We start from the raw sequence: 141,794 nt of genomic DNA, 5'->3' as shown, positions 1-141,794 counted from the left end.
TGCTAGTCCATTAGTCATCTTACTCAAATACAAACAAGTGAGATTATCATTATTTATTTCTTAGGAAAAGTGCAGTATCATATATTATTCGTATAAAAAATGAAATTATTTGAAACTTTGTAAAGGTGAGGTAGTTTGCAAATGAGATTCAGTGTTGCCTGAAGTATCATACATTACATACACTGTAAAGCACTCTCACTCCTACAATTATTTTTTCATGAATCATAATGAGACAAGTGACAAATCAACCATGTATGTATGCAGCCTAGCAATAATGTGCTGTTTTGGAACATAAGAGCAAACCCAACTAATGTGTGGTTCTGAGGCAGATTTTGGCTGCTGTTACTATCAGAGGGAAAAAATAGAATTTATATCTCTTATATAATGAAGAGCTGGCCCAAGGACTTTTGTATACATTATTAGTAATTACAAACATAGCTGTTTGTAGAAATCACGTAAGCTCTACAAGCGGTTGTTCTTGAATGGACATTTGAGATCATATTAATATGATATGCTAAATAGCTATAACATATTTTTGTAAACTGGCATAGATAATGCTTATCAACAATTGCTTGCTTGCATTTGTAATGGAAGCTGTTACAGCAGTTTTAGCAGTTAACAGCTCTCTAAAACAGACAATAGGCTGAACTTCCTATTTGCCCGTAATTCACCATTTCTGTTAAAAGTTCTGAAAACTGAGTGAAACGTTGAAATAAGACATGCTTATGTGTATGTGAAACACCAAAGACGAGACTTTGTCCAAAAAGACATTTCCTAGTTTAAATGTACAAAACACAGAAATAAAATGTTTATTTTTAATATGTGATCATATTATTGCTACAATTAGTTCTCATAGTTCTCAACTAATTAACATTTTCACAGATTGAAATATGTTTTCATTTCTCACAAATTCAAACCATCATAGTGATATCAACTGTAACATCTGAACCCTGAACAAATATTTAAAATTTGTTTCAGCCAGAAATTGTGTATACTTATAGCAAGTGATAATTTTCAGTTGATCAGCTTACACAAATTATGTATAATATTTCTTGTTCTTGTGGTTATGTAGCACAGTACTTCATATTCTCTCAAGAAAACATATTACAGCTTAAAAAAATAAATTTAGGTTGGAGGATCCTCTCAACTCACCTTTCAACATATTTAGCAAAGATTTAAAATACTATTAGTTGGTAAATGAAACAACCAATGGAAAATCCAGGATGGAATGAAACAATATTATGAAAAGGATATTTGCTACTCACCATATAGCAGAGATGTCAGCCACTGCAGTCATTGGTGTGTGTGCGGTCTATTTTTGACAAAGGTATTGTTGGCTGAAAGCTTATTTTGTGACAGTCTTTTTGTTGTGCCTATCTGTGACTCAAACATCTCCGTTACATGGCGAGTAGCAACTATCCTTTTCATAAAATAGTTCGTAAATACGTTTCTTGGTGCAATAACAGAAAACAGATTCACACATCATTTTCTTTGAATCAGAGTTGGTTATTGTTCACTGTAATACATAAAATATGTAAGTTCAGTTGGTGCTCTTGATCTTCCGACAATTTTATCAAATGGTTTAGGAAAACAACAGAAAGCCTAAATTGTGAGGGATAGTCACAAAATTTTTTTCTTGGAGGTAAGTATCTGCAGTCCTCAAACACACCAAAATCCATGTTTCAGTACCTTAGTGCCCCTCCAGAAGCAGTCCACTGACAAAGTGGAAATGGACTGTGCAATATTGTTTTGGCTCCACTAGCAGCATAGTTTTACAGGCTCGGTCATATGGCGTTTGTGATTTAGCTACTGTAGCAGATATTCTAACTAACATATTGTGTTATATTTAGTTTTCCCTTAAAGTGGAGTGGCCCTATATATTATCTACATTTATTGTAAATTAATTCTGTTTTAGAGTTTATTAACAATTATAATAAACCTCAAAATATTTTAGGAAACTGGTATCTTTTACCACAGGTTTTTGTATTCCCTTAATAGAAAGCTTGTTTTGTGGATTTGCTTCAATTCTTGTAGGGAATTAGCAACTTGTTAGCTTAACAGATTAACATGTAATCAGCAAGCTTAATTTAAAGTTATTTGTTCACTGTTCTGTAATACACCGTGCGATCTAAAATGCAGCCTCATTGTGAATGCTGTTCTTGAACATTTTGATGAGTAAGTTGTCATTTGTAAGCAGCTGGAAATCACACTGGTTACTGTCAAATGCCTGGCAGCTGCTGTGAATCAGTGTGTTGGAAGAGCTCCTAGGAGTCATGTACCCATGATACCAGGACCAGAGGTAGCTCAAGTGCTATCCTCTCCTATGGATCCTGTTTCCTCTACACAAAACACAGTATCTGTTATTACTCATCCACTTGACTGCAAGTAGTGTGTCAATGGTAGATATAACAGCACTGTACAAGGTGGACAGGGACCAGAGAGGACTAAGGGTGTTGTAACGATTCCCCTAAGCAACAAGTCTGAGGTGCTGTCTTTCACTGAAACTGAAACTGAGCCATTGGGACTCACTTCTCCTGTTTTGGGGAAACCTGTTTTATCTGGTATCAAGAGGAGGCAAAACACAAAAGCATAGGGGTCTATTAATCACCAGCTGTTCAAACGCATGACAAATGATGGTATTCCTTACGGTAATGTCAGCAAGGGACAGGAAAGGACACCAGGTGCACTCAATGTGCATGGGGTGTGTTGGAACAAATGATGCCTGCCATCTGGGCTCCAAGGTCATACTTGGGTTATTCCAATGACTGGCGGAGAAGGTTGAGAAGATAAGCCTTGCGCATGGAGTTTCAATGAAGCTCGCAATTTGCAGCATCATCCCCAGAACTGATAATGGCCTTTTGGTTCTGGGTCAAGTAGAAGAGCTGAACCAGAGACTTTGAAGGTTTTGTGACAGGTTAGCTGCAACTTACTGGAGCTGTAACACATGGTTGATAATTGTAGCCCCCCCTCCCCCCCCCCCTAAAAGAGTCAAGTGTGCACTGCACATCAGAGGCTGCTACTCATATAGCTGAGTGTGTGTGGAGTGCACATAAGGGTTTTTTTTTTTTTTTTTTTTTTTTGATTAAGCAACTCTCCATCAAGTCCTGATAGTGATAGCTGTAGGAAACCCAGAAGTATCAGTGTAAGATCAAAAGATATGCCTCCCACAGGTAAGAGTATTAAAATTGTAATGGTTAATTGCTGAATCATTCAAAACAAATGCCAGAGATTGAAGCACTCCTAAAAAACAGTGAAGCTCACATAATAATAGGTACCTGAAATTGATAGCAGTGGAATTTTTGGGGAAAATTTAGGCGTATACCAAAAGGACAGGCAAATGGGAAACGGCAGTGGTGTATTTGTCACAACAGACAAGAAACTCAGATCCATCAAGAGAGAAATTGAAGCTGTGTGAGAGATTGTTTGAGCAAGACTCAATATCAGAGGTGGGCATAAAATGATATAATTGGATCATTCTATTGCCCACGAGACTTGTCTGCTGATTTAACCAAAAACTTCAGAGAAAACCTTGGTTCACTTGTATATAAGTTCCCCAGTCATATTGTAATCATTGGTGGAAACATTGACCATACAACAATTAATTGGGAAAATTACAGTTTTGTTAGTGGCAGACGTGCTGAGACATCATGTAAATCATTACTAAATGCCTCCTCTGAAAACTACCTAGAACAGATAATTCAAAATCCCACTCGTCATGGAAATATAGTGGACCTAATGGCAACAAACACACCTGACCTCTTTGAGGATGTCCACACTGAAACTGGTATCAGTGACCATGATGCAGTTGTGGCGACAACGTTTACCAAAGTACAAAGGATACTAGTACAATCAGAAAGATTTATATGATCAGCAAACTACATAAAAAATCAGTAGTGTCATATCTCAAACTTTTGGTACAGGGCAGGAGCAAGTAGAGGAACTCTTGCTCGGGTGTAAAAGAATAGTTGACCATGGACTGGATACATACATACCCAGCAGAACAGTTTATAATGGGAGGAACTCTCCATGGTATACAGTCACTGTAAAGAAACTTCTAAACAAACAGAAACTGCTGCGTAATATGTGTAAAACAAAGCTTAGGGCTATAGATAGAGAGATGCTGAATGAAACACATTTGGTTGTCAAGAGAGCGATGTGTGGTGCCTTCAGTGACTACTGTAGCAGAATACTGTCAATGATATTTTGCAAAACCCAAAGAAATTCTGATCGTTTGTAGAGGCTGTTAATAGCACCAAAGTTAGTGCCCAGTCCCTAGCAAATGAGACAAGAGCTGAAACTAAGGGTAGCACAGAAAAAGCTGAAATGTTTAACTCTGTTTTCAAATGCTTCTTTACAAAGAAAACCCAGGAGAACTGCCCCTAATTAATTCTTGTATCACTGAAAAGATGAATGAAGTAAGTATTAGCATCAGTGGTGTTGAGAAACAGCTGAAATTTTTATTACTGAATGAACTTCCAGGGCATGATGGAATTCCTATCAGATTATATACTGAACTTGTGGCTGAGTTAGCCCTTCTCCTAATTATAATCTATTGTATATCCCTCAAACAAAAATCCATGTACAGTTCTTGGAAAAATGCACACTGTTGCACCTATCTAGAAGAAGGGTAGTAGAAGTGATCCAATATCTTTGACATCGATTTGTTGTAGAATCTTAGAATGTATTCTGAGCTCAAACATACTTAGGTGTCTTGAACAGAATGACCTCCTCAATGTCAACCAGCATGCATTCCAAAAACATCAATCACATGAAACTCAACTCACAGTTTACTCACATGATGTACTGGTACTGAAAGCTTTGGATCAAGGCAGTCAGGTAGATACAGTATTTCTTGATTTCTGAAAAAACATTTGACTCAGTACCAGACCTACACTTATTGTCAAAAGTACAGTCATATGGGGAATCAAATGAAATTTGTGACTGGATTGATGATTTTTATTTGGCAGGGAGGATGCAGCATGTTATATCTTGGATGGAGAGTCATCGTCTGATGTAGAAGTAACTTCAGGTGGGCCCCAGAAGTACTGTGCAAAAGAAGCTTCATAAATATTCAGTCAGGTCTTCATAAGATTTCAAAGTGGTGCAAAGATTGGGAACTAGCCTTAAATGTCCGGATATGTAAAACTGTGCACTTCACAAAACAAAAAAACATAGTATCCTATGACTGTAATATCATTGAGTCACTGTTGGAATCGGTCAATTCATACACCCAGGTGTTTGTAACATTTTGCAGGGATTTTTTGAGATGGAATGATCACATAAGCTCAGTCATATGTAAAGCAGATGGGAGACTTCAGTTTATTGGTAGAAGACGGAGAAAGTGGAATCAATCTACAAAGGAGATTGCTTACACATCACTTGTGTGAATAGTTGTAGAATTTTGCTCAAGTAGGTGGAACCCTTACCAAATAGGACTAACAGGGGATATTGAATGTATACAGGGAAGGCAGCACAAATGGTACCAGGTTTGTTTGATCCATGGGAACTGTCAAAGAGATACTGAAGAAACTGAACTGGAAGACTCCTGAAGACAGACATAAACAATCCTGAGAAAGTCTATTAAAAAAGTTTCAAGAACTGGCTTTGAATGATGACTATAGGAATGTACTATAAAGCCCCATACAGGGTGTTACAAAAAGGTACGGCCAAACTTTCAGGAAACATGCCTCACACACAAAGAAAGAAAATATGTTATGTGGACATGTGTTCGGAAACACTTACTTTCCATGTTAGAGCTCATTTTATTACTTCTCTTCTAATCACATTAATCATGGAATGGAAAGACACAGCAACAGAACGTACCAGCATGACTTCAAACACTTTGTTACAGGAAATGTTCAAAATGTCCTCCATTAGCGAGGATACATGCATCCACCCTTCATCACATGGAATCCCTGATGCGCTGATGCAGCCCTAGAGAATGGTGTATTGTATCATAGCCACCCACAATACGAGCACGAAGAGTCTCTGCATTTGGTACCGGGGTTGCGTAGACAAGAGCTTTCAAATGCCCCCATAAATGAAAGTCAAGAGGATTGAGATCAGGAGAGCATGGAGGCCATGGAATTGGTCCACCTCTACCAATCCATCGGTCACCGAATCTGTTGTTGAGAAGCGTACGAACACTTCGACTGAAATGTGCAGGAGCTCCATCGTGCATGAACCAAATGTTGTGTCGTACTTGTAAAGGCACATGTTCTAGCAGCACAGGCAGAGTATCCTGTATGAAATCATGGCGGTGAATCGAGGAAGTACAGTACATACTGACAAAACTAAAATGAGCTCTAACATGGAAATTAAGCGTTTCCGGACACATGTCCACATAACATCTTTTCTTTATTTGTGTGTGAGGAATGTTTCCTGAAAGTTTGGCCGTACCTTTTTGTAACACCCTGTATATCGCTCACCAATGGATTGTGAGAATAACATTAGACTAATTACTGCACACACAGAGGCATTCAATCAATCATTCTTCCCTTGCTCCATACATGAATGGAATGGTAAGAAACCCAAATAACAGGTACAATGGGATGTACCCTCTACCATGCACTTCACACTGGTTTGCAAAGTATAGATGTATGTGTAGGTATGTCTTGCACATGAATGATGGGAATAAGGTAATAAAGATTAAGGTGCATATTGAAGCGTGCCTACAGTCATTCCTCCTCACTACACATGGGAGGGCAGGAAGGAACTACCCAACCAGAAGTCATAAAACTGTACAACACAGAACAACTCTACACCACACAACCTCCCTCTAAATAACTGCAAAATCATTCTACATCTACATCTACATTTATACTCCATGAGCCACCCAACGGTGTGTGGCGGAGGGCACTTAACGTGCCACTGTCATTACCTCCATTTCCTGTTCCAGTCACGTATAGTTCGTGGGGAGAATGACTGTCATTGTTAAACCTGTTAGATGTGGAGGCTGGTCCCACACTCATATAATGTGAGATTCAAAAATTCCAAAGAATTTTGAAAATGAAAGAGGGTGACTTTTGCAGTAATTCAGAAACATTAGGAATGAAGTTAAAATGACTATTCATGTATAAATAGATTTCTGTATCAAGAGACTAAATCCTTTACCATGTGTTAACACTTTAAAGCCTTTCATTAATAAAATAAAGTTATGAAGCTAGAGAAAATACAAACTGAAAATGCATTTTAAACAAGGAGGGAAATGGACAGTGAATTAGTGCATACAGTATGGAAATTATACTGTAAATAAAAAAAGCTAATAAAAACTCACCCTCTGTACATTTCCCTGTGGGATGATGCTCTCTTGAGTCTGTGAAAATGCCTGAAATACTGCAGATGAAATACTGATTAGTGAGAAATTATCATAAATTACATTTCAAGTAGTCTCAAAAGCCATGCTCATGGAGCTGTTGGATAATGATGTGTGGTACCAAGCGGTTTCATATTTTTTCAGAGTAAAAAGTAGAGTTGCTTGTGTTCAAAAGCCTTGTGATTCTATGGGTCCAGGAGATTCAGGTATGGAAACAACCTATGAACCCAGCCTGGAGTCAATTTTTGAAATCCTAGAATCCACGTAATGACATGACTGAACTAGTGTCCTGGTTCAAAAGTGATTTAGATCAGACAACATTGCCACAGCTGATACTATATTAAACCAGAGTGAAAAGGCAGTTGAATGCAGGAAAAGGAGCCAGTTGTGCAAGGTATAACATGGAACTCATGCCACAGGATTATAAGCAAAGATCTCTAAGACATCTGCAGCAGCAAAAGTGGATTTTTGCAAAGTGTAGATGGTGGAAGGGGCAGCCCTGTTTTTGGGTATTAAGGAGTACAAACTGCTATAGCATTTGTACTCCATGTTTTGGGGGCGGGGAGTGACTGCAAAGTGCAGCTGTTTTCTCATTGTTTGGGGAGTCCCCTTATAGTCCTGGCAGTTTGTATTAAATTTCCTTAGCAGCGGACTGCGCAACCAGCCATTTGAGGTATTCTTTGTTGCAGTTATGACTAATGTATTCCTCTCTGAAAATCTGATCATGCTACGTCAACTAACTCCCCAAAGTGAGGTGCACCACTTAAGGCCAAATGATGTGAGAATATAAACACTCAGATGGATTGACATTGTCTGCATATGAAGTAGAAAGATTCAAAATAGAAAGATGCTGGAGTGGCTACAAAGTCACCTACCATGGTCTAGTGCAACAAGGAATGGCTCATACTACCAAAACACCGCAACTGTCAAGAGAGTGTCAAATAAGTTCACATCTGTCAAAATTGTTCAGCATCAATAATTACCCGCACCATTTCTTGCTACACATCAGACTACGTGAATTCTCTAACAGTCTTATGTCATCTACAACTGATTCCCCTGATGTGAATTAAATGGACATGCTGGATCCATGCAGAAAGAATATGAGTGATGTAATGGAAGAGGAGGGGAGGAGATTAGTGTTTAACATCCCCTCAACAATGAGGTCATTAGAGACGGGGCACAAGCTCGGATTAGGGAAGGAGAAGACTAACACTTTCAGTTACCTATACCAGTGGAGGTCGTGTTACTCTTATCGATTAGTGGATGGTTCAGCATCGAGATCTCAATATGAGGACAGATACAATGTAATTCCATGTGACTGTGTTGCCTAACACCATTTACTTTTCTCCGAAATTTGAACAAATGCCACAAGATGAAAAACACATAGAACTGGGGCCTGAGAGGATCCGATGTTGAAGAATAAATGCTTAATGGAACAAATTGATGATTCCTTAACCAACTTCCTGGTTAAGCCTGATTAATCAGTAGAAAAGAATGACAATACTGGGGCAAAAGTATGTTGATAAACGGACATGGTGCTGGAATGATGAAGTGCAGCAGGTGACCAATGAACAAAATAAAAAGAATAGCCTTTAAGACCTTGTGAAACATATATCGCAGTGCTTATCTTCAGCAATAATGAGTCCTGAAATTAGCACTGAAAAGAACACTGGTTGTTCCAAAGACCAACACTAGCAGGATCTGTATGATTAGCTTGACATGCAATTGGGAGAAAGCCACATTTACTGCTTTGCAAAGTCCCAAAACCATTCAACCCAGGACAGTGGATGTGTCATGCATGTCAAGGGAATCGGAAACAAACTGTTACAAGACCACAATGATCCAACTATTTTGCTGATATATTAGCAACAAAGAGAATGCACATACACCAATTGCAAGTTCTGATTCCAATTTTGGGCCAGTGCCCTTAATTGCTGGTCAGCAAGTAATGAATGCCAATGAGAAAATGAAAATGGTGAAGCAACTTGCCTAGGTGATGTACCAATGGAAATTTGGAAAATGCTTGGAACATCGGGATCACAATTCCTTGCCACGTTTTTGAAACATATCATCACAAAGAACAAAAATCCTCTTATACAAACAACTAGCAAGACAGCTCCTGTCCAGAAGAGATAGGAGGTGTGAGTAACTGCTCAATTTACCACTCCGTTTGACTCCTCTTTGACTCAGCAGGCTCAGTAACACTGTCACAGTAACACTCAACCAGAGTGGATTTATTCAAGATTGTAACACCATCAATGCAATCCATGCCACACACCAGATGATGGAAAAGCATAAAGAGAAACAGATGACTATGACTGACATTCAGCAACGTCCCACACCATCTCATCTGGTGAGCTCTTTGTTCTCATTAAAACGCAGATCTCTATTATGAGTTAGTACAGCTTCTGTATTGCAATACCGTAGTATGGCCTGAATCTCAAGTGGAATTTTGCCAACATTTATTTCACTGCCAGTGTCCATCAAGGCACTGTCCTATTACTGCTATCATTGATCCTCTTTCTGAGTGCAGCAAGGCTGGCATACTGGCACAACACCTGGCTATTCTTTAAGCGGATGATGTGATCCTGGCCCAAGAAATATGCTCCGAACTCCAAAATCAGTTACAAATTTGGCTGGTGAGACACATTGAGAATGGGCTGCAATTCAATACACTGCAGATTCAATATCTGGACTGTGGCCCCAATAGCAATACCACTGTCAGAACAGTGATCAAGACCTGCAGAAGACCACACATTTCAACTACATTGGCTCTATTGGCACTTCAAACTGGGATGCCATGTCTGATGCCTGGGCAAGGGTAAAGACAGCTCGACTAAAATGGAGACAAGTCACAAGATCTTTCTGTGAAAAAACAATGCCCCAACATCAAAAGACAATTTACAAGAGCCTAGTTAATTCAGCCGCCATTTATGGAGCAGAATGATGAAAGAGCATCAACGAATTCTTCATACAATGGAGAAGAAACTTCTTCAATGAACACACTGATTCAATATGGCCTTACAAAAAATGAGGCTGTTTAACAAAGACTTGGGCTCTCTCCAATTGTGGGTGACATGAGAGAAGCCCAGCTTTGTCGATTTGGTGATTTAATGAGAAGGTAAGACAATTCAGTCACAACAGCAGCTCTCCACTTTGATCCATGAGGCATACGACCATATGAAGAAGGAACAAAGCTGTCAGCTAACAATCTCAAGTCCCAACATGCATGACATTTGTTTAAAACCCAAAGATGTCAAGAACAGTGAGAAATTGGAATTATGGTGATATAATAAAACAGCACACCCTGTACATCAGGGTGAATGGTAAGAAAGATTGTGTTGTGTGACATTTATGACTAGCTGCTCTCACTCACATTTAAATTTGGTTATATATTTAGGACTTCACACCATTCTATTAGTAATGATACTTACTTACTAATTTGGATTTGGGCAGTGTTTAATTTTTTAAGACAATGACCTAGGCAGAGAATGCAGGCAGAAAAACTGAGAGGAAAAAGTATTTAAATAACTACATACAATTTCTACTGTCATCAAACCAGAATTCTAGGTGTGGAAGAGGTGGCAGAACTATTAGGAGCAGCAGTTGGCATTGTAGATCAGATGTTGCAGAGAGAAGAAATGGCATCAAACCATCTACCACTGCAGTGTTGTCACCATTTAATGAGGCAAATTATGAGTGTGGTGAAAACAATGTCTGCAACAGCTTTTTCAGGTGGCCACCTAGGTACCTGGCTACAAAGTAAAACACATTGTGACAGATGGTTCCCTTGTTGAATCCAGTAGCTTCATGCTTCATATACATTGTTGAGATGATATTACCATATTACTGTCACAAAAACTGCATTGTAGTTGCTAGGTCACAGCCTGGCTCACATTTTCTGGGACAAGCTATGGTGTATTGTTCTCACTGTCTACATCACTTTTCCTCCAATACTGCAAGTGATCTGCTCAACCAGAGTCAAAATCGAGTTTGCCCTTGGGAGGCAGTCTTACAACTTGGTTCACTGCCAGATGATGTGCACCACCTGCCACGCCATCTTTCACAGCCTCAGGCAGCCAATTTATGTAATATTTACATCTACAGACATACTCTGTTAGCCATTGCATGGTGCGTGGTGGAGGGTAACATGTACCAGTACTAGCTGTTTTTTTCCTGTTCCACTTGCAAATGGATCACAGGGGAAATGAGTGTCTAAAAGCCTCTGTATGAGCCCTAATTTCTCGCAGCTTATCTTCATGAATCTTAGGCAAAATACACATTGGCAGAAGTAGAATCATTCTGCAGTTGGCCTCAAATGAAGGTCCTCTAAATTTCCACAAAAGCACCTTGCAATAACTTAAATTTTTCTTTATTTAGAGCTAGCTGCCATTCATCACGCCAGCTAGAAATTCTGTCCAAGCCATCGTGTGTACTCCAACAGTCACTCAATGATGACACTTCCCTGTACACCATAGCATTTTCAGCAAACAGCCACAGACTGCTGTTCACCCTCCCTGCCAGACCATTTACGTATACAGAAAATAGTAGCAGTCTTACTACACTTTCCTAGAGCACCCCTGACAATACCCTCGTCTCTGATGAACACTCCCTGTCAAAAACAATGTACTGGGTTCTATTACTTAAAAAGTCTTCAAGCAACTCGTGTATCTGGGAACCTAAGCTGTATGCTCAGACCTTCATCAACAGTCTGCAGTGTAGCACCGTGTCAAATGTTTTCCGAAAATCTTTGATTATGGAAGTTGCCTGTTGACCTCCGTCCATGGTTTGTAGGAAATTGAGAGAAAAGGGCAAGCTGAGTTTCACATGAGTGATTCTTTCTAAATCTGTGCTGATTTGTGGACAGAATCTTTCTGTCTCAAGGAAATTTATTATATTCTAGCTCAGAATTTGTTCATGAATTCTGCAGCAAACCAGTGTTAAGGATATTATTGGTCTGTAATTATGTGGATCCATTGTTTTACCTTTCTTATATATAGGAGTCACGTGGGAATTTGCATCAGGTGAGAGATTCACAATAAATGGAAGCTAAGTAAGGGACAGAGTATTCTCTGTGAAACCAAATTCAGATACCACAAGAATATGCACAACTTCAATGGTGGCAGTGTACTTATTGCTGCAAAGAAGTAAACAGTATCTATGAGATGACAGAAGATTTTGAATGTGAAATAATCTGGATGAAAATAATTGCCAAATGTGAGACAAACACTGTAATTGGATGCTTTTATGGTCCACCAGCCTCAGAACCTGTAATAGCAGAATACTTAAGACAAAACGTGGCACTCTGTCACACCTAAATTTCATAATTACTAATATGAGGAGATTTCAACTTACCACCTCTACACTACAACACTCCTGTTATTAGGACATTTTCCAGAGAAAGGGATTCATGCAACATTGCAGCAAAATATCCAAAAATTAGCCTTTAGTTAAGAGACAGATTCGTAAACACAATCAATACTACTACATAAAGACAAGTTGTCATTTAACATTGTTCCCAATAACTTCAAAAAGTTCTTGAACTCTTTATTTCAGATTTTTACACAATATTCTAATGAACATTCAGATGGACAAGGGCTATGTATATTTTTAAATGATAATGTACAAGTGGTTATTTTTTAATGGACTGCTAGAAAGAAAATACCATGCTATTCTGTGAAAATGTGCAGTTTCAAATTCCTTTCTACCAGTCATTTTCAGCTACGATTGGAAGACAATGTAAACTAGCCATAAGTTTGTAGCTCCCGTGAAAAAACAAGAGGATCAACGCTAAAAATTCCCCAATTTCATGTTTCTTCCTAGTAAGGTGTCCCTCAGTGCCATGTCCTTACTCAATGTCTTGCTTGACTTCGTCAACCTTTTAAATTCAAGCACTCAGTCTCAAACAATATGATCAGTCACAATCAAGGAAACGTGTCAGCCATTTCTGGCCAGTGAGCTCTTATTGGCTGGTGACTTGTTATGTCACCCAACAGCCAGCACAGCCACGAAACCACACTAACTCACATAAAATGAGCTCGCCTGCTGGATGTGTGGAGAGGGAAAGTGGCCTCTCAATGAAACATTCAAAATTCCTGAAGTACTGGATTATAAAGTATAAACAGGCACAGAAGCTATAAACCAAAGTCGGTGCATGAATATGAAGTGTTAATAACAGCAGTGGTGACTAAGTTTATCATTAAACGGATCTCCACACTTATACTAGTGACTTAACCACTTGGCTGCTGTGATATTTTATATTTTTCCTTGCTACTTTATCTCAGTCATGAAAGGTGCATAAAATAAAAGACAATTTAGCTTGTAGCTGCTGAAAATTTTTGTGTCCAGACTGATTACTTTTGCGACAGTACATTTTAAAAACTTTCATGTTCAGACCTGACATGATAACAGCTGCAACAACTACATACACTATACATGTGTATACATTGCACCACACACTGTAGATCCTAAAGCAGTGATAGAAGGCATGAAGTGAAACTGTAGCACCTGAGTTCTCTTCAAAACTTACATTTTAGACAGCGTACGTAAATTCACTGAGCCTGACTTCTAAAAAGCTTGTGATATCAATTGGAGAAGTTAATTCATTTTTTCATGTCTGTTTCTCTCATCAAGCCTAAAATAACACTTCTCCTCCTAGGTAGCAATTTTACCAACACTCATAACCCATCACCATAAGCGGCTCGAATTCACTCAGCTCTCTCCTCAACCTCCAAGCTCTTTATCCTGTCCACCCTCTGGTCCACCGGATTCAGGACTGCCTCCACTTGCTCCACTTGGGGGGGGGGGGGGGGGGGGCGTCTCTGTGCTCTGTGGCATTCCTCTGGACCCCAGGGCATGTTGGAATCTGCAGAAACAAGGCAGCCGATATAGCGGCCAAGGCAGCAGTATCTCTTCCTTGGCCCGCTGTTTGCATGGTTCCCTTAGCTGACCTACAGAGCATTTTATGTCTTCGTGTTGCCCTTTTATGGCACAAACATTGGTCTATGCTTCCTGATAATAAATTACGAGACATAAAACCTCTTCCCTGTGCTTGGACCTCTTCCTCAGGGCCTCATCAGTGGGAGGAGGTAATTTTAACTAGCCTCTGGATAGGGCACTGTTTTTTTAGCCATCAACATCTTTTAAGTGGCAATCCTGCCCCGCTTTGTCCCCACTGCTCTCAACCATGGATAGTGAGACACCTTTTACTTCAGTGCCCCTATTTGAATCCACTACACTCCTGGTTACAGCTGTCACCTGATATATCTTCCCTTTTATCAGATGACATGTGCTCAGCCAATCACGTCCCTGAGTTTATCCATGTCAGTTAGATGACGTTGGTCACTTGAAGCTCTTTTTTGGGGACGACAACCACCCTCCTTCAATAGTAGTTTTCTAAGATTTCCTTCTGTTTTTAGTTTCCCTCCTTTTTTGAGTTTCGCTCCCATTGCTGCTGATTTAACATTCATTTTTTACCCTTCCCTAAGCTACAGAATGGATGCTTATGACCATAGCAGTTTTGCACCCTAAAACCATAACAAAAATCAACCGACATAACCAAACAGCAAATCCATAAACAAACAAGAAAGAAATTTCAAAATTTTACATCATACATAATAGACCTATTAGGGAGAAAAGTGCTATTAGTAAACCAGTAAAGTCTTGCTCTACTAATACTGTAGGATACATAATTGAAAAGACTATAACTTTTATTAGTAATATATGAGAAATTGAGCCATTTCCAAAAACATTACTGCCACAAATTATGTCTTAAAACATGCAATCTTTTTCATTTTACATTCACCTCAAAAACAGCACAAATTTATACCCTATATTTATTTATTTTATTTAGCCATCCGTGGACATTTTAAAATGTATGGATGTTGTCAGTTGCATACATTCATATATTTATACAGTTTGTTGTTACGTGTAGTTAAACATTGTGATATATAAGTTATTTACAATCATTTTTGCTCCTTATCAAAATATTGTGAAACAAAAGCTATTTACAAGCATTTTGTACTAAGGAATTCACTTATAGTGCAAAAGCAGTGTTCCTGCAAAAACAATTTAAGATTTTTCCTAAAGCAGTACATGTTATCTGCTTCTTTTATTATCTGTGGCAGTTTATTATACAGTTTTACACCTTCATACAAGAAGCTATTTTGAGTCTTACGTTTATTCTTCCTGTCTAGGTGAAGACAGTGACTTGTTCTTGTACTATAGTTATTAAAACTGCTATTTGAGCTATAATTTTCTATTTTTTTCTTAATGTACACTAAGGTTTGGAATATAAATTCACAAGGAACAGTTAGAATTTCTAACATTTTGAAAAGTTTTCTGCAGTGGGCCCACTTACTGCTTTTTGTTATAATTCTTACTACTCTCTTTTGCATTTTAAATACTGTATGTAAATTCTGAGCACTGTTTCCCCAGAAAATAATACCATAACTGATTACTGAATGAACATAACTAAAGTATACAGTTCTCAAACATTCACTACTGCATGCGGATACAGGGACTCTAAGTGCATAACATGTTGTGGATATCTTTTTCGAGAGTTTCATAGCATGTTCATTCCATTTCATTTGGCTGTCAATGTGCAACCCTAAGAATTTTGTTGTAGGTACATCATCTATGGAGATGCTATCTAGTTTTAAATTTAAGGGACTCTGTTTTTTGTTCATTCTAAAGCATATTGTATTTGTTTTCTTTACATTGAGAGTTACTTTGTTTTCCTGAGACCATTTGTGAACATCCCTCAGCACTTCAGTAGAATTTTCCAACAATTGTGCTGGTGTCTTACAGGTGATTACTATGTTTCTGTCATCCGCAAACAATAGCTTCTCTCCATGACTGATATGTTGCGAGAAATCATTTATATACACCAGAAATAATACAGGGCCTAGTACACTTCCTTGAGGGACCCCAATATTGATATATTGTGGATCAGATATATGTTTCTCAATGTACTTTGATCCACTGGAGACATGTGTGATCACTATTGACTGTACTCTGTTTTCTAGATATGAACGAAACCATTTGAGAACCACTCCCCTTACTCCTAGTGCCCCTAATTTATGTGACAGCTTCTGGTGGTCAACTGTATCAAATGCCTTAGACAGGTCTAGGAAAAGGCCAGTTACATAGCTGTTCTCATCTAGTGCTTCTAAAACTAGTTTTTGTAAATTGTGCTATTGCAGATTCTGTACCTCTACCAGGCCTGAAACTATGCTGGTCATTGCAGCAGAGTAGCTCAAAAGCCTGTTTTTTGTTATTGTTTCTATCACTTTGGAAAAGCATGACAATAGGGCTATTGGTCTGTAGTTCTCAACATTTTCTGCGTCACCTTTCTTGTGAACTGGAAAAATTTTGGCATGCTTCAGATAGTCAGGGAAGTAACCAGTTTTGAAGGATTCATTTATGATTTCTGTTAGTGGAGCTTTGATACTGTTTATGCATTTTTTCAGCACACACATTGGGATTTCATCTAAACCTGCCAAGTTTTTGTTCTTTAATTGCCTTACAACATTGCATACTTCCTCCTCAGTAGTTGGAAGCAATACCATTGAGTTTGCTATATGCTTCTGTACTGGTTGATGGCTCTGAGCACTATGGGACTTAACATCTATGGTCATCAGTCTGTACTGGTTGATTAGCAACTTTTGGAAAAATTTTTTGTAAGTTCATTGCAATGCTGCTAAAGTAGGTATTCACATAATTTGCTAATTCTTTTGGGTTACTTTCTAAGTTTTCCTTGTTCCTGATTTGTGTGTTTGTACCTCTCGTTTCACTACAGCCCATGTAGCTTTACTTTTATTATTGGCTAAATTTATGAACCTATTGTTAGCTGATTTTTTTGCAGCGTTGAGTACCTTCCTGTAGATCCTTTTGTAGTTTTTGTAGTAGTGCAAAAAACTGGATCACTATTGTCCTTTTTAATGGAGTTTAGGTATTTACAAGTTTGAGCACTTTTTCTAATTCCTTTAGTAATCCATTTATTGTTGGTGGGTGTTCCATTGGGAATTAATGCTTTGGGGAATGTTTCTTCAAATTTTAATTTAAACTCAGACATAAAACTGGAGAACTTGCTATTCACTTCAGTTTCTATGTATACTCCTTCCCAACTTTCATGTGCTAACTTTAAAGAAAACTCTTGCAAAGTTGATGGAGAGTAGACTCTTTTATATACATGCAGTTTTGATTCTTTTGTTACACAAGCTTTTACTTTTATAATCTGACATAGATGGTCAGACAGTCCCAGGTTTTTGACAAGTACATCACAGTTTTCCCTGCCTACATCTGTAGCTACATTGTCAATCGCAGATGAAGAATGTGTGGTTATTCTTGTTGCACAGTTGACTAGTGATGATAGACCAAAACTATGTAGGATATTCATAAATGTGTTACTGGTGTCATCTGTTTTAGTTGTATTTATGTTGAAGTCCCCACACAGAGTCAACGCTAGTTCTAGGCTTTGTATAAGTTTTGAAAAGAATACCTCTAAATTACCACTGGGAGAACGATATACACATATATAGTTAGTTTCTTGGGCATATTTATAGCAACTATCTCTATTGCTGACACTTCAAAGTCTTTGTCTACACTTAGCATGATAATATCATTTCTGACTTTAAATTCAATGCCACTCTTGACATAAATATACTGAAAACTGTGAAATATGATGAAAGCTGCTGGACTACAACATCTCAGATGTTTGTAACATCTCAGATCTTTGTTTTTTCACCTGCACCCAATAGCTGTATTGCATGGTAATTGCATGGTAATGTCATGCTAATGCAATGCCTTCTAGCATGATTAACAGCAAGCTTACAGGGTGGCTCGTTCCAAAGTACGGCTTATGCAATCAGTGTACAGCAAATGTAGTGACTGCAACTTCCCCTTAGGTGTAATTTATATACTTTTACCTCATATGCCCTTCACTACTGTGCACTAATTTTACTTACAGTAGTTCTGCACAGAGCCTGTTGACAGAATCTGAAATGTGTCGAGCCTCTACTGACTACAGCCAATGTAGGCTCCTCCATTTGCTATGTGCAGCACCACAATTAACAGGATGTATTCAGCGAATAGTTGTGCAATGACTTTTTCATTTTTGTTGCAGTCATGAATGGTGTTTAATGTGTTTTGATGATGGACAGATTATTATAAATTTAATGGATAGTTGGGACAGAGAAACACTGAAATGACATTGGGCTTCACTTTACTTCACATTAATTGGTATAAATAAGTATCACAGGTGAAGGAAAACGTGTCTGTATATGCATGCTTTCACAAAACCTGCCGTGTTGACACTACAGCAAGTGATGTGTTCAAAATGTAAATGACATGCATTGGCAATGCTGCATAATGACCCACTTTGACCACTCAGCACAATGAACAAGGAAAAGTTTATAAGCAATACGCTAGGGGTCACTGCGATCATGTCACCAGAGTATGCTCCACTGCCATTGGCTACAACAGAAAAACAACCCCCACCCCAGTCTTTGGGTTAATTCGCCATGTTTATCAATTATTGCTTTTTTCTGGATGAGCACAAAGGAAAGATCTTTCAAAAACACATGTTTTGACATATCATTTGAGGGCATAGTATGTGTGATTTTTTAAGAACATGAAATCCATTACCGCAAATTATTGTACAAACATTGTATTGTACATTCAATTTCCTTCAATTATACAGTCTTGCACTGAATTGGTGAGGATTATAATTTTTAATCATAAATGCCAATTACATGTATGTTTACTCAAATATTGGTGTCTTAACATTTTCCTTGAGTTTGCATTTTCATCAATTTTGTGTTTTCTAAGTCTGGACCATATGAAAACATAAAATAGCAGTTTCACAGATATTTTCAAACAATGCAAAGTCACAGAGAGGAATCAGAGGACAGAGAGGATGGACACAGAGAGGGGGGAGGGGGAGGGTGAAAGGGTGGAGGTGATGCACTGAGTTAAGTGGGAGGAGAAGTAGATGACCAAAGAAAATGGAGTGGGGGGAATTGCAAAGCACTGCCAGGTTCACTAGATTCTTTTTCAATTCATTTGACGTAGAGGAGGAAATCTGTGTCCAAAATGCTGTTACAGGATCAACCATCATGGCTGTTAGAAGAAATGTTAAGAAAAGCAATAAAATTCCTGTGCTGCGGATTATCTGAGCAGTCAACATTTAATATTCATCTCCAGGGCTGAAAACATGGGGCATCAATTAATAGGACCAAGAGTAGTGTGTGTCCCCATACAAGGCCATTGAGGGCAGGGCACAAGCTTTGACTGCAGAAGAAAATCAGAATGTCTTTTTCAAATACAATAAATCATCCTGGCCTTTGCCTTAAACAATTTGGTGAAATAACAAAACACTTAAATCTGGAGAGATGGTGTATCATGTGTATTGGTTGAGAGAATTATTGTAGCTTTGACTGGGGTGTCTGTCATCTATCCTCTTAAGAGTCTGAATTAATTGTACCATTCATCACTGTTCCCTAGCAGATCACTCACCTGCAAATCTTCTGTCGCAGACATCAGACTTCATTTCTCACGGAAGGTATTTCACCGCCTAGTAAAGAATTTATTAAAGGGACAGCTGGGAAGCTACAGACCAATGAAAGTCAGTGTTGTCTCACAATACATCTATTCACAAATGGACACATGGAAATGAGAGGTGGTCCTGTCACAAATTGCCAAATGTAACACTCACAATAAAGCAGCTGCCTTACCGTAGGACAAGTCAGAAGAACAAAAGTTCATAAAACAATGTCTTCAGCATAAAGACCAATCCACAGAGAGAGAGAGAGAGAGAGAGCACAAAATATGTTGATATGAATCAGTGATGTACCAAATATTTCTTTACAGGGGGGGAGGGGGAAAGCAAACGCATTTACTGATTTCGTCTTTCAGTAAAACTGTTAAGAACACATGCATACACATAGTGTGGGAAGATGTGATAGGTAATCAGTGATATGTTGATCTAGAGAGAGAAACAGCTCATTAATACCAATATGAACCCAGTTTTATAAGTTGTGCTCTTGAAAACAATCTCGTAGCTTTAATTTTTAAAAAGATATCATTTACCTGGGAAGACAATGGTCCTATTTTGTTCTGAGACCATTTATGAAAAGGAGTTCACATTTAATGTAGACTGCAATGTCAATCGGCCAGAGAGAAACCTTTTCTTATTATTACTATTTTACAAACACTGAGCATCACATCTTAATGGGAAAAAAAAAAAAAAAAAAAAAAAAAAAAAAAAAAAAAAAAAAAAAAAAAGATAATTTGTTTGAAAAGGACGAAGGCATTTATTTTGTTTTATTTAGACCAAAAAATTTTATGTACAATTTCCAAATGTAATTTTCCTTTTGACAATTCGGCAAACAAATTATTTCATGACATCCATATGATTAATTTTTTCAGCCCTGTTTTGATGAACATGGAGGAGCAGATGGGCGAGTCTCAAATGAGTCGTCGTTGATCTGAGGCCACTTTTAAGTCATCTCAAGGCACTGAATGACACCTAAGAGGATGCTAATGATACTGGAATTGTCAGGATAAGAATGATGAGGAGAATGACTTCCTGAATGAGTTCTTTAACCCTACCAGGTTCAGCAATAAGTTTTCTTCAAATAGAAGATACATTGCATGGTTGTATATCAGTTGTAATGGTTCAAACTATTTCAAGCTGTGTATGAAGCCTGTCCAGGTTAAAGTATGTTGTTTGTACTCTAAGAAATTATTCCAAACGTCTTGTAGATGTAGGATGTGTTTGGGAGGATGTAATAAGTATCTCTTCAAGATGAGATAGTCGCTTTATATCATCTTGGTTGAACCTTCGATCAATGTCATACAGGAGATCAAACATTTCAAACGCATCTTTCCTAAATTTTTGTTCTTGAGGCAATTCTTTGGGAGCACATGGTGTTTCTTTGTGTTGCAATTCACTAGTATTTTTCTTGGCCATGAGATATTTGGGTCTTTCATATTTAGGTTTTTAGAATAATCTTTGGACCTCTCTAAAAGCATATCAAATTCTTCTGTAGTCCTAAGATTTGTAAGAGCTACTTTTAGAACCTTTACATAATGTTTCACTCTGATTGCATTAAAATTTGGGTTCTGTAGGGATCTAACCAGTTCCTCTAGATTCTAGAATTATATTTGAGACATTTTTCACAATTACCAGTACACCACACAATGGATAACTGCTTCTTGAAACTTCCTGTAGTGCCAGATCCAAGAAATGACTGCCGCATTGGATGTAACAACTCTTTGGCTGGTCTTGAAGGATTTCCTTCACACCTTTGTTCCACCCAGCCACATTAGCTGCACCATCGATACAGTGGGTGTGTAGAAAACTAGCAGTTGCCAGCACTTGCACCTTGGAGTCAGATGGACTATATAAACCAAGAAAAACATTATTTTATTTCCAAGCGTCTCAGGGTCAACACAATGTACACAAAGAGTGAACTGCTCCTGGCCAGCCACATCCATTGTTGAATCTGCCATAATTCTGTAAACTGGGGAGTTTTTTATTTTCTGCACAATTTCTTGCTGGATCATGTGAGCCATAATTTCCCGTACTTCATTTTGCATCGCAGGTGCCAACGAAGTGTCATGGCAGTTCAGCCATATCTTCAGTTCTTGCACATCATTCTTCCTCTCATCGAGAAGTATCAACAGGCTCCCAGAGACCATTTCATGACCTCTCAGTGCATTTCCTGTTCGACCCAGGAATCAGAATGAACTTATAATAAAATTGTTCGAGCTTTCTCCTGATTGGTCAGCAGATGTCGCATGACTTGGGCAATCATAGGTGTGCTATTTTGATGTTACTTAATCATTGTGAGAAACTCTCAATCAAAAAAACTCTTCTCTTGTGTCTTGATCTTTTCTGTAGCTTTTTTTCCAGTTACAGAACCATCTTTTAAAAAAGCTGCCTCTCTCTGTGGTCTTCTATTGTTCGCCAAGTTGATGGACTGACTGCAGTTATAGCAGGAAAAACTGTCATTCTTTCCTTCATAATGTATTCATGGACAGGCCACAAACTATTCTGATTTACAAGATCTCCCATTCCTTTGAGGAAACTTATGCTTTTCTGATGAGTGAAATTTTGTTTCAGAAACAGGTATACTTGAAGTAGAGCCCATTGTGTTTTCATTTGAGAATGGGATGTCTGCATGCTTTGACAGTCCTGGGCCATAACTTTTATATCCATCGCCTCTAACTGAAATTGTTATGGATAAAAACATGCAACATGACTTATATTGCACACATCACATTAACATAAAAATAGGTTTCAACAAACAAAGCATGTTAATGGTGAGCACATAGTATAATACACAAGCATAGGAAGAAACACTCATAGTTGACCATAAAATATTTACCTTACCAGTATCAATGCTTCTGCTTTCTTGTAAGTATCTTCAACTAGTACTACTATTACTAGACTGAGACTGGTCACTATCACGAGCAACACTAATACAAACGATCAGAGATTTTTTTAGTGCTATTACCACTCCCATGCATTCCTTGATAGATTCTTGTGACATTGAGCAGTACCATACCTAAAATAACAAAATAGTAATCATCGTATATAAATATCAGCTATGACCCATGGATTGATGTACACATAAAAAGGGAATGAAAAGTTAGATACTCAAATTCAAAAATGATGCTGTAAGTCACTAATTGTATGTGTCACAAGTAAGAGGAATCACTAAACACTATTGAACATCTACATCATGAATTACAAAAAAGGGTACAAATCAGACCTTAAAGCAATACCCTACTGCAGTCAGTCAATCAATCTCTTTATTCACCCGTTAACAATATACATTGTATGGATGGATGTAGTCAGTTACAATATAGTTTCTTATCTTTAATTTGTTTAAAAAACTTGGATAATAAATGGAAGAACATTATCATCATACAAACTTGCACAATTCATACCAAATTGATGATGACTGATGATTTATTAGAAGGAAAATCACATGGTAAATAAAATATTTTCAGCTGTAAAGATAATGTGTACTATCATATTTGTTCAGTGATGACCTGCTGTGTAAAGCACTGTGTTTTTGTGTTGATTTGACATTCAACTTTCAGTTGTTAAATCAATTTAAGTAAATTGAACAATGTTTGTACCATTACATGTAACATTTGTGATGAAACTGGTATGAAATACAGTGAATTCATAGTTTTCTGTGTACGAATGCTTTTCTCAATAACTGTATAACAGGCGAGAATGAAGCCGCACTCACAGTATATTACAACTTCTTTCCAGAAGTGACTGTATATTTTTACTTGCTGCTGCTTTTGTAACAAGTTTAATTGAAATGTTGACTTGCATTATAGCACTGTACTTTTCCTTTCATAAGCTAACAAATGGCATAAACATACTTCCAAGCTATGATAGATAAAAACATCTCGGTATTTATTGTACAGAGAACAACTCCTCTATTTGCTTACTATTATTTGCTGAAAACCTTGTTTTAGTGTCTTGAAATGCTTATGTGTAGTGACTTGCCACACTGCACTCTGCACGGCGTGCGGAAACTTATCATGTGCGGCATATCACAAATACATGCAATCAATTTATTCGTCAGTGGAAAGATACAAATTTCCTACCACAATACAAAATTACTTCGGTACATTAGCTTCGGTTGGTACATTGCAATACGTGACCTAAAGAGCTAAAAATGTGAAATAGCCAGTGAGGTCATTCTTCACTGCAAAGTCTTCAAATTAAGTTCAATAAGTTATTGTACATCATTTATAAACATTGTAAAAACTATAACTAATAATGAAAAGGTAGCCACTTCACTGCCAAGTGCAACTGTTTGGCATCAGTTTTTTTATGATGTCACATGAGAAACATTGCACAGCGAAAAGATAAACACCATGCAAATCCAGAAACAATATTTTCTTAATTTTTGTGTACACACAGTAAAATGTTTGAAGGCTGTAGCTTTGCCTCATTTATACAATACAATTATCCATTTGACTGAAAAATTCAGTTTTCGCTTTGCTTCTTTCATGTTGTATGGCAAGAAAGTTTTTTCCATGAACAGTCCGCAGCAAAACGGAAGTGTGATAATGACTGAACAATAGATCAGTGGGCACTAGACTTCAGGATAAAATTATCTATAATGCCTTAGTAAACTGAGGGCTGTTTTTAGCATGAAAGACATTATCTGAGCAATAATTGCCACAACTAATTGAGCGCATTGCTTAATTACTACCAGTACCGCAGAGTTGACTATGAGAAATATAGCCCCTAAAAAGGGGGGGAGGCATTTGTAACTAGTCAAATTAATTAAACTTTTCATACTAAAATCTGAATGTAGCGCCTATCTTGACCTATGAACTTCATAACAACTTGCTATACAGTAACATTTCGGAACATACATCTTGCTTTTCTGTCCTGCAACAGCAGTAGACTTTCTCTTGCTGTGGAAGAACAGGATGATCTGAGTACACTGTCATAATGCCTAATTTCAGGACAAGCTGCAATGGGTTATGGAGAGATTTTCTTGCACTACGCCTAGCTCAAACACATGTGACCAAATACTAGTTTTCTTGCATCTTGCAATAATTATGCCATCTTAGTTTTCGATACGGTGTTTTATGTATTGTACGTAGTTTGCACTGATCTGTTTAACTCGTATTGTTACATAGTTATTATCGACATCTTTGTTGATTGAACCTCTACTTGCATTATTGTAGTGGTAGGGAATGCTTATTCACTGACAGTTGTTAATTATTTCTGGAACATTTCTTCACTTTTTCCTGCTTCAATCCTTGTGGCTGCCCTGTTTTCAACTGACATGGATTGGATAGTCAAGCAATTTCTGAAAGTTCCAGTGTAGATCCAGGCACTGTTTTGTCACTTTTGCGTTGAGATTTGGTGTGTCCCCTTGAACTCAAAAGCATTTCATGGTATTGGAAATAACTGGCATCTTTTTGCAAATACTTTCGGATACGCCATAGATCCCCCTCCCCTCCTCCTTTCCCATAAGTGCCTCATTGAGAAGTATAGGAATGTAATTACACAAAATTGAGCTGGGAGATTGCGAAAAACAAATGACAAAGTAACTACACACCTTTCGCTATGAAGGTTCACTCATATCACTTCGAAAATTAAAATAAAATGTGTGTGTCTTTACCTACCTATTGAGAAAAATCACTAGCTACACTGTGCAAGTTTCACGTTCATTACCACAGCAACGATGTATAGTGCTGTAGCTATGGCGTGAAGGCAAGGTGATCATTGAGGGAGGGAAAAGGGGGGAGTGTTAGAATAGTGCCTCCATTCACATTTAGGTCATTGCGTTCCCCCCCTAAAAATGTTGGATTGTTCGTAGCATGCAGCGGACGTTGTCATAGCAGCGAGCCAGATCAGGCGTATCAACTGCTGTTTGAGCACTGTTGGCCGGTGTTTGTCATTTTCAATAGGACCGCACATGGCTTATGCCTCCATGACTGCAAAACTAAATTGACCAAAAAACGTTTTGCACCACCTGCAGATCTGTGAACGTGTGTTGATTCAAGGGGAACGGAACAGCAAATAACGAAGGTGGTGGCCATACTTGTTCATCTTAATCTTCTCTTCGGGTATTATGCAGGAATTGCCTGTTACAGTACCCATCTCAGTTGGGGTCTTCCTCTCTCTCTTCTCCTATGGCACTTATAATTTCTTGCCTTTAAGGGAAGTCTCTCACTCTCCATTCTTTGTAGACGTTCATTCCATTTTCTTCTGTAATCTCGAATTTTATCATTGAGGCTAAGGATTTGCAGTTCTTCTCTAATATCTTGATTTCTTAGCCCATCTTCTCCTGTGCAACCTTTAACACCTCTAATGAATTTCAATTCTTGTGCCTGAATCTGGCTTTCTTGCTTCTAGGTAATCACCCAGGTCTCACATCCAGAGAGCAGTGTGGGAACTGCAACAGTTTTGTAAAATTTAATTTGACTGTCTTTCCTGGTTTTGTTTTATAGGTTTGTGTTAATTGTTCCACATACCAGTCTGAATTTACCAATCTTAATTTCAATATCTCCGTTGTAGCCATATGTCATTTCACATCCAAGGTAATTGAAATGTTTTACTTGCTCTAAAATCTTCTGATTTATCTCTATTTTGGTTCTGGTTCAAATGGCTCTGAGTACTATGGGACTTAACATCTGAGGTCATCAGTCCCCTAGACTTAGAACTACTTAAACCTAACTAACCTAAGGACATCACACACATCCATGCCTATTTTGGTTCTGATTTGTTCTTTCCCATGAAGGCCATTGTCTTAATTTTTTCTTTTGAAATTTCCATTTTAAATTTTGTACTTATTTGTTTTAGCAAGTAGATTCCTTTCTGAAGGGCATCTTCTTTGTCTGCTAGGATCACTGCATCATCAGCATATAATAAATTATTTAAAAGAACGTTCCTGTCTCGGTAGATGCCTTTCTGAAATTCTGATTTCCATATATGTATCATTTCATTAATGTAGATGTTGAACAAAGTTGGAGAGATGCAGCAGCCTTGTCATGGCCCTTTATTAGTTGGTATCCCCTTAGTTGTTTTTGTGGTGTCACCGCCAGACACCACACTTGCTAGGTGGTAGCTTAAATCGGCCGCGGTCCATGTAGTACATGTCGGACCCGCGTGTCGCCACTGTAATCGCAGACCTAGCGCCACCACCAAGGCAGGTCTCGTGATACGAGAGAGCACTCGCCCCAGTTGTACGAGAACCTAGCTACCGCCCAGTTGTACGAAGCCTTTTGTCTCTCATTAGCCGAGAGACAGAATAGCCATCAGCTAAGTTAATGGCTACGAACTAGCAAGGCGCCATTTGTATCAGTGCCTATAGCTTACGAGTATTCAAGAGAGATGTATTCCAAGGACTAATAAAAAGATAAGTAATAAGCATCTACATACTTTTCTTCTTATTCATTTATAAGTTCTCATGTTCCAGACTTCACGCCCGTCTGCTTTAGCCGTGCGTGCCCTATCGGCTACAGCGTTAGTCTAGAGTTCATTTTCAGCCATCTCAACTTCACGGTGTCGGCCCAGCTACCGACACAACATTTATTGGCGACGAGCTAAAGAGTTTGTATTAATTCGTTTACAACATTGGCGACGATTTAAAGTGTTATTTCTGATTGCTTACATTTAATTGTGTCATGGCTTCGCCACATTCTCCAGATGTACTGTCCGAATTTTATCGCTTGCAGAATCAGCAGACGCAGGCGTTACTGGATGCCCTTGGACAGCTCGTCCAGGGTCAACGTACCATTCAAACCGATGCGGCCGCCGCCGCTTCTTCGCTACCGCTGCCACTAAACGCTGTTGCACCTCCCTTTCGACCATACGTGGCAGCCGATGAGACCTGGCACGAGTGGTCTCGCCAGTTCAACTTTCACCTCGCTGCCTACAGAATTCAAGGTAATGAGCGGCAGCCGTTTTTGCTTTCTTGTGTCGGTGTGTCCACATACCGTGTGATAGTGAAGTTGTTTCCCCGACGCGACGTAGCAACTCTGTCCTACGAGGAAATTTTGTCTGCATTAGATGCCTATTTCAAAGAAACAGTTAATGTGGTTGCAAAACGGTATACGTTCTTTCGTACAAAACGTACGGCCGGTCAAACTAATAGGGAGTGGGTAGCAACATTGCAAGGACTTACTAGGGACTGTGCCTTTGAATGTGACTGTGGTCTTTCTTATTCAGATACAATGGTGCGTGATGCAATTGCACAGAACGTTTCTGATGTTCGCATACGGGAGCAAATTTTGAAACTAGTTAATCCCTCCCTTCAACAAGTGATAGACATATTGGATAGACAGGACACACTTGACTGTGCTCAGGAATCTTTTGAAACTTCGCCAGCCGTGTGTAACATTAACCGGCCCGCTGGACGCGCTGCGCGGCCCGGTACCCGGGCCTTGCGCACGTCGACACAGCAACCGCCGCGTGCTAAGCCAGGTGTGCCGCGCCAGCCCACAAATGCAGTGAAATCATGCCCGCGGTGTGCTACTAGACATTCGCGTGAACATTGCCCGTCACGCCAAGCTATTTGCTTTTTCTGCAATAAGAAAGGACATGTTCAAAGTGTTTGCCAGAAAAAGCTCAGATCAGACAATCACAATCATTCCAGGCCCTTTGCTTCGCGCCGGAATCGAACCAAGGACACTCAGACTCGTGGACCTTCGCCTATGGACATTCATGTCGTTCATTCCACTTCGTCCAGTGACACTTTCTCTAACAGTAACTGTGTTCGTCCCACAAAAACTGTGCGTCGACGTCGCCGGAAATCACGTCAATTAGCAAGTGATTCTGTACCAGTGTCTATTCCAATTGCACAAAACAGTCGCTCTTGTCGTCAGCAGGACAATAAACTTTTTGTGGACTTAGACTTTGAAGGCAAAGTGATACCATTCCAGCTCGATACCGGAGCTGCAGTTTCATTGCTCAATCATGACACGTACAAACAACTGGGCAAACCTCCGTTGCGTTCCGCAAATGTTAAGCTAACTACATATTCCGGACAGAAAATTCCTGTGTTAGGACAGTGCAGCCTTCTTGCAACATACAAGGGACAAACAAAACTTGTGTCATTTTACGTTCTTCGTTCTTCTTCTGCTGTGAACTTGTTTGGTCTAGATTCATTTCAGTTGTTTAACATGTCTATTGTAAATCAGGTCCTATCAGTGAATCAAACTGTGCCCGGGAAAATATTTTTCAAAGTTGGACCTAGCCGATGCGTAGTTGCAAATACCGGTGGACGACGAATCCCAGCGCGTATTGGTGGTTAACACGCATCTTGGATTGTACCGCTTCAAAAGACTGCCATTCGGGTGTGCATCCGCCCCTGCCTTGTTTCAGCAATATTTACAAACTATTTGTGCGTCGGTCCCTACTGCAGCAAACTATCTGGACGATATAGTGATCTCGGGACAGACAGAAGAAGATCATCTTGCGAACTTACGAACATTATTTCAGGTCTTGCGGCAAAATGGTCTTCGCTTGAGGAAGGACAAATGTGTGTTTTTTGCTCGTGACTTACCATACCTGGGACATGTCATTAATGCCCAAGGCATACATCCGAGTCCAGAGCACCTCCGTGCCATACAAGAATTGCCTTCCCCTCAAAATGTGAAACAGCTACAGAGTGTGTTGGGTAAAATTAATTATTATCATCGCTTTCTGCGCAATGCCTCTTCTATTTCAGCTCCGCTTCATCGCTTACGCCGTAAAGGTGTTCCGTTCGTCTGGACGACGGAATGTGAACGCGCCTTACGCCAGTTGAAATCGGCGTTGCTTTCTAATACTTGCCTTACGCCATTCGATCCCCAGAAACCCCTTTTGTTGATGGTAGATGCATCGGATTTCGGGATCGGTGCTGTGCTTGCGCACAAAGTTGGCTCCCATGATCGCCCTATTGCCTTTGCGTCCAAATTGCTCTCGTCTGCGCAAAGAAATTATTCACAGATAGAGAAAGAAGCTTTGGCTCTCGTGTTTGGTGTTACTAAGTTCCATGATTTCTTGTATGGTCATCACTTTACCATCATCACAGACCACAAACCTTTGACATCGCTTTTTCATCCGACCAAGCCTGTACCTCCACGTACAGCGCAGAAATTCATTCGCTGGTCTATTTTCCTCTCGCAGTACCGCTACGATATCTTGTATCGGTCCACTGCTAAGCACGGAAACGCCGATGCGTTGTCCCGTTTGCCTGTTGCTGAGGATAAAGCATTCGATTCTTCCGAACTTGCTTGCATGTTCATTGATTCGGAAACCGATGAAGTGGTCGAATCGTTTCCGATTGATTATCGTCGTGTCGCTACAGCCACAGCTGCTGACCCTGTCCTTGCTACTGTTTTACGTTTTGTTGCTACGCAATGGCCTTTGTCAAAGTCTCGGATCGAGGATCCGTTGGTTCGCCGATTTTTTGCTCACAAGGAGAGACTTTTTGTTCGACGTGGTGTTTTGTTGTTGCGTTCTGATACTGATCAGTCCAGAGTCGTGGTCCCACGTTCGTTACAGTCCTCTGTTTTACGGCTTCTTCACCAAGGACATTGGGGTATAGTGCGAACGAAACAACTTGCTCGTCAGCACTGTACTTGGTTCGGAATCGATGCTGAGATTACGAATATGTGTTCTTCGTGCCCGGCGTGTGCCGAACAACAGTCCGCACCGCCGCGGAAAGTCTTTGCGTGGCCTAAAGCCACTTCCCCTTGGCAACGCTTGCACATTGATTTTGCTGGTCCATTCTGGAATGCTCGATGGTTGGTTCTGGTCGACGCCTTCAGTAATTTTCCTTTTGTTGTCCGGATGTCTTCCACGACGTCCTCCGCCACCATCCAAGCGTTGTCTGCTATCTTTTGCATTGAAGGTCTTCCGCAGACTATTGTTTCCGACAATGGCCCACAATTCATGTCCGCAGAATTTCAGTCATTCTGCCAGGCCAATGGTATTCAACATCTGACATCCGCGCCGTTTTCGCCTCAGTCCAACGGTGCCGCTGAACGATTGGTCCGGACTTTCAAGTCACAGATGTTGAAATTGAAAGAGTCGCATTCTCGGGAGGACGCATTGTTGCTCTTTTTGTCTTCGTATCGCTCTCAGCCCCGAGATGGTCGCTCGCCGGCTGAGTTGCTCCACGGTCGTCCTCATCGCACCTTGATGTCTTTGCTGCTTCCGCCGCATCAGGTTCCTGTGCAGCGGCAGACTCCTGCTTTTGCTCCAGGCGACGTTGTATTTTATCGCAACTATCGAGGTTCACGGCGTTGGCTCGCAGGGCGCATTCTTCGCTGCCTCGGCCGCGCGATGTATTTGGTTTTGGGGGCCTCTGGTGAGGTGCGTCGGCATCTCAATCAGATGCGCCTCTGTCGTCGCTCGGGTTCTGCCGCTCCCCGTCTGCTTTCAGCGACGGTGCCGTCCGGTCAGCGCCCTGGGGACCCATCTACTGGCTCGCCTCATCCCCAGGTGTTACCGACGATGCCTTCCATTTTGCCCCATGGCGACGCGCCGCCGCCGCCGCCGCAGCAGCAGCAGCAGCCGCCGCCGCCGCCGCCGCCGCCGCCGATTGTTCTCCCGCCGGCACCGCCCGCATTCGACGCTTCGTTGCAGCAGCCAAGCGCCACCCAGGGTCACGCGCCGCCGATCGCTTCCCGTGACCAGCTGTCCTCCGCCATGGAACTCCCGCCCGCTCCGGACCACATGACGTCATCGCGCGTCGGCTACCCCGACGCTATAGAGGTTGACCCTTCGGTCCCTCCTGTCTCTTTATGGGCGCATACACCGCATGTTGACGTGCACCCTGGACTAGTTTTGCAGGCGTTTCCTAGCTCCCCTCGGACCGAATGGCCAGGTGCGGGTGGCACAGCCTCGCCTGTTGTTAGGCTCCCCACCTCATCGCATACATCAACATGTGGTCCTCCCCACGGCGGGCGGAAGCCTTATCACACGACCGTTCGCCGATTTGCGGGGGAGGAATGTGGTGTCACCGCCAGACACCACACTTGCTAGGTGGTAGCTTAAATCGGCCGCGGTCCATGTAGTACATGTCGGACCCGCGTGTCGCCACTGTAATCGCAGACCTAGCGCCACCACCAAGGCAGGTCTCGTGATACGAGAGAGCACTCGCCCCAGTTGTACGAGAACCTAGCTACCGCCCAGTTGTACGAAGCCTTTTGTCTCTCATTAGCCGAGAGACAGAATAGCCATCAGCTAAGTTAATGGCTACGAACTAGCAAGGCGCCATTTGTATCAGTGCCTATAGCTTACGAGTATTCAAGAGAGATGTATTCCAAGGACTAATAAAAAGATAAGTAATAAGCATCTACATACTTTTCTTCTTATTCATTTATAAGTTCTCATGTTCCAGACTTCACGCCCGTCTGCTTTAGCCGTGCGTGCCCTATCGGCTACAGCGTTAGTCTAGAGTTCATTTTCAGCCATCTCAACTTCACGGTGTCGGCCCAGCTACCGACACAACAGTTTTACCATTGAGATCCTGAGTGATATTTGTCTCTTGCTATAATCTTTTTATCACATTTACTAGATGCTATGGATATCCGCGATTTGTCATTATTTCCCAAAGTTTCTTTCTACTGACATTGTCAAAAACTTTTTTAAAGTCAATGAAAGCAATGTATGTTCCTTTATTATACTCTTTCCGTTTCTCTGTTATTTGCTGTAGCATAAAAACTGCATCTATTGTGGAGTATCCTTTCCTAAAACTCATTTGTTCCTCATGCAGTACTGCTTCTGCTATGTTTTTAAGCCTTGTATTTATAATCTTAGCCTATGCCTTGTATGCTGAGTCCAGTAAACTTATTCCTCTGTAATTACTGCATAGGCTTTTATCTCCTTTTTTAAAAAATTGATATCACTCTAGCTGTTTTCCAGTCTTTGGTAACACTCTTCTTCTTCCAACATTCACTGAAGAGAATTAGCAGTCGTTGGTGTAGCATCGTTCCTCCATGCTTTAATAATTCAGCATTAATGTCATTTTTTCCTGTTGCTTTCCTGTTCTTGAGTGATGTTAGTTCAAATGCCTCTGAACACTATGGGACTTAACATCTGAGGACATCAGTCCCCTAGAACTCAGAACTACTTAAACCTAACTAACCTAAGGAAATCACACACATCCATGCCTGAGGCAGGATTCGAACCTGCAACTGTAGTGGTCACGCAGTTCCAGACTGAAGCACCTAGAACTGCTTGAACACCGTGGCCAGCTAAGTGATGTTAGTGCAGATGTTAATTTCACCTAATCCTTTCTCATCTAGTTGTTCAATTTCAGTTTCTTGTGCTGTATGATCATACCACAATTCGATGTAATGATTTATCCACTGTTCTTCCTCAGTATTATTTAATTGTATCTTTTCTCTTTCTGTTGTGTTTAAAGTTTTTAAAATCTTATATGCCATTTGTCGTCTTCCACGGATATCATGTTCGATATTAGCAATAAACATATCCCAGTGTTCCTGATATGCTTTTCTTACTATGCATTTAGCGTTATTTCTTTTCTCCTTGCAGTATTGGTTGTTCTCAATAGTGGGGTTGCTTAAGTATTTTATATAAGCATCCTGTTTTTCTTTGACAGCTTTCATTATATCCTCATTCCAAATTTTTAGGCCTTTTCTCTCTCTCTCTCTCTCTCTCTCTCTCTCTCTCTTTTTCCCCAAGCAAGTATACCTTATAAATGCTTTGATCTTGTTGGTTTTTGTTACTTGTTATTTTCTTCCATATTGTAAAAAGATCTACTCTGGAGATCTACTCTTGTATCCCTTACTTGGCCCGCAATCTTATTATTTACTAAGATGTAGTCAATTATTGATCTAAGACCTCTGCTGGCCCAAGAATACTTGTTTATATCCTTTTTCTTCAAAAGTGAATTTGTGATTTTTAAATTATTGTAAGTGGCAAAATCTCTTAGTAATTTTCCATTTTCATTACATATTGGTTCTCCAAACGGACCTATAACGTTTGTTACTGGGGTATTTCCTATTCTGGCATTGAAATCTCCCATCATTGATCTGATCAGTAGCTCTGTATGTACTCAGAGTCTTCTGTAGTTCTTCATAGAAGCTTTCAGATTCATCTTTTTTCCCTTCTTCAGGTGCATACACACTTATAAAGGTGGTGTTACCCCTTATCAGTTTCAGCCTGACTAAGTATTCTTTCACTTACATATGTACAATCTTGAATGTATTTTTCCCATTTTTTATGCCAGGAGTAGTGCTACACCTTTGCTTGCTCATTTATATTGTTCAACACCACTATAGAACATAATGTAATCCTACATATTTATTTCCTCTTAATTTCTTTTTAGTTTCTGTGACTGCTACAGCATCGATAATAATATCGCTCAGTATATTTACTAGTTCTAGTTACTAGTTCTACCTCCTTTTGGGAAATTCCTCACACATTCCAGATTGCTACTTTGATGTTTCCATTTATCCAATTTACCTTTGAGACCATCCTGTTTCTGAGGCTCGTTTGGATACTGGGAGTAGTCTGTGTTTTCTGAGAGTTGGTTACCAGCCATCTGCTCAGCCCCCTTCTATGAGGACCAGGATTTTCTTTCGGGGTTATCTCCCTTAGCTGGTTATTTAAAGGCGCCCAAAATAAGTTCGCCTTTCATCCTCTCCCCTTGGCTTTGTAGTCTGCATCCACTGTGTGTCATACATTGTCTAGGGATCTCACAGCTCATGCCTTCTAGGACGTGTGAGTAGGGTCTGTTGGCAGAGCTGCATTGAAATCCTTGAGGTCTGATTGACTTCTCAAATTTCACTGGGCATTTCCCAGAGTTTTGTTTCTGCAAACAGATATCAGTGGCCTCAAGAGACTCCGGGGTCCTTTGCCAACCTTTGATTGTTGGAGGACAGAAAAGAGGAATGAAAGACACCCTCAGGTCTCAAAACCTAATACCATTTGGGTCGAAATAGTAAGAGTTGGCCAAGGGAGGCCAATTGGGAAGAAAACAGAAGAAGCCTGACACAAGTAAGTGGAAGTAATGTCAGACTTAGCTAAGGGCCCATGTGGTTGCCGGTCACATACTCCCAAGACAGGAGCCCCCTAGGGAGACTACTCTTTGTCTGGAATCTCACCAACTGACCTGTCTGGCATGGGTGACCCTACCGGTTGCTCAAAAAGAGCAGTGTCCATGCCAGACAAGGCAGTGCGTCATTTGCACTGGTGGATTCTCTTCCTCTCGTTATCATTATCAGATCCATTACCAGCCAACGGCACAACACTCCAACACTGATGCCTCATCTCATCATCTGATCAGGCTGGACCCAGTGTTTGATTAGAATAAGTTGCTTTGATTCTATTTAGATATTGATAACCACAACATGGTTGATGATTTTCCCCATCACAAGTGCCACAATAGCATCAGCCGTCACCATGGATCCTGTACTTAATTGAGTCTTCCCTTTTGTGCAGCACAGTTGGCCGGAAAAAAAACCCCGATCGTGCCTCGCATCCCTTGCATAATTACTTCTCCCTCCAGCACTGTCTTTTTGTGTTTGAGAGAGCTGCTCCCTGGGTTGTGACTGCCACTACATTATGCCATAACATATGATGGTTTCTGCATGTCAGTCATTTTGGGACCTCTCACACCAAAGTTTTGGCCAGCACTCATATTATCTGGGCATAGATGGGGACATTATGCAGCTTATAGCCACTTGCACTAACTTTTCAGCTGGCCGGTGTGGCCGTGCGGTTCTAGGTGCTTCAGTCTGGAACCGCATGACCGCTACGGTCACAGGTTCGAATCCTGCCTCTGGCATGGATGTGTGTGATGTCCTTAGGTTAGTTAGGTTTAAGTAGTTCTAACTTCTAAGGGACTGATGACCACAGATGTTAAGCCCCATAGTGCTCAGAGCCATTTTGAAACTAACTGTTCAGCTACAGACAGCCCTGCAGGCATCTTTTTCCACCTGGCTGACACCACAGTACCTGTGGAAGTGTCTACATGTCGATTTTGCTGGGCCCTTCCTAAATCAGTATTGGTTCATTATAGTGGACACCTATTCCAAGTTTCCCTACATGGCGCATTGTCCATCCACGCCTGTGGCAGCTGCTGTTTCAGCCCTGTCTAAAATTTTTTGCAACTGAATTACCGATAATGGCCCCCTGTTTGTTCCTTGAGAATTTGCATAATTTTGCCAAGCTAGTGGTGTTTGCCACCCCAAAGCCTCCCTGTTTTGCCTTCAATCTAAGGGTGAGGCCGAACACATGATTCAGACATTTTAAAACTAGATGCAGAAGAACATATCTGGCATGCCCCCTGGAGCTGCATTAGAACATTTTTTAAGTTTATATGAAGACAGTAACTGTTATCAAAAGAACAGAATCCTGTTGATGACCGTGCAGCTTTTCCCTGGAATAAATGATGACTAACTGAAACCCTCAGCGGCCGACAGGTGTTGTTGATATACCTCGATGTGGACAGCTGAAAATGTGTGCCCCGACCAGGACTCGAACCCGGGATCTCCTACTTACATGGCAGATGCTCTATCCATCTGAGCCACCGAGGACACAGATGAATAGCGCGACTGCAGGGACTTATCTGTTGCACGCATCCCGTGAGACTCGCATTCCCAATGAGGTATATCAACAACACCTGTCGGCAGCTGAGGGTTTCACAGTTAGTCATAATTTATTCCAGGGAAAAGCTGCACGGTCATCAACAGGATTCTGTTCTTTCGATAACAGTTACTGTCTCCATATATATAGTTAAAGGCTACCCAGCCATTGACCTTCGTCTGTGCGAATGTGCACAGGTTGCCCAAACTCTTACGGGTATCGCCAAAGCGTGCACGAGTAATGAGTGAATGGGCAAATGTCCATAAGGTACATTACATATGTAGAATTGTGGACAGCTGGGAATGTGAGTCTCACGGGAAGTGTGCAAGGGATAAGTCCCTGCAGTCGCGCTATTCATCTGTGTCCTTGGTGGCTCAGATGGATAGAGCATCTGCCATGTTAAGCAGGAGATCCCGGGTTTGAGTCCCGGTCAGGGCACACATTTTCAGCTGTCCACATTGAGGTATATCAACACCTGTCGGCAGCTGAGTGTTTCAGTTAGTCATCATTTTTTAAGTTCTTACTGTTTCAGTCTGGTAGGGGCCAGGAGCCTGCTACATGGACACCAACCACGGAGCCTTCTTCAACTGCTGCATCCGATGCAGCGTCCATTGATGTTGCTGGCTCCATGACTGTTCCAGATGGGTGCACCTGTCCAGACTCACGGTTTCATCCACCGACTAAACTCAGTTCCTGCCGTCATCGAGCACTGCCGGGCTGGTACCTGAGTGTCATCCGCACTCCTGATGAGCGGGCATTCCATCACTTTGATCAGCTGCGGCTGCAACAGAGGGGTCTGTTCTGAGGGTTGTATGCCTGTTCTTGTCTTGTAGACATTCCAGTTCGCGCTGCAGTGGGGGCTGCAACCTCTCATATCGCTGTCTGGTGTTCCTACCTCCACTCCCATTCCTTGACTGCTGTCACCAGTGCAGCCCCTGCTGCACTGTCATCACAGCTACAGCCACTTCTCTTGCTGGGTCCTGTGTGGCCGTCATATCCTACACTCCCGCTGACACCTCCAGAGCTGAACACCAATGAGGATGTCACTATGGAGTTGCCATACCCATTCCTCATCATCACTTCTGCTCCTACTTACCAGTGACTACACGCTGCAGCAGCTGCCGTTGTCAGGCAATGAAATGGACATCAGCATCATCATTGGTGTTTTCTGTGACTAATAATCTCAGTGTCTTGAGAGATAAGTGCTTTTATTTCACACTACCAGTGCTTTTTCAGTACCAGTGCATTTTTCCATATCATGCTTTTTTTCTGTGCCTAGTGTTTTTATGTATGTATGTATTTGGTTTTCCCAACCTCTAAAAGGAAGGAGTGATGTACCTTCACTTATGACATGCATGATTTCAAAGATTGCGTGTCCATCAGTTCACAGGCCAGATTACAGAGGAAACCTGGGTCAACCCCTTGGCATGCTCTGGTGAGCTGCCAAAGAAACAGCAATAGCAAATGAGTGCTCGGCCTATTCTGTAACCCATATTACTGTTGCTCAGTCAATGTGTTCAGTGTTACACATGAAATGTACTTCATTGTATCTAATATGTTGCTCTATAAAGTACTATGTTCCATAAATCATGCTTGTTCTTGCTACAGCAATTGCCTTACACTGGATGGGGATTTTGGGAACTTCACCCTCCCAAGTGTGAGCCCAGTCTCTCACTCCTGTACTGCCTTAATCAGTGCAAAAGTAAAGAGTGCTTCATCACACACATAAGTGTTGTCAAAGCCTTTACAAACAAAAACTGAGTGAAGCCAACAAGAATAAAGGGAACAATGTGAGAAGGAGCCAATGAATTAAAATGTCATATTTTGTCTATTGCTCGGCAAATAAATCCTAAGAAGTTTTCATCTTACATAAAGTCCATAAACACACAAAAGTCATCTAGCAGCTCAATGACTACACTGGCACCAAAACGAAGGATGATACAGAGAAGACTGAAGTACTCATTTACATTTTCTGAAATTTATACAATGGGAAGTCATTCTGGTATTTATCAGTGAGTGCCAGAAGGCAATAGATAGTGCCATCCAGGTTTGTGGTTTATTCTTTGACTTTCAGAAAGTATTTGATACCATAGTGTAGTGCCTCCAGTGAACAAAATGTTAACTACAGGATCTTCAGCAAACTGTGTAACTTGATTAAGGGGTTCCTTACATATAAAATTCAAAATGTTTTTTACAGGGAAAAATGGATGTAGCCCAAGAGAATGTTATGGTGCTGTTCTTGTTCTTGAAAGGTATAAATGAATTTCTTGGATGTCAGATGCTAGAAGAGTTAGATGCAGATATTGCTGCAATATATGTGGAAGCCTCAAGGACAGAAAAACATAGCAATATAGAAGGAAATCTGCAGAACACTGGCACCTGGTACAGGAACTGGCTGATGATCCTTAACATAAACAAATGTCAAATGTAAAAACAAGAATGAAGGAAGGAAGATTGGGATTTAACATGCAGTCCACAATTATATCATTTAGACAGTGAGATAAGCCTGAATTGAGGAAAGGCTGGGGAAGGAGCTTTTCTTTTTCAAAGGAACCAGCCTAACATTAACCTTAACAGCTTAGGGGAATCAAAAACCTAAATCTGGATGGCTGGGTGAGGATTTGAATGGCCTTCCTCTTGAATGCAAGCCAGGAGTCTTACCACTATTCCACCTCACTCAGTTACTGCACATAAACAGACAAAGTTTCACATGATTTGAGCACATGAAAAGCAATCAAACACTGAAAACAGTCAGTATCATTAAGTAAATGTTGTAGGAAAGTTCTGGTAGAATGTAAATATTTTTGTATTCAAGGAGACCGCTCAGTGAGAAAATAAAGCACCGAGTTGCTGATAAGCACATGCGGGGAAAAAAAAAAAAAAAAACTTCCTAGCCACACACACACCCCTACTTGGTGCCAGCTGGTCTTTCGGTACCAGCACCACATTTTGGCACATGGATTATGTTGTGATGGGGGTTGGGTTAAGTGGGGTGGCTCGAGGGAGACAGAGGCGGGAGGCAGAGAGAGGATTTGGGGTGTGTAGCTAGTTGCTTGGGAGGGAGGCAGCTGATATGCTGGCTAGGGATGCAGGGAGGGAAGGGAGCTACGTACATGGGCTAGGCACATTATGCACAGTTATTGCAGCCAGTGGATGGTGGCACACACTGAAGGTGACATGAAATGGGAGGGGTGAAGAATGAGGGAAGTGGAAACTGTTGGGTGAAGGCATTGACAATTAAGGCCAAGGTGATTACAGCAGTAGAGGCTGTGATGTAAGGGTAACTCCCATAAGCATAGTTCACAGGAGTTGGTGGTGGAGGAAAGGGTACACATTAGAGTGTCCCAAGATATAAAGGAGATTTTTTTTCGTGAAATCAAAAACACATGCCCTCAATTTTTTTCTATTTAACCTTAATTACTCACATACTAAATATTATTACAATTGAACTATTATAACACGTGCCGACTTGACACTAAATATGAGACTTGAAAACTTTTACTATGTGGGAATGGAGGGATTCTAGACCTTAATGATTGTTTGGTAAATAAAATACCAAATTGCCCACATCCTGTTTATTCACTATTTAACGTGTAAAAACATTAGTCTCTAAATTTTCGTTTCAAAGTTTGTTTTCTGCAGTCAGGATAAATCTTTCAGCGTTCTTGTACGCAACATAACAAAAATTGTTTTTGTTCTTCCTCAACCGAGATTAAACTATGAAAGTCTTGCATAAACTTGACCGCTCTTTCAGCTGTATCATTCACTGAACTCAGTGCTGAAACCTTCTTTCTGGTTTCTTGAAAAGAAGCATTGTTTGACCACATGGCAGGACATTTGTGGAGAAAACTGTCATCAATTTTAAGATGTTGGAACAATGACTTGCTTCTGACTGACATGAAGTCGTAGATATTTTTCTCTGTAGTTAAGAGAGAGAGAGAGAGAGCAAACCCCTTAACAAAATTGTGATGTAAACAGAAAACTAAAGAAACAATGTCTCTATTCGGTTATTTAGCTTACCATACAATGGACCACAAAGTTCTTCCTTTGAAGGGATGTGACGGTTAGAATGATCTGATAAATTATCTTTGGTTAAATTTTCAACCATTTTTACTTTTGTTTCTAGATCCACATCATTGTCAAACAGTGACAAGACAGAAACTTCTTCAGTCAAATGCTTGCTTATGTTCTGTAGAACTGCTTTTGAGATGTCTTTATTTTTTTGTATGCCTTCATTGACTTCAAAAAGCACAAATCTTGGTAGGGTGCCTTTACTGCCAAAATACACTGTAGCCATGGCTTGACGTAGGCTGTCAGATGAACAGGCAAACGTCAAACAGTGCTACCTTCTTCTTGCTCGGAATTTTTAACTGAGCACAAAGTAATGATATTTTTAGGGAATATATAGCTCTCATCATCTATCGAGCTTGGTGTATGGCGCCTGAATTTTCTGTCCATCTCCACCTAAAAATATAACAGAAAACTCTTATCAACTCTCAATAATCATCTCTGATTATTTATTTTGTCAGTTCAGTGTGGTAAAACTCAAGCCGATTGTCAATTTCTGAAACAGTTAGGTACATTGTGACCATTTCTTTGTAGCACTGTATGTTATCTGGATCTACACTTTACCAGTTTTCTTGGAACTTTTTGAAGAATGAAATATCAGGACTTCTTGTCACTGAACTGATTTTTACCTGGAACACATTTTTTAACACTATTTCATACATGTGGTGGCGGCACGGAAAAAGAATGACACTTCTGTTAAGTTTTTGCTCAAGTAGCACACAGGCACCACTGATATGGCCTGTACTTAAAACCATAGTATCACAACAAAGAAACTGCATTTTTTCTTCGAGATTCCAGTCCACAATCGAGTTCCAAACAGCTTTCCCCTGTTCACATCCTGAAGAGTTTTCCAACCTTGGCACAGCAATAAGTGACTCTTTATTTCTATATGAAATAACTATCGGAAGATGTTCTCCTTTGGTTCCCAATCATGTGCAGCAGGCAACAGTTTGCCATCCCAATGAACAGTCACAACATCTGGTACCTCATTTTGAAAATTAACGTTTATAGCTTCGGCACGCTCTTTCCATTTCTCTGTACAAATTCTTTGAGTCGAGAACTTACTTATAGGAAATTCATCAGTATTATATCCAAGTGCCTCAATGGTAGCTTCAAAAACATACACTGAATCTCTCACACTCAACTGACACCTATCTAGCACTGCTACTAATTTTGGAGTAATGAAATTTTTCCACATAGTTGTTTTACTGGTTCCAGATTTTATGCTCTCAATCACAGATGGGGAAATTTTCTTGCAAACACATCTCATTTTCATTACAATCTTAAGATGAGTCATTTTGTAATGCTTCACATGATGCTGTCGAAGGAGCTGACATGGAAAAGTATTTAGCACATCATTTTTCTTCCTCAATAGTTCTGATGCACGACCTCACCTCTTTATTAGCCAATATCTTGTCCACTTCAGCTAAGTGACCAGGCCGACCTGGCTCTCTCTGTTGCTGTAAAAGGATTTTATCTTCATTTATTTTCATTAACTGAAGTGCATTGGCGTGTGCAATGTCTAACAAATCATCCAACTTGCTAACAAACTCTTGTCGGCGCTGCTCAAATACCTTTTGGGTTTTTTGTGCATTTTTTTGCAACTACCTCCAAACTTGATATAAGTTCACTAATTTCTTCACGCAATTAGGTACAGATTTGGTAGGTATATGCGCCTTTTCCCAAAAGATCATACATTCCCAAATAGTGAGATTTGCACTTTCACTTACAGTTAAATTTACTTCCCGGATATTATAAAATAAAACTGCTAGCACTTGTCCACTAGATGGCAGTTTTCAACCTTTTATCTGATGTTTTACCACACCTATTAAAAATATATGCATTTTAGAACCACTATGAAATTCCACTGACATTTTCACTTGCTGACTACAATTTAGACTAACAATGTTAGAGACACACCGAAACGAGGGCGCGTGCCTTCGCCTTTCTTACCAAGTACAGCCAACCTGACATGTTTCAATGCAAGTCAGCACGGGTTGCCAACATCCTAAGGTTCTGAAATTTCACGTATAGCTGTTTTGGCATCATACAAATAAATTAAGCAGGTATGCGTTCAAATAAAAACTACTTCGAATTTTTGGGACACGCTAGTACACATGACCCAGACTGGGAATCAGCCACTGATATTCACCAATTAGTGCTCTGTTGCACGTAGTGCCACTGAGTGGTCAACTCTGATCTCAGTGCATGTTTGGTGGTGTCCGTTCATCCTGTTGGATAACTGGTTGGTAGGCATACTAACATAAAAAGCTGTGAAGTGTTTGCAGTGGAGTTGATATATGACATGGCTGCTTTCACAGGTGGTCCGGCCTCTAATGGGCTAGGATAAGCCTGTGACAGGAATGCAGTAGAAAATGCTGGGTAGATGGATTGGGCAGGTCTTGCAGTTTAGTCTGCCACAGGGATATGAGCCCTGTGGTAAGGAATTGATAGTGGGAGTGGCATAGAGATGGACTAGGGTGTTATGCAAGTTGGCTAGGCAATGGAATATGACTTTAAGGAGGCGGGAAGTATTTTGTATAACAGGTCCCTCATTTCAGGGCATGATGAGATATGAGGGGTGTTCAGTAAATAGTGCAACACATTTTTTTCTCAGCCAATTTCAGGTGAAAAAATGCAGAAATTACTATGGGAGATTGTGGAATATTCCCACTCCAGCCCCCATATTTCCATGAAGTTCCGGAAGATGGCAGCATAGCTTTCAAAATGGCATCTGTAATGTAGGTGCTTTCCAAGCAGAGAGCTGTCATTGTGTTTCTTTTGGTGAAACACTGGAGCACTGCAGGTATTCATAGGAACTTTCAGAATGGCTACGGAGACCTGGCAGTGAACAAAAAGCACGGCGAGTCATTGGGCAAGGCACCTGCCACCATCGCAACAAGGTCGCGCAAGCCTGTCCTATGTCTGGCTGGACCTCTGACTCTTGCACTGTTGGAATGTGTGGACACTGTCATTCAACATGACCAACAGATCACTATTGAATACCTCACTGCACAACTGGACATCTCCATTGGTAGTGCTGACAAAATCTTCCACCAGTTGGGATACTTGAAAGTGCATGCCCACAGGGGTCATCACCACCTAGCAGAAGACCATAAAGAGCAACAAAGTACCCTCTGTACAGAATTGTTTCTGCGTTAATAGGCTGATCATTACCTTTTTTTCTGTCAAATATCACCACAGGCGATGAAACATGGATTCATCACTTCAAACTGGAAACAAAATGGCAATCCATGGAGTGGCACCACACCATCTCTCCTCTAAAGAAAAAGTTCAAAGCTGCACCTTCAGCTGGTAAAGTCATGGTGAGGGTCTTCTGGAGCACTAATGGGGTTATTCTGTTTGATGTCCTCCATCATGGTGCAATGATTAACTCTGAAGTGTACTATGGTACAGGGAATTGAAGAAATGACTTCAGTGTGTTTGTCACCACAAATTGCAAACAAACTTCTCCTCCTCCAAGACAATGCAAGGCCTCACACAAGTCTGAGCACCCAAGAGGAACTCACAAAACATCATTGGACTGTTCTTCCTCATCGCACACCTTTCGACTTCCATCTGTTTGGCCCAACGAAGAACTCACTTCATAGGAAGCGGTACAGGGAGGATGAGGAGGTTATTTAGGCAGCATGATGTTGGCTCCAATGTTGACCAGTAGAATTGTACCACGTGAGCATACAGGCCCTCCCATTAAGGTGGCACAGCATACAGGCCCATTAAGGTGGAGTAAGGCTGTTGCATTGAATGGAGATTATTTGAAAAATAGGATTTTTTAGCAAAATTAGTGTGGAGTAATATGGTGTATCGGAATCCTGAATGAAACCAACTTGCTTAAAGAAAAAAAAATTGTTGCATTACTTATTGAACACCCCAGTATAATTGAAGCCCTGACAAAGGTTATGTATGATTCATTTATTCCAGTCCATAGCAATATTAGGTGATGCTATTCCTTAGCTTAGGGAACAATTGACAGGAATGAGGGAAAGAAATACAGTAGAAGAAGAATGGGTAGCTCTGAGGGATGAAGTAGTGAAGGCAGCAGAGGATCTAGTAGGTAAAAAGATGAGGGCTAGTAGAAATCCTTCGGTAACAGAAGAGATACTGAATTTAATTGAGGAAAGGAGAAAATACAAAAATGCAGTAAGTGAAGCAGGCAAAAAGGAATACAAACGTTTCAAAAATGAGATTGACAGGAAGTGCAAAATGGCTAAGCAAGGATGGCTAGAGGACAAATGTAAGGATGTAGAGGCTTATCTCACTAGGGGTAAGATAGATACTGCCTACAGGAAAATTAAAGAGACCTTTGGAGAAAAGAGAGCCACTTGTATGAATATCAAGAGCTCAGATGGAAACACAGTTCTAAGCAAAGAAGGGAAAGCAGAAAGGTGGAAGGAGCATATTGAGGGTCTATACAGGGGGGATGTTCTTGAGGACAATATTATGGAAATGGAAGAGGAGGTAGATGAAGATGAAATGGGAGATATGATACTGCATGAAGAGTTTGACAGAGCACTGAAAGACCTAAGTCGAAACAAGGCCCCAGGAGTAGACAACATTCCATTAGAACTACCAACAGCCTTAGGAGAGCCAGTGCTGACAAAAATCTAACATCTGGTGAGCAAGATATATGAGACAGGTGAAATTCCCTCAGACTTCATGAAGAATATAATAATTCCAATCCCAAAGAAAGCAGGTGTTGACAGATGTGAAAATTACTGAACTATCAGTTTAATAAGTCACAGCTGCAAAATACTAAGGCGAATTCTTTACAGACGAATGGAAAAACTGGTAGAAGCCGACCTCGGGGAAGATCAGTTTTGATTCCGTAGAAATGTTGGAACACGTGAGGCAATACTGACCCTATGACTTATCTTAGAAGAAAGATTAAGGAAAGCCAAACCTACGTTTCTAGCATTTGTAGACTTAGAGAAAGCTTTTGACAATGTTGACTGAAATACTCTCTTTCAAATTCTAAACATGGCAGGGGTAAAATACAGGGAGCGAAAGGCTATTTACAATTTGTACAGAAAGCAGATGGCAGTTATAAGAGTCGAGAGACATGAAAGGGAAGCAGTCGTTGGGAAGGGAGTGAGACAGGGTTGTAGCCTCTCCCCAAGGCTATTCAATCTGTATATTGAGCAAGCAGTGAAGGAAACAAAAGAAAAATTCGGAGTAGGTATTAAAATCCATGGAGAAGAAATAAAAACTTTGAGGTTTGCCGATGACATTGTAATTCTGTCAGAGACAGCAAAGGACTTGGAAGAGCAGTTGAACGGAATGGACAGTGTCTTGAAAGGAGGGTATAAGACGAACATCAACAGAAGCAAAACGAGGATAATGGAATGTAGTCGAATTAAGTCGGGTGGTGCTGAGGGAATTAGATTAGGAAATGAGACGCTTAAAGTAGTAAATGAGTTTTGCTACTTGAGGAGCAAAATAACTGATGATGGTCGAATTAGAGAGGATATAAAACGTAGACTGGCAATGACAAGGCAAGCGTTTCGGAAGAAGAGAAATTTGTTAACATAGAGTATAGATTTAAGTGTTAGGAAGTATTTTCTGAAAGTATTGTATGGAGTGTAGCTATGTATGGAAGTGAAACATGGACGATAAATAGTTTAGACAAGAAGAGAATAAAAGCTTTCGAAACGTGGTGCTACAGAAGAATGCTGAAGATTAGATGGCTAGATCACATAACTAATGATGAGGTATTGAATAGAATTGGAGAGAAGAGAAATTAGTGGCACAACTTAACTAGAAGAAGGGATCGATTGGTGGGGCATATTATGAGGCATCAAGGGATCACAAATTTAGTATTGGAGGGCAGCGTGGAGGGTAAAAATCGTAGAGGGAGACCAAGATATGAATACACTAAGCAGATTCAGAAGGATGTAGGCTGCAGTAGGTACTGGGAGATGAAGAAGCTTGCACAGGATAGAGTAGCATGGAGAGCTGCATCAAACCAGTCTCAGGACTGAAGACCACAACAACAACAACATTCCTTAGCTGATTCTTGTTTTGTGAATGGTGGGAGGACTTGGGAAGGGGATGGATATGGCACAGGAAATCTGTTTGTGGACTAAGTTTGCAGACGGGGTAGGGGGTGTTAGAGAAGGCCTTCAACACACTGGACAAGGGAGACAGATGACGCGCCTACAGTGATGAGAACTCCCTTGACCGTATGCTGAAGATCTCATGAAGGCCTTCACAGGCAGCAGTTCTCAAGACTGGTAATTGCTGATTCAAGTACATTTCTGTCATCACTTTTTTTCATTTTCCCCCCTTTCAGTTTGAACACTGTTTAGATATAAAATTCACAAAATATATACTAACAAATATCTAATTGGCATTTTTGTGATAAATGCATGTCATCTTATTTCTAATTACATACCACACACAAGAATCCGGTTTTCATTGCAAATATACTGATCTTTTATAACAGATAGCTTACATTTTTTAAAAAAATACTAATTAAATTCTTTTCCATTCTTATGTATATTATGATTCATGGAAATATTTATGGAACATGCACCTTTGTTTAAAATTTTGGCAGGGCTGGGAACTGAACCTAGCCACACATGTGGTAGGTGAGCATTCTACCACACAGCCACACAACTTGTCAAGAAAAAATTACCTTGCTTTAGCATACTGAAGATGATCGGAAAACTTCAAACTAGATATTCTTTAAGATTTTTGAGAGTTACACTGAACTGCGTTTGCTAATTGATGTTTGAGTTCTGAATTTCATGTGCGATAAATATAAAAAAATACAAAAATCTGACTGTTATGAAGTTCCCCTGTTAGTCTCACATCCATATTTATTAACAAAATTAGAATTGTATGGGATATCAAACACAATATGTGAATGAATTGAGAAACTGTTGGCAAGGACAATGCATTATGTTGTCTTGGGTAGAGTAATAAACAGATATAGAAGTAACTTAAGAAGGCATGTCCCTTGGAAATGTCTTGGGGCCTTTGCTTTTCATGTTATACATTAACAACCTTGTACACAGTACTGATCATAATCCCAGATTTTCTACAAATGATGCAGTTGCCTGTAGTGAAATATTATCTGAAAAAAGTTGCATATGTATCTGGTCATATGTTAGGAAAGTTTTGAAGCTGAGCAACGACTGACTACTAGGTTTAAATATTCAGAAATGTAAAATAGCACATAAAATGAAAAAGTTTACTAACCTCTGAGTGTAATATCAATGAGTCACAAATGTTCCTAACCAATGTGCTTTACATCAATGGCCTGTATTAAATTTAAAGCCCCTCCATAGTATCACATGGAGGGAGGGCATGTGACACTGTTGATGGTGCTCCTTCAGTCCAATGAGGACATTACACCCTGCAGCCCAAGGGCACCCATACGATAGTTTGTAGGGGATGAGAGGGGGTGGGACTAGACTTGGGTTATGGATTGTTAATACTTTGGAAGATGAATGGTGACTAGTAAGTAGCCATAAAAAAGTTCCATTCCAAGCTTATTAAAAACCTACATAATACCAACTTTTAAACCATTATTTTAAAAGAAAAACACCGAACTACACTACATTTTTTTTCCTGGGGGGCACTGCAGCCCCCCTTGCACCCGGGCATGGGTGCCCTTGCAACAGCCCCTTTGTGCTTTTCAAGAGGATTGCAAGCAATGAGTTTTACCCTCTTCTTTCTCTCATTAATGCACAAACACACAAACACACACACACACACTTTAACAGTCCTCTACACTCAACAGACACACTTAGCACACAACTCCCCTACATCATGGAGGAAAGGTCCAATTGTCCACAGGTGTAAGGAAAATCTTTCTATTTAACTGTAGCTACCTCTAGAGATTTCCCAGCCCAACTTTTTATCTAGTATCAAAGTTTATGGGGATGATCACACAATATGACTCATAACGCCAGACTTCAATTCATTCGTAAGGTAGCTCGAAAGTGCCATCAGTCTACAAAGGATACTGCTTCCAACACCCTTTGTGGTGCATCCTAGAATTTTGTTCCAGTGTGTGGGTGCTCATACCAAATATGACTAATGGGGAATAAGGAACATGAACAACAAATGGCAGCACAAATTGTTACAAGTTTGTTCCACTCATTGGAGACCACAATGGAAATTCTGAGAAACCTGAATTGGTAGATGTTTGATGATAAGCATCAGTTGCCCCACAAAAGTCTGGTTACAAAATTTCAAGAACCAATATTAAGTGAGAAATCCAAGAGTATACTGCAGTTCTCTATATATTTCTTTCATAAGAACCAGTAATAATAGTGTCCTGGGACTTGGATTCAAACCCAGCAGCTTCATATTTGATTAAAAATCATCAGCAATGGTGGCTGAACACATTCTTCTTCTGCCAACAGCCTTGTCAAAGAGGGCAGAGAAGGAAAAAGAGGCTCCGGGCACTCAATCACCCTTGGAGTGATAAAACAAGAATTAGCAGCAATCAATGGCATGAGAAAGCAGGAGGCAATGGGAACCACCGTGTTAAAGACATACAATGTATATCCACAAGGTATGTGGTCTGTAACTGAAAAAGTGTCATGATGATCTCTTCACTGGTGAAATATTCTGGAGAGTCCCATATTGGGATCTCCGGGAGGGGGCTGCCAAACATGGGTCGTAGGAGGGGTTGCTGTGAGAAAAAGGTAGAATAATAAACAGAAGGGTAACATTCTAAGAGTGATGGCATGGAATATCAGATGTTTTACCATGGTAGGAAAGCTAGAAATTCTGAAAAGGAAATTGCAGACGCTCATTCCAAGCACAGTTGGGAAAAGTGAAGTGAAATGGAAAGAAGATAAGGATTTCTAGTAAAACGAATTAAGGGTAACATCTACAGCAGCAGAAAATGGTATAACTGGAGTAGATATTATGGAGAGTGAGTTACTTTGAACAAATCAGTGGTAGGATTATTCTCACAAGAATTGACACAAAATCAACACCAACAACAGTTCAGGTATACATGCTGATGTCACAAGCAGCAGATTGAGAGAAAGACAGAGAGACTGGGTGGTTGATTTGGGGGAGGATCAAACAGCAAGGTCATCAGCCCCATCGGATGAGAGAAGGATGGGGAAAGAAATCGGCCGTGCCCTTTCAAAGGAACCATCACAGCACTTCCCTGAAGTGATTTAGGGAAATCACAAAAACCTAAATCACGATGGCTAGACACAGTTTTGAACTGCCCCCGAGTCCAGTGTGCTAACCACTGCACCACATCACTTAGTGTAGAGAGAGAGAGAGAGAGAGAGAGAGAGAGAGAGAGAGAGAGAGAGAGAGAGAGAGAGTTAGGATTATATATTTCCTTCTCATCCCATCCCGTAAGTCTCCCGACGCGGGGTTCTGGGTGACTTTTCTGAACTATACCCCTTTCACTAGACCTTTCCAGTCCTTTTCCTTCACCCCTCTTCCTTCCCCTTCAAATCTTCTGCCAGGAGGAGGAGCCACTGGCTCGAAAGCTTGTTAAAGTTAAATCCTTTAATCCTTTTTGTGTGTGTGTGTGTGTGTGTGTGTGTGTGTGTGTGTGTGTGTGTTCCCCCATCACTGCTTGGTGAGTAGATTTTTTATCTATCCATTTACATTATAAGATATTGAATAAGTAATTCAGTATATAAATGGAGATGAAAATCTATGATAGGAAGGCAATAATAAGAGAAGGAATAGAGGACAGGTTACAGGGGAATATGGGCTCTGTAGCACGAATGAAAGAAGAGGAAGACTAATAGAATAGTGCAGGAAACTTCAACTGGTAATAACGAATACACTGTTCAAAAATCAGAAGAGGAGCCGCTAACTAGGAAAAAGCCTGGAGACATGGGAAAATACCTGCTGGTGTGTCGTCCCAGGGACAATTGCGTTGGAAAGACATTAAAAACAAAAAAATCGTGAAATCCTGGAATGAGAAGTATATCTCACAAAGAAATAAATGTACATGAACCTTGTGAATTTCACCGACAGCATAGGCAGTGTAAAATACTCCTGTTTTATAGCAAATATTAAATTTAATCTTAGTATCAAGGAGTAAACTCCTTAAATGTAATAAATTCTATGCAATTAATAAGGGATAAGAACACTCCTAGATTGTTTTTCTCTCCCTCTCTCTCCCTTGTTTCTAGTAATAGGAAGCAGACCTATTGACCGCATAAGTTAAAGGTTAATATGGTAAGTTAAAGTTCATTTGAGAGTTATTTTGATGTACAGTGAGCCCTCTGTCATGTTCCTTCAATTGAATTAATTTTTCTTAAGACGTTTACAGCTCCACAATTTTAGCGGGCACTGTTTCAACGGATACCATTGTGTGTCAACCTATAATGCGAAATCAAAGTGGAAGCACAGAGATTGTCCACTTTAACATTTAACAAACTTTTTTTTCCACAGCAATGAGCCACAATGGAGAGCTACATCAGTTTTAAGATTTTACTTTTCAGCTTACGCCGAGAGCCAGGATTTGACTACCACAGCCTGAATATGATGGTAAGAGGAGTATTCTTCAAGTGCTGTGTGGGTCCACAATAATTTCAATATTTGAGTCCATACTTTTAAAGCACAAATACACTGAGACTAATTACAATACCGTCATATTTTCATTTTCAAGTAATATTCTTGGAAGTAAATCAGTCCATTACGTTTGATGATTTTACTGCTAAACTGCGAGTTACATAAAAGCAAAACCAATTTTGAAATAATTTTCCAAAATAGTTAAATGACTCAAAAATCAAAGTGTTTTTTGTAAATCTCTTTGAATGCTAGATTTCAAGTAAAAACATTTAACAAATTTTGCATAATGGATGACCAAATTACATTCGGGTGTGGTTTTAAAGACACTAAACAAATGAGAAAAATATAAATAAATATACTAATCCCAAAGAGCCACTTCACTGGATTACGCTATGGTCAGACAGATACTTCAAAATCAAGTAGGGGACTGTTAGGAGCAGAAGAGTGGACTGAAGTTTAGCAGAATCATCAGGAAGAATCCATGGAAATAATTGATGTACTTAAGTATTGAGGGAGGATGATGATTGTGTGTGTGTGTGTGTGTGTGTGTGTGTGTGTGTGTGTGTGTGTGTGTGGTGTGTGTGTGTGTGTGTGATGTTCTCTAAGGCTGTTGATACTGTGATAATGAATAGGAACTGCAGGGATGCCACAGTGAAACAGCTGCATGAAAAATGTGAAGAAACAGGAAGAGAACCTGAGACATGAGATGTGATGCTGTAGAAGGATGCTGAAAAGTAGGTGGACTGATAACATAAGAAATGAGGAAGTTGCCGATTCTGACAGATCCACAGAATCGGCAAAGAAAGAAATATGTGAAAAACATTGACAAGAATAAAGGATGATAGAACATGTGTTAAGATGTCAAGGAATAACTTGTATGGTATAAGAGGGAGCAATAGAGGGTGAAAACTGTAGGGAAAGACTGATACTGGAATATACCCAGCTCACAACTGAGTCAGCAGTCAGCACGGGGGGTGGGGAATTGGACTAATTATATGATACACAAAGGCAGTCAGGAAGCCAGTCTTTCCACATCCCATATGTGAATGGAACAGGAAGAAAACATACTGTAAGATAAAGTGGGAAGCACCCACTCCTAGTGGTTTGAGGAGTTGGGATGTAGATAGATTACTTGAGCATCTTAATAAAACCAGAGAAATTAGAGCTAATACTGAGAGCAACAGTTGTTCTTTCAATTCACCATTCATAAATGGAACAAGAAAGAGGGGAATCAACAGTACTCGAAGTATCTACATACCACAAGGTGGTTTGGAAGCATAATGTAGAAGATGTCCTCTTTACAGCCACGGAGACTATACATGATACAAGGTTTCATAAAGAAGCTGACAGAAAATAGTGCAGGAAAAGTTTGTCACAAGGCCCAACTGTATGACCAGACTACTTGAATAAATACTGGTCCACTGAGCACAACAAGCCACTCTGGTCACTATCACCTTTAATCTTACTTATCTACATATAATGTTCTACATTTCAAAGGCATTCATAAGTTTTGTCAATGAGGATCTGATTTTGATGGTTGCTCAATATCATATGACATTTGTGTCATTCTTGTGTTGATACATCCCATGTTCTTTATTCTCCACAATGTAAAGAACTAGTTTCCGTGTTTTTAGTATTGAAATTCCAGCACTACGACTTCTGCCACTACAGCAGGTGATTTAATTGATTAAAATGTCAAAGGACTGGCCAATAAATATCTCAATATTACCAAATCATGTTAATAATATTTCGCAAAAATCGGCAAGAAAATCAACTGTTGTACTAGGGTAATCCCAAAAGTAAGGTCTCCTATTTTTCATAAGTACATAGACCTGTTTATTTCTACAATGGTTCACATCAGTTTACAGCTTGAACATATAGCTATTTTTAGACATAATCACCATTTCTGTCGATGCATTTTTGTAGATGCTGTGGCAGTTTTTGTATGCCCATGTCATACCAGCTCACCACCATGCTGTTCAGAAAGTTACGAACCTCTTCTTTCACCTCGTCATCGGAGCTCAATTGCTTTCTGACTAAATGTTCTTTTAACCCACAGAACAGGTGAGTCACTGGGTGCCAAGTTAGGAGTGTAGGATTGGTGGGTGATTATGGTCCACTGAAACTGTTGCAGGAGAGCAACGGTTTGCCGAGCGATGTGTGGGCGAGCGTTGTCATGGAGAATGTGTACGCCCTTGCTCAACATTCCTCATCTCTGGTTCTGAATTGCCCGCTTGAGTTTTTTCAGAGTCTCACAGTACCTGTCGAAGTTAATTGTGGTCCCAGTGGGCATAAAGTCATCCAACAATTCCCTTTTCGATCCCAAAAAACAGCTGCCATGGCTTTACCAGCAGACTGTGTTTGTTTGAATTTCCACAGCTTTGGTGAAGAAGTATGCCGCCACTGGTGTGATTGTTGCTTGGTCTCAGGTGTAAAGTGGTACGCCCCGGTTTCGTCACCCATGACAATCGAGTCCCCAACGTTGTCATGTTCGGCCGCAAGGTGCAGGAAGCATCAACTCGTTGCTGCATGTGGTCATCAGTCAGCATGTGTGGCAACACCCATCTTGCGCACACCTTCCGGTAGTTCAATGTCTCCGTTAAAATTCTGTGAGCGGTGCTTCGGGAAACTTCAGGAACCAACGTGCAGAGATCATCCAGGGTGTTCTGCCGATCTTCACGCATGCTTTGCTCAACCTTCAACACTGTCTCCTCAGAAATTGACAGTCTCCGGCTCCTTTGTTCGTCGTGAATTTCGGTCCGACCAGCTGCAAACTCTCTACACCACATACAAACTTTTTTGACATCCATGCATGACACACCATACACTTCCATCAATTGGCAGTGGATTTCAATTGGCCCAGTGCCATTTGCATTCAAAAATCAAATAACTGTGTGTAATTCACACTTGGCAGTAACATCCAACAGGAGCTCCATTCTCAACGGCTGCCAAGCCAAGACTGAGCTCCTCAGCACGGCATGCGCATGTTTACACACAGTGCGTGAAGCACTCTACATAACAGTGTGAACGACTGCCACACAAACAGAGTTCTGTACTTATAAAAAAATAGGAGACCTTACTTTTGGTATTACCCTCATATGTGTTTCTTGTCAGAAACCAAATGCAAATTTAACAAAAGAACTGGAATTAAAATGGTATTTAGTATTTTTCTCAGTTAAATGACTATAAGTAGTAAAGGGTGTGATTTTCCTTGTTTCAGGCCCCATTTATTTGCCATTATCACATTACATTTGAATGATACAGAAAAATGGGTAATTAGCTATAATGAGCAGTAACACAGCAATACTGCAATTCACTAGGAGGCAGCTCCCACAATTAGCAGGCAGATAGCGAGCACAGTGTATACCACAGTAGGTACATTGGTGGTGGTGTGACAAAACAAAAATTTTGAGATTGTAGGAATCACTGATGCTATGGACCACCTGAAATTAACGCATGAAACAACTACTTTTTCTGTATCAACAGAGTGTAAAAGTGGAAGAAGAAATAAGGTTAAGGTTACCAGATTTTTCCCAGATTTCATGTACACTGCATAGTTTTGTATTACAGAGGTATAAATATGAATTAGGTCAAATACAGAACAGTAGCTTCCAAAGCACTGAATACATGAAATCGAGATTGCAACACACTTTTGTAGCAACATCCCAGTTAAGTAGCACAACTGCACAAATAGGAAATATAATGGTTCAAATTAATATACATTCAGTACAGCTATAAGAAAAGCTGAGATTCCACATGAAATATTGGTCTTTTTTGGCATATGTTACCCTTTATCATATATCAGGCACACATGCACTCCGTCTTCAGGCCACAAGTGGCCCATCGGGACCACCCGACTGCCGTATCATCCTCAGCTGAGGATGCGGATAGGAGGGGCGTGTGATCAGCACACTGCTCTCCCAGTCGTTATGATGGTTTTCTTTGACCGGAGCCACTACTATTCAGTCGAGTAGCTCCTCAATTGGCATCACAAGGCTGAATGCACCGCGAAAAATGGCAACAGCGCATGGCGGCCCGGGTGGTCACCCATCCAAGTGCCGGCCACGCCCGACAGCACTTAACTTTGGTGATCTGACGGGAACCGGTGTATCCACTACGGCAAGGCCATTGCCATCAGGCACACAAGTACTAGTAAAATTTTAAACAATGTCATGAATGGCTGGTGTTCTGGGCCCAAAATTTTTCAAAGCAGCTGGTACTCAAACTGTTAAGTTTTGAATGAGAGTCAAACACTCCGTAATTTAAGAAGTTCATCAAACATTCTTACACATAACATAATTCATCTTGTGTAAAAGGAAATTAACTTTGATAGTAATGCTTCTCAAACAACCAATCACAATATTTTCCCACAATCTGCCAGAAACATACGCAGTTCTGACATCACGCTCATCAAAATCAGTTTGTTATTAAAAAGTATTGTACATCAGATGTGGAAGTTTGAAAGCGGAATTTCTCTATAGAAGGTGGTAGCTGTCACTGTTAGCCCATGAGAGCACGTCTGCAGTGTCATCTGCTTCCTGTAACAGCTGACGACAAATGTCAACACGCAGTACCTCAAGTTCCATACATCAGCATGTTTCAAACCCATGAACATACCAAGATTTGTGTCTACGAACTATTATTTGTGGACAGCATTGGTTTTCTGTTATCATTTGAAGAAAACTGCTGCAGAATTGCATCGAATGCTTGTCAAAGCTTTTGATGACCAAGCTCTTGGGAAAACACAGTTTCTGAGTAGTTCAAAAAATTCAAAATTGGTGATTTTGATGTGAGAAACAATGAGCGTGGGGACACACCAAAAAAGTTAAAAGACAACGATCTGCAGGCCTTATTGGATGAAGATGATACTCAAACTCAACAGGAACTTGCAGAACAATTGACTGTAACTCGAAAAGCCTCGTCACTTTGGCTGAAAGGTATGTAAAAGCTGCAGAAAGTGGGAAAATGGGTTCTGCATGAACTAAATGAAAGACAGCGAGCAAATAGAAAGACCACTTGTGAAATGCTGCTTGCCAATTGCAAGGGAAAGTCATTTCTCCATCGAATAGTGACAGGTGATGAAGAAGAGAGATATTTTGAGATCCTAAGCATTGTAAATTATGGGTGAATCCAGGCAAACCATCGACATCCACTGCAAGATCAAATCATTTTGGAAAGAAGACAATGCTCTGTGTTTAGTGGGATCAGAAGGGTGTCGTCAATTATCAGCTGCTAAAACTTGGTGAAACCATTAACACTGATCACTACCAACAGCAAATGATCAATTTAAATTGAGCGTTACATGAAAAATGAGCAGAATAAGGAAAAAGGCAACACAAAGTCATATTGCTCTATAATAACGCCCTGTCACACACAGCAAAACGGGTCAGGGAAAACGACCGAGGTGTTCGATTTGTAAATACTAGGGAATACAGCTTATTCCCCATATTTGGCCCCACCTGATTATGATCTATTTGCATCACTGGGACACATTCTCGCTGAACAATGCTTCAATTTGTATGAAAATGTAAAAAAAAGGCTTGCTGCCTAGTTCACTTCAAAAGGAGAACTGTTTTTTGGGACGGCATTCATAACCCACCGGAGAGGTAGAGGAAACATATAAATAGCAAATTATTTTGAATAAAATATTGTTTATCAGTTTCAAACAACAAATATGTAACTATTACAACCAAATTCTGGTTTCATACTTCTACACCCGGTAGTCTTCCTCCTAAAGCCTTTGACACATTTCAATGTTGGCCGATGCTCGTGTGTGCAATACATTTTGTTGTTGCAAATGGCACATAGTTAAAGTTATATTTTATATGATTGCAGTTGTAACCTCCCCCTCACTTATCGACCTTAATGACAGTGAAAAATGAAACCGCATGTACCTAATGGAAATTTGGGAAAAAGCAATCGTCACCGAAGTTAATCTGTCGGTAAAGAGGGAGGAAAGGGTTACTTCTAAATGAAAGGAAAAATGCAAATGAAACTGGTGGAAATTAATTTTGAAAAGGGGTAAAGTTAATAAAGAAAGTAAATGTGCGGCCGTTACGTTAACAATCAATTAGCGGTAATTAGATATTTGAGATTTGGGGAAAATTACAGTCGCCAGTCCTATGGACAATTACTATAGCAACTGAAAAAGAAAGGTTATTGCACATAAATTAGCATAGAAGCGTGGCAACTGAAGGTTGACACGTGTAGTGTGAAAACTGAAAGTTTGTCAGAAGTAATAAATTTCGCTACACTCTGACTTAATTTAGCAAAAGAATTAATAAAACCGGAAAATTGAAAGTTAATTTAGTGACTGAAATTAATTGTGAGCTTTGTTTCTGAAGCACTATGAAATTCAAAAATAAGGTTAGTCTTGGGCTACCTCAACAATCATTTCAAAAGCTACTTGAATCTACGCAATTTAGAAATAAGAGATTTAACTTTGAACTTTAATTTAATGATTCTGAACAATTAACAATAGTAAAATTTAGTACATACCAAGCTGAGCTGTAGTCACAGGTAAGCTAAAATATGGTAACAAAACTCGCACTCATAATTTGTGCTTGTGTAATCTAAATACTGTAGCCAGCTATGAATACTTTAACTGAACTTTGAAATTAAAGCAGTGAAATGGAATAATATTACTTTAATGCTGGCGTTTGAATTTCAACGACACTCGGGTTCATTCCGGAAAAGGAAGGGACCCCTGCTTGGTAATGCAATTGGGACAATGAGCAACAAATGTTCAAGCTAAGTTGTTGTAATTATAGTTACGAAAATGGAACAGTTTGAAAAGCTGAGGTCTGCCATACAGTTCTAAAACTTTACGTGCTTCCAGTCTTCCTTGTTGGTTGATTGAAGATTTGAAACCGTCGATCGAGGAGGTGGCGACAGTCACTCATTGTCGGCCGTCGCTGTTGCAGAAGCTGGATGTTGGCGCGCCTTCTTCTCGGCACGGTCACCAGGCAAAACGGGCTCTCGATGTGCCCCAGCTAATGCTTCCCATCCGCGACACCGTGTCAGAAACTATCATAGCAAGTCGAACGCAATTACATGCTGCCCAACCCCGAAAGTGCGGCAACTCGCGGGAGCATCACAACACACCTGCTCCACCGCCCTACCCCAGCCAGACTCTCTCTGCTCTGCTCGCGCTCCACGCGGCAGAGTTAACATTCCCAAAGATCCTAAACACTTTGTTTCTCCACACGACCTATCGATGTATTCGTTCGATAGCATAGTTTTCCCTAGGCCAGACCCAGCGTATAAATACAAATACTATTCACAAAACAAACCAATTATACGTCGACATAAATGCATAAAACAATTACAATATATAAAGACACCGAAATGTCATATCTTCAGGTAACACAAAATAAGGAAAAAAAATTGCAGTGCAATAGATGGAAATAGGAGGATAGGCATTTCCGGCGTTACACGTGCCCCACATTGTCTGAGGATGTTCGTGTAACCTGAACAGACTCACTAAATGTCCCAAAAAGGAAAAAAAAAAAAAAAAAAAAACAGCGGAAATGCATATGCTCAAAATATCAAGAAAATTTAGCATTAGGCTAATTAACCATAAACCAGTTTTTTAGACCATAATAATTGAGTGGAGACACTCCTAATCTTATTCCACTCTGTCATCTTACACAAAAGAAAACAGGTTGACAAAATATTAAAATTCATAGAAAACATAGAAAATGGTTTAGCTATTCAAAAAAATCAAAATTCCTAACAGTATCAAGAAATGGAATACTATTTACAAAATTAATCAGAGTACATGGTCATAAAAAACAGGTATATCAAAATACGCAAATTAATAATTAATTACATAGAATACACATATTATACAGCCTTTTCATAATTAATACTCTCGCCATGAGAGTCCACTTAACGTTAAACAAGAAAATAATATACAGCAGATCGACAAAAACATAAATATTGACAGCAGAATTCTTTTACATCAGCTGTCCGGGAAGAAAAACAACTCCGCCTTCCGTACCCGCAAGTACAAAGAATGCCGACAGCGCCACAAGAGCCGACAGCGACTCCGCCTTGCCAGTATTGTTGCGCCCACCTGTGCAGCACGCTTGATCTCACTCACCCTTGTAACGGCACTTCCAGAACGTCCGTTTCACTGAATTCTTTCGGAAAAACTCACTCCCGAGTAATCTCAAGGAGTCCATTAACACTATCACAGTGGATAACTCAACACTGTCCATCATCATACGCATGTACTAGCCTGAAACTTATAACAGCATCTAAGTACATCGACAATGACTAGTAAATCACATATTTATGAAATCTTACAGCTAGTTACAAAATCATATTTACATTCCTTAATCTACTATGACTTGGCTGAAAACTTAAAATAGCAGCTTGGATTTTTCAACTGATTAAGAATCAGTTACTCTTAAATCATTTAATCAAAATTAATTACATATTAATTACAACTTCTTTAATGTCCTCTTGGTCAGGAAAAAGCATGGCAATCTAGCAAATCATTAAATATTACACTCTATATTTACATACTGTACAAATTACCCATTCTGTGGTATTAATCAATCCTTGGTTGGTACAATTTCAAGTCTACAATGTTCCGTATACCTAATAGTTTTCCAGAGCTTGGATATTCTAAGCAATAACCATTTGTGTGAGGTATACCAATGACTTTATATGGTCCATTATAAACAAACTTAAATTTAGAGATTTCATTGTCTATCTCGATCGATTTCTCATGAGCTTTTACAAGTACTAAGTCTCCGATCGCAAACTTAGCAAAATGAGCTTTAGCGTCATGACGACGTATGCGAGCATCGGCTTGTAGCTTCATTATTTCTCGCAAATGATCTTTTTTCACACCAATACTAGTGTCAATCTGTGGAGTGAATTTGATTATCTCTTTCACAAGTCCCGGTTTGTCTGAAAACACACTCTTATTCCTCATTATTACTTCATAAAGGCCTCGTCTTTGTTCGTGTGTTACGTTTGACACACCGTCTACAATACTTTCCAGTTCACATTCTACACTATTGTCAATGCCGAGATTCCTCACATTACAGTAGTTCAAATTCATACCTACATCAATGGCATCCGGCCAGTTAACAATCTGTATAGGCTGGTATTGCTTATGCACACCATCTCCTGCCTCATCAAAACTAACTACTGTTGTTTTATCTTGTGACGTACATGTCAAAGTTTTGCTTTTGCAATTAATCAATGCACGGTACTTTAATAGCCAATCTAACCCGATAATTGCTTCCGTAGTTAAGTCTGGCACGACGACAAACTCTTGTTCAAATCGTGCCCCTCATATCTCGAAGTTGACAAAAATCTGTTTTGTGACCGGCTTACTGGCCTTCCCAGTAGCACCGATAATTTTCACTCCTGTTACTAGCATAACTACGATACCAGGTCTGTCTTTCAGTAACTGAAATATTTTCCCAGATACAGCACTCAATTCTGCACTGGTGTCAATCAACACGTTTAGTTGTAGGTCGTGCATATTAACAGACACTACTATCTGTCTACACTTGTCCTCGACTGTTTCTTTATTTTCCCACAATAAATCCTCGTCTATATCCTGGTCATTCCAGAAAAAAACATCTGGCTTTGATCCTAAATTCGGCTTATCTGGCGGCTTTTTCAGCCTCTGTTCACATACAGTTTTAATTTCAACACGTTTGTCCTGAGTCTTAGTCTGTAGCTTCGCCTCCAATACCGAAACCTTTTCCTGTAACTCGTCAACTAGTGAGTGTTGCTTTGGTATCAATTCACTAATTGTCACCTTCGTTGATTCCTCTTTGATCAGATTGATCTCATCTGCCAATCTACCTGGAGGAATGTCCCCAGTAGTATCTGCAATTACTTCCTCTGGATCTGCGCAACCCACACTGCTACCGTCTGACCGTATAAAGTCAGCTCTAACCTCATACACGCTGTAATCTACGTGCTTTTCTACCAATCGTGTCCGGCTATCACTAAAATTTTCGTAATCTTTCTCTTTAATATTCTCGCAATGTTTAAACTGGAGTTTTGCGTCAGATGGGTAGGCTACTTCTACCACTATAACTTTCAGTAAGGTCTGCTGGTTAGGGCCAGAACTTTCCGTTACTACTTCAACATCCAACTCCTGCGGGACAAAACACGACGAATCTTGCTCGTGCTCCCCATTAACATCAACTATTTCTGGTAAAGTCTGCCGGTTAGGGCCAGAACTTTCTATCACTTCACAAACACTATCTTCCTGTGGGACGAGACGCGGCAAATCCTGCCCGCGCTCCCCATAAACACATCTCCCGTACAGGCCCCTATAATCTCTTAGTTCGTTGTATAAGCAACCGAACTGCCTTAACCAGACCTCATCCCTCTCTGCATCCCCTCGCTCGATGACGGACGTGTTATCCGACATCTGATCTCTCAACAATTGCGAATCATTCTTAAACTCAGTCTCCAGTTCCACTGTGGGTGTTACAGCTGCCACTTTATAATCGATTTCCGAAACACTGCTTAAATTGTTCTCACTGACAGTGAATGTATTTTCTACTGCCGTGTCTACAGCTGATCTACTACTTGTGGGCGCACTCCTTTCTCGTAACACTGGCACACTCTCCCGCCGTTGATTATTCCATACGGAATTTTCATAACGACGACACCTCAGTTTTCTACTGTTATTGGGCCGCCAAAATTTCTCCACGCCCGGTCGGCCCCTCACCAGCACGGCTAATGGTTTCCCTGTCTTGTCCCAGCAGATACGCTCCCCGGATACTGCTGAGGCAGCTGGTCACTCCCTCTGGTGTTATTACTATTCTGTGAAGCCCGTATCACGCTAGTATGATACTGGTTTCCGTCATTCCTGTTATTATTTGCATTGTACCGATTGTCATTACGGCCCGAACCACTATTGTTATTGCTGCCAAGATTGTGGTATGCATTATTCCCATAGTTAACATTGTTGTGGTTGCTGTGGTACCCGTTGTTGTTACCACGGCCTCTACCACTGCCGCGATTATTGCGCCCATTTGTCCTCGTCCTCAACTCTTTTCAGGAAATAATTGATTGTCCTGTAATTGCTTCCTACGTAGCGTTTTGTATCGTCTGGAAGCTTCCTGTAGAGTTCCCACACTATTTCGGATTCCGTGTGGCGATCAAGCAAATATTCCAACTTGCGGATCCAGCCCTCACAAAACTCCTTCATCGAGCCACGCGAATTCGCATCAAAAGGCCTCGATACGACAAATTCGTGCCAGACACTTTGTTGTTTTTGCTCTGACCAGTATTCAGCCAGAAACAAATTTTTAAACTCGTCAAAAGCCAGGTTCGTAATGTTGAGGTTTGAGGTTTAGGCCCCAACGCTTGGCATCACCAGCCAACACGTCAATAACCGAATTAATTTTTCTCTCATTAGTCCATGATCTGGGTAAAAAACTTTCACAATCTTTAATGAAATCTGTCACGTGTGTACCGCCTTTTTTCAAGGGGTCGAACCGCTCCTCTTTCGTCAACAATTCCGAACTATGTGCACAGATTGGCACATAGCTCTGTTTTTCATCAAGTTTCTTTTCTAATTCCAACACTCTCGTAATTACTTGGCAAGTGGTTGTCGCAAGCGTTTCCACTTCCCTCTTTTTCTCTTCGCAGGTATTAGCCTGCTTCCTCACTGTAATATCTACTTCGGACACTAAAGCCTTTAAAGTTTCCACCTTCTGTTGATCCTCTTTTTTCACTAATTGAATTTGTTCCGTCACCTTATTCTCGATGATCGGAGCAACTGCTTCTCCTACACTTTTCTCGATTCTGCTAATTTCGGAATTAAACGAGTATTTATACTCGCAATTTCCGCCTGAGCACCTATCATTTCCTGTTTAAGATTACCGATTTCGGTATTAATTACAACAATATCTTCTTTGATTTTATCAACTTTTGCGTTAACAACTCCAACATTGTTGTTAACAACATTAATAGCTTTGTTCTGATTGTCTAGCTTCCTGTAAATTTTTTCAGACTGAGCTTCTTGCTTGGCAGACAGCTTCTTGCTTGGCAGCCTGAGCTTTAATTTCTGCCGATTGACTCTTGATTTCATTAATCAAAACAGTCAATAAATCAATTAAATTCCCGGAAACTACCAGTTTTACTTCCGTAGCTGGTTCCTCTATATATGTTCCCCGTGTTCGTCATCAGATTTGATTTTCACTTCTGATTCCGAAACATTTTCTAAAGTTTGGAATTCCATTTCTGCTCTTTGTTGCGTTTCGGCGGTCGCGTCTTTCATGCTAGCCGCCTGCCCCTGAACAATGGGTACCGCGGTGCACGTTTCCCACTGTTCGACCGATTGTTCGGCATCCAAGTCTACCAAATTTTGGTAATTGTTGCCTTCACTCATTTTAATAATTTTCAATATAAATGCCATATCTCAAATATAGTTAGGATTACTCCCACTACTTATTCTCGCTGACGTAACGGCCTGTTCGTAACCAGTACTTTGTTACGGGATTTGCACAATGCAAAAGTCATGTCCAGAACAACCTCAAATTTGAAGATTGTCCTGTCACCAAGTCGCCACGTGTAACCTCCCCCTCACTTATCGACCTTAATGACAGTGAAAAATTAAACCGCATGTACCTAATGGAAATTTGGGAAAAAGCAATCGTCACCGAAGTTAATCTGTCGGTAAAGAGGGAGGAAAGGGTTACTTCTAAATGAAAGGAAAAATGCAAATGAAACTGGTGGAAATTAATTTTGAAAAGGGGTAAAGTTAATAAAGAAAGTAAATGTGCGGCCGTTACGTTAACAATCAATTAGCGGTAATTAGATATTTGAGATTTGGGGAAAATTACGGTCGCCAGTCCTATGGACAATTACTATAGCAACTGAAAAAGAAAGGTTATTGCACATAAATTAGCATTAGAAGCATGGCAACTGAAGGTTGACACGTGTAGTGTGAAAACTGAAAGTTTGTCAGAAGTAATAAATTTCGCTACACTCTGACTTAATTTAGCAAAAGAATTAATAAAACCGGAAAATTGAAAGTTAATTTAGTGACTGAAATTAATTGTGAGCTTTGTTTCTGAAGCACTACGAAATTCAAAAATAAGGTTAGTCTTGGGCTACCTCAACAATCATTTCAAAAGCTACTTGAATCTACGCAATTTAGAAATAAGAGATTTAACTTTGAACTTTAATTTAATGATTCTGAACAATTAACAATAGTAAAATTTAGTATGTACCAAGCTGAGCTTTAGTCACAGGTAAGCTAAAATATGGTAACAAAACTCGCACTCATAATTTGTGCTTGTGTAATCTAAATACTGTAGCCAGCTATGAATACTTTAACTGAACTTTGAAATTAAAGCAGTGAAATGGAATAATATTACTTTAATGCTGGCGTTTGAATTTCAACGACACTAGGGTTCATTCCGGAAAAGGAAGGGACCCTGCTTGGTAATGCAATTGGGACAATGAGCAACAAATGTTCATGCTAAGTTGCTGTAATTATAGTTACGAAAATGGAACAGTTTGAAAAGCTGAGGTCTGCCATACAGTTCTAAAACTTTACGTGCTTCCAGTCTTCCTTGTTGGTTGATTGAAGGTTTGAAGCCGTCGATCAAGGAGGCGGTGACAGTCACTCATTGTCGGCCGTCGCTGTTGCAGAAGTTGGATGTTGGCGCGCCTTCTTCTCGACACGGTCACCAGGCAAAACGGGCTCTTGATGTGCCCCAGCTAATGCTTCCCATCCGCAACACCGTGTCAGAAACTATCATAGCAAGTCGAGCGCAATTACATGCTGCCCAACCCCGAAAGTGCGGCAACTCGCGGGAGCGTCACACAACACACCTGCTCCACCGCCCTACCCCAGCCAGACTCTCTCTGCTCTGCCTGCGCTCCACGCAGCATAGTTAACATTCCCAAAGATCCTAAACACTTTGTTTCTCCACACGATCTATTGATGTATTCGTTCAATAGCATAGTTTTCCCTAGGCCAGACCCAGCGTATAAATACAAATAATATTCACAAAACAAACCAATTATACGTCGACATAAATGCATAAAACAATTACAATATATAAAGACACAGAAATGTTATATCTTCAGGTAACAAAATAAGGAAAAAAAAAATTGCAGTGCAATAGCTGGAAATAGGAGGACATGCATTTCCGGCGTTACACAGTCTTTCTTGGAGTATTCCACTGATGAATTCTTCTCGGGGTATCAATTGAGTGGTGGCATCGTCTTGTGGCAACGTTTCAATGAGTTTCGTACCCTTCATCTTCTGACTTTGCCAGAAGATGTGGATACGAAACTCATTGAAATGTTGCAACAAGATGATGCCATCACTTGGCTGATAACCCGAGAAGAATTCATCAAGTTTTATTTTGATGCTAGTCTCTTGTTTATGTTTCATTGCTGCAGTATTATTTTGTAGTAGTGGGCTAAAGTAAAATTCTTTGTTAGATTATCAGTTGCTACCAGTCAAAATTACAAAAACTTAAGTGAAAACTACAACAATGAAAAATTACCACAATTCTAAAAAATTCCATGCTTTTTCTAGGATGAAAAAATTCCCATGTTTTCCTAGATTTCCCAGGGCATACACATCCTGATGAAATTAATTATTAGACTCGACATTTAACATATTAAATGCTATGGGCAGTCTAAAAGTCAATAAAGCTCCTTTACTATTATTACATTTTGCAGTAAACTATTACAACAAGAGCTTTTTGTTGGGTACCTAGCACATCAGTCTATGTTACAACGTACTCCTGGTCTGAACTGTAATATCAGCCTTGCATTCAGTTTTCAGCAATCTATAAAATTAAGTGTATATAGCAGAGTACCTGTAACAACAAAAAGAATCAATTATTGAGAAAATTATTTAATTGGATAAATAAAAAAATCTATGCATCAATTGGTGACAGAATTTGATGACATCTTTACCATATGGAGTCATGGGGCTGACTTGCTAAAATATTCCTGGAATCTCTGAATACCTTCTCCCAATTAAATTTCACATGGTCCTATTCCAAATCCCACGACACTTTCTTTGATGTTGATCTCGTCCTCACCTAAGGACAGCTACACACTTCCATCTACATTAAACCTATCAACAAACAACAGTACTTACATTTTGACAGTTGCCACCCTCCCCATGTCAAACGTTCCCTCCCATACAGTCTTGGAATCCAAGGCAAATGTATTTGTTCAGATGCATAATCTGTACAGCAATAAACCACCATTCTCACGTCAGCCTTCACTGCACATAATTACCCCACCAGCCTAGTTAAAAAGCAGATTTCTGGAACTGCTGATCCATCCACAAAACAGCTTCAGAGATCACCATTGGTGATTCAGTATTATCTTGGTCTGGAATGTGTTAATCAGGTACTTTGACACGGCCATGACTTCCTAAAACCATCCCCTGAAATGAGACCCATTGTGTCTGATATTTTGTCCACCACAGCTAGAATAACTTTCCATCGCCCTCCCAATCTCTGCAATATTGTCAGACCTTCTGCTCCTTCTGCACCCATCTCCCTACTCTATGGCTTCTACACCTGTGACCATGCCTGCAGCAAGACTTGCCATATGCACCTTCCTACTGCCACCTATAAAAGCCCTATAAATGGCAAAACACATACTATCAAAGGGAGAACCACCTGCAAAATGACAAGTCATATACCAGCTATTATGTAAACACTGTTCGGCCTTCTACATCAGCATTACTACCACCAAATTTAGGATGAATGAGCATAGGCAGAGGTTGTATACTGGTAACTCGCAATATCCTGTTTCAATCAAATTCTGGTTTCATACTTCTACACTACATTCGTGACATCGGCACGTGTTTCACCACAAGTGGCATCTGGATTCTTCCCCCAAATACAAGTTTCTCAGAACTCTGCAGGTGGGGAGAAACTAGCACAACAAGAAGTCCTTGGTTATCACCACCCACCTGGCCTTAATTTACGTTGATTTCTTCTTCTCAGATTTTCCTCACTGCAACTACTCCTTGCTTCACTCCGTTTTAGTTTTCTACATCTTTCATTGTCTTTCCCATCTACTTTTCACTGCCCCCCTTCCACCTCTTTTATGTACAATGCACTTAACGTCTCACCCTTATTAACTCAAGCACAATGTTTCAGTACTAATCTCTGTCTTGCATATTACCCTGTCTTCCACCTTTAAGCTCTCAGGTTTTCAAATCTCGTCAATGCAGTCCCCAACAATCAATCTTTCCTTCTCACCCCATACAGTAAGTTTCCCCTGACCCACGGTTCTGGGGGACTTTTCCAAAATCTACCCCTTTTCCTAGACCTCGCCAGTCCTTTTCCTTCACCCTCCTTCCTTCCCCTTCAACCCTTCTGCCTGAAGAAGAAGCCACTGGCTCTGAAAGCTTGAAAATTACAACCGTCTCGTGTGTGTTCTGCCGCCACTTGGTGACTAGCTTTTTATCTATCCAGTTATATAATTTTGTCAGTCAGTGATTGTTTTCACTGTTATAGTAGTCCATGTGGCCATCATTCCTTCTTATTCAAACCCCATGTGTCAGTCTTCGTTATCGTCTGTCTTGTTCAAACTGTCATCTGTTTTCTACCTGATGTGCTATTCCATTCGTTTATTTATTTGTATTAGCAAGATTAAGTAACACTATGCCCCTACATCTTTTCTAATACTGACTTCCGTGCTTGTAGATGGGTCCACTTTTATTTGCTTACAACAATTTCATTGTTATTTACAAATTGGCATACAAGAATTTATGGTTCACTACACTGCATGGCCTTCTCCCGATCGTCTTACGCTGATTTATTCACAAATCTGACAGCTATTTTCTTTTCGACCATCCTCTTATTTTGTTTATACGTAATACTTCCACATTTTGTGCATTTGTTTTTCCGTAAACCACTCTGATCGACCTCTTTTTTTTTTTTTTTTTTTTGTTTATCATACACATCACCCACTCATTACCTATTGTTGCCACTCCACAATTTCTAACTCTTCAAACTGTCCTCTCTTGCGATGATGAATCCCATCTCATATTACATCCGTTCTTTTCGAAAATATGTCTTTGGACTATCAAAACTAAGGTCCCACATACTGTTTCTCCAAACCTGTTTGTCCCTTGGAGTTACTCCAAAAGGATAGCACTGAAAGTCCCTGTTTCTGGAAGTAACCCTACTCTACATCAGGCTTTTTTACAGTTTCAAATACAGCAATCTCTTGCTCTTACCCAGCTAATCTGTGACCTATATACCTCATCAGCAAATTTCCACTCCACCAGACTTCTCTCCTCCTATAAAATCCTGCAGTTATCTGCCCCTCATGTTTCCTTGAATGGTATCATCCGCCAAGCCAATTTCAAACTGCAACAACATGCCAGACTTCACCTCAAAAAACTATCCCACCTTCTGCTAAAATACCTGAACAGTAGTATTTACCTTCCCGTTCCTCCGCAGCTCCCTAATCCGCCACACCATCAGCCACCACTCCTCTCCCACAAACCGAGCTTGGCCAATCTCCTTAACGTCCCACAGCCTTCACCACTGCCTACCAGACCAAGAATAACCCATAATCCCAAGAACCAGTCACACCAGTACAGTGTTTTTAACCTCTCATTTGAAGCACTCTCCCCTCCTGAATTATCAGTATTACTAAGGGCCTCTCTTTCAGCCCTAAACCTGCATTTGATCATGCTACTTTGGTGAAGGACCTACTTTCCTTCACAAGTAATATCCATTGAAAATATCACTTTGCAACCCAATCCTAAAGCCTTTCCAACAGCAAACCTGACATTGAATCCTGCTTTGAAAATTTCAGACCACGATCCCAACTTGATCCACCACCACTACTTCAAAATCATCTCTTATAAGCCTTCCAAGTATTCCACACATTGCATCAAAACCCCTCCTCACAGCCTTATATAACATGACCTTAACCTGTCCTCTGCAAAACTCCAGGCTCTACGTTACCTAAAAGCTGATGACTCCATAATTATCCTACCAGCAGACAAAGAATTTACCACTGTAGTACTTGACTGAAAGGAGAATGTTAGTGAAGGTCTATGCCAGCTGTCTGACACCTCAACATACAGCACTTGGCATCAAGGTCCCATCCCTGAGATTCAAACTGACCTCCAGTCCTTGCATAAAACCTCAGGTCCCTCACAAGGACTAACACCTCAATCCATAGAATTTCTCACCCCACCCAAACCACACACCCCTGCCTTTTATCTTCTTCCTAAGATTCACAAATCCAATCATCCTGTCCATCCTATAGATGCCGGCTTCAAAGCACTCACCAAATGTATATCTGCCTTATCTGATCAACACCTGCAACCCATAGTTCAAAGACTCCTCCACTACATCAAAGATACCAACCATTTCCTAGATCATCTGAAATCTGTGACCATCCCACTCCCACCACATACCTTGCTTGTCACCACTGATACCACCTCCCTCTATAACAACATCCCCAACATACATGGTCTGTCTGCTGCTGAACATTTCCTCAGTCAGCACCCACGTGATACCAAACCTATGGCATCCTTCCTACTCACCTTAACCGACTTTATACTTACCAGCAACTACTTCACCTTTGAGGGGCAAACATACAAACATATTGGGTACAGCCATGGGAACCAGGATGGCTTCTTCCTATGCCAACCTTTTCATGGGTAGCTTGGAGGGGGCTTTCCTGGATCCATAAATCTTCAGCCCCCAGTTTGGTTTAGATACATTAATGACATCTTTACCATATGGACTCATGGTGAGGCTGGCCTGCTGGAAGCATTGGAATCTCTGAATACCTCCTCCCAATTAAATTTCACATGGTTCTATTCTGAATATGATGCCACTTTCTTCGATGTTGATCTTGTCCTCACCTAAGACCGACTACACACTTCCGTCCACATTAAACCTATCAACAAACAATAGTACTGTCTGCCCCTGGTAGCTGAGTGGTCAGAGCAATGGAATGTCATACCTAATGGCCTGGGTTTGATTCCCGGCTGCGTTGGAGATTTTCTCCGCTCAGGAACTGGGGTTGTGTTGTCCTTATCATCATCATTTCATCCCCATTGACATGCAAGTCACCAAAGTGGCGTGAACTCTAAAGACTTGCACCAGGCGAACGGTCTACTTGATGGGAGGCCCTAGCCACACGGCATTTCCATTTCCAACAACAGTACTTACGTTTTGACAGTTGCCGTCCTTTCCATGTCAAATGTTCCCTCCCATACAGTATTGGCAACCAAGGCAAATGTATTTGTTTGGATGCAGACTCTTTACAGCAATACACCACCAATCTCACCTCCACCTTCACTGAACGTAATAACCCCACCAGCCTAGTTAAAAAGCAGATCACATTCAATCCTGGGTACTGCTGATTCCTCTACACAACAGCTTCAGAGCACACCATTGGTGACTCAGTATTATCCTGGTCTGGAATGTGTTAATTAGGTACTTTGACACGGCCATGACTTCCTAAAATCATCCCCTGAAATGAGATCCATTGTGTCTGATATTTTGCCCATCACACCTAGAATAGCTTTCTGTCGCCGTCCCAATCCCTGCAACACTCCTGTCAGACCCTATGCTCCTCCTGCACCCCCCTACCCTATGACTCCTACCCCTGTGACCGTCCCCACTGCAAGACTTGCCATATGCACCCTCCTACCACCACCTATAATCGAGCTGTAACTGGCAAAACATATCCTACCAAAGGGAGAGCCACCTGCAAAACGACAAGTCATATACCAGCTATTATGTAAACACTGTTCAGCCTTCTATATCAGCATGACTACCATCAAGTCATCAATTAGAATGAGTGGGCATACTTAGAGGGTGTATACTGGCAACTTGCAATATCCTGTTGCCATGCATTACATTTGTGAGCTCGGCGCCTGTTTCACCACAAGCGCCATCTGGATTCTTCCCCCAGACACCAGTTTCTCAGAATTCCGCAGGTGGGAACTAGCACTACAACATGTCCTTGGTTCTTGCCACCCACCTGGCTTTAATTTACTTTAGTTTCCTCCATCTCAACATTTCTTCACTGTAACTACTCTTTGCTTCACTCCGTTTTAGTTTTCTACTATTTTCATTGTCTTTCCATCTACTTTTCACTGGCCCCCTCCCACCTCTTTTACGTACAATGCACTTAGCGTCTCACCCTTATTAATTCATACACGATGTTTTAGTAGTAATCTCTGTTTTGCGTATTACCCTGTCTTCCATCTTTAAGCTCTCAGGTTTTCAAATCTTGTCAGATGCAGTCCCCAACAACCAGTCTTTCCTTCTCATCCCATACGGTAAGTGTTCCCTGACATACAGTTCTGGGTGACTTTCCCAAAATCTACCCCTTTTTCTAGATCTCCCCAGTCCTTTTCCTTCACCCTTCTTCCTTCCCCTTCAACCCTTCTGTCTGAAGAAGAAGCCACTGGCTCCGAAAGATTGCCAATTAAAACTGTCTTATGTGTGTGTTCTGCCGCTGCTTGGTGATTAGTTGTTTTATCTATCCAATAAAAGAAAACTGAGTATTTGTGTATTATTTTTCAGTGTTTATTAATAAATGCACTGCACACCCATCATGGCCACAGAATAAGAATTTTTGCAACTCAGAACTTTTCCATCACACTGCTAAATCTGCTGCTAGGGATGACATCAATGTGAGTTCTACACAGAACAGGTATGAGGGAAGTTGCATGTGCGTATTCACAGAGGTAAGCCACGAACGGTTTATCTTTTCCTTGCAGTCTCAGGTGAAAAAGTAAGATCAGTTAAGGATCTGTTTAACTGTGCATCACTTCTACATCTACGTATATACTCTGCTAGCCACCAATCGGTGTGTGGCGGAGTGCACTATTCGCACCAGTCATATTCCCCCCTCCCCCAAGTACCACTCACGGATTTGCGCGAGAGAAAAACGCCTCAGTACGAGCTCTAATTTCCCTTATATTTGAATGGTGATCATTGTGTGATTTGAAAGTTGGTGGTAATAATATATGCTTTACATCCTTGGCGAAGATTGGATTTTGGAATTTAGTGACCAGCCCCTTCCATTTAGCTTGTTGTCTATCTGCAAGTGTCTCCCACTTCAAACTTTCTATGAGATTTGTAACACTCTCACGATGGCTAAATTTACCAGTCACGAACCCTGCTGCTCTTCTTTGGATCTTCTCAATCTCCTGAATCAGACCCAACTGGTAAGGGTCCCAAACAGATGAAAAATACTCTAAGACTGGATGAACTTAAGTATATTAAACAATTTCCTGTGTTGAAGGATTACATCGCTTCAGGATTCTACCAATGCAACAGCAATCTAGAGTTCGCCTTTCCCGTTAATTGTGTAATCTGATTGTTCCATTTGAGATCATTTTGAATTGTCACACCCATATACTTGACGGATGTTACTGCTTCCAAAGACCGGGCATTTATTTTGTACTCTTACATTAATGGAGATTTTTGCCTTGTTATACGCAGTAGGTTACATTTACTAATATTGAGAGAGAACTGCCAGTCATTACCCTAAGCATTTATTTTCTGCAAACCCTCAGATTTATTCACCACTTTTGTGTGATACTACTTTCCTTTAGACTACAGCATCATCGGCAACTAGTCTCATGCCGCTGTCAATACCATCAACCAGATTGTTTATGTAAATTGTAAAAAGCAACGGACCTATTATGCTGCCCTGGGGCACACCTGATGTTACGCTTGTTTCTTTGTTGAACCAAGGTGGATCCATTCCTTCCCATATATTTTAGCTAGGCACATATTTCTCTACCTTTAAATTTTGGCCAAAGGTGCTCAATATCTTTGTGTCCCGCGATGAATGCTTGGAGCTGACTATGAAGATATTCATTAATGACACTTTTATTTCCTTTCCCAAACAAGAAAACTAGATTAACTTCCTCAAAAAGATCAAGTCTGTTTGTCACCAGGGTATCTAATACGTTCCCATCTCTAGTTGGTTTTCTAACCAGTTGCTCAAGGTTGAGAATGCACCTAGAATAAATTCACGAGTCTTTGCTTCTGCCCCCTGTGATGTAATTTTCCCAATCAATGGGCGCCAGATTAAAGTCTCCACCTATAACTAATGGATAATTTGAATATTTATTTCCTATGTACTCAAGACTCTCCCTGAAACGTTCTGCAACGTTTGTTGCGGATGCTGGTAGTCTATAAAAACATCCTGATACAATGGTCACTCCATATCTGATTGACAGCTTCATCCAGACTATCTCACAGTCTGACGCAGTATCAATCTCAACTGCATTTAAACAGCTTTTAACTGCAATTAACACACCACCTCCTATCCTTCCTAAACATTGTCCAATCCAAGTCCAAAATTTCACTGCTATTTATGTCTGGTTTCAACCAGCTTTTGGTATCTAATGCAATATTGGCATTACTATTGTTTATTTCGGAGGGTAACTTAGGGATCTTGCTACAGACACTTTGACAATTTCCTAACATGAGATTTAGCATATTTAAATCCTTTGAAATGACCTGTTTAGGTGGACTACCAATTTTTACAGTTAGCACACCCACATCAGTGTCATGAAATGGTAATTTTTCAGGCCAAAGGCTTGTTTCCTGTGGGGAGGAACCTAAACTAAAAACCCCCATGTGCATGGCACAAGTACTGTGCTACCCATGTAGCTGCTTCCTGTGTGTAGTGCACCCCTGATCTATTGAGGGGTGTCCTACAACCTTCCACCCCATACCACAGGTTGAGGAATCTACAACCACTTTCGTCACAGAGTTGATGTAGCCTCTGGTTTAGATTCTCCAGTTGACTCCAAACCACAGGACCCAAGTCCCCCCTGGGTATGATGCTGCAAATCGTCAGCTTGGCTTCCACTCCTCAAGAGATGGAGGCCATGTTCACCTATTCAACCAGCCATCGAAAGGACCCAAGGATTTCCTTGGATCCCCGATGACTGGCATTGTTGGTGCCAACATGTACAACAATCTGCAGCTGGCTGCAACCCGCACACTTGATAGCTGCTGGAAGAGCCTCTTCCACATCCCCCCCCCTCCCCCCCAGCAAGCACACCGAGTGAACTTTGGACTTCTTCCCCACCCTAGCTGCCATGTTCCTGAGGGGCTCCATGACCTGCTTAACATTGGAGCTCCCAATAACTAACAAACCCCTATGCCCCCTGTGCCTGTCCAAACCTTGCTGAAGGAGCGGTCACTATCCTGGCAGAAGGTGCACTCTGATCCATCTCAGCCTCCCCCCTCCCCGCCAGCATCAGACAGCAAACTGAATCTATCAGCAAAGTGCATGGGATTTGGCAGGAGCCTGTGTCCCCCACGCAGCCTTCGCCTTGAGGCTCCAGACCTAGACGCAGTCTGCCACTCACACTGAGATCAGAGTGGGCTGGCCAGCTCAGTTGCACCTGAGGTCGCCTCAGTGACAGAGAGCTGTGACATCCCTCCCTGCACATCTAGTACAGCAGAGGCTGCCCCAGGCACCCCATTCCCACCGCACCTCAAGGTGGCACTCTGGAGCCTGTTGACTGTGGCCAACAAAGATTCCAGCTGTATTTGGACTGTGGCCAACTCCTCCTGCATCCGCACACAACAGACAAAGTCTCTATCCATCTAGCTAATAAGTGATTTACTATAAGAAACTTAGGGAAATTTAGTGCCACACAAGGTTAACAGCTACACACTAGTTGGCAGAAAGGACACACAACAATGAAAAACAATAAAAATGTACATAGTGAATACTTTAAAAAAACCAGTGACCTACAGTAAACTGCCAGGGGATATCTAGTGAATATTATTAAAAAATTAAACAGTAACTACAGTAAGGTACACCTACTGATATATCCCTCGTATTTATAATGTAAACAAAAATTTACGTACATGCGAAAATGACCCAATAAAATTATAAAAACTGCTACCTTCAATGTAGCAAGTCTAAATGATACTAATAAATGTAAATACTGAGTACTGTACACTGATTTAATTGATAATTCCACATATTTACAGTCAGTTAAGAATGTAAACAAATGTTTGCCTACAAGCGAAACTGTCCTAAACAGAAACTTCGCTTTTCCTATTCAGACGCAAATAAAAACTGAAACTGTCCACTTATCAAGTCTTTTATCTGACACTAATGCACATAAATACTACAGAATATACAGCAAAAACAATTACTAGCTAAATTACTTGTCTCATAACACAGCAAGTAAAAAGCACTTGTAGCCGTAGCTCATAGCTTATGTCACCTATGGACTCATGCACATTCTGACAAAGACTTTATCGAGGTTTACTGCAAGAGAGTATCTTGCACAGGCTGGTAACAATTAGCATAAGTGGTGCAGCAAGATAAAGCTATTCATTCAATACAATCAAAAACAACTACAAATTCAATATAGATATAACAATTTATTATAAAACATATACATACACACATAAGCAAAACGTTTTGATACCAACATACATACAAATATGAGTAAAATGTTTATGTTATGTTGCTATTAAGAAACTGTATGAACAATGGGCCTATTTTAGAAATGTCATTTGATGGATGCAGTTTGGTATAACTCAGAAATTGTCTTCGTAGCCTGCTTAGTTGAGGGACAGAGAGTTTCACACCATTTGTTCTGACAGAATCCTTAAAACCAGGTATTTTTATTTCTGAGTCGACACCTAGTTTCTGAGCTGAGAGTATTGCCTGCAAGAGAATTACAACACATTAGTCTGCTGTAAGAGACAGAAAAAAAAAATTATAATCTCTTCAAACCAATGTACATTTAAGACCTGGCTCCTACATAATATTTTTTACTAACAATCTTTTCACAATTGCAAAACTAAAAGAATGATTGATTTTCAAAGGAAAGTACATAGCAAAGCAGCACATAAAACATTTGGTTCATTTAAGAAGGATTTGCAAAAATATTCAAATAACTAATAGTTTGCGCAGCATTGAGAAATACGTGGGTCATCCAAAAGTAAGTTCCATTTCTATTTCTATCCATGGCAGCACTACAATTGCAGTTCCAAACATGCATGCCAGTTATTCTGACTCAGGGAGAAGACATGTACGCCATTTTCCGATTGCTGCTGCCAACGTGTGCTTTGTAGTGCTTCTTTATAATGTCAGCTGTAATTGAAAATACCACCATGTGTGAAATCAGATCTGTGATTCATTTTCTAAATGCAAAGAAAGTTAAACCAAAGGAAATTCATCAGCAAATCTGAGAGGTTTATGGACAAAATGCTATGAGTGATTCAATGGTCAGACTATTCAATGAAGGACGCGATCAAGTGCAGGATGAAGAACGAAGTAGAAGCTCGTCTGTGGTTACTGATGAACTGGTTCACACAATTGAAGAAAAGATTAAGCACAACCGTGAGTTTACACTTAGTGCCCTAGCTATGGAAGTTCTGCAAATCTCACAATCACTAATTCATGAAATGCTTACTGAACAACACAAAAAACAACAGATGGGCAGTGCACTTCAGTTTTTGACATGCTACAATGTAGAAGGCCATGGTTTTCTTTTTCGGATAGTCATGGGGGATGAAACTTTGGTATTGTGCGACACCCCTGAAACAAAACGGCAATCAATGGAATGGAGGCACACTTCATCCCCAACGAAGGTTAAGTCTAAGCAAATCTTGACACCTTGAAAAGTCATGTGCATTGTTTTTTGGGACAGAAAAGTATTTTGCTGATTGATTTCTTACAACAAGGCCAAACAATCAATGCCCATGGTTACTGTGAGACCATTAAGAAATTGGGCTGTGCAATACAGAACAAGCGCCAAGGATTACTGTCAAAAGGTGTTTTTTTCCACGATAATGCCCCACCTCACATGGCAAAGAATGTGACCAAACAACTCCTACAGGAATTTCATTGGGACATGTTTGATCATCCTCCGTACAGCCCGGACCTCGCTCCTAGCAACTTTCATATCTTCTTACACATAAGATCTGTCCTTAGTGGTCAAGGACTAGCTGAAAGAAAATGTTATCACATGGTTGAATACACAGGCGGCAACCTTCTAAGAAGAAGGCATACAAAAAACTTGTGCCACGCTATGACAAGTGCCCACAAGATTTCGGAAGCTATGTAGAGAAGTAGTTTAACAGTTGTAGATATTTGCACAATAAATATTTTTTCTGTATCTGTACACATTTGTTTTATATAACCAAACGGAACTCACTTTGTGAACATACCTTGTATATAAATTATTCACATTGTCACAGGTATGTTTCTGCTTCACATGTGATATGGTATGAGTGGAGTGGTTTCAGGTGTGTGTGTGTGTGTGTGTGTGTGTGTGTGTGTGTGTGTGTGTGTGTGTGTAAGAGATGTGGTGTAAATTATAACACAATAGTTTTGTTCCATCTGTACATAGTAAACAAATTTGTTTCCAAGTTATATTTGTGACACGTCAAAAAAAAAATTAGTGTTTTCCGTCATTTATGCATCACGTGGGCTTGAGAATGTGAATAAGTGGCTAAAGGTACAGTATTTTGCAGCATAATAATAATAATAATAATAATAATAATAATAATAAAATGGAAATTCAGGGATGACTTTGGATTCCCTACTCTACAATTTACAGCTTCAAGTCGCAAAATGGAAAGTTCGCACAATAGATGCTCTACCCCAGGTGGTAACTCTGATGAGGAATCCACCATTACACCATGTAACGTATAATGGGACCCAGGATTCTGTGGAGTCCCAACATTTGCAATGAAGATGATGGTGAAGTCCCATACTCCTTGACAGAGCATAGGCAAACAATGCGGGAGACCCGCACCGCCATACTAGGGAAGGTCCTTGTGGAGGTGGTTTGCCATTGCCTTCCTCTGACCGTAATGGCGATGAATGATGATGTTGAAGATGACACAACAACACCCAGACATCTCGAGGTGAAAATCCCTGACTACACCGGGAATCAAACCCAGGACCCCGTGCTCGGGAAGCGAGAACGCTACCGCGAGACCACGAGTTGTGGACTGCGATGAAGAAGAGATGGAATACACTGAAAAGCCTTCCAAGTTTCAATTAAAGAAGAAGCACTACTTTGGAACATAAACTGTAAATTCTCTTCTGAAAATTGGAAAACAAAAGGAATTAGAATTATTCCTGCAGACGGACGATATACTAATTATAACAGTCCAGGAAACATGTTTCTTAGATGAGAATGTAGCTGATACACAATATTATAGAATATATAAAGGGAAACTAGCAGGGAGAATAATTGAAAACATGCTGATGTTTGGAACAATATTTTACGTAAACAAAAAAAATCGTAGACAGTGTAACAGAATTTAGATCGAATTCAGAAAGAGTATTCATGTTAACAATGAAGTGCAAGAATAAAAGTTACACCCTTGTAAACTGTCATGCACCTATAAATGCAGACAAAAGAAGAAATATGGAGAAAGTATATCAATTCTGGGATCTTTTAGAATGTGGAATTTCTATCATACCTAAAAATAATGTTAAAATACTTCTTGGTGACTTCACTGCGCAAATTTGGAGGGAAAAGAAATTTAGGACTATTGTAGGTGAATATCCAGCACAATCAAGAACAAACAGAAACGGTGAAAGGCTGATCAATATGTGTAAAATGTTCCAGTTAAAACTCATGTCCACACATTTCCGCAAACTACCAAGAACAGCCAAAACTTGGAGACATCCAAATCCATACCTAGGAGAATTCCAACTGGATCATGTAGCCATATCTAAAAGGTGTATCACCGAAATTATGAATGTTAAAATAGTCAGAAATGGGGAATTCAACTCAGATCACTATCTCTCTAAGATTAAAATAAAATTTCTCCCATCTAAAACAAAAAGGGTGACCAAGAAAGTAATCAGATACAACACCACTACAGTTAATATTACAAAAGAAAATATAGAAAAATTTAGAGAAGAAATTGAGACAAAGAAAGAAGGTGATTGGCGTGAACTCCAGATCCAAATAACTCAAGCAGCAGAGAAAACTTTAGGATCGGCCAAGAATAAATAGAAGACATGGTGGCATGAGGAGTGAGAAGAAGCACCAATACAAAGAGCTCAAAAATGGAGATGATTGAAAAAGGAGGAAGACCTTGAACAATTCAGACAACAAAGAAAAGAAACATCAAAAATAATCCGGAAAATCGAAAGAAACTTTGAAAATTCTCAGCTTACTGAAATAGAAGAAAATTTCACTAAAAATAATACTAGAAATTTTTACCAAACTTTAAACACATACTTAAAGGATATCAGGCACCAAGTATTGGTTTCAAAGATGAAAATGGCAAAATCGGATTAAATAACAAAGAAAACTGTGACTTTTAGCAAAAATTTTTGAAAAGCTATTAAACTGTCCAGTTCCAACAGATAAATTAGAATTTCCAGTGACATCTTAAAATCTAGAGGAAGATTTCCCACCAACAGAGTTAGAAATTAATGAAGCCATCAAAACACTCAAAAACAATAAAGCAAGTGGTGAAGACTCCATTACAGCAGAATTATTGAAGTGGTCAGAATCAAAATCAAATGATCTACAACTGCTTCTTGAGAACATTTGGAAAACTGAAAAGATTGCAGTTGAATGGGAAACAGCATTAATCCACCCGTTACATAAAAAAGCATAGAAACAAATAGATAAGGTCATTAGAGAATTTGGTGTTATATCAGAATTAGCAAATATAATTCATGAAATAGTAACAGGTATAATATCTAAAGTCAAATTTATGGAAGAAGTATCTCAGCCATTTGAAATAAAAACTGGTGTTAGCCTAGGTGATGGTTTACTGTTTAATTGTGTTCTAGAAAAAACTGTAAGGATCTGGAATTTGGAGCTAAAAAATCACAAAACTGATATGGACTATAAAAGTTGAAGATGTCACAAAACTGAACCTATAACTCTGGGAAGGAAAACAAATGAAACTAAGGTAAACTGCTTGGCTTTTGCACATGATTTTGTAATACTTTCAGAAAACCTGACAGAAGCAGTTATTCTGGGAAAAAACAGCAAACAGAACTTGTCTCAAAATTTCAGCAGAAAAAACAAAATTCATGACAAATATAAAAAATGCGCCAAAATTCATAGAAACACAAATAGGTAAAATAGAGCCAGTAAATAAATTCAAATATCTTGGAGAGACCATACAACAGAATGGACTAGACGAATCTGCAATAGACGTAAGAATTAATAAAACGGAAAGAGCATATGGTTTGACCAAAAATATTTACAACAAGAAATGTATATCTAGAAAAACAAAACTAAAACACTACACCACAGTGGTTCAACCAGAATGTTGATATGGATCTGAATGCCTAATGATGAACTATAAGATGGACAGACAGGAAGTAGTGGAAAGGATTATAAGAAAAATAATTGGCACAATAAAAACTGCAGATAGTTGGAAAATAAGAAGTAATGAGGAGATCTAAAAATTAGAGAGAAAATATCTGAAGTAATGGCCAAACGAAGATTAACCTTTTTCGGACAACTCTACAGAATGGATGGAAATAGACTAACAAAACGAATACTCCTATATTTCCGGAAGAAGAAATCGACAATAGCATGGATTACAGAAGTAAGGAAAGAACTAGAAAGAAACAACATCAAAGAATTAGAAATAACAGAAAGAAACCTGTTTTAAAAATAAAATATTAAATTTGGAAGGCTTTCAAAGCAGAAGAAACAAAAAACGAGAACTATCAAACAATGGAAAACCCAGGATGGAACGTAACAATACCAGAGAAACAAAGTTGCTACTCACCATATAACGGAGATGCTGAGTCGCGATAGGCACAATAAAAAGATTTATACACTCACAGCTTTCGGCCATTAAGGCCTTTGTCAGCAGTAAACACACATGCACACACATACTCACGCAAACACAAATTGCACACACATCTGCAGTCTCAGAGACCTGAAAGAACACTGCGAGCAGCAGCACCAGTGCATGATGGGAGTGGCGACTGGGTGGGGGTAATGAGGAGGCTGGGGCGGGGAGGGGGAGGGATAGTATGGACAGAGTGGCGCACAGTGAAGTTCTGCAGCTTACACGGAGGGCAGGAGAGAAGGTGCGGAGGAGGGAGGGGGTAAGCAGTGTAAAGGAAAGAAATAAAAATAAATTAAAAGACTGGGTGTGGCGGTGAAATGACGGCTGTGTAGTGCTGGAATGGGAATACGGACGGGGCTGGATGGGTGAGGACAGTGACTAACGAAAGTTGAGGCCAGGAGGATTACGGGAACGTAGGATATATTGCAGGGAAGTTCCCACCTGTGCAGTTCAGAAAAGCTGGTGTTGGTGGGAAGGATCCATATGGCTCAGGCTGTGAAGCAGTCATTGAGATGAGGGGTATCATGTTTGGCAGCGTGTTCACCACAGTTTGTCGGTGGCCGTTCATGCGGACAGACAGCTTGTTGGTTGTCATGCCTACATAGAATGCAGCACAGTGGTTGCACCTAAGCTTGTGTATCACATGACTGGTTTCACAGGTAGCCCTGCATTTGATGGGATAGGTGATGTTAGTGACCAGACTGGAATTGGTGGTGGCAGGAGGATGTATGGGGCAGGTCCTGCATCTAGGTCTATTACAGGGCTATGAGCCTTGAGGTAAGGGATTGGGAGCAGGGGTTGTGTAAGGATGAACGAAAATATTGTGTAGGTTCGGTGGACGGCGGAATACCATGGTAGGAAGGGTGGGAAATTAGTGGGTAGGACATTTCTCATTTCAGGGATCGACGAGAGGTAATCGAAACCAAGGCGAAGAATGTAATTCAGTTGCTCCAGTCCCAGATGGTACTGAGTTACGAGGGTGAATGCTCCTCTGTGGCTGGACTGTGGGACTTTGGGAGGTGGTAGGAGATTGGAAAGATAAGGAACGGGAGATTTGTTTTTGTACAAGGATGGGAAGATAAATACGGTCAGTGAAGGCTTCAGTGAGACCCTCGGTATAATTAGAGAAGGACTGCTCATCACTGCAGATGCAACGTCCACGGTTGGCTAGGCTGTACGGAAGGGACTTGTGGTATGGCATGGGTGGCAGCTGTGGAAGTGGAGGTATTGCTGGTGGTTAGTAGGTTTGATATGGACGGAGGTACTGATGTAGCAATCTCTGAGGTGGAGGTCAACATCTAGGAAGGTGCCTTGTTGGGTTGAGTAGGACCTGGTGAAGCAAATGGGGGAGAAGTTGTTGAGGTTCTGGAGGAATGTGAATAAGGTGTCCTCACTTCAATCCAGATAGCAAAGATGTCAGCAATGAATCTGAACCAGGTGAGGGGTTTAGGATTCTGAGTATTTAGGAAGGATTCTTCTAGATGGCCCATAAATAGGTTAGCATAGGATGGTGCCATGCGGGTGCCCATAGCCGTATCGCGGATTTGTTTGTAGGTACTGCCTTCAAAGGAGAAGTAATTGTGGGTGAGGGTATAGTTGGTCTTGGAGACTAGGAAGAAGGTTGTTGGTTTGGAATTCATAGGGTGTCTGGAAAGGTTGGTCACTGTCCTCACCCATCCAGCCCCCTCCCTGTTCCCATTCCAGCACGAAACAGCCGTCATTTCACTGCCACACCCAGTCTTTGGTTGGTTGTTTTGGGGAAGGAGACTAGACAGCGAGGTCATCGGTCTCATCGGGTTGGAGGAGGATGGGGAAGGAAGTTGGCCGTGCCCTTTGAAAGGAACCATCCACACCCAGTCTTTTAATTTATTTTTAATTCTCTCCTTTCCACTACTTATCCCCCCCCCCCTCCCCCCTTCCGCACCTTCTCTCCTGCCCTCTGTCTAAACTGCAACACATCACTGTCTGCCACTCCCACCATACTATCCCTCCCCCTCCCCTCCTCAGCCTCCCCCTTACCTCCACCCAGTCGCCACTCACATCATGCACTGGTGCTGCTGCTAGCAGTGTAGTTTCAGGTTCTAAGACTGCAGACGTGTGCAAGTTGCGTTTGCGTGAATGTGTGTGTGGACGCATGTGTGTATGTGTGTGTACTGCTGACAAAGGCCTTAATGGCCAAAAGCTATGAGTGTGTGAATCTTTTTATTGTGCCTATCGCGACTCAGCATCTCCGCTATACGGTGAGTAGCAACTTTCCTTCTCTAAAACCGGGAAAAGAATGGACAGAAGAAAGGAAGAGACTTCATGGTGAGAAAATGAGGGAATACTGGAAAAATAGGAAACAACAACAAAGGAAGAAGAGGAACTGAAGTTGTTAACGTGAGTTGGTCAATACGATTGTAAAAAAAAAGCTAAATGTAAAACTGTATCAAAATTGAAATTTCACTTTATAATACTGTAGATCTTTATGAGCTCCTGTCCTAGTACCAGATGGATCTCACTCAAGCAGAAATTTTAGTGATTTGCTTCTCTGTTCCAACCTTCCACAATCCATCCCCTTTCCCCCGGTGGAAAGAACCAACTGTTCCGAAAGCTAGAAAACATTTTTTTTACTTTTTATCAGTGTACTAATAACATTTAGAACTTTGCTACTGTAAAGTAAGTACTTGGAAGACATTAAGTGCCCTAGAAGTGAAACTGTCAGATGAGATGATATCTGAACCTTCAATGAAAGTAATATGAACAACTAATTGTCTAGAAACAATTATGCCACCATCACAGACTCATAAGCATGATACTAAATTTTGTAACTGATAAACATGGGCAGAAATTTGAAAGGAAATATTCATGATAGAGTCGTTCGCAGCTGGTGTTCTTGTGAAAGCCAACAGCTCGATTATGAGTATGCAGGCACAAATTACTATTTTCAATTTAAAATTAGTCTTCTGTTTATACAAGACATTGTCACCCTCTTTTTCTTTAGTGTCTTCTGTTTTTCAGCCTACTATTTAGTCATGCCAGGTTATGATCCAACTACATATTTGCATCCTAATACACTACACACTGCAGCCCAGTACCTAATTCCTGACTCTTTATCTAGCCAGTGTTACACAGACACTATCTTCATTGTTTCCTTGTCTTTTCCAAGTACACTTTCTTATACGATGGTTGGAACTTAAATAGTGGCAACTATTTATTCACAACTGATACAAAAGAGTTACATGTTTGCAACTGTTACTGTCCTTCAAAGTAGTCACAAGCGTTGTGTAGAACCCATTGCCAGCGATATGGAAGGCGTAGTATACTGTTAGCTGAGCCTGTTCTGTTGATGGTGTGAATGGAGCAGTCTACTGCCTGTCGAATCTCTGGAACAGTTCTGAAGCATATGCCACGAAGTGGTTCCTTCATCTTCTGAATCAAATCAAAGTCACAAGGACTTATGTCCAGGGAGTATGGTGGATGGTGCAGTACTTCCCAGTCCCATCGACTGAACAGAGCAGCCATAACTTGCACTGTATGCGCCCACACATTGTCGTGCACAATGATGGGCGGGTTGCGCAGAAAGTGTCGCAGCTTCTTTCGCAAAATTTGTTGCAGGTGATGCTCCAAAAACGAACAGTAATACTGTGCATTGATGGTCTGCCGTGGAGGAATGTAATGTGTTAGGATAACACCATCACAGTCGTACACGAGTATCACCATAACTTTAGACTGCTCCATCTGCACCAGCAACAGAACAGGCTCTGCTAACAGTATACTATGCCTTCCACATCACTGGCAAGAGGTTCTACAAAATGCTGGTGACGACTCTGAAGGATAGTAACAAGTGCAAACATATAACTCTTTTGTATCAATTGTGAATAAATAGTTGCCACTATTTAAGTTCCAACCCTTGTATTTTCATGTTCGAACAAGATGCTCACTACAGAAATCAATGACACAACAGAATTCCAAAAGCCTTTTTCTACTGTTCTTTCTCTTACAAGGGGGGACAAAAAAACGGACTCTGAGGGCGCTGTCACTCTTAGACATAGTGCAGGGTTCTCACACTAGGTGGTGTTAGTAGAGACCTTCATGAAACAGCTGTGCAGACGGCGTCAGTGTAGAGCTGAACATGCAAGTGTGGTATTGTGTTTCTCTGACTGTTGGCGGGTTACCTCTGCGAAGTCGTTATGGCAACTTTAAAAGAACAAAGAGTGTGTGTGAAATTTTGTTTCCTGCTTAAAAAAAAAAAAAAAAACTGCAACGGAGACACACCAAATGCTTCAGGAAGCTTTCCAGGAGGACGCTATGAGCCGCACACAGGTTTTCGAGTGGTTTGGGCGCTTTAAACGTAATGAGGTGTGTGTTGAAGACCAAGCTCATTCTGGACGCCCTTCAACATCACGAAATGAGGAGAACATTGAAAAGGTCCACCAAAAGATCAACGAAAATCATCGCCAAACGATCGACCAAATTTCAGTAGAGACAGGAATCAGTTGGAGCTCATGCCAGTGGATTTTGAGTGAGGATTTGCACATGAGACGTGTTGCTGCTAAATTTGTTCCGCGCCTTCTCACACAGGAGCAAAAAACCACCCGCATGAATGTGTGTCAGGACTTGGAAACAGAGATTGCACGTGATCCAATCTTCTTGAACACAGTCATTACAGGGGATGAGAGTTGGTGTTACGGGTATGACCCAGAAACCAAGCAAGTGTCAAGCCAGTGGAGGACTCCCAACTCTCCCAGACCAAAAAAAGCAAGGCAAACGAGGTCAAATGTGAAGACGGTGATCATTGTCTTTTTTGACGTTCATCAAATTGTGCATTGGGAATTCGTACCCCCTGGCCAGACTGTTAACCAGCACTTTTACTTGGATGTTTTAAGGCGTCTGCAAGAGGATGTGCGGAGGAAACGCCCGGAACTTTGGCGATCAGGTGATTGGTTTCTGCATCACAACAACGCTCCAGCACACACGGCCTTACGAGTGACCAACTATTTGGCATCTCAGAGGTGGTTTGTCGTTCCCACGCTCTGTATTCGCCGGACCTAGCCCCGTGTGACTTTTTCCTATTTCCACGAATGAAAAAAACGCTAAAAGGGGAGCGTTATGACGATGTGGATGTGGTAAAAACAGCTTTGCAAAGGGCACTGGACAATATCAAACTTTAAAGAGTTCCAAACATGCTTCCAACAGTGGGAAAAAGAGACTTGACAAGTGGATTGCATGTAATGTAGAGTATTTCGAAGGTGACAATTTTGTGAAAAGGTTCATCAATAAATTTTTTATGACAACAATCCGGTTCATGGTGTGGGTTCCTGTAGTCATGTCCTAGTTCATGAACCACGGGCAAAGTATGAGTGGCCAAGTAAGTGGTCCCGACAGTCGGGATACCAGTTACTTTGGAATAAGGCTGGGCATCTTGGACACATTCTGAGTCGTGGTCACCTTTGTGCTCATACGGCAAAGACTACCAAATCCACCGGTTAGTCCCTCAACCGTTAGGGGTAAAACTCAATGGGACCCGGGGCAAGTAAGGCTAGCAACCTGCTTCCCTGGTACTTTAAATATGATGCTGGCAACAATCAGAGCAAAATGCCTCGGACCTTTGGAGGTGACGGAGTCCCACCTCTAACTGACAAACCAGGGACTCCAAAGATACGATTTGGCAAACAAATGGTAATGAGATGGGGAGCTATTAATATCAATGGGGGCTACTCTGGGAAGAAGGTAGAGCTGGCAGAGGCTGCAAATAAGATGGGGCAGGACGTTTTAGCTGTTAGTGACATTCGGGTAAGGGGTGAGAAAGAAGAGGAAGTGGGAGAATACAAGGTCTACCTGTCAGGAATCAAAGCAGGAATAGCACAACGGGGTGTAGGGATTGTGTCAGTATATTCACATTGTGAAGGGACAGATCAAGATCAGATGGATAGCTTTTATGAGGCACTCAGTGATGTAGTAGTTAGAGTAAAGGACAAGAACAGTGTTCTGCTAATGGGTGATTTTAATGCCAGGATTGGAAATCGAACAGAAGGGTATGAAAAGGTTATGGGTAATTTTGAGAGGATATGGAGGCCAACAGGAATGGGAAACAACTCTTGGATTTCTGTGCCAGTATGGGCTTAGTAATCACAAATTCCTTTTTTAAACATAAGAACATTCAGCGGTATATTTGGGAAGGCAGGGGAACCAGATCTGTCATTGACTATATAATAACAAATCAGGAATTCAGGAAGGCTGTGAGGGATACACGGGTATTCAGGGGATTCTTTGATGACACTGATCATTATTTAATCTGCAGTGAAATTAGGATTGTGAGGCCAAAAGTGCAGGAGGTCAGGTCCATATGTAGGAGGATAAGAGTGGAGAAACTTCAGGATAAGGAAATCAGGCGCAAGTACATAACAATGATCTCAGAAAGGTACCAGTTAGTTGAATGTAGTCAATTGCAGTCATTGGAAAAGGAATGGACAAGGTACAGGGACACAGTACTAGAAGTGGCTAAAGAATGTCTTGGAACAGTAGTGTGTAAAGGTAGGATGAAGCAAACAGCTTGGTGGAATGAGACAGTCAAGGCAGCCTGTAAAAGGAAAAAGAAGGCGTATCAAAAATGGCTACATACTAGAACTCAGGTAGACAGAGAAAGTTATGTTGAAGAAAGAAACAAAGCCAAACAGATAATTGCAGCATCCAAGAAGATATCTTGGGAAGACTTTGGAAACAGGTTGGAGACTTTGGGTCAAGCTGCTGGAAAACCATTCTGGAGTGTAATTAGCAGTCTTCGAAAGGGAGGTAAGAAGGAAATGACAAGTATTTTGGACAGGTCAAGAAAACTGCTGGTGAATCCTGTGGATTCCTTGGGCAGATGGAAGGAATATTTTGAAGAGTTGCTCAATGTAGGTGAAAATATGATCAGTAATGTTTCAGATTTCGAGGTACAATGGGATAGGAATGATGATGGAAATAGGATCACATTTGAGGAAGTGGAGAAAATGGTCAATAGATTGCAGTGCAATAAAGCAGCTGGGGTTGATGAAATTTAAGTCGGAACTCATCAAATACAGTGGAATGTCAGGTCTTAAATGGCTACACAGGATAATTGAAATGGCCTGGGAGTCGGGACAGGTTCCATCAGACTGGACGAAAGCAGTAATCACACCAATCTTTAAACATGGAAACAGAACTCTTTAATCAGCGTTGTGGGTAAAATCTTCTCAGGTATTGTTGAAAGGAAAGTGCGAGTATTAGTTGAGGACCAATCGGATGAAAATCAGTGTGGGTTTAGGCCTCTTAGAGGTTGTCAGGACCAGATCTTTAGGTTATGGCAAATAATGGACAAGTGTTATGAGTGGAACAGGGAATTGTATCTATGCTTTATAGATCTAGAAAAGGCATATGACCGGGTTCCTAGGAGGAAGTTATTGTCTGTTCTACGAGATTATGGAATAGGAGGCAAACTTTTACAATCAATTAAAGGTCTTTACAAGGATAGTCAGGCAGCAGTTAGAGCTGACGGTAAATTGAGTTCATGGTTCAGAGTAGTTTCAGGGGTAAGACAAGGCTGCAACCTGTCTCCACAGTTGTTCATATTATTTATGGATCATATGTTGAAAACAATAGACTGGCTGGGTGAGATTAAGATATGAGAACACAAAATAAGCAGTCTTGCATATGTGGATGACGTAGTTGTGATGGCAGATTCGATCGAAAGTTTGCAAAGTAATATTTCAGAGCTAGATCAGAAATGTAAGGACTATGGTATGAAGATTAGCATCTCCAAAATGAAAGTAATGTCAATGGGAAAGAGATATAAACGGATTGAGTGCCAAATAGGAGGAACAAAGTTAGAACAGGTGGACGGTTTCAAGTACTTAGGATGCATATTCTCACAGGATGGCAACATAGTGAAAGAACTGGAAGCGAGGTGTAGCAAAGCTAATGCAGTGAGCGCTCAGCTACGATCTACTCTCTTCTGCAAGAAGGAAGTCAGTACCTAGACTAAGTTATCTGTGCACCGTTCAATCTTTCGACCAACTTTGTTGTATGGAAGCGAAAGCTGGGTGGATTCAGGTTACCTTATCAACAAGGTTGAGGTTACGGATATGAAAGTAGCTAGGATGATTGCAGGAACTAGTAGATGGAAACAATGGCAGGAGGCTGTCCACAATGAGGAAATCAAAGAAAAACTGGGAATGAACTCTATAGATGTAGCAGTCAGGACAAACAGGCTTAGATGGTGGGGTCATGTTACACACATGGGAGAAGCAAGGTTACCCAAGAGACTCATGGGTTCAGCAGTAGAGGGTAGGAGGAGTCGGGGCAGACCAAGGAGAAGGTACCTGGATTCGGTTAAGAATGATTTTGAAGTAATGGGCTTAACATCAGAAGAGGCACCAATGTTAGCACTGAATAGGGGATCATGGAGGAATTTTATAAGGGGGACTATGCTCCAGACTGAACGCTGAAAGGCATAATCAGTCTTAAATGATGATGATTAACAATCCTGTTTCTTTTGGGTCCCCCCTCATATTTCACATTTTTCTATTATTATTCTTTTCATAAGCTTACTACAGTTTGAACCTCCGAATAAGTAAAAATATTTTAAAATTCCTCAGTTTCCTTACATTTCTATTTTATCATCAGTTTGTGAAGTGCAGATACAAATGTGAAGAAAGGGAGTTGGACTGGCAAACACCAACAATTTATTGTCAATCAGTTCCACACAAATTCAAGGAAGGATCTGGTAGGATGAATCACTTCTCGACAGACAGACAGACAGACAGACAGACAGACAAAGTGTTCAGATACCTGATTGTTACTTTCTTAATGAAAAAGGCTTCAAATATAAGATTCCATAAATATTTACAGCATGTTGTGTTATATGTGAAAACAGCAAGCAATACTACTTTTATGAAACAATAGTACGAGTTGTTTGTATACTTTAATTATAATATCATGTCGCATGAAATAATGAGAAATGAAGGAAAACTATCGTTACTTACAGATAGTATCTCTTGGGTCACTTTGTCCAGCTCATACAGAAAATTTGTTGAGGAAAGAGGAGCCTGAAACAAAAGACAATTGTCCAACCTTCGTAAATGACAATGTTCACTCGTGCATGCACACACCCACACCCACACCCACACGCCCGTGAACACCCCCCACACAAATCTAAAATAGTCATGTCTGAATGCCACTAGCATTCACACTGTGTGTGTGTGTGTGTGTGTGTGTGTGTGTGGTTATCCATATTTTTCACTGATAAAAAAATATATACCTGCAGACCAAGTGAAATCTTCGAACACAGTTAAGTGCCCTCAACCCAAAAGGCAGTTTGAAGAACACAGTGTTTTATGGGGCATGGTCCAGCTGTTAATGACACTCATGCCCCTTTTCGATTTGATTTCTGACTGGCTGCAAACTGACTCAACCGGTTAAAGGTAGAACTAATCTTCAACATTACCTCTGAATCACAAAGCAATTTCTCGCTTACCCAATTGCCCAAAACATTACCAGAGGTGCAAAAAGGAAGCCATATTTAATAGGAAAAATCCTAGGGCCAATCAATGGCTGTCTGTAACTCTCTGGAGTTAGGGTCAGTTTTCTTCTCAGTCTTAAGTTCAAAATGTATTGTAGCAACTAAACTTATTTTCAAGAGTTCACAAGTGAGCTGTTTCACTGTCTTTCTCGTTTCCCAATAAACAGATATGTAACAACAAAAAATAGACTTAGAAATGAGCTGTAATGTAAGTGGCAGGTGATTACATATATATTCAGGAACTACAGGATCTCCGAACTTGCACTATGATAAAGTAAAGGTAGGAAGATCTTTTCCAATTACATACTGAAAAAGATGACACCAACACTGTCTTTGGAAACTAATGATAGGAGAGAAATGGGTGACAGGCATTTAAAACTATCAGGATTTCAGTAGGAAAATTCCCTTAAAGTTGGGCTACAAAAGACAAAGTAGTACAGGAAAGAGGGAATAAGCCTATTCCCACAAACCTTTTCCATTTTTTATTAGCTTGGTATAGAATCTACTACTTTCGAAAACTGGCAGTTCTGTTAGCCTTCCTCTGGACATCTATATTTGTTCACTGGTAGGAATAATTTATTTCTTTACATACTTCTTGTTTTTCTTTGTGAGTCTACTCTATATTGTAATTTTATCGGAAAATTATGCAAATTAATTTCCAAAATAATGTTCTATCAATTTTTGTTGAAACTTTTCTCAATTGGATGAACTTGAGCATGACGGCAGAAAAAAAGTAACAATAAAATTACAGAACTTGAGTTCAAAATACCCCTACTGAAAGTCAAAACACCTGCCAGTAAGCACCAGAGCTGGTAACAGGTTTGGATAACCAGCAACAGAATGTACTTAATATTTACAGTAATGCTGTTTTCTATTCAATGGCACATGGCTGTAATACACTAAGAATTAACCTGTGCACTTCGGTGTATATACATTTGAATGATAGTGTCAAGTTTGATATTAATTTTCAAATGGAAAAAAATCACATATTTTTACTTATTCTACATTCTTGAGGAGCATTTTAGTTATAATCTGTGGTAGGAGCATTAGTATATTTGCTCCTTCTTATCACAATATATATATGAAATGAAAAGTCAATAACTCAGTGCTGAGGTGAAGCATATGTGCCACTCACATAACTAATGTTACTCAGAAATGGCACTAACAATACACATTAACAGCATATACTATATCCAAAAAAATATCATTTACTGTCTGTATTTATACTTACACACTGCGTTGACTGATTAGGTGGTGGCGGTTTCCTCTCAAATAATGAGCTGTATATCTCATCATATTTCAAATCATCAGTGAACAGTGCTGTGAAGAGTGGGTAATCCCATCGATTTCTGCTGTCTGGGGCTTCATAGCGCATGATTAAAGCTCTTAAAACATCTTCCTTATAGCCACATTCCCTCTTAGAATTCCACCTGTGCACTGTATCTTCATCCACTCCACAGTGAATAGTGCATTGTGTTGTTCCTGCACCTTTTGAGATGCAGTATAGTTCATATCGATAACCTACAATGAAAATTAAAAGTTGATCATGAATTACATTTTTCAGACGAACATACTGCAAGTGAACAGAAAAATTTTGAATATACACTATGTGATCAAAATCATCCAGACACCAGGCTGAAAATGACTTAAAAGTTCACAGCGCCCTCCATCAGTAATGATGGGATTCGGTATGGTGTTAGCCCACCCTTAACTTTGATGACAGCTTCCACTCTTGCAAGCATACGTTCAATCAGGTGCTGGAAGGTGTCATGGGGAATGGCAACCCATTCTTCATGGAGTGCTGCGCTGTATCAATGTCGGTCAGTGAGGCCTGGCACAAAGTCGGCGTTCCAGAACACCCCAAAGGTGTACTATAGGATTCAGGTCAGGACTCTGTGAAGGCCAGTCCATTACAGGGATGTTAGTGTCATATAACCACTCCGCTACAGGCCATGCATTATGAACAGGTGCTCGATAGTGTTGAAAGATGCAATCGCCATCCCTGAGTTGCTCTTCAACAGAGGGAAGCAAGAAGGTGCTTAAAACATTAATGTAGGCCTGTGCTCTGATTGTGCCATGCAAAACAAAGAGGCATGCAAGCACCCTCCATGAAAAATAAGACCACACCATAACACCACCGCCGCCGAATTTTACTGTTGGCACTACACACGCTGGCTGATGACATTCACTGGGCATTCGCCATACCCATACCCTGCCATCGGATCGCCACATTGTGTACCGTGATTCGTCACTCCATACAACATTTCTCCACTGTTCAATCATCCAATGTTTATGCTCCTTACACCAAGCGAGGCATCATTTGGCATTTACCGGCGTGATGTGTGACTTATGAGCAGCCGTTTGACCATGAAATACATGTTTTCTCACCTCCCGCCTAACTGTCATAGTACTTGCAATGGATCCTGATGCAGTTTGGAATTCCTGCGTGATGGCCTGGATAGATATCTGCCTATTACGCATTACAACTCTCTTCAACTGTCAGCTGTCTCTGTCAGTCAACAGACAAGGTCGGCCTGTACGCTTTTGCACTGTATGTGTCCCTTCACGTTTCCACTTCACTATCACATTGGAAACAGTAGACCTAAGGATTTTTAGAAGTGTGGAAACCTCGTGTACAGACATATGACACAAGTGATACACAATCACGTGACCAGGTTCGAAGTCCATGATTTCCACAGTTCACCCCATTCTGCTTTTCACTATTTCCAATGACTACTAAGATCGCTGATATGGAGTACCTGGCAGTAAGTGCAAGCACAATGAACCTAATATGAAAAACGTATGTTTTTGGGGGTGTCTAGATACTTTTGATCACATAGTGTATATGATTCTTAAGACCCAAGAACACATATTCTATGCAAAATTGTATCAGCTGAACTGCTTTCACCATCTCAGACTATTTCAAGAAGTGAGGAAAAAAAAACAATAAATAAAATGATGGTGCTACACAGCAAGTACAATTCAGTAATGACTGAAAATTACAAAACTTTTATCTTATATTCATGAAAGTTAATTAATCTTTCTTACCTTTAATGTAATTTCCAGCATCTATGATAATGACAGATTCTTTGTCTATAAACCTAGAAAAAAATAAGTTTGAAAAGTTTTCTGTTTAGAAGAGAAAAGTCAAAGGAGAGTAACCCTCGGTTTTATGAAAAATAAGGAACCCCATCTGAATTCTCAGTTGCCTGTGTGTGTGTGTGTGTGTGTGTGTGTGTGTGTGTGTGTGTGTAAACTGACTACATGCATGCAATGAGTACATATGCTTTATGGCATCCACATGTTACCTCAGGGACCTTGAAACTGTATGTCACTGCATGATTCCTGTGTTCTGTTCGAGAAACTAATAATTTGTATCTCTCCAGAAGGTACAATTATATATAATGCAATTGAAGTTAAGGCTAACAATAAAACTTAGTTACCTGGAACTGCCCATTCACATAAAAGTTTTAGCCTTTAATTTCAAGTATTAAAACTAGTATCTCTGGAACTGAATGTGAAGTGCAAAGAACCAAAGGGAAGTTCTTACCATTAAGTTAGGGTGCATTTTTTTCACAATTCTTATGTAATATAATCATTCCACAAAAATAAAAAATAAAATAATTGGGAATGTGCAATACTTGTAAAACTTCTGGTACACTGTAGACAACTGCCCCCATACAAAAAATAAAAGTCATTCTCACTGTAAAGCATTCAAATGTCAAAGATTTTAATTAAAAATTCAATTTATGCTAGCTCTTACAGTTTATTATACTTCAAATTTATTAGTTTATGGGTTATTCCATCTTCTTATCTCATATTTATACTAAGGTAATCTTCTGAAATGAACTTCTAGAATAACTATGCAGTGCTGTACGAAATTCAGCCAGTTGCCTAAAGTCTAGATTAGGGCCAGCAGCAGTCATGGTGGCATTTAACTAATGCGCATAGATTGGCAACACATTAGTTTCATGTAGTCAGTGGGATGATTCTTTGAAATAACCACTTAGATGCGAAAAGAGAGGTGACGTATTTCTAGCATCGAAACCAAAACCATTGTCTTGTTTGCTGTTTTTCTGTGTGTTGTTGAGTTTCAAGAGCAATATTTTGTGATTATGGCAGAGACTGCCATAAAATGGATGGATGCTGGTGCATGTCTCATGGATTAATTCCACAGACATGAAAACGTGTCAAATGCAATGGTGAAAGGAATACGCAATCGATTTGCATGAATGAGTATATGAATCATGGAAGAAGGCAGGTGGATCAATGTTTATTCATAACAAGAGTTACATATTCAACGTATTAATGAACACTGAGCCACCTACCTTCTCCCACGATTTAATTAAAAAACATCGATCCATCTACCTCCTCCAATGATTTACTTAGACATTGAGCCACCTCCTTCTCCAATGATTTAATTAAGACATTGAGGCACCCCCTTCTCCCATGATTTAATTAAAACACTGATCCACTTAATTCCTCCTATGATTTAATTAAAAAACAGATCTACTTAGTGTGCTCATGCAGACTGATTGCATAACAACACAGAGCAGAGAAATATTTCACTGCTTTTTTGAGTATAGAGGAGGGTCCATTGATCGTGAGTGGGCCAAATATCTCACGAAATAAGCGTTAAACGAAAAAACTATGAAGAACGAAACTTGTCTAGCTTGAAGGGGGAAACCAGTTGGCGCTATGGTTGGCCCACTAGATGGCACTGCCATAGGTCAAAGGGATATCAACTGCGATTTTTTTTTAAATAGGAACCCCCATTTTTTATTACACATCCATGTAGTAAGTAAAAAAATATGAATGTTTTAGTTGGACCACTTTTTTTTGCTTTGTGATAGTTGGCGCTCTAATAGTCACAAACATATGGCTCACAATTTTAGACAAACAGTCGGTAACAGATAGGTTTTTTTAAATTAAAATACAGAACGTAGGTACATTTGAACATTTTATTTTGGTTGTTCCAATGTGATACATGTACCTTTGTAAACTTATAATTGCTGAGAACGCATGCTGTTACAGCGTGATTACCTGCAAATACCACATTAATGCAATAAATGCTAAAAATGATGTCTGTCAACCTCAATGCATTTGGCAATATGTGTAATGACATTCCTCTCAATAGCGAGTAATTCACCTTCCGTAATGTTCGCACATGCATTGACAATGTGCTGACGCATGTTGTCAGGCGTTGTCGGTGGATCACGATAGCATATATCCTTCAACTTTCCCCACACAAAGAAATCTGGGGACGTCAGATCTGGTGAACGTGCTTTGTCGCTAAATAGAACACATGCAAAAAATCTGTCATTGTCCCGTAATTTCTCTTGTGCCAAGTGGCAGAACTGTACACGACATTCACAGTGGTTGCCATGCAATTCCTGGTGCATAGAAATATGGTATGGGTGCAATCAATTTTGATGTAGCATTCTCAACACTGACATTTTTGAGATTCCCGATTCTCGCGCAATTTGTCTGCTACTGATGTGCAGATTAGCCGCGACAGCAGCTAAAACACATACTTGGGCATCATCATTTGTTGCAGGTTGTGGTTGATGTTTCACATGTGGCTCAAAACTTCCTGCTTCCTTAAATAACGTAACTATCCGGTGAACAGTCCGGACACTTGGATGATGTCATCCAGTGTACTGAGCAGTATACGTAGCACACGCCCGTTGGGCATTTTGATCACAATAGCCATACATCAACACGATATCGACCTTTTCCGCAATTGGTAAATGGTCCATTTTAACAAGGGTAATGTATTGCGAAGCAAATACTGTCCGCACTGGCGGAATGTTACGTGATACCATGTACTTATATGTTTGTGAGTATTACAGCGCCATCTATCACAAAGCAAAACAAGTGGTCCAACTAAAACATTCATATTTCTTTACATACTACACGAATATGTAATAAAAATTGGGGGTTCTCATTTAAAAAAAAAAAGCAGTTGATATCCGTTTGACCTACGGCAGCGCCATCTATCGGGCCAACCACAGCACTGTCTGGTTTCGTCCTTCAAGCTAGACGAGTTTCGTTCTTTGTAGTTTTTTGTTTGATGCTTATTTTGTGAGACATTTGGCCCGGTAACTATCAGTGGACCACCCTGTATAATGGGCTGTTACATTGTACTTTATTTGCAGATACTACCACAGTTTAAACAGCTGCAAATAAAACAAGGAGATTTATAATCCTTGTTTAAAGTAATTTTTCACCATTTCTTTTTAATGTATTACTTCAAAATACATTGTCTGCCTGCTGCTCTCACACTGGCTGCATAACACAAACAGCTGACATATCATCTTTTGTTCCCATCACACCTCATGGCAAGCATTGACAACATTCCTGCACAAAACACACAAGTATGCCACTAGCCTTATTCTAGATTTTTATCAAGCCAGTTTTTATGAATAGATGTAAGCCAGTTTTTATCAATAGATGTCACACTCAAATATCAGTTTAACAAATTGATCACACTTGGCCACTGCCATCAATTAACACACCAGTTTCCCATCACAAGTGGAATGCTATGTACATCAACAATTTATGAGAAACCACAAATGCATGAAATGCATTCCTTCCTTATACTCCAGGAAGTGTCATACGCATTCACAAAATTAAATGGAAGAGGGGATTGTGCAGACACATCTGAGCTGCAACCTCAAAGAACGACAATGACATACAACACAACTTAATTTACCTGCTGACATCATAGCTTCAACATGAATCATATGCCACATGGCAATACACTTTCCAACTTTTAACATCAAGTGAACCAAAATCTGCGACAATATGAGAAACAATCTCTGAAAGACTAAGTCCTCAAGCTAATGAGAAAGGGTACTTATCAATAAAGATAACTATTTTGTGATACAATATAACCTGCAGTATTGCCTTAATAACCATAGTATATATCAAGATCACCCATACTGTATGGACACTCACGCATAATTATAATCTCCACAGATAGGAGCCAGTCCAGCACCAAATGTTCTGCATGCACAGCCTGTTCAGTGTTCAGCCAGCACCAACTTGATCCAACCTCTCTTGTCCATAACTGTCTCCCCTCCCTCGTGATTCCTAATCCTGCTCAACCTCCCTCTAATTTCTGTGACAATCTAACCCTTCTTCCCTTCCTTCTTCTTCTTATGCAACCTACTTTTGCTTCTGTTTTCATGATTTGCACAAGCTTAAAATCTAAATCAGGGCCAATGGCTGTCACAGTCATGCTTATTTATTGCTCAAAGGCTGGCAATGTCAGTTTTCTGTAGCCAATGGGATGATTATTTGACATAATCAATGAGAAGCACGAAGAGAGGTAATGTATTTTTAGCGCTGAAATTGAAACCATTGTCTTCTTTATTGTTTTTTACTGTATTAGTGAGTTTCAAGAGAAATACTTCGTGATTATGGCAATGAGCGCTATAAAGTGGATTGATTTAAGTAATTTAGTTCTGCACAGCAACACTATCTTTTGGTACATGTTTATGGATTAACTGTGGACACTAACATGTATCAGATTTGGTGGTGAAATGACTCGGACTCAGAGGTTTGTGTGGATAGAATCATTTGGAATTGCAGCAAAAGGTGCATGTTTCAGTAAGTGGATAAATGCTTTTTAATTCTATTCTGGGGAAGCTATTTGGATCAATGTTTATTAAAAATAGAATTGCATGCTCAATATATTAATGAACATTGATCCACCTACCTCCTCCCATGATTTAATTAGAAAACATTGAACCACTTACTCTACGAGTTCAGGCATATCAATTGCGTAGCAACACAGAGCAGAGAAATATTTCACTGCTTTTTTGAATATATCATGGGTTGTGACAGTGTCCTTGGTTTTCAGATACTAGCACAGTTTAAATAACTAACTTGAACAAAGAGCAATTACATTTATAATCCCTGTTTCCAGCAGTTTCACACTTTCTTCTGCATGTATTACTTCAAAACATGTTGTCTGCCTGCTGCTTTCTCATTGGCTGCTTAACACAAACAGCTGACAGCCCTTCTTTTGTTCTCATCGTACCTCAAGGTAAGTGCTGAAAACTTTCCTGCATAAAACATGTAAGTATGCCACTGGCCCTATTCTAGACCATAATCTTCACACAGTTCCTCATTTGGCTCTCACTTACTGGATTCTCTCTCCCAATTTCGTACAATATGGTATAATTGCATGTCCTACCATTACCACTTCTAACTTCTCATTGTGTACTTTCCTGTTCTTAAATATATCATGCCACCACCCAAATGAGACACCTTCCATTATCTGCCACATAATTTACTCCCAGGACAGGTAATTCCCATCACTGTCAATGGAAACTATTAAACCAACATCAGTTTTCAGAACTATATGTGCCTTCTTCAGGGTATACAGTGGAACTGGTTGGGAAAGGTAGAGTTGGAGGTCTACAGGTCACTCTGACACTAGGCTGAAAGGGCGAAGGGAGATAACAGCTAACAGCTAAAAAAAAAAAAAAAAAAAAAAAAAAAAAAAAAAAAAAAAAAAAAAAAAAAAAAAACCCCCTCACGAGATAGAACGAACAGATCAGAAAAGTAAATAAAATAAGATAAAACAGAACTGGAGACAGCCACACTCAAACCAAACTCCGACAACACCCTTACGTCACGGGTCAAGGCCGACGCGTGGGATTGGACGCTTCTGTCGACCCCAAAAGAGCAATGAAGATAAAATCTTCCTTACCTTTGCACTTCTGATTTGATTGCACCACGAAGTGCTTTTTCTTTCGCTGAATCTGCAATCAAGGCAAATTATCAAATCATAGAGCTTTCGCTTTCATTGAATGTGCGATCAAGACACACTACACACATATCACACTACTTGCAATCAATAAATAGAATTTTAAATAAAAATCACGGTGGTTTGCAGAGTATAGATGTAGATATATGGAAACGTGTACTGGTGTAGGCTGTCTTTCTGTAGACGTTCATTGCTCATTTTATATTGGTCTATTTTTGTCCTCGTGCTTAGTCCTCCACTCAAGAAATGAAAGACATGGTAATCTGCCATCATTAGCAAACAGTGTCAAGAGATGCCAAATGGCATCCTCAACACCATATTCCATTTGAAAAATATTCAACTGGTTGTTCCAGTGACTTTCATCTACGGGGTCATTCATAACAAGAACAAGGTTTCATAGCACACCTCACTCAGTCTGCATGTTGGATATGGAGGAGCAAGTGTTGCAATGAATAGAATAGTCACCTGAAACAAGTGTGTCAATAAATGGGGCTGCTGAAGACAAAATCACACTCTTGTATGGTAAATACTGCTTGAATATTTACTTCATTCAAATTATTTTCAATATGTACAAGTTCTCAGGTCAAAAGGCCGTTACGCATGATTACAATACTGTCAACTGATTCTAATATCAGTCACTGAAGATCTGCAATTCACAGGCAGCATTTTATTTACAGATGAGGTGGGATTCAGATACAGTAGGGTATCAAATTACCATAACAAACAAGCATATGAAAATCCTTGAGCAATCACAGAAGCAAGCCATGAGATTCACATTAGTATCATCAATGTGCGGGCAAGAACTGCTATTGACATAGTCACTGAACCAAAAACTGTAATGGGAAAATTAACAGGTGCTGTTTATCACCAAATTTAGTGTGGCAAATTATCCACAGTATTAAGGAATGTCATCTTAGCTGAAAGACAATGACAGTAGTTTATGCACAATGGAACAGCCTCAGCTTGAGCCTCTGATAAATAGCCATCGGCATTGAAATGTGATGCAGTCATGTTAGGACAACATGACATTTTACATGCATTGTATTGTTTAGATGTACTAGCAATGTTGGATTATGCTGTGTCAGTAGTATAATGGACTTGTAGAAGGTGATGGGATTTCCACGGATGTGAGCACATGGGATAAGTATGTGTGATCATTAATTTTGTTTGTGCTCTGGCCAGTTTGCTTCGTCTTTGTGCTCATGCAGTGTTGGTTCTGAAATGAATCTGTCAATTCAGTTCACCAGTCATATGCTGTGGAAGAAAATTGAAGATTTGCAGTCCACTGTTACATTTCTAAGGAAGTTAGGTGTGATCAGTGATTACTACAAAAGTAATAGGCGTACATGTAGCCACAACATGCGGCTGACTTGGGCATATAACCACATAAAGGTGTGCCTACACAAGTTTGTGAGTCTTTGAGAGAAAGGGTTGAAAGATGCATAAGAATGAATGGTCCCAGCAAGGAGCACCTCCTGTAGTGTCACCAGACACATGGCAATTATATGAAAGAAATCCCTGTACCTCAACAAATATTTCTTTCAGGACATATATTTACAGACTTACTGTCTCCTGTAAGAACATGGGATACATTTTTAACGTCTTTTGTATGCAATTATACAATATGAATGTGTGGCAAGAACAATCTCTGAAAAACTGAATTCTCCAGATGTGCAGAAACATTGTGTAATTGTGGAATATCTCATCATTCTAATCACATATGAAGTGCAAGATGACTTCCACCTCCACCAACGAGTTTTGCTTTAAAACAACCATTAGCCAACTAGTCTAGGGAAGTGTCAAGTAAATGGAGACCCATAAGTAACTAGAATTCTTTTCCAGCATACTGAAGGGCAGTGGTAGCAAATTCTTCTGCCAAGTGCCTCTGTTACAGTGTTTTTAATTAGCCGACCAACAGTCACCCATGTAGAAGCATAATAAGATCAGACAGTTTGCTTTTGTAAATGCTATTTCATGTTCAGTGAGTCTGTAGGTGCAGTAAACAACTGACTCACTGGAACACTTCCTCATCACAACTGAAGGATAGGAAAACTACATTATGTTGCATGTTTCAATAAGATCAGGAAGCACTATGAAAAAACAGCCTGCATTGTGGCAATCACAGGCTTGGATACAGCACTGCTGCAACATCCACAATCAAAGAGTGTGAAGCACTTCCAATTACTGGTAAAAAGAAAAGTTTTGCACTGACCCCAATCACCACTTGTGACCTCTACCTGTCGCCTAGTTAACACACCCCTTAAAAATAATGCAGCATGTACATGAGGTGAAGTCAGAATCAGCGATCATATGAAATAATTTTGATGGGAGCAAGCAATTCATTATAGCAAAGACTTACATATGGCTGGTGGTTGATCAACTACTAAAAGCAATTTGTAGCAGAGGCACAATCTTATGAAACCAACTTATGTGTAATATTTCCACTTGTGTTCAGCTGTTTTTATTTGTGAGTGAGAATATTTTCTGGTGTGTGCTATTTTCCCCTCGTGCGTCAACGGAAACAAACATTCTCAGGAGGGCAGATAGAAGATCAAGATACGTATTGATAGTATCAAAAGCAAGGAATGGTTTCGAGTAGAAAAAGTGTTTCTGGCATGGTCTATTTGTGCTCACTTAAATAAATTACTGTTCCCATTTCATACGAAAGTGCTTCTTGGTGTTTCTGTAATATAGCCTGAAAGTATTTCTTGTTTACTTCCCTTTTGTCGCTATTATCAGGTGGTGCAATACTGAACGTAAATTAGTTCTGTGCTAAATAAAAGAATCTTTATGAAGAGAAGTATAACAAAATTGTTCTGAAATGTGTGTATTATGGTTTTTCTCTTCAATAAACGTGGGTTGTAAATTATTACAGTCGATTCTGTAAGTTTCATCATGAAATAACTATCTACAAAATTAACATACTCATCATTTTATGACATCAGTGAATATGATCAACTACGACTACCAAATCCAACTCAGCACATTCCATTTGAAATAATCATCATTTGGGTTTGTTTCACATACCGGTGAACAACGAATTTCTGTCTTCACCCATGGTTTTCATAACAGTTTCTTCATTTACTGTGTGGACTGTTTTTTTCATACGTTCTTCGAAGTATTCTTTCAACTGTGAGGCCCTAATAGTTTTACCGCTGCTCGGATACCCTGTTATAATTATTAACGGCATTTTCAGTTCTAAAGTTACCGTAATTCTTCAAAACGGAAACACACACACACCACTCTTTACAACCAAAACACCCTTACACTGCATGACTGCACACACGAATGACGAAACATTACACTTTGCAGCTTCTTGACTACATCTTTGGTTAGCACAGTACCTTTGACACAACAATCGAAATGTAGTTGACAGTAATAACCAACGAGTTGGTAATAACGCTTTCACAAACACAAAAGAGTGATGCCACTACTAGAGGCATACAGCAGTGGCAGCTCGGCTGCATATGTCAGCATCCTTCCCCAGGTGGCGTCTTTACAGTGACACTACTAACTGCCAAGTGCCATGCAACTAGGAGCTACCTCTTTGTCAGTACTCAGTTATACCCCACGGTGACGCCACTAGTCTTCTCCCACCACTAAACAGCATCATTCGACTGCACCCTGGTGGCTGTATTTCGAAGCAGTTTTCGTGTTGTGCTAGTGACTGCTGATGTGTGTCGTTCGACTTCCAAGTTATTTTTCCAATTTATTTGAAAAATGTTAAAAAAGTGGTCTACAGTAACAATTGTGCACTTTTTAGAACTATACGAAGAGCGACCATGCTTATGGAATCACAAATATGAATCGTACAAAGATCGTAATATGAGAGAGCATGCCCTTTTAGAAATTGTAAATTATATGCGGAAAATAGTCCCCGACTGCAACTTGGCACTTGTTAAAGCAAAAATTAGGAGTATTAGAAATGCATACATTAACGAATATAATAAAATTTTAAAATCTCGGAAAAATGGTGCGTCTGCAGATGATGTCTATAAACCAACTGTTGGTTGGTATGCTACAGCAGACAGGTTCCTGAAATATGTCGTGGAAACACGAGAAGCAAAGGACACTCTGGTGAGTAATGTCGTCCTTTATTATAATTTGAATAAATTTTATTTAGCTGTTGCAGAAAATAACTCAGCTAAAATCACTGTCGTACCACGGAAAACTTCCAGTTGTAATAAAGTATTAGCTATCTCACTCTTTTCACCAGTCCTGCTTTCCCCGTGTGACTGTGGCTTCCGACATAAGCTCTGTAGGCATGACTTAATCCAGGTTCACACATGCAACCAATATGACACTACAACTTGTGGCTTTCTTTAGTTGCGCCGGGAGTTCGTACAGGACGCCACAAATTCTATATTATTGCACAGCCATCAACATTGCGTCAACTGGTATAATGTGGGCGGGTATTAATGTTAATAGTGCAGGTTAAGGCATTAGAGCTATGGCAAGAGTTAAATAAAAGGAAAAACAAACCCAAATGTTACATATCAAAACGGATTTGATGCAGGGATAAATCAGGGCCCACTAACACATTTTATAAAAGAAATCACATTCGGAGATGAAAATGATAGGAAAACTAACCATCGGCTGGCAAAATATGCAAACACCCCACTCTTTCTAAATTTTTGAATCTCATTGTATTCGGTGATTAAGGCATTTCAAACAATTAATTTCAGATTAACAGCTGCCGCATCACACTCGGATGCTACATCCCTGCTTATAATCCACAACTTCCATTTGTCTTGCAAATCATAAAGTAGAAACAACTAGTTTTTTTGGTTACATATTAACTCTGTTATTTATTCATCCATTAATTTTTCGAGATTGTGGAATAGGTCTACTCATTGTCTTGCAAATATTGCGCGCGCACACACAAATTAAGCATAGGTTCTTGCTCTTGAAATTCCTTGGTTGTTGCTTTTGTAATTCCAGAAGCTCCGAAAGTATATCTGCTGGGTTTTGAATTTTTTCGGCAGTAAAATGAAAACACTGATATCGAATGAAATACATCGGTAATTATTCCATTATTCCACGATATCTGCGATAGAATGTTCGTGTTTAGAAATGCAGACATCAGGGAGCAATGGTGGAAGGAAAGTGGCTGAACAAAGCACAGCCAAGCTGAACTTTTTGTGGCATGAGCAAAGTTGCGTCTAAAGAGTTTCGCCACAGAAAACTGGGAGTTCACACTTGCAAGTGAAATGTGGCCCTAGCAGTGGCGACACTTTTGTTGCGTGCTCGAATCCGGCTTTACATGAGCGTCTCCTCCCCCTCCCCCGCCTTCCCCTAGCATTGGCATACTTGGGACCCCGCCGGGACACTGACATGGGGTTGTAGAAATTAAATAAAAAAGTTTATTTAATTACTTTTCATTTAGAACACATGGGACTTGTTGCGGCAGAAGTAGTTTGTACATCATATTTTTTGTAAGATTTCACCTTTTTCAGCAAGTATTTTTCGCCTTTTGCGTATTTGTAAAACTCAAAGTCAGCTTGTAGTTAAACAGGCACTGTAATATTAATTGTAGAGTTCCTGGCGGCAGTCGATTTCTTTCATCAGTTCAATGGGCCGACATCAGTGAAAATATTCTTTGCCAGTGGCTTTGTGTGCAGGAATAGAAATCAAATGCATAAATTTGGCATTTGCGTTCTGGATTTTCGATTTCCTTAGGAAATAAAATCCACTTTTCTTCCACGGATTGTTTAGACTTTGAAAACAATTGTCGCCCGAAATCTTCATGCCATTTTTAGTTGGGTGTGTAGTAGTATTTTCAACCATCGCCCAATCTGGGGTTTCATATAGCGTCATCCACTCAAAAACTTGATATTTATTAAATGAAATAACCCATTTCTCTGTGTATTTAAATGTGTGGTATAGAAAACCATTCTTCTCTTCAGATTTTGAAACCATATTATTTCTTGGTTGGGGTTTTTCATTCTTTAATTTGTTCAGATCCATTTTGGTTTGCATGCCAATAAAATTGGCAGTCTTCCTTTGCTTTGGACATCTTTGAGTGTCGATTGACGTATTTCTTATTTCAGTTATTGAGACTTTATTTTATTTTTCTCCACGCTTTTTTATATTTTTTTCCAAGCAGAGCTAAGTTTGACTGCAGAAACATGTAGTAAATTTCACTGATTGGTCTACTTAATAAATCTGATTATTTTAGGTGGCCTTTCTTCAGTGTCAAAAAAACTTATGAATTCTCTCAACTGCGGACATTAACGACATCCATCTTGATTTTTGGTGAGATAGAAGAGTCTGGCGATTGACGTCCACGTATAAGCGAGCTCTCTCAGCTTCTCTGGCCATATGGTGTACATTGAAAAATAATTAAATATTTTCATGATTATTATTTCAATGTCAATAGTCAAGACTGCAGAAGCGCTTGATATAATATTGTGGAGAATATGGGCAGGGCATTCAATTCCTAGTTCTTCTTTAATTAGGTGAAATGCAAATTGCTGGCCGTGTCAGTGAAGCTTGAAGTTGGTATTGGTAGTGGGAAATACGGAAGCGCCCGATCCCGCCCGTCTGCTTTGACCCATGACGTCAAAAATATGGCGGAAACGACCATAAACCACGATTCCAATATGGCGCATATAAAGTCGTTACGTACACATTACGAAGACGAAAATACATCGTAAACAAACACGTTCCACAAAAATCCGAATTACACTAACGGGACAAGCGCGGGTAATGGGGGGGGGGGGGGGACGACAAACTAAATATAAACAAATTTAGACACCCACTCCCATACAAAACCACGCAAAACGACGAAAAAAACCGACATCACAAAACTCCCCAAGTACCACTAAACACAACCGTTTACCTACATAGCTCGACAGCAGCTCCCGATCCCATAAATAGGGATCGAACACTTCCCTTGACCTACATAGCTCAACAGCAGCGCCTGATCCCATAAATTAGGATCAAACACTTCCCTTCACCTATGTAGCTCAATAACATCTCCTGATACCAATACCAACATTCATAGCCACACATTGAGATTGAACACTTCCCTCAACCCCAACACACAAACTAAAACAAAAAAAGTAAAACTTACCACAAAAAAGTTCTGGCGCTGCAAACTAGGTTGGCCACCACAATCTCTCTCTCTCTCTCTCTCTCTCTCTCTCTCTCTCTCTCTCTCTCTCTCTCTCTCTCTCTCTCTCTCTCTCTCTCCCTCCCTCGCACACACACACACACACACACACACACACACACACACACACACACACACACACAAACGAAAAAAAACACTCAAACAAAAGAAAGACCTGACCCACCCACACCTCAACCCCCCCCCCCCCAACCAACAACCTCCCCCCTCAACCCAAAATAAAAAATCCATAAACAAAAACCAAATGCAACATAAAAAAATCTCAATCATACACTACAACTCAACAAAAACTTCAACAAAATAGATCCTCCACAACTAAAACACAAACCAACACACTCCCCCCCCCCCTCTCACAAACACTCTAACACGAAAGAAACCACTCACCCCACCCTGAGCCGCAGCCACCCACCCACCTACCCAAATCTCCCTAACCAACCGCTTTCGGCCTATACATTTTACTAACAGCCCTTAAAAAACCCGGAAAACACAATAGCCCTCAGGGACACTCTTCCACCAACAGTACTCATCTAAATAAGACTGAAGGTTGGAAGAGCACCTCTTCCCCCTCCCAAGAACTGACTTAACACCCCCCCCCCCCCACCCTCCCACCCACATCCCCTCTATTGTATTTGTGCAAGCCCCCGTCTCATAATTTTTGAACTCTAAACTATGGTTAACGACTAAATGATGAAATCTCCTCGCGCCCAACCCCCTATATGAAGAAAATGCATCTAAAACTACTGTGGACCCTGGTTCTATGCACTCCTCAATTAACCCCACTAATACCGCCTTAGACCTCCTTTCCACAACCCTAAAAACACATTCAGAACACCCCCTCCCCTCCGGAACAACTGCCCCCCACACCCAGAGACCAACCACAGACTTACCCCTCCCATACTTCCTTTTCCCAAACTGCGACTCGTCCACCTCCACAATAACCCCATGCCCCCTGCCAGCTTACCCCTGTGCTTAATGAACTCGGAACACACTTCACGGCAAAATGAAAGCCAATCAAGCACGCTCCTCTCACTCACACCAGTCTCATGCGCGCAAAAACTGAGTGGGGATCTATAACAAAAATAACAAGTCACCAGTACAATCTCACGCATACCCAACCTAGACTTCTCGAACCAGGAACCGTGCCGTATGGAACACCAAATATCATCTTTTCGACAGCACCACATATAACTGTCCCTGGTCCGAGACGTCGGAACTTTAGCGAACTTCATTTCTTCGCCACAAATAGAGCATTTCACAACCTCGGCAATTAAACCAAAAAGCTGCAAAAACTTGATCAGTTCCCAAGGAGTGTTCCCCATCATAACCCTCAGACGGACACTGTTAATTTCATCCGTCATATCCATTCCTGAACAAAAACAACAACCGATTAATTTTACTAAAAATACCACACAATGTACAGCGAACAACACCAAATTAACCTTCACACAAAACCACAAAATCGTTAACTCACTGAAACGAATTCCACTACAAACGCAGCCAACACTTGAACAATTCTGGATAATGAGCAAGAACAAACTGAGACGATTACACCACACAAACGAAAACCCTGAACATACCACAAGAGGGCACAACAAATCACAACACGATGACATCTAGAAACACGCCACACGCACAAACCAAACTCCGCGCCGTCATGACGTCACACACCACAACACCATTACGTCACGGGTCAAAGCCAACACGTGGGATCGGACGCTTCTGTCGACACTGGTAGCGTCTCTACAAATAGTGATTCATTTATCTGATGGAATTTGCAGTTGCCCCAAAGTGTCTACACAAAACTTTGCAATTGTTTATGATGTTTCATTATTCGGTGGATCAAACTTCAACAGCTTCTGTTGGATTCTGTCAGTTTTCACTAAAGTATTGAACAACTAAAGGTAACATCTTTTCAGCCTTGTGGTTTGATGCATCAGTGCCTAAGCCATAGAAAGAGACTCCTTGCAGTTGGTTTATACATTCGGGCATGGAGTGTGGTGCAAGAATGTTTTTAACAATCGCTGTAGCTTTGGTCCTGGTCATAGACTACTTTGCAGTAACTTTGGAGTTGGGTTACATTGCAACATTCAGTTTTATGGTTCGGTCAAGAGAAGTGAAGGGTTGATGATACTTGACAACTTTATAAGCTGTTGTTTGTTCTGCAGCAGCAACGAGCAATTCTTCATGGATATCTTCTTTAAATGATGAATGTAGAAATAAGCATTCATATTGATGCTACCACAAATCTATTTGTATGATTCTTCATAGAAATGTGGTGCCTCACATCTGCCTTACCTCTGTGAGTTAGAGAGATGAAACAGCTAAAAATATCACATAATTCTTTCTGATCCGTAAGGCCTTTCTTGACAAAAGACCGCTCTTTTGTGTAATCACCCGAAAAGTGACACTTTCTCTTGCCATACTTAGGCATTTTCGTAAGCTGTGATAAGTTTAGTAGGTGGTAAACAGTCAATAATAACACTTTAGTCACCAAAGTACATGTCACTATACATTTCACTCCCTATATACCTGCAGTAAACGTTACAATCTTGCACACTTTGTTTGTATTATGTTTAGAAAGAATCGTCTTATCAGATCACAATTCCAATGGGAACTGCCTGATTCTTCCTCATGAAACTGCTTAGGTAGTTCCAGCGCTGTACTACTGGAAAAGTCTGGTGTTTTCTCAAATGATGGCGCTGTATCTAGAAGGTGTTTGCATCATTGATACAGGATATACAATGTGCAACGCCACCTATTAGACGAGCTTGTCAATGTAACCCTGTTGACATAAATAACTAATGGACGTTGCATTTGCGTATTGTGCTAACAGACGGTGTTACTTCAGTACATGAACCAAGCTTGTAAATGCATTTTGCAAAATTCTGTATAAACTGGATCTTGTTGGGATATTGGGACAAGAAGGTCCATGATGGTGATGATCCCCATATATTGGGTTGGATGGCAACCCTATCCCCACAAATACCCTAAAATTCACACCAGTGTTTCCCCACACCGAAGTTGGGAATACATGATTTTTAATATGGCAGCAAGCATAATTAAGTATACAAGAGTTGCACAACTTTTAGCCAAAGAGTTTATAGTGACATTGACAAAGAAAAAAAGACCAACAAAATGCTGTGTATGGAAATGGGCATCTTGTAGGAATTGTTTGGGAACATTGATATGCTATGAAGGATTTTCAGCATTGCAGCGCATCAGCAATCGTAAGTATCGAAATAATTGTGAGAAATCCACCTTGGTTGCACAAATTACCTGGTGTTTACCTAGGTTTCAGCATGGGTAACTACACCTTCTTCAGAACAAATATAAAACAGCTTGCCTAAATAGGCATAGTCAAAGGCTAAAATCAACACCTACAGCGGCAAGACCTCATAAAATTTTTTTATAAATACACGGTACATATGTACCAAGTCAATAATATTACTTATCTCAAACCTGTGTGTGCTGCCTCGCCCCAGCCAACGTACGATGGTCACAGGCTCTCCACTATGAGTTCAGTGGAGAGCCTGGGACCATCGTACATTGGCTGTGGCGAGGCAGCACACACAAGGTTGAGATAAGTAATGTTATTGACGTGGTACATATGTACCGTGTATTTGTAAAAAAATTTTATGGGGTCTTGCCGCTGTAGGTGTTGATTTAATCATTTACGAATGTGTAAAATCAACTCTGAAGTCTTCCTGAGCCATATTCTGGCTCTGTAAAAAGTCTAATACATGTATGTGAGATGCTGTCCAGCTCAGATTAAATTACAGATAACAATGAAACATCTAGCAACTGAAGTCATTACTATACAGGTACTGTATTCCGAACAACACTATATCTAAATTTTCATCTTATCTACAATACACTGAAGGTACATTGGAAACCAAGGTTTTAGTCAACAGTTCAACTTTGTTTTTAGAATGAAATTTTCACTCTGCAGTGGAGTGTGCGCTGATTTGAAACTTCTTGGCAGATTAAAACTGTGTGCCGGACCGAGACTCAAACTCAGGACCTTTGCCTTCCGCGGGCAAGTGCTCTACCAACTGAGCTACCCAAGCATGACTCACGACCCGTCCTCACAATTTTACTTCCACAGTTTTAATCTGTCAGGAAGTTTCAACTTTGTTTTTATTTTTAGACAATATGAGAGAAGGAAAGTTGCTACTCACCATATAGCAGAGATGCTGAGTCGCAATAGGCACAATAAAAAAGATTCACACAATCATAGCTTTCGGCAATTAAGGCCTTTGTCAACTGCTGCAAAGGCCTTAATGGCCGAAAGTTATGATTGTGTGAATCTTCGTATTGTGCCTATTGCGACTCAGCATCTCCACTTTATGGTGAGTAGCAACTTTCCTTCTCTCGTATTGTTACATTCCATCCTGGATTTCCCATTGTTTGATTTTTATTTTTAGAGTTAGTCAAGGTTCTGACAGATTGCAGGTGGGACAATCTATGCCAAATAGTCAATTTTTGGAAAAAAATCCTGCATGACCATCACAAATTTTTCTGAAATTGAATGAATGAACATTCACACATGTTCCTCATTGGTAAAGTTTTACTTTCACTAATTTAATACTTTCAGAGATATAGTCATTTGTTTGAACCTATACCACAACTATCAACTGTGCATCTCTGAGTTTTCAGCAACTGTGAGACATAGTATCTCCAGAAATATTTTGTTCAAAGAAACAAATCTAGGTCATCTTGTACAGTTTTTTCACTTTAGGGAAATTATATATATAAAAAGGATTTCTTGAATGATCTGCATGTGGACAATTTAAAGCAAAGTTGGCCAAAAAATAGTTGTTTTGAAAAAATGTTAAGTTTAGCTTTTTATATTTCCAGAAGTAATCGCCGCATACACTTGGAACCTTGCATGTACTAAATTAGCAATACAAGGTCTTAAAATATGAAATTTGATTCTCCTACTTCTTTCCCGTTTACAAATTGAGGACAAAGTTGAAAATTATCTAAAAACGCCAAAAATGGCTATTTTTGGTCCACTTATACAAAATAGTCTTTTGTAAACTCTTGTCAACCATTTTCAATAGAAAGACCACTTTCTAAACAGCGTGAAAAACTATATTTAGTTTTGCAATGTGAGCATCTAAGGCTCTAAAAAGGAATGATAAAACGGAGGTGTATTGGAAACAGGTCCATATTTTGCTGGTGCTCAAACTATAGATCTGTCATCTTTTGCTATATAGTATAGGCCTAGTTGTTTAGTTGCATTTGTACCATATAATATCAAAAGTCTCGACGACCATCAAATGAGCTTTAGTCAGAAAAGAAATACATACAGCATTCAGTGCTACAAAAAAACTTTTAAAAATAATGAAATAGAATAAAGAATCGAATAAAAAGAAGTGTTCTCTTGCTTGTGGGTCTAATAATTTGAGTTACTCACATCTGAAAAGTGAAATTTTTTGGATCTTGTCTTATCAAAATTTATTCCCAAATAATCCCTTCAGTGACATCATCTAACTGGCAATATAGTTTTCCTCATGACATTCCACAGCAAATTAATGAATCAGTAACAAAGTCAGGTACTTCAAGTAAACATAAGATTAGGCTCATAAAAGAGACATCTTCTAGTTTAGACCTTGGACACATAAGAATGTATCATCAGCTTTGGGTACTGTGTTAAAAAAAACAAACCCTGTCAGGTTCGAGAAAAAGTAGTAAAGAAACTCACCTGTAACTGCTGTTGCACAGATGCCAGACATGGGCCGTATAGTGATGGAAACAAACACATTTATAAAAATTTTCATGTGTACACTAATGTTCCATATGAACCACAAAATACATTACTCTCTAAACCAGAATTAAACTAGCACACAATAGCATTACACAGTAAAAAGACATACAAATGACGCTCTATAACATGAATCCATTCCAAAAAAAGTCAGGAAAACTGCTGTGAACTTCACCAAAATTTACACAATGTGATGGTTTGTTTGTTCTGTTTTAGGGCGCAAAAACAACTGGGGTCATATGCGCCAGAGTCAAAACTGTAGAACACGAAGACAGAGAGGAGTTAAAAAACGACTACATGGCAATCCCAATCGACGTAAGAGAAGATGGCTGAAAACAGGGACGAGGAGAAAGGGCTGTGAAGTACGCCATAGAGAAATGGAGGTCCAGAACTAAAAATTAAATGGCCTTCGCCATATTGCTACAACAGTAAAAAAATAAAACACACTAGGCAGCCCACGTGTCATTCGCTAAAACAGTCAATACCTCAGACAGCAAATCCAAGTGGCTACGTCAATGGTTAAAAAATGGGCATTCCGTCTGGAAATGGCAGACAGTTAAAACATTGGGCGCAATGTGCACAAAGTAGTGGGGAGTGCCACTTATCAAATGACAATGGCTAAAACAGCAGTGCCCTACATGCAACCTAGTTAAAATGACCTCCCTCCCCCCCCCCTCCCCCCTCATTGGGATGGCCAAGAGGAGGCCTACTAATCTGGAGCTTATTCCCATGAAGGGAGGACCAATGGCGATATAATAGTGACTCCACCATCTGACAGATGGCAACTCAGAGATGATCGGAGGGAATATAGGAACTAGTGGGCTGAGGTATGAGGACTGCAGCATTGGCAGCAGCGTCAGCAGCCTCATTTCCTGGCAGACTGACATGATCAGGAATCCACATAAACATCACAGTGGCTCCATCAAGAGTGAGCAAGTGACAGTTTTCCTAGACCCTCTGTATTAAGGGATGAGCAGTGTACAGCACCAAGATACTTTGAAGGGCGCTGAGAGAGTCTGAACAGAGGACACAATTGAAAACCCTATGTCATCAGATGTGCTCCATGGCCTAATACAGGGTGAAGAGCTCGGCTGTAAATACCAAGCAGTGCGGCAGAAGCCAATACCGAAAATTTCAGCGCCAATGACGAAGGCACACCCGACATCATGGTCAATCCAAGAGCCATCAGTGTACACAAAGGTACTATCGCAAAGTTCCATGTGAAGGTCATGAAACTGAAGGCAATAGAGCGAGGCTGGAGTAGTGTCCTTAGGAAGGGAATGAAGGCCAAGGTGAACACAGGCCACTGCACCAGTAGGAGAGTTGCAGGTAGTGTGAAGTTAAGCCGCCGCAGCAAGTGCTGAAGCAGACACCAGGAGGTAACAGAAATGAGGGATGCGCCCCCATACTGGCGATCAAACGAGTCATCGAAGGAGGAGGCATAGGATGGGTGGCCACACACGGCAGACAAATGGCATGCATAGCTGCTGAGGAACCCCCTGCAGGTCCGGGGCTTAGAATAGGCCCGAGGTATTCCTGCCTGTCGTAAGAGGCGACTAAAAGGAGTCTCACACATTTCGGCCTTTATGTGATGGTCCCCTGTAGGGTTTGAAGTCCAGTCTTCAAAATTTTTCCAAATAACGAGACAGTTAGGGAAGGGTCCTTACATGGTGTGTCGTGCCTTGAGATTTGTAGCCCGCTTTCTCATCGCCACATTGCAGTCCCACTCATTCTCCATCTCTTGGGCGAGTACACCTTCCTGGGTGCATTTTCCACCATGCTCTATGCAGTTTCACTTTCTGCGTTGATGATGACCATGGACTTGTTTGCACCTGATATCCAGCACGGTAGCCAGTCCATTGTGGTGGGGCCGCCATGTACCCTGTTGGTTGTAGCCCCTTGACAACAAAGGGATCGCTCTGCTGATGCCTGTGCCGTTAACTCACCACGTATGCCAAGGAGTAGATGGTGGGGGCCAATTCCCCTGTTGCTCCTGCGCCACCTACCTCAGGAGCACTGCCTCCCCCCCCCCCCCCCCCTCCCCCCCCCCCCCCCCCCCCCACCACCACCGGGGACACCAGTCCCCACTTCTGAGCCGGAGAAGTGTAAGTTTTCTTCAGCTCCTCTCCCCAGGAAGAGATCCCTTGGGTCACAACCTTCCCAGGTTTCTGCTAATGGGAAAGTTGACGCCTGCCAGTGGCTGAAGTGCCCAAAAGCAGCTGGTTGAAGGGCTTCACGATCCTCCTCAGTCCTAGAGACTGAATCAGTGAAGCCCTCCCAGCAACAGAAACCAAAGGAGCAGCGAGAAAAGTCCAAAAATAAGACCTCTAACTCCAAGGAAATTGCGGTGGCACCCACACCACCGCTGCCTACAAGCTCTGCATCTGGGGATGAGGTGGAAATTCTGGCATCCGCTGAGGACCTAGATCTTGTCGGACCCATAGACACAATGGACATAGACTGCTCAGACAATAATTTGGTGGCAGCAGGTGACCCTGGGACATAAACTGCTTCATTGAAAGTTCCATGGCTTCCCAGTCTCACTATGTCATCCGCCTGGCTGAGCGACGGCAACTGTTAAGCTTTACATCTGCTTTCTGCATTGCCCTCCAGGAAACTAGTTCCCGGCAAGGGATATTACAGGAACCATAGCGACTGTAATTGAGTGTCAGCTGGAGTTTGCGTTTATGTCCTAAACTCAGTCTGTAGTGCAACTGTTCCCCTTCAAACCCCTCTTGAAGCTGTGGCTGTCAGAATAAGAATGACATGGGAAATAACTGTCTGCAGTGTATATCTTCCTCCAGATGGTGAAGTACCCCTGAATGTATTAGCTGCACTGACATATCAACTCCTTAAACCTTTCCCACTTTTGGGAGATTTTAACGCCCATAACCCTTTGTGGGGTGGCACTGTGCTTACTGGCCGAGGCAGAGATTTCAAAACTTTACTGTCTCAGTTCGACCTCTGCCTCTTAAATACTGGGGCCGCCACACATTTCACTGTAGCTCCTGGTAGCTACTCGGCCATTGATCTATCCATTTGCAGCCAAGGACTTCTCCTATCTATCCACTGAAGAGAACATGACAATCTGTGTGGTAGCGAACACTTCACCATCTTCGTGTCACTGCCCTGGCATCAGGCCCATGGATGCTTGCCCAGATGGGCTTTAAACAAGGCAGACTGGGAAATTATTACCTCTGTGGTCATCGTTGACTCTCCCCCACACAGTAACATCGATGTGATGGTTGAGCAGGTGACTACAACAATCGTTAATGCAGCGGAAAACGTGATCCCTCGCTCTTCAGGGTGCCCCCAGCAAAAGGCGGTCCCTTTGTGGTCACCGGAAGTCGCTGAGGCAATTCACGAGTGTCAGCAAGCTCTACAGTGGCTTAAGCGGCGCCCTTCCCTGGAGTGCCTCATAGCCTTTAAACGGCTTTGTGTCCACATTAGCCAGCTTGTCAAAAGACGGAAGCAGGAGTGTTGGGGGAGATACGTCTCGACCATTGGATGCCATACATCACCTTCCCGAGTCTGGACAAAGATCAGACATCTTTTTGGGTACCAGACCCCAAAAGGAGTTCCTTGCATTAACATCAGTGGTGTGCCTCTACCGATGCAAACGCAATTGCTGAGCACTATGCTTGAGCCTCTGCGTTGGAGAACTACCCCTCAGCCTTTTGCACCCTCAGACGACAGATGGATAGGAAAGTCCTCTCACCACAGTGAACCCTATAACACCCAATTTATAGAGTGAGAGCTCCTCAGTGACCTTGCACATTGTCCCGACACAGTTCCAGAGCCAGATCGGATCCACAGTCAGATAATTAAACATCTCTCATCTGACTACAAGTGACATCTCTTCATCATCTTCAACTGGATCTGGTTCAATGGCATATTTCCATTGCAATGGCAGGACAGCATCATAATTCCAGTGCTTAAACCTGGTAAAACCCACTTGATGTGGATAGCTATCAGGCCATCAGCCTCACCAACGTTCCTTGTAAGCTGCTAGAACATATGGTGTGTCGGCGGTCGGGTTGAGTCCTGGAGTCACGTGGCCTACTGGTCCCATGTCAGGGTGGCTTCCACCAGGGTCGCTCTACCACTGATAATCTTGTGTCCCTCGAGTCTGCCATCCAAACAGCCTTTCCCAGATGCCCACACCTGGTTGCTGTCGTTTTGACTTCCAAAAAGCGTGTGACACCACCGGGCGACTTCATATCCTTGCCACATTATACGAGTGGGCTCTCCGAGGCCAGCTCCCAATTTTTATCCAAAATTTCCTGTCGCTTCATACTTTCTGTGTCAAAGTTGGCACCTCCCATAGTTTTCCCCATATCCAGGAGGATGGGGTCCCGCAGGGCTCTGTATTGAGTGTCTCTCTGTTTTTAGTAGCCATTAATGGTCTAGCAGCAGCTGTAGGGCCATCCATCTCACCTTCTCTGTATGCAGACGGCTTCTGCATTTTGTTCTGCTTCACCTGTACTGGTGTTGCTGAGCAGCGCCTGCAGGGAGCCATCCACAAGGCGCAATCATGGGCTCTGCCCACACTTTCCAGTTTTCAGCCACAAAGTCGTGTGTTATGCATTTCTGTCGGTGTCGTACCATTCATTCGGAACCAGAACTTTACCTTAATGATGATCCACTCACTGTAGTGGAGACATCAATTCTTAGGACTGGTTTTCAACGTCCGATTGACTTTGCTTCCTCACCTCCGTCAGCTTAAGCAGAAGTGCTGGCAGCAACTCAATGCCCTCCGCTGCCTGAGCAACACCAACTGGGGTGCAGATTGTTCTATGCTGCTGCAGCACTACAGAGACCTTGTTCAATCCTTCCTTGTCTATGGGAGTCTGGTTTATGGTTCGGTGGCACCATCAGCATTGTGTCTACTCAACCCAGTGCACCACTGCGGCATTCACCTAGCAACAGGAGCTTTTAGGACGAGTCCAGTGACCAGCATCTTGGTGGAGGCCGGAGTCCCTCCATTGCAGGTTAAGTGTGCACAATTGCTCTCCAGTTACGTTGCACAAGTTCGTAGTTCTCCTGTGCATCCAAATTACCGTCTCCTTTTCCCGCCCACGGCGGTTCATCTCCTGCATTGGCAGCCCAGGTCAGGGCTTACAATTGCAGTTCGTGTGTGATCCCTTCTCTCCGAACTGGAGCCCTTGCCTTTGCCACCTATACTTGAGGTACATTCATGAACATCTCCGTGGTGTACATCTAGGCCGTGGGAAGGCCTGGACCTTTCACATGGCCCTAAGGACTCAGTTAACCCTGCGACTCTCCACTGTCACTTCCTCTCGATTCTCGACATGTACCGGGACCATAAAGTGGTTTACATCCATGGCTCGATGGCTGGTGGTCATGTTAACTTTGCCTGTGTTCATGGCAGACATATAAAACAGTACTCCTTGCCAGATGGTTGCAGTGTTTTCACTGCAGGGCTGGCGGCCATATCTCGTGCTCTTGAGCACATCCACTCATGCCCATGTGAGTCATTTCTCCTGTGTACTGACTCCTTGAGCAGCCTACACGCTATCAACCAGTGCTACCCTTGTCATCCTATGCTAGCAACCATCCAGGAGTCCATCTATGCCCTGAAATGGCCCAATCGTTCAGTGGTGTTTGTGAGACCCCAGGTCATGTCGGAATCCCAGGCAACGAACTTGCTGAAAGGCTGGCCAAACAGGCTACACAGAAACCGCTTATGAAGAGTGGCTTCTCTGAAACTGACCAGCATTCAGTATTATGCCACAAGGTTTTGCGGCTTTGGGAGATGGAATGGCATAATCTCAGTACGCACAACAAGCTGTGTGCCATTAAGGAAACTACGAATGTGTGGAAGACCTCTTTGCGCGCCTCTCGCAGGGACTCTGTGGTTCTTTGTCGCATCTGCATTGGCCATACGTGGCTGACGCGTGGTTACCTCCTCTGTCGCGGGGACCCATCTCGGTGTCGCTGTGGCTCACAAATTACGATCATCCACCTCTTGCTGGACTGCCCACTTTTAGCTGCTCTGTGGCGGACTTTTAACTTTCCCAGCACCCTACCTTCAGTGTTGGGTGACAATGCCTCAACAGCAGCTTTAATTTTACGTTTTATTCGTGAGGGTAAGTTTTATCATTTGCTCTAAGTTTTAGCACATGTCCTTTGTCCCTGTGTGTCTTCCACCCTAGTGCTTAATGTGTTGCAGAGTGACTAGCTTTTCCTTTTTATCCTCATGGTCAGCCAGCCATGGTCACCAGCTTTCTTGTTTTAACTTCTTCTACCTGTTTCTTGCGTCTTTGTGTTTTCTTGTCCCCTTTTGTCCATTTAAGTGTTTGTTGCCCTTCAGTCGTTGCTGTGGTTTTTCCTTTCATTCTGTTTTGTGCTACCTCATTGTCTTATTCTCACCCTTGTGCCATTGTTCCCTTCACAACAAGGGGCCGATGACCTCATAGTTTGGTCTCTTCACCGCTGTTTTAAACCAACCAATCTGCTGAGGAGAAAGTCACGGCAGTAGTAGTTAGCAGCTTTGGCATACAGACACTCAGTTGGGCTAGTGTAAAAGGTGCCAGTGGCCAAACAGGTGCTACAATGGTGGATAGTGTTGGACGACATAAGAGGGATGGACATGCAGATGCATAAACAAAGCACCCATAGTCTAGTTTCAAACGGACAAGGGACCGGTACAAATAGAGAAGGGTGCTTCGATCTCCACACCAGGAAGTACCATTGAGGCCACAGAGGACATTGAGGCACCACGTACAGTAGGCTGCCTGGTAAGATGCATGGGAGGACCAACAGATTTTCCTATTGAGCATGAGCCCCAGGAATTTTATAGTTCCAACAAAAGGAAGAGGAACAGGCCCAAGATGTAAAGATGATGGGAGGAACCAATTGTGCCACCAGAAATTCATAGAAACTGTTTTGTCAGTGGAAAGACGAAAGCCATTGTCAATACTCTGTGTCCATGAGTAAAGGCGATCAAGGCATTGCTGAAGATGTTGCTCAATGAGACAGGTCCATGGAGAACTGCAATAAATGGCAAAATCATCAGCAAAAAAGAGCCGAAGATGCTTGGCGTAAGGCAAGCCATTATAGGATTAATGGTGATACCAAAGAGGATGACACACAGGACGAAACCCTGAGGCACACCATTTACCTGGATAAAGGTGTATGACAAAGCAGAACCCACATGCACATTACAAACCCTGTCTTTTAAAAATTCCTCAAGGAAATGGGGCAGGCGGCCACAGAATCCCCATATGTATAGAGTACAGAGGATACCAGTTTCCCAGCAGGCATTGTAGGCCTTCTCCACATTGAAAAACATGGCCACAGTCTGGGATTTCCACAGAAAACCATTCATGACATGGGTGGACAAAGTGACGAGATGGTCAACTGCAGAATGCTGCACTCAAAATCCACACTGTGCAGTGGTTAGCAAACTGAGAGACTCAAGCCACCATACCAACTGGGCGTGAATCATACATTCCATCACCTTGCAAACACACTGGTGAGAGAGATGGGGTGGTAGCAAGAAGAAAAGTGTTTGTCGTTACTGGGCTTAGGCATTGGTGTGACGGTGGCTTCACGCCAACATACGGGAAACATACCCTCTGCCCAGATGTGGTTGTACGTATTAAGCAGAAAATGCTTGCCCGCAAGAGAAAGGTGCTTCAACATCTGAATGTGGCGAGCATGTGGCCCTGGGGCGGAGTATCTGGATGAACTGAGAGCATGACCTAGCTCTCTCACAGTAAAGGCAGCATTGTAATACTCACGGTTCTGAGAAGAGAAGGGTATCGCCTGAGCCACCTCCACTCAAAATGTCTGTAAAATGGCGGCCCAGGGTGTTGGAGATAGTAATAGAGTCCATGATGACATTGTCTACTACTGTCAGGTGGGAACTTGGGGAATGGATCTTTATCCCAGAGAGTTGTTGGAAGTTGGCCCACATGACAGAGGAAAGGGGGGGGGGGGGAGTGTTAAAAGAACTAGTGAGTAAAATCCAGCTAGCTTTTTTTGCTCTCCCAAAGAATGTGATGACAGTGTGTGTGCATCTGTTTATAATGAATGCAGTTTGCCATCATAGAATGACAATTAAAAATGCGAAGAGCACATCTCCGCACAGGAATTACATCTCAGCATGCCTCAATCCACCAAGGGACTGGGATGCAGCGTGGTTAAGAGGAAGTCCAAGGAATGGAACATTCTGCAGTGGTAAGGACAACATTTGTAAGTAGTCCACCTGGTCATCACAAATGGGGAAATCTTATTCTTCGAAGATCACCATGGAGGAGTAAAGCCACCACTCAGCCTTTGCAAACTAACAAGTGCATGCAGGTGGGGTAGGAGTCAGGAAATGGATAGCACTTGGGAAATGGCCACTCGAGTAGGCGTCAGAAAGAACAGACCACTCAAGATAATAGGCAAGCTGAACAGTGCAGAAGGATAGGTTCAAATGGGAATGTGTGTGTGAGGAGTCAGAAAGGATGTGGGTGCTCCTGTGTTAAGGCAGAAGAAGTTAAGTTTATTAAGGTGGTCAACCAAGAGAGCACCTCTGTGACAGGTTAAGGGAGAATCCTAAAGGGAATGATGTGCTTTAAAGTCACCGAATAGCAGAAATGGGTGAGGTAGCTGCCCAATAAGCTGGAGGAAGCCTGCCCTGGTGCCATTGGATGATGAAGGGATATAAATGGTACAAAGGGAAAAATTCAGGTGAGGAAGGAAAAGATGAACTGCAACAGCTTGAAGACAGGTAGTCAAGGAGATGGGTTTACTTTGATCATCATCCTGTATGAGCAGCGTGACTCCCCCATGAGATGGAATGCCGACCTCAGGGGGAAGGTCAAAATGGACCGGGAAGAAATGCGAAAGCTCAGAGCGGATGTGAGGACATAATTTTGTTTCCTGAAGGCAGAGTACAAGGGGATGCTGTGATTCTAAAAGTATAAATTCTCTTTGTGGGATCAAAGACCGTGAACATTCCATTGGAGGAGAGTCATGATGAGGAAAAGGTGGAGTGGTGTCACCTCAGCAGCTGCCAAGTGCCAGCCTTCGAAGACTCGCTGCTACATGACATGGAGACAAAAGGATCCTGCTCCATGAGGTCCACAGAAACATCAGCTTTCTTGTGCGTCACTCTGTGGCATCCAACACAGAAACACGATTGGCGGTGCACACTGGTGACATGGACACCAGTTGGGTGAAGGTATCACGTAGAAACACCATCGAAGAGGATCTTTGAGTTGACGAAGGAGAAGACCATTTGCCTATGTTGGACTTCTTCAAGCCTTTCCGGTTAGCATATTAAGACTCTGGTGCTGGTTGGCTGGAGGAACATAGGAAGTCTTCAGGGGAGTACTCCTTCTATCCTTTCTGGCCTGCCAGTTGTGTAGCTGGTGGCTTCATCCCTTGAGCGAGAGTTTGAAGGCTTGTTACACAGCTGGACGAGGGGACGGTGATACTAACCTGACACTGGTTGCTTTCGCAATCTCAGAGCTGAATTTGAGGTTGCATATCTGTGTGGCCATGTCCATCATGGACCGGGATGTAGCAAGAACAGAAAGTTCTGTAAGTGCCATACGGTAGAATGCAGGGTTTGCGACTAGCCAATAACTTGCAAGTGACCGGGTAAGGCACTTTTTCCTTTACCCGGATATCCTGGACAGCCCGGTCGTCAAAATACATGGGGTAATCTCCATAGGAGGTGGCATGGCTGCCATTGCAGTTGATACAGCATGGAGGAGGAGGCAGACAATCACCCTCGTGTGTGCATCCCTACCACAGGTTACACATTTGGCTGGGTGTCGACAATATATTCTAATGTGGTTGAAATGATGAAACTGGTATCAGAACATCAAGTTCGGAATGTATGGTCAGACTGTGATAATTTCATAGCCTGCTTTGATCTTGGATGAAAGCACCACTCTATTGAAGGTGAGAAAAAGAGCGCATGTGGGCACTAAGGAGGAATCTGCCTTTTTCATCACATGATTAGATGGCAAAGACACCCTGATCAGAGAGGTATGATTGGATTTCAGCCTTGGTCAGACCACTGAGCAGCCTACTGTAAATAACACCATGGGAAGAATTCAAAGTTCTATGGACCTTGACTCAAACAGGATAGCCGTGGAAAAGCGAGACGGCAAGCAGTTGTTGTGCTTGAGAATCAGTAGTAGTCTCCAAAAGCAAAGTGCCATTTCGTAAATGGGAGCAGGATTTCATAGGGCCTACAATTGCATCAACACCTTTCTGAATAATAAACAAATTTACTGTTGTGAAGGATTGACCGTCTTCAGTATGTGAAACCATGAGGAACTGTGGTGCAGCTAGGAGGGTCTTTGAATCATTAACCTCATTCTGATTATGTTTCGTAGACATTGATTGTAAAGATGAGTGGCTCATTGCAAGAAAATCCCCCATGATTGCCAGAATCTCCAATGGCACGCTCCTTCCAATTAGGGGCCCCCGTCATAAGGGAGTGCACTCACGTTAGGTGATTGTTCACACCTCCCAAACACCTGACAGAGACACCAATCGGCAATTTGAAAAGGTAGCAGCTTAGCCAATCACTCCTCCCTGGGCTTCCTGGCTTGTAACTGTGGGTACATGTGAGCCCTACCTGTCGACCTGCGGCTGAGAATTACACATTACCCAGTCATCTCTTACGCATCAGGCATGTGGGCCAGCCTTCAGGAGTGCACAGGGAGGAAGAAGAAAAAGAGGAACATCAAATGCCGAAATGGAGGAAAGATAGGAAAAGAGAAACAAAGAAAGGAAAAGGGAACGAAAAACAGTGGTGAGACTGTTCTCATGTCAGTTTTGGACAATGCGGAACATTCCCAATAACACCCCAGACATGTACCCCAAGGGAGGGGAAAAAGAATATCAAGAGGATATACATGCAACACGGAAGGGAAAGATGCTGCAAAGGCTGGGGCCCCTTGGTACCCAATCATGAATCCGCCAAAGAGTGGCAAGCCCCATGGGGGGACAATGTGATGGTGATGTAAATCCTACAGACTATTTATACTATGTCTGTTGCATCTGTTATGCAACAATTTTACTGCCATTATCTGCATTGGCTTGGTAATGCATGGTTACATTGTGAAGTTCATAACTTGGGGAAGAATGGTGAGGCCAAGTTGGAGTAAGGAATTCCTGGAAGGTCTGTTCCTAAGAATACTAACCTTTTGGCAGAAGAAAAGACAGCCATACACAACCTGAAAAAAGATCCAGACTTAATTATTCTCACTGCAGACAAAGACTCCATCATTGTTGTGATGAATTGCAATGATTACCTGATGGAAGGTCTCCACCAAATATCCGACTTCTCCACCTGCTCTGCCAGAGTGATCCCATCCTGGTAGTCCAACATAACCTCCAATCCCTACTGAAATTCATAGGTCCTTCCTAGAACCTCTTAACTGAGTCCATCTCCTTCCTTGCCCCAACAACACACCACACACCCACCTTCTAATGCTCCCTAAAAACCACAAACCCAACAATCCTATATGCCCCACTGCTCCAACTGAAAGTATTCCCGCCTTGTTGGCCAACATCTCCAACAAATTGCCTGAAACCTAGCCTTCCACATCAAAGATACTAACCACTTCCTTCACTGACTTTCCATCATCCCCAACCTTTTACCCCCTGGATCCCTACTAGTCACTGTTGATACCACCTCCCTATAAACCAACATCCCTCATGCCCATACACTTGTTGCTATGAAACACTACCTCTTCTAACATCCTCCATCAGGGGCTCAACATTTGTTAGCTGGGTACAGGCTAGGTGTCCTGGATTTCCTTAGCTGGTGACATAAGTGCTGCCAATCTCCAGTCAAGATAAACTCTGGGCATGGTTCAGTGACCACCCTGTGACACAGCAGTGGAATATTGTGTGTCACAGGGAATGACAATCTTGGCTTGATCACGAGGATGGTAAAAAACCCTGTAAAAAAACCTCAATCTCTAGATGTGCTGTTCAGTGATGAGATACATGGCTGTTGAGGTGGAACAGTCATATCAGGCAACCTCTGGGGTATCTGCCGCACCTCAGTTGTATATGGCTTACTCAGGCATGAGGGGCTATGTCTGAGTGGACCCTTGTTTCCCTAGCTGCTCGTGGGACCAAGCTGGAACCCTCAAAATCTTCTCCTCCTTCGAGCATGACAGGTATACTGCCTGGGAGTACTCACCAACTCATCCAAACGAATTAGGGAGGTTAGTTGTCCTGACGATCAATTTGTCTTTAGTAATGAGGTTTCAAGGAGTCATAAACCAGAATGTTTTAAAAAGTGTCCCACTTCTATCTACATAAAGGCTTAGAGGGGCTTGCTGGTATCTTTAAGTCTATCAAGCAGTTGCGAAACGGTTCTGTACTGGTTGAGACTAACATGCAAAGCATGTGAAATTATTTAGAAAGTAACGAAAATTGGGTGATTATGCATACTTGTTGAGTTTCATAACTCCCTTAGCTCCAGGAAGGATGTGGTCACATGCTGTGATATTATGGATATAGACATTGCCAAACTGAAACAAGAACAAACATCACTGGGGACAGCAGATATCTAGTAAAGGGCACATAGTAATAACGGAGAAATTGAGAAGACCACAACCTTCATTGTAACCTTAAAGTCTCCAACACTTCCTGAACACATCATGACAAGTATCCTCTGACTAAGGGTTAGGCCTGTGTAACTAACCCTATGTGATGTTAGAGATGCCAGCATTTTGGCCATACAATGCTAGGTTGCAGAGGCAAAGTGACCTGTGAGAAGTGTGTAAAGACAGCCCATGAAGCTGGGACTGACTGTCCATCTCCAGCAGTCTGCATTAACTGCTCTGAAAGCCACCCAGTCTGGAGCTGACTGCACCATTTCTGTTGAGGTACATAGAATTCAGGAAATAAAAGTGACCAAGCAGATCCCCTTAGCAGAAGCAAAAATTAATATAAGGCGACAAAACCCCCTATCTTTGCCACTTCATTTGCTTCCATGGTGCAGAAATCTATTCCCAATGATGACACATTGACACAAATGATGTCCGCCATACCACTATCCACCATCAGCACCTATGTTTGCACCTATACATACTAAAGCAAATTTAGTAAAGATATAACGATCCAGGCAGCTATGACAGAAGTGACCTGCAATGCTTTCACAGTGACCATCACAAAGGCACCCCAAAAGCAGAGTGCCTCTTAGTGCCCACTTTCCTCAAAGAAGACAGCTCTCATCGCTCACTTTCATCCTCATAGTTGCTGGGAAAGGGAGCAGGGATAGGGTCTCAGCATTTGGGTCAAAAGCTTTCCCAGGTGCCATCAGACATCAATTCGCACATTTGAATGATGATGATATCATGGATTTTGATGCCTCATCACTAAACACAGGTGCCCCTCCACCTACCGCCCCCCCCCCCCCTCCCCCTCATTCTACAAGTGTCTCACAACCCCTGTGTAAGGACGGGGTAAATCAAGACCAAACTGAGGAAATTCCCCTCCATACTCCAGTGGAACATAAATTGATAGAGAACTCATCTGCAGGAATTGAGACTCCTTGTACAGGACAGACGCTTTTGCCTCTGTCTTCAGGAGACTCATTTTAAACAGGCTGATGGACCCGTACATGGAGGCTATCGCCTCTATAGAAAAGGCGACCATACTGGTGACATGGTTAAAGGTGGGGTATCAGTGTTTGTCAAGGACACTTTTCATTCCTCACTTGTGTTTTTAACCATAATGCTACAAGCTGTTGCTGTTCAAATAGTGGCCCATATTGCTGTCACAGTGTACTGTGTGTACCTACCGCCCCTTGAGCCCATTGGCAGTGTGGTCCTGTCACATCTTCTTGATGAACTACCCTGTCCCTTTCTCCTTTTAGAGGACTTCAGTGTGCTGTGGGGTTCTAACACCACTTTCCTCAAGTGGATACTTGAGAATCTGATATGCCCTACTGATATCATACTGATGAATTTGTGTCAAACTACACATTTTAGCACTACTACAGGTTCATCTACAGCCATAGACCTTTCCTTCTGCTCGCCTGCCCTTGCAGATACTGCTCAATGGGGAGCGGTAGTAACCACTACCCTATCCGAATCTGTCTGCCATATGGAGCAGATCGTGAAACATGAAGCCACTGAGATGGTTCTTCAAAATGGCTAACTACAAGCTTTACAGGCAGTGAGCTGTTTTTGAGCAGTTTGACGGCATCCAGGACTGGATGGTTCACATTACAGCCGTGACTCCCCATACTGGTGATGCATCCATGTCAAAGTGAACGGGAATACCTAGGAAGTGACCTGTCCCTTGGTGGAATGACAAGTGTCATTCTGCATGCAGGGACAGGAGGGCGGCTATGCGCAGATTCAGTCGATGGCCTATAGGTGTGAATCTTACAACCTTTCAAATGTTACATGCGAAGGTGAGGAGAATAATTCAGGAGAGTAAGAAAGAGTTCCTGAGCTCCATGAATAGGTCCACACCCACAAGTAAAATATGGGACGCCATCAGGAGAATTTCAACATGCTACTCAAAGCCACTTATAGCAGCTGTACAAATACAGGGGTGTCTCCTAACATTGCTGAGGGACATAGCTTAGGATCAAGTCTTGCCGGGCTCCTGCTTTCCATTAATATCGTGAGACACATGTGAAGGCCGATTTTGATTTCCTTTCCACCAACAAGGAGGAATACAACCAGACTTTCTTTCCATGACAGTAGGATTCTGCATTGTCAGTAGGTTTTGATATGATGTGAAGAAAAGACCTTATAAAATACAGCGTGTTGAAACTGTTGGACCTACAGTTGGAGGAGGTCGTCCTCCATCTCTTCAATGAAATGTGGATGATGGGAGACTTTCCCAACTCATGGTAAGGATCTATTTTAATTTCAGTTTTAAAACCAGGGAAGGATCAGACAAACCTCACTATTTATTGTAACATTAGCCTGAGAAGCTGCATAGGAAAGACACTGCAGTGTATGGTCAACTGACATCAAATATAGGTTCCCAAAACCAGGTCCCTACTAAGTTGCTCCCAGTGTGAGTCCAGGAGGTATCAATCCACACTAAATAAACTGACACTGCTCAGAGCTTCAATTCAACAAGCTTTCCTTTGTAAGCAACACCTTATCAGTGTTTTCTTTGTTTTGGAAAAGCCCTATGATACTACCCAGATGCACAATATTTTGCCTCAGCTCTTGGTGGACATCTACCCATCCTCATTTGGTCCTTCCTCTCGGACAGGTGTTTTAGATACAAGACTGGGGATGTTCTGTCTGACCAATTTAAACATGAGAATGGTGCCCGTCAAGGGAGTGTTCGCCATTGCAATAAACAGTATTATGTCCACAGTGTGATGCCCCATACTGTGTTCCTTGTTTGAGGAAGACTTCTCCATCTTCTGTGCATCCTCCAACCTTGTAATGGCTGCTCAGCAATTGCAACTGATAATCAGGCAGTTGGAGGAGTGGTCTTACACCTCAAGTTTTAAATTGTCTTTAGAGAAAACTGTTTGTGTTGATTTTAATCACTCCCACTCTCTTTTTAATTCATCCGTTTTAAAACTGGGGGGGGGGGGGGGGGGTACCTTGTTCATTTTTAAGGAAATGTGAAATATCTGGGCCTTACTTTCGATGAGAAGCTAACGTGGCTCTCACACCTTAAAGAACTGAAAGAGAGATTCCTCAAGGCCTTAAACATCCTTTATGCATCAGTCATAGGTCTTGGGACACTGAGAGGGCACGTCTGCTCCAACTTTATAATGCCTTCGTGCGACCAGGCTTGAATAAAAATTCCAAGTTTATGGATTGGCAAGGCCTTCATACCTCAAAATGCTGGATGCGGTTCACCACAAGGGTATTAGGCTGTCAACATGGGTCTATTGCCCAAGTCCTGTTGCTAGCCTGTGTGCGGAGGCTGGCAAGACTCTGCTGTCTATTCAATGTCTTCTTCATTTGGTGTGCCAAGCTTATAGGGCTTTCTCCATTCCTACATCACCCACACCCAGCTACATTATGCAAGTGCAACTGGAACGGGTGTTCAGTCATCAGCCAGAGGCAATGAGGCCATTTGGGATCCATGTAAGCCAGAGCCTTGAGTTGTTATGGGTAGGAGGTATTAAGGTCCAAAGCCAGGGGTGGAATGGGGCATCCTCCTGGCTATTAGTAATGCATAAATTACTATTAGAACTGACTGCTTACAGGAAGCGTTGTACCCCAGACTATATTTTTACAATTAAATGTAATGAGGTTTTATGTCACCACCCAGATTTTATTACAGTTTACATGGATGGTTCTAAGCAGGGAGATTTTTTTCAGTTGTTCTGTCATGTTCCCTGATATTGTCATCGGAACAGGACTCCCAGAGCAGTTTTCAGTTTATTACACAGAATTGTTTGCTGTGCCGAGGGCAGTGGAGCAGATGACAGTGCCGTGGCAAGAAATACCTCATTTGCTCAGGTTCTCAAAGTGCCCTTCTCACTGTTGGTCAGATCTACCCAGCAGATCTGACTGTGCAAGAAGTGCAGGACGCTTTCCTTCCCTTGTGAAGGCAAGACAAGGAAATCATTTAATGCTGGGTTCCAAGGCACATAGGGATACAGGAAAACAAACTTGCTGATGCAGTTGCCAAGGAGGTTTGCTCCCTTCCTCCTATTGCTCACTGTCAAGTCTCCCTACAGGCTGTCACTTCATTTGTGACCAGGAGGGCTATGTGTTGGTGGGAGGCTCAGTGGTTGGATGTGAGGAATAATAAACTATGTTCCACAAAACCGTCAGTGCAATTGTGGTTGTCTGCTTTCACCCATGACAGTCTGAAGGAGTAGCCCTTAAGTGGCTTAGAGTGGGACATTATCCATTGATACATGGCTTGTTAGTGTGCCGCAGATATGGAACACAGCTGTCAGTATGACATATTTTAAAGGAGTGTGTTTTATATGATGACCTGATGGTTGATCTGAGTCTCCCACAGAACCTGCCCTCTATTTTAGATGATAATGAGACAAGTGTAGTTCGTGTTTTAAATTTTGTATGATGTCTGGAATTCTTCTCAATATATTGGGTGGGAGATTTTAATGTATCACAGAGTGGCTCAGTCACTCGTTATTTATAAGTTGTCATCCATCTGTCCCCTTTTAAACTTTTGTCTTTACTGGTATTTTATCCATGATTTTGTCTAGTTATGTGGCTGTGTCACGCCAGGATTTTAATATGCTCTTTTGTGAATCTCACCTTATGGGGGTTTCCTTGCAATTCTTGTGGGGGAATGAAACTTGGTTTTCCATTTCTATACAAGGTGTCCCATTTATCTTGACCACCCTAAATAATTGTTTGTCCAGATGCAAATTACAAAATGTTTCAAGCAAATGTTCTTTAGCCGTCAGGGGAACATCAATCAGCATGATTGCCTTCATTGTTGCTTTGTTTCTTACAAAGATATGAATAGCAGTATGACTTTTTTTTTTTAAATGGCACCCTGTATTTTTTATTCAGTAATTCATTTCCTCTCCTAAAGACTTAATCAAAAATGTATCACAGTGTACCATTTACTGAAACACAATGTTATTAATTACATAAAACAAAATTAACATGGATGCTCCCAGCACTTAGTGCAGGCACTTGGGGTAATGGAACACATCCATGTGCTGAAGTTGACAGAGGACAAATGTAAACATACCTAGAATGCACACCCGTCATTCCGTTAACCATAGCCAGTTGAAGAGTTGTGTGAGTAGAATGTACACCAATGAAGAAAAGGTAGAAATGCTACTCATCTATGGGGAATGTAAGTTAGCAGAACGGTAATTGCAATACTTTTTTCTTATGTACAGGTACACTTAGTACAGTACTTAAGACCTTTTAAATACTGTTGTGTAGATTAGGCATACAGTAAAGGTTGTCCTTCCCACAAACTGCATCAACATAACGTTTCTTTTATTGTTGTTGTTGAAGGTAGGCAAAATGCTATACAGGCAGCGGAACTGTGCAGAGAGAGATATCCTGACAAGAACCCACCTTCCTGATGGACGTTTTCTCGTCTTGTGGCAATGCTTCAGGAAGTGGGAAGTTTCAACCCACTATAACGCAATCATCATAGCACTTGCACAGACGAAGATGCCAAAGTTACTGTTCTCACTTCTGTTACTATGAATCCACTTGTGAGCACACAACAGCTTGAACATGAAATTGGCATTCCTAAAACCAGTTTTCATCATGTTCTTACATGTCACTGGTTCCATTCTTACCATGCGCAACTACATCAAGAATTGCATGGGAATGATTTCCAGAATTGTGTGCAGTTTTGTCAGTGGACACAGCAGCAAATCCTCGCCAACCCGAACTTTTTATTCAATGTTCTGTTTACCAATGAATGTTCCTTCTCAAACTAAGGACAAGTAAATACAAAGAACATGCATTATTGGTCCAGTGACAACCCACGATAGCTTAGACACGTGGAACATCAGTGTCAATAGAGAGTTAACATTTGGTGTGGAATTCTTAGTACTACAATTATTGGCCCTTATTTCATCAATGTAGTCTAAACAGCACAGTGTATGCCAACTTCCTCAGATGGATTCTTCCTCCTCTTCTGGATGAAGTGCCGCTAAGAACCAGAATGCTTATGTTGTATCAACACGATGGATGTCCAGCGCATAATGCCTTGTGTGCACGTTGTATTCTGAACCAAAGGTTTCCTGCCATATGGGTTGCTCGAGGAGGAACAGTTACTTGGCCTGCTAGGTCTCCTGATTTAAATCTTCAGGACTTTTTTCTTTGGAAATGCATTAAAGACGTTGTCTATTGCGATATTCTAACAACTCCAGAGGACATGCAGGAACATATTGTGCTTGCTTGTAATTTTCTTCAGCAGGCAACACTGGAAGCAGTAAATAATTCTTTCATTCAACGAGTGTAGCAGTGTATCTGCATCCAGGGTCACTTCTCTGAGCACCTTCAAATGTTATACTCCCGGGCAATGGTACAGGAGAGTCAAAGTCAATTTTGTGTTATGTTTTTACTTGGTTTTCATTTGTTTTCTGACAACTCCAGCAAGTGAACGAGTTTGTGATCCCGAGTTCAAAGTCAGTGTTGTGTTATGTAATTAATAACATTGTGTTTCAGTGAATGGTACACTGTGATTCATTTTTGAATAGGTCTTTAGGAGAGGAATAAATAAATTACCGAATAAAAAATACAGTGTGTCATTTAAAATGGTCATACCGCTGTTCATATCTTTGTAAAAAACAAAGCTACAACAGAGGCAACCATGCTGACTGATGTCCCCCTGACAGCTAAAGAACATTTGCTGTGTGTGTGTGTGTGTGTGTGTGTGTGTGTGTGTTTGTTTGTTTTAGTTACTATAGTTTGTCAACAGATACCTCCAAAAGCTAGCATGTTTTCTTTCTTGTGTGTGTGCACCTGTAGATAACTCAATGCTCCTGGTTTTCAGTGAGTAGTCCCCTTTAATCCTAAAGTATATGCTACTAAGTTTACATAGATTTTAAAGAGGGTCAAGAGTGGTTTTAAATCTCTAAAGCCACAAATGAGTTTCCATTTCACACTCAATGACCAAAGCAAAAATTCAAGATCATTTTACTGAGATAATAAATACCTTTACAGTATTGACTATTCTGCAGTAATATGAACCTCAACGAGTTCACACTCTCACTTAAAATACTTCATAATCTGTTTGGTCACTTCAAATTATGGTGCATTATAGTATTACAAATATGTGATTATAAGGAGTTGCTGAAAACTAGAGGGATATTTCTATCACACTGTTTAAGAACAATTTGCCACTTTAGAAAGCATTTTTTTACTTAGTTGAGGACTAAGAACATTACTTTGCCGTGACACTAACTTTTTACGAACATGAACAAATAATTTTAGATCTGTGCTCTCAAACGAATCCGAGCAGAATGAATGCAAACACACCTAGTGGCAGCTGCTGAAGTTCGTAGGTGATGGTGGGGGAAGTGACATGATGCAAGAAGCAGAACACCTTTTAAGTTTCATTACTTGTGGGTAGGTTGTCATGTCAGTGTGCAAGATAAGTGTTTCCTGACTTTTTGAATATGGAAAATTTGGTGAATAAAATTCCAAAGATGTTTTTATTAATCCTGCAAACTCTGCACAGTCAATAGTTTATCCATAACTTAAGTACTCATTTCCAGGATATGGCTTCATCAAACAAATTTTCAAAGGAAAAGCATCATCCTCACAATCACTGCTGCTTCTAGTATGTGTAATGTATTATCATCTATAGTGTTTTCAGCTGAGAGCTATAGAACACTTCACCACTAGATTCTTCCCCTGATGAACTGATGTCAGTGCATTGGAAGCAGTAGTTACTCTAAACCAATTTCAGCAAGATAATGCTAAAAGTTCCTTTGTAACTGTAAAGTGTGGAGCCTGTTTTTGTTGGATACTGGATCACTACATTTGCCACCTATTGCTCCAATGCATCCTCAAAAATTCTATCTTGATTCAGGTCCCTTTTCTATCTCCTTCTATTCACTCTCAGTATAAGGTATCCAGAAAAAAGAAAAAAAAAATTACGAAATAACATATTTCAGCAGACGTGTACATTAACGTATTACAGCAGGAACATTTCTTAGAATTATTTGACATTATGACTTCTGTTACAGCAAAAAGCTTCAATAGTATTTCATAACTGTCTTAAAAGTAGGTAACTGAATTTGATTATTTACTTTTTTGCCTGTGGCATAGTTTGTGTCTTTGTATATACCATTTTACATGTGTTAAATATAATGTAGATTTTATTTTATTGTCGCTATTATATCAAAACTTAAATATAAGAGGTTCATCATCATCATCATCATCATCATCATCATCTTCATTTTGCAACTACTCTACAGCTGGCACCACTAATTGCTTCCTGTTTTACATTTCTTTGTATCCTGCCAGTCTCCTTCTTATAGTCCTCTGGCAGCCATTACATACCAGACCTCTCGACTCCAGCACGTCTCACACTTTCCTTTTTCTGCTCCGTTCAAATGCTGCACTCCTCTTGGCTATTGGCTATTGTCTTTACTTTCCAGATGTCCATACCATTTTAGATGTTTCATCTCTGTTTTGTCTATTATTGATTTATCGATGCCCCTAGCCTCTCTTATGTTGTTGCTCTCATGCTTTTTTACTATCCCCATTTCTGCTCCATATATAGCAGTGTTTTCAATAAGTGAATGATACATCACATGTTTGGTCCTTTTTGTTACTTTGTTATTACAAAGGACTGAGTCCAGTTGTCATATGGCCCACCTGCCCTGCACTATTTTATACATCATCTTCACTGTTTCCAGTTAATGTCATCGTAACTCTCAGATACTTAAAGGGCTTACATCCCCTGATTTTACTGTCTCCAACATCCAGATCCTCTATAGTATTGTTGACAACCTTCAGGTATTTGATTGTTGTCATGCTGATTACAAGGCCTCATCTTTCAGACTCCTCTTTTAACTTTTGATGATCACATTATTTCAAAAATGATTCGATTTCTCTGTGTGTTGTATTATATTGAATTCCTTTTGATTTCAGGAAAATGAGGGATCAATTGATATAAAAGAAGACAATATTTCTGTTCATTCACCAGGGTCACCCATGACAGAACAGCCACAACAGGAACCTCAGAGCTGTATAAAAAGGAAGTATCCTTTCCACAGCAAAGAACCAGAGAAAAGACCCAAGAGCAATCAGAAAGTGGAAGCTGTTACAGAAGCTGTTGCGGTATTAAGAGAAATAACTGAAAAAGTGGAAGAACTGAAGCAGGACGAACTGGATGCATTTGGGAAAACAGTAGTAGCGTATCTCAGAAAAATGCCAGATGATGTTGCATTGGACTGCCAGGCTGAAATAATAAACTACTTAATTTCTCAAAAAAAGGCTTTGCTGCAAAGTGCAGATGGAAGCAACATTCACAGTGTATCAGGTACTTCTGCCTCATCAGACTGAATAAAATAAATTATATTTTAATGAAAAGGTGTGTCGCTCTTTATTTCATGCATATCTAGAAAAATTGGCCACATTTATTAATTAAAATTCCATTGCGGTGATTTGATATTCCCAAAATCACAATGGATACATGAAATTCTGTGCATCATGTTGTGTGGTAAGCTCTTAGACATTGTGGCAGTGAAATAATCTTATTTATGCTAAAGAAAAAATGAAATTCTTATTCCTCTTATTGTTTATGCACTGTCTAGCAGATATAGTCTGGTTATGTGAGGAGTGACATCACAAAAAATGTATCAGCATGCAACATTCACTTTGTAACTGGTGCACCTTGTTCAAGAACCCGAGTAAAATAAATTATAATTCTATTGGGGCTGGTAGCTGGCTCCAACAGTGGCAGAGGAATTGTCTGTCTGTAGGTCAGGATGAGGAACCACCTCCTTCTCCTGATCATGTGTTGAAAGTGGTGTTAGTGACTGGAAACGTATTGTGGGCTGCTAATACAACATCCCTGAATGTAATAGTCTTCATTCATGTTAGATACAGAAATAAGGTTGCCACTGGTATGGAGGCTGTTGCCCACCCCCTCCCCGTCCTCTCCCGATGACCACAGGGAAGTAGTCACCCACCAGCAGTAAGTCACCCAGCAGGTGACCTGTGGCGCGAAATCACCAAACAGCCTGCATGCAATCTTCTGTTCGGGTGGATGCCTGCAGCTTTTGGAGTTAAAGTCTAAAGTAGGTGGCTGGCCGCATCATCTTGTACTGCAAGTCGTCTACCTCTCGAAGTTAGTGGCTGGTGCGGGCTGTGTCATTCGTCATCGCAGACACATGTGGATTGGATATTGACAGAACAATTAAGACAGAGTCTGAATTGAGTAGTCTTTGTGAGCCAGGCTTGCTAGTGTTTTCCTTTGGCAGTGCTTTGGCCCTAAAACCTGTTAGCGTGCTCAGCTACTACCATTAAGGAACAGTGACATTAAACAGCCTGATTTTCTCATTGAATCAACTTTTCTGTATGCCCTCACTCTGCTGTAAGATTTCCCAACTTTGGCTTTCAGAAGTGGTGGTGGATATATTTTGCAGCATCAGCGTACTGAATGAGTGAGTGCTCTTACACTCTGAATGAGCCTTCCTACTCCATAGTGCTCTGCCATCAGGATGATGGCACCTCTTTTCCTATTTCATCGACACTAGGCAGTTCATTACTCTCCTCTTTGAAATAATCCAGCATCTGGGTTTGTACCTGCTTACTGTAATGCTAAATTGCCCTGCTCACTGCGAAAAATCTCGTTGTTGTTTTCTGTTAACTTATTGGCTCTCTCTAGAGACGATTTCACTTAGCATCTTGCCAATAATAGTGTTGCATGATATTTGTTCATTTAATGCAGCTGGCTGGATTAAATAAAAAAATCACTGTTTTAAAACATATTACTTCATTCCAGCTAAGTGGGCGCGTCTGCACTCCAGTGCTGCCCCAATGGTAAAGACCCCAAGCAACATGTGTCTGGGTCCCTCACCACTTGCACTGCTTCTGCCACATTGCAACACAGAAAGTAGTCCGTCCAAAATAACAAAGATTTTACAACTTTCCAACATTCTGGCATTCTAAAACTATTTTCTATGGCTAAATGTCACTGTTCTTGAGCAAATGTAATTATTGTTTTTTTAATTCTACAGAAAGTTCTTGTAATACATATGGCACATGGATGCACTATGTAGGCATACTGATTTTCTGTGAAAATAACCAACATGTGGAAATAGTGTCTTTGCATTATTTCAAAGAGCTTCTATGATGTCTGCCACTGGCCATCGATGTTATTGTAATGTTATAATCACCCCCTAGAGATTTTGGCCAAATCGCAAATGAAAGACAAAATCTGTTAGTAGTTAGATTTACTTATATTTCGAAACTATCTCGTTGAATGAAAACATATGTTCCCAGTGGGCATTCCAGCATAAAATAAATAAATAGTAAACAATACATAAGGCTACAAGTGACAAATAGAATTCCAGTATTGCAAAAAATACATGTAATATTATGTATATTCCAGAAATGTGGAGGATGCTTCAAATTATTTTCCATTCCATGTTAAATACAAACATAAAAATTTGTATTTAAAAGGCTTAAGATTTTCAAATATATAATGAAATGCTTTAAAATTAATTTACTCTTATGCCACACAGAATTTCTCCAACAACAGTGTGTGACGTGTCAATTTCATAGGTGAGTTCTGAAGCATATTTTGAACTATATTGTGTACTCTGCTTTCACTTCCATTATCCACAGCACAAACTTTCAACACTCATTCATACATTAGGTTTCATCAGTCTTGTCTCTTGCAACAGTTGAGTCAGTATGTCCAGTGAATCCAGAGTCCATTTCACTGACAGTCCAAGTATCAACCAGTGCATCCACAAGGAGAGAGAGAGAGAGAGAGCACAGTATTAGTTTCAGTCTGTGTCCCACCCATCCTCCTTCATACACATACTTAGACTCCCAAATGTGAAACAAGCTAAGATGTTCTGTTGAATATAACATTCACTGAAATGTTACTGTGATAAGTCATCAAAGAAAACAAAAAAAAGTTTATTTAAAAAACACTTACACACACACACACACACACACACACACACACACACACACACACACACACCACTCTTCTTCAGTCTCACTCACTCCAACATATTCCATCATGATCCTCCTTCCTTGTACAACTTTATCTTATTTATATTTGTCAGCCCAATATTTTGTCTGTGGGCCAACCAAACAGTACGCATTTGGATGTGGAATTGCCATCACCTCAAAAGGCCCATAATACAATTCAAAAAATTTCTTTATCTCCTTGATGTGCTCATTTGACTTCTCCTTTGTCCTCACCAACACCAGATCCTGACTCTTATCTCGTCACTCTCTCCTTTTTGTCATTTCTTTGCTTTCTCTGTGTTGCTCTTCTCTCTATGTTCTCGTTTACAAAAGTTTCCAACTCTTCTCTTCTCATCTCATTTGGCGAAGGGTAATTGACGTGTTCTGAGATCAGATTTGGTGGCTTTGTGTTGAACTCCACCTCCCATGGTGGAAACCCTGTTGAGCAATGCTTCATACAGTTCATTTCAGTTTCAAAATCTTTTAGATATTGCACCCAAGAGCTATGTTTATTGCTACAGTATGTCCTGCAGAGCCATCCCAGTTCTTGCATATATCGTTCTGCCAGATTGCTCGAGGGACGATACACTGAAAGTCCTATATGCTTTATCCCCGTAGTGTCTGTAAACTTAATCCAATCATTACTAGTAAACTGGGATCTATTGACACTTAAAATAGCTTTTGGTACACTAATAATAATAAAAAATACTCTTGTGTGAACTTTGTAAAGGGACACTCTCCTCTAACATTACCTTTCTTCAACAGAAGTTATCGATACCAAAAGTACTTTCTACCTTTTAAACAGGTTAATATTATCTCAGCTGTTTAACTAAAAGAATTTCATATCATTTTGTGCATGATGTGTTATATTTCAGGCTAAAATGTATAAAAATAAATCACTTTATTTTCTTTGTTAAGTCATTTGTCAACATCATTTGTAAACTCTTTGGAATATTGCTAGTACCGCTGAATGAAGTAGTAGTGGGCATGCTTCTGATGTGATCGGACATGTTTTTATGTTTGGCAATAACAATGTAATTTTTGATACTGAAGGGGAAATTGTAAAGACAGTGTGATATAGAAAAATGTGAAAAATAAAAATCAAGATAAAAACAGGCAATTCTTCAGTGGTTATTATGCCAGTTGGAACCTTGAGAATCAATATTATCAAAAATTTCAGCCTGAAGAATCAGTCCCTAGACATGAAGTACTGGAGCCAAATAAGAGATAAGAAGATAAGTAAAACATTTATTGAAAATCTTATTTGCCCCAAAGCTTATTAAAAGATTTTATTTTGAAGAGTGACAGTCAACTAAGTGATGTGAGGGAGGGTAAGATTACAACATGGAAATCAGACTCTTACTGGTTGTTCATTTGATTGCACACAACTTGAATATTTACAGAATACATACACTATTACAAAAATGTATTTGCATCCACCTCTTCCAGTTGGCAATGGCCAAAAGATCTAGGGTTACTAGATCTCCGACCTCTGGTATTATATGCTGCATGTGTCCCTGACTGCGCATCTGGCTTGGCTTAACCCTCTGACAGGTGTCACAGCTCTCAAGTTGTTTCTGTACCCGTCTAACTATGAAACACAACATTTTCTGTTTATTTCAGTGCATTTTTGAGGTTCATAGTGACCACAGCTCAGATGCACATGCTGAACTAAATCATTGACATAGTTCTCTGGAAAACATAACTTCCATTCATCACTATTTTCGTTTGCCCTTCCGAACAAGATTCCCTTATGTATTTTCTAATATTTATTCAATTTTTTCTCATCTCTAGTTCCCCGGTGCCTCTTTATCTGTTGTAGCTTTGGATCTTGGTCCTGTGATCTTCTCATGTCCCTACATACTCCGTTGATATTACTCTTGCTCAGTAAACCCTTCATGCATAGCATTTTAAATTCTTTGTTCCTACCCTCTTCCTCTTTTAACATATTCCCAGATCCCACTGATAATCTTGTAAAAGCATCAGCCACAACATTTTCAGTTCCCTTTGTGTACTGGATGCTGTATTTAATCGCTGCAGGAATGTAACCCACATCATTAGTCTGCTGTTCAACACTTTACATTCACATAAATAGCTCAGTGCTTTATGATGAGTGAGAACAATCACTTCATGACCCAGTGGATAATTTCTGAACTTGGTGAATGCCCCCACAACTGCTAACAACTCCTTTTCAGTGATCCCGTAACTCCGCTCATGTTTGGAAAGATTTCTCGATGCAAAAGCTGTACTCCTGAGTTCTTCGTGTCCATCTACCATTTTTTTCTGTGACAGTGCCACTCCCAAACTACAATCACTGCTGTCAGCATGCAAACAGTAAGGCAGGGTTGGATCTGGGTGGTATAGTAATCCAATGTTACTTGAAATATTTTTTATCTCCTGAAAATCTTTGGAACAATCCTGTGTCCACATCCATGTTGCATGTTTCCTTAGTAACTTGGTTAGATTTGGTGGCTAGACTCTGATTCCTAATAAACTTCTGATAGAAATTACACATTCCTAAAAAGGGCTTTAATTGCTTCTTATTATTAGGAATTGTGTAGTTAGCTATAGCCTCTGTCCTGTCTTTCTTTGGTATCTTTCCTGTGGGTGTGATAACATGTCCCCAGAATTCTATTTCCTTCCTGGCAAACTCACACTTGCTTAGTTTTAGCTTCATGCTGTCCCTTCTAAGGGCACCTAATACTACCCTCAGTAGATGGCAGCAACCTTCTCAATCAACAGATGCCATCAATATGTTGTCCACATAGATTGTCAGTTTGCTCAAAAGCTCTCTACATAAAACATGATCTAATGCTCTTATAAAAATAGCCGCAGAATTATTCGGACAAAAGGAACTACCTTAAATTGAATTGGTAGCATCTGTCACCATATAAGAAAGCAGTAGACTGCCTACTCTTCTTGGATAAGGGGTTTGCCAGAGACCAGATGTCAGATCCACACCTGACATTATTTCGGCATGGTGGAACTGATAGAGCAGATTATCCATATTTTCTGGATGATCTGTTTCCCTGCAGATTATGGTATTCAGCTTTCTAGCATCTAACACAAGCCTCACTGATTTATCCCTCTTCTTGACAACAACTACTGGATTATTGTATTGACTATTGCTTCTCTCTATTATCCCTATCTGCAGCATTCTTTGTAGTTCGATTTCAACTGCCTTCCTTAGTGCAACATTTGTATGTTACGGTCTCTCCATGAATGGTTCATGTGGTGTAACATTTATAACACATTAAAAGTCTTTCACCCTTCCTAGCACATCAGAAAATACATTACATTCACACAGTAGATCATGCATCGCCTTCCTTTGTCCTTCACTTATCCCTTCAATATTATTAATTTTGTGTTAAATTTCTTATATGTTTGTCTTCAGATCTCTGTGGGTCGCCCCCCCCCCCCCCCCCCCAATCTGTTCATTGTTTTCTCTTGTCCTTTGATCCACCAAAATGATGCTATCATCATTTTCCCTGTCATGACTTCTTGTTGTCTATAACTAAATTAGCCTCACTTTCATATATCTTCAACTGGTTTCTTTTACAGTCTAGCACAGCTCCTACATCGGTCACCCAATCTACCCCAATAATATAATTCATACAGAGTTCAGGAATAACCATACAGTTGTGACTAAACTTAATAACACCTATCTTAAAACACAGCATTACCTTGGTACTAACAGGTTTGCTTAACATGTTAGTTGCACCCCTAATCCACATTCCAATGACTGGCAACTCCATAACTTGTATAATGGATTTCAGATGTTCATAAAACATTTCAGAGACCCCACTAATGTCACTGCCTGAATCAAGAAGTTCATCAGTCTAAAACCCTCCAACATTCACTGTCTAACACACCAGTTTCATCAAAACGTTCCTCCGTAGCTGCCAATAATTTCATATTTATTTCATTTTCCCCGTGATAATTTTTTTTCTCCACTGTGCTTTAGTATTTCTGGTGACCTGGTCTTTTCTTGTTGCTCTAAATTGCTGACTAATTTCATCTAGCTCTGACTTTGGTACCCAAAAAGATGACATTCCATTTTGTTTACAATTTTCTTTCATATCCTTACTTATTGCTACATATATATTTCTATTAGATACATCTTCTAGTGCCCCCTCTCTGCAATAAATTTTGTCTTCTGTGCATGAAGAACTATTTACGCCAATAACATCTACATTGCACACAGGATCTGCCTCTGCAGCACTATTGGTTACAACAAAGACATCTGAGGCATTGCTCCCAATAATGCCTTCACAAAGATCTCCAGTAATACCACTTACACTATTAATATCATTAGGTGGATCTGCCTCCACTACCCCACTCACTGCATCCTCTACACTAGCATCAACATCAGCAATAGCACATGAACATCAGCAATTTTCTTGACACAAGATTCAAAATTCACGTCACCATCATCATCATTTGATATCACATATAGAACCAGCACAAGGAATATTAGCACATACAGGATCCACTCTTCTAACATTTGCATGCATAGAAAGACAGCTGCCAGTTACGTCATTTACAATTTTCTCCTGCTGCTCAGTAGTATTAATACACACACTCTCAACTTGTCATCTACAGTATCAGAACAAACAGCACTATGATACCTCAAAATTGCTGGACTAGCATATCCATTGTCATAAATATTTGAATCTTCACCATTCATTCCATCACTTGATTCAGCTCATTGAAACAAATCACTTACATTTTCACTGATACTCTTTTCTTTGAATTTTCTCTCCCCCTTCCTTTTCTTCTCAGCTCTTTCAAAAAATTCTCCCCAAATTCAACTTCACTCAAAATCCTCTCCATATGGAATGAATTAAACTGCCTACACATAGGTTCCTTAGCCAGCCTTTCTCTCTTGGTCCTTTTCCAAGCATTTTCAGTCTTTATCCGAACTTGGACCTCAGTGGGGTACCTGATTGTTTCCCCAGTTGTTAGATATGTCTGACCCCCCAGCTGTCCCTTTAACATGATCACATTGTGGCCTATTGTAATCCCTTCTATCATTTGAGCCTGAATTTCTCCTACCATCATTCCTGGAATCTCAACAGAAACGTTATCATCCCTGTAATTTCTCTTGTCTCTCCATCGTGATTTCTGTCATTTTGGAATTTTTTCCTGTTTCTGAGTGGTAATG

General features: G+C 40.9%; 3 protein-coding genes and 1 pseudogene across 7 annotated transcripts in view; 2 read left to right on the top strand and 2 right to left on the bottom strand.

Moving 5' to 3' along the window:
• Nucleotides 1–748, top strand: part of LOC126413030 (bumetanide-sensitive sodium-(potassium)-chloride cotransporter) — a 220,368-nt gene extending 219,620 nt beyond the window's left edge. The window contains exon 19 of the mRNA XM_050082924.1: nt 1–748. This exon is cut by the window's left edge and continues 290 nt beyond it. The gene's annotated coding sequence lies outside the window, so the exon portion shown is untranslated.
• Nucleotides 749–55,029: 54,281 nt separating this feature from the next.
• On the bottom strand, nt 55,030–55,147 carry LOC126413466 (5S ribosomal RNA; annotated as a pseudogene).
• Nucleotides 55,148–75,389: 20,242 nt separating this feature from the next.
• LOC126412295 (protein KTI12 homolog) lies at nt 75,390–102,698 on the bottom strand. 5 transcript variants are annotated; one of them, XM_050081811.1, is made up of 7 exons: nt 102,394–102,620; nt 102,154–102,294; nt 99,070–99,121; nt 93,396–93,448; nt 91,579–91,868; nt 89,812–89,874; nt 75,390–75,698 (listed from the first exon to the last, which is right to left on the bottom strand). In XM_050081811.1, the coding sequence occupies exons 1-7, from the start codon at nt 102,398–102,400 to the stop codon at nt 75,486–75,488; spliced, it is 819 nt and encodes a 272-aa protein (XP_049937768.1). In that variant the 5' UTR covers nt 102,401–102,620; the 3' UTR covers nt 75,390–75,485. The 5 variants fall into 5 exon arrangements, with proteins under 5 accessions (XP_049937768.1, XP_049937771.1, XP_049937767.1 ...); XM_050081814.1 differs by lacking the exon at nt 102,154–102,294 and having other exon boundaries at nt 102,394–102,618; XM_050081810.1 differs by having other exon boundaries at nt 102,154–102,616.
• A 14-nt stretch (nt 102,699–102,712) lies between these two features.
• Nucleotides 102,713–134,011, top strand: LOC126412296 (uncharacterized). Its single transcript, XM_050081815.1, has 2 exons — nt 102,713–103,203; nt 133,571–134,011. The coding sequence occupies exons 1-2, from the start codon at nt 102,847–102,849 to the stop codon at nt 133,982–133,984; spliced, it is 771 nt and encodes a 256-aa protein (XP_049937772.1). The 5' UTR covers nt 102,713–102,846; the 3' UTR covers nt 133,985–134,011.
• The last annotated feature ends 7,783 nt before the right edge of the window (nt 134,012–141,794 follow it).

This window comes from Schistocerca serialis, chromosome 7, assembly GCF_023864345.2.
Source record: "Schistocerca serialis cubense isolate TAMUIC-IGC-003099 chromosome 7, iqSchSeri2.2, whole genome shotgun sequence".
In the NCBI taxonomy this organism is placed as follows: Eukaryota; Metazoa; Arthropoda; class Insecta; order Orthoptera; family Acrididae; genus Schistocerca; species Schistocerca serialis.
The sequence above is the reverse complement of the archived record's forward strand: the minus strand, read 5'-3'. Positions and strand labels throughout refer to the sequence as shown.

Bases quoted from the DNA above. Each gene is read 5' to 3' on its own strand.
- LOC126412295 (XM_050081810.1), bottom strand. From the start codon at position 102,316: ATGCCGTTAATAATTATAACAGGGTATCCGAGCAGCGGTAAAACTATT. The intron at 99,122-102,153 runs GTATGTGAAACA...CCTTGATTGCAG, and splicing joins CAGAAATTCGTTGTTCACCG to ATTCAGCGAAAGAAAAAGCA. The intron at 91,869-93,395 runs GTAAGAAAGATT...TTTTCATTGTAG, and splicing joins TGCTGGAAATTACATTAAAG to GTTATCGATATGAACTATAC.
- LOC126412296 (XM_050081815.1), top strand. From the start codon at position 102,847: ATGTTAAAAAAGTGGTCTACAGTAACAATTGTGCACTTTTTAGAACTA. The intron at 103,204-133,570 runs GTGAGTAATGTC...TTTTGATTTCAG, and splicing joins GAGAAGCAAAGGACACTCTG to GAAAATGAGGGATCAATTGA.